General features: G+C 37.3%; 2 protein-coding genes across 2 annotated transcripts in view; one reads left to right on the top strand and one right to left on the bottom strand.

The window, feature by feature from the left end:
- Positions 1-8,694: 8,694 nt before the first annotated feature.
- RNF145 (ring finger protein 145) lies at positions 8,695-68,003 on the bottom strand. The gene is made up of 11 exons (XM_043597043.1): positions 67,625-68,003; positions 61,981-62,183; positions 52,713-52,821; positions 38,168-38,259; positions 30,819-31,054; positions 27,898-28,073; positions 24,476-24,616; positions 21,645-21,827; positions 13,793-13,940; positions 12,551-12,907; positions 8,695-10,312 (listed from the first exon to the last, which is right to left on the bottom strand). Exons 2-11 carry the CDS (start codon positions 62,162-62,164, stop codon positions 9,926-9,928), a joined length of 2,013 nt encoding a protein of 670 aa, XP_043452978.1. The 5' UTR covers positions 62,165-62,183; positions 67,625-68,003; the 3' UTR covers positions 8,695-9,925.
- A 35,311-nt stretch (positions 68,004-103,314) lies between these two features.
- Positions 103,315-121,896, top strand: part of UBLCP1 (ubiquitin like domain containing CTD phosphatase 1) — a 21,112-nt gene continuing 2,530 nt past the window's right edge. Inside the window, exons 1-10 of the mRNA XM_043597028.1 lie at positions 103,315-103,760; positions 107,010-107,207; positions 107,983-108,074; positions 108,477-108,562; positions 108,650-108,765; positions 109,775-109,873; positions 112,183-112,220; positions 113,130-113,228; positions 116,775-116,891; positions 120,894-121,021. Of these exons, the coding sequence (XP_043452963.1) occupies positions 107,054-107,207; positions 107,983-108,074; positions 108,477-108,562; positions 108,650-108,765; positions 109,775-109,873; positions 112,183-112,220; positions 113,130-113,228; positions 116,775-116,891; positions 120,894-121,021 (929 nt within the window). The 5' untranslated portion in view covers positions 103,315-103,760; positions 107,010-107,053. The remainder of the gene's footprint in view (positions 103,761-107,009; positions 107,208-107,982; positions 108,075-108,476; positions 108,563-108,649; positions 108,766-109,774; positions 109,874-112,182; positions 112,221-113,129; positions 113,229-116,774; positions 116,892-120,893; positions 121,022-121,896) is intronic.

Below are 121,896 nucleotides of genomic sequence, written 5' to 3'. Positions count from 1 at the left end.
GTGTGAAATCTTGCCATTTGCAACAACGTGGGTGGAACTAGAGTGTATTATGCTCAGCAAACTAAGTCAGAGAAAGACAAATATCATATGACTTCACTCATATGTGGAATTTAAAGATACAAAGCAGATGAACATAAGGGAAGAGAAGCAAAAATAATACAAAAACAGAGAGGGAGACAAAATATAAGAGACTCTTAAATACAGAGAACAAACTGAGGGTTGCTGGCAGGGTTTGGGTGGGGGGCTGGGCTACAGGGATGAGGGACATTAAAGAGGACACTTGTTGGGATGAGTAGTGGGTCTTTTATGTAAGTGATAAAGCACTAAATTCTTTTCCTGAAATTATTATTACATTATATGTTAACTAACTTGGATTTAAATTTAAAAAAAAAAAAACCATAAAAATAAATAAATAAAATTACACCTTTGAGGGGTGCCTGGGTGGCTCAGCTGATTAAGTGTCCGACTCTTGATTTCATTCAGCTCAGGTCATGATCTCACGGTTCATGAGTTTGAGCCCCGCATAGGGCTATGCACTGAGAGTGCAGAGCCTGCTTAGGATTCTCTCTCTCCCTCTCTCTCTCTGCTCCTCCCCAGCACACATTCTCTCGCTCTCTCTCAAAATAAATAAATAAACATTTTTTTAAAAAGTGCACCTTTGAGGTCAAACAATAAAACCAAGAAAAATTCATCAGCCCAGATTTCACCTGAATACCCCAGGTTTGTAAACTATTCTAGAAAGCTCTGAGTTCTGTATCTGAATTGAGTCAGATAATCAAAAACCACTCACCGAAATGACCTCATCTCTCTGGCATGTAATGTTATGCTCTCTGCCTCTAGAACTAACAGAATTCTCTGCCATTTGTGAACTATGGGGTTTATCCATATTAAGTCACATATTAAGTTCATTTGTTCAGTCAGATATGTAGAGAGCTCCTGCCCCACCCCAGGCACTGGAAACACAGTGGTAACCCAAACCTTAGCTAACTTTAACATTTGGCATAGCACATAAGAAAACACATAAAGCTTATCACTCAGTCCATGGTAACGATTAAAAATACAGATGGGCAAAATCTTAAGAGCAGTATGACACTTCAGCGATCATTTTTTTCAGATGAGGCTGAAGCCCAGAAAAACAAAGTCTGGCCAGGGATCACACAGCTCAAAAAGGAATAAAAATTTTAGCCCAGAGCTCTTGCCTTTAGTCTAGCCTCCTCTCCTCTGTGCCTATTTGCCCAAATCCAAGGGGACGGATAAATGATTGTCAGAGGAAACTAACAGGCATGGTGCCACTCAGGGAGATGACTTCAGTTTGGCAAGTTCTCACTTGGAAAGTAATAGAACATTCATCTAGAAGTGACACAGAATTTCTTCTACATTCATGGGAATTATAATTTCCAGCTAGTCAGAAGCCATTCTATTTTACCTTAGAATATATAAAACAATAGAAAAGCAAGGAGTTACTTATATCTATTAAGAATAGAAAGAAAAAATAAGGCTCACACAGCCAAAATTCATGAAAAATAGATTAGGAAAAGGACACCAACATCAGTAAGAGCAAGGAAAATGGATAGGACTCTAGAATCATGGTTACCTGCAGGGTTTACTCAGTCTTTACTAGAAATGCCCCACCTTCACTTTAAACCACACTGCAATTAAATGTCAAGAAAGGGAGTATATTTCTGCATGGCCAAAAGAATAACTCGTTCTATAAGCTGCTCCTAGTATTTTTTATTATTTTCCAAGCAAGTACTACCTATAAAATGCAACTTTATTTTTAAGTCATAGCAGTCTCTATTTTCAAAGTTGGTGTGCCTTAACTGACAAATTACAGAATTGTGTGGTATATGTTTGAATTTCAGATGCCTGATGATAGGCAGTAGACTTTAAAAATAGAAGTAAAAGTGACTCCTCGGTAAGTGGGGGTGTGCTTGTCAATGAAGGGAATTCTGTTAGCGCTGAATGTAAAAGTAACTTTTTACATTTTTACATTAACTGAGCCTGGGTGGCTCAGTCGGTTAACTGTCTGACTTTGGCTCAGGTCATGATCTCATCATGGTTTTTGGGTTCAAGCTCTACATCAGGCTCTGTGCTGACAGCTTGGAGCCTGGAGCCTGCTTCAGATTCTATGTCTCCCTTGCTCTCTGTCCCTCCCTCGCTCACACTCTTTCTCTCTCTCAAAAATGAAAAACATTAAAAAAAATTCTTAAAAGAAACTTGAAAAGACTAATTCCAAAAGGGAGATTATGGGTTATTTTTATTCTTTTTAAATACTTTGTTTTCCAAATAATAAGCAGGGCTTCAAAATGAGGAAAATGTATTTTTAAAACCTATGTAGGATTTACAAAATAATTGAAACCTTGTAATTCCTACTTTCAATTTGCCATGATTCTAAAATTGGACTCTATTTTTATGAAAGCCAGAGTAGAAGCAATGAGAGTGTAAAACTTATTTGCTAAAAGGTGTGTTTATTACCTTGGCATATAAGGTGTTAATACTTAAATCTCCGTAAGGCCCTTTTCCCATTACCAGAGCCGTAGGAAAAAAAGACCTTCCTTTTAAACCTGAAAACTACAAAATTTTTCCTTCTCCCCTAACCAATTACATTCACAATTTGACATAATGTCAAAACCTTTAGGGAAAGCAGAGTGTTTCTGATGTAAAATGCTCATGAAAACATGGCATACTTCAGAGACAACACAGAAGCCCTAATGAGGGATCTCAAGGAGCCTCGTGTTCAGTCCAGTGTTTGAAAATCAGGCCTCTAGAGACATTCTGTGCCTATAGCATGGTTTAGATCACTAGAACAAGTTTAGGACATGAAAACAACACAAAGTAGAAATACATGTTAATAACTAGAATGAGGGTTTAGATTGTTTCATACTTTGATGTCAAAATTCATAAGGCAATAAAAAGTTCTTAAGAGAAAACTGATTATGAGTGAAAATACATACATGTGGCCTGAAAAACAGCGGAAATCAGTAAGTGGACCCAAAAAGGGCCCATGAGGGATGTAATATTTTCTCATTTAATTTGATCAAGTATAATAGGAGAGAAATTGAATTTAACTTTGTTTTCTCTTCAGTCGTACAGATGGTTAAACTTTATATCGTATGTCAAAAGCCTGTGAGTTGGAAACTATTACAAAAATGACCAGGAAACACAAATGTGAAATACAGATGGCGTTACACAATGCTACCATCCCAGCATATCAGAACAAGAAATCAATTAAGTCAGAGGTTCTCAACCAGTACACTTTGAACCATTCAGAGGTATGCTCCCCAAGTCTGAATAACTTGTAAATAAAAGTATGTGCTGCTCCAGCTGAGGTGTGGTAGTGGTCAGCATTGCAAATGTGTTGTCTTTCCAGGCCACGGAAGGAAGACTGCATGCCCCTGTGCTGATGAGGCCATAGTTCAGGCCATGGGGTGATAAGCGGAAGGGGCAGGCGTCCACTGCTGAGAGGAGCCTGGGATTGCTAATGCACGGTCTTCCAGAGCCCTTTCTCTTTGCCATGGACATCCTGAAGGTTTAATAGTGGCTGTTCCATCAGCTTAGATCCAAAGTGTCCGCACCAAACAGAGCACCCCTGCCAACTTCGCGGTCACATACGCTGTGTGCATGACACGTAAACTTCTTTTGGTTTAAAGCCACTGAGATTTTGAGAGATTTTATCACGACCACATAATATAGTTCTCCTGAAAGGATCAGAATGCTATGTGTCCTCCTGGGTGCTGGGCTGAGAGGCTCACATGACGTGGTAAGTAGAGCTGGGGTCTCTGTGCTACTAGGAGGTAAAAAGTGTATTATAACATGAAACTGAGGCCAAAGAAGTCTCCACCTTTATTAAAACATTTGAGTGCTTCTCTTAAGGTCTATAAAAATGTTACACTTGGTCAGAAGTGTAAACAATGCTAAAAGACGGCCAAGTTCACTATGCCATAAATGATTTCAACTTTTTAATTTTTTTTACATTTTATTTATTTTTGAGAGACAGAGTGAGACAGCGCATGAGTGGAGGAGGGGCAGGGAGAAGGAGACACAGAATCCAAAGCAGGCTCCAGGCTCTGAGCAAGCTGTCAGCGCAGAGCCTGATGCAGGGCTCAAACCCACGAACCATGAGATCATGACCTGAGCTGAAGTCGGACACTCAACTGACTGAGCCACCCAGGCACCCCAATGATTTCAACTTTAACTGTGATTTTATTTAATATTTGAACACATACCTTTTACACAAAGGCTAAAAATCAGTTTTAAGTCCAAGCTCACTAACCAGGTCTTTAGACCTCTAGCCTACCACTAGAGGGAGCCATCTGCTCTTATTTTTGCCTAACTTGGCTCACCAAAGATGGTGAGCAACTTGAGCTACACCTAGGGGATAAATGCATTCTAGTCTAGCCACTTCTTTTCTAAACATAAAACTGTATCGGTATTACCTAGGGAGCTTTGAAAATCACATTCTCAGAAACCCCCAAAGCCTGATTCAGTAGGTCTGAAGTCGGGTTCAGAAATGCATAATTTAAAAAAAAATTTGGGGAGCATACTGGAGAGTAAAGAACATCCTACTAAAGAATGAATGGGCTAACCAAGAAGTTAAAGAGGAAATTAAAAAGTACATGGAAGCCAATGAAAATGATAACACCACAGCCCCAAACCTCTGGGACGCAGCAAAGGCGGTCATAAGAGGAAAGTATATAGCAATCCAGGCCTTTCTATAGAACAAAGAAAGGTCTCAGATACACAACCTAACCTTACACCTTAAAGAGCTGGAAAAAGAACAGCAAATAAAACCCCAAACCAGCAGAAGACAGGAAATAATAAAGATTAGAGCGGTAATCAATGCTATAAAACCCCAAAAAACAGTAGAACAGATCAATGAAACCAGAAGCTGGTTCTTTGAAAGAATTAACAAAATTGATAAACCACTAGCCAGTTTGATCAAAAAGGACCCAAATAAATAAAATCAAGAATGAAGGAGGAGAAATCACAACCAACACAGCAGAAATAAAAACAATAAGAGAATATTATGAGCAATTATACACCAATAAAATGGGCAATCTGGAGAAATGAACAAATTCCTAGAAACATAAACTGCCAAAACTGAAACAGGAGGAAATAGAAAATTTGAACAGACCGATAACCAGTAAAGAAATTGAATTAGTAATCAAAAATCTGCCAACAAACAGGTCCAGGGTCAAATGGCTTTCCAGGGTAATTCTACCAAACATTTAAGGAAGAGTTAGCACCTATTCTTTTGAAGCTGTTCCAAAATATAGAAATGGAAGGAAAACTTCCAAACTCATTCTATGAAGCCAGCATTACCTTGATTCCAAAACCAGACAAAGACTCCACTAAAAAGGAGAACTATAGACCGATTTCCCTGAGGAACATGGAGGCAAAAATCCTCAACAAGATACTAGCAAACTGGATCCAACAATACATTAAAAAAATTATTCACCATGACCAAGTGGGATTTATACCTGGATTGCAGGGCTGGTTCAATATCCGCAAATAATCAATGTGATTCATCACATCAATAAAAGAAAGGACAAGAACCACATGATCTTTCATCTATTGAGAGTAGATGCAGAGAAAGCATTTGACAAAACATAGCATCCTTTCTTGATAAAAACCCTTAAGCAGGGATAGAAGGATCATACCTCGAGATCATAAAAGCCATATATGAAAGACCCAATGCTAATATCATCCTCAATGGGGAAAAACTGAGAGCTTTCCCCCAAGGTCAGGAACAAGACAGGAATATCCACTCTCACCACTGTTATTCAACATAGTATTGGAAGTCATAGCCTCAGCAATCAGACAACACAAAGAAATAAAACGTATCCAAATTGGCCAGGAGGAGGTCAAACTTTCACTCTTTGCAGATGACGTGATACTCTATAGGGAAAACCCAAAAGATTCCACCAAAAACCTGCTAGAACTGATTCATGAATTCAGCAAAGTTGCAGGATATAAAATCAATTCACAGAAATCGGTTACATTCCTATACACCAACAATGAAGCAACAGAAATCAAGGAATCGATCCCATTTACAATTGCACCAAAACCCATAAAATACCTAGGAATAAATCTTACTAAAGAGGTGAAAAATCTATACACTGAAAACTATAGAAAGCTTATGAAAGAAATTGAAGAAGACACAAAAAAAGTGGAAAAATATTTCATGCTCATGGATTGGAGGAACAAATATTGTTAAAATGTCAATACTACCCAAAGCAATCTACATATTCAATGCAATCCCTAACAAAATAACACCAGCATTCTTCACAGAGCTAGAAACAATCCTAAAATTTGTATGGAACCAGAAAAGACCCCCGAAGAGCCAAAGCAATCTTGAAAAAGAAAACCAAAGCTGGAGGCTTCACAATCCCGGACTTCAAGCTGTATTACAAAGCTGTAATCATCAAGACAGTATGGTAGTGGAACAAGAACAGACACTCAGATCAACCGAACAGAATAGAGAACCCAGAAATGGACCCACAAACGTATGGCCAACTAATCTTTGACAAAGCAGGAAAGAATATCCAATGGCAAAAAGACAGTCTCTTCAGCAAGTGGTGCTGGGAAAACTGGACAGCGACATGCAGAAAAATGAACCTGGCCCACTTTCGTGCACCATACACAAAAATAAACTCAAAATGGATGAAAGACCTTAATATAAGACGGGAAACCATCAAAATCCTATAGGGGAAAGCAGGCAAAAACCTCTTTGACCTTGGCCGCAGCAATGTCTCCTGAGGCAAGGGAAACAAAAGCAAAAATGAACTGTTGGGACCTCATCAAAATAAAAAGCTCTGCACAAGGAAGTCAACAATCAGCAAAACTAAAAGGCAACCGATGGAATGGGAGAAGACATTTGTGAACGACATATCAGATAAAGGGTTAGTATCCAAAATTTATAAAGAACTCAAACTCAATAACAAAAAACAAATAATCCAGTGAAGAAATGGACAAAAGACATGAATAGATGCTTCTCCAAAGAAGACATCCAGATGGTCAACCGACACATGAAAAAAATGCTCAACATCATTTATCATCAAATCAAAACCACAATGAGATACCACCTCACACCTGTCAGAATGGCTAACATGAACAACTCAGGCAACAACAGATGTTGGCGAGGATGTGGAGAAAGAGGATCTCTTTTGCATTGCTGGTGGGAATCCAAGCTGGTGTAGCCACTTTGGAAAACAGTATGGAGGTTCCTCAAAAAATTAAAAATAGAACTACCCTACAACCCTGCAATTGCACTACTAGGTATTTATTCAAGGGATATAGGTATGTTGTTTCAAAGGGGCACATACACCCCAATGTTTATAGCAGCACTATCAACATTAGCCAAAGTATGGAAAGAGCCCAAATGTCCATCGATGGATGAATGGATAAAGATGTGGTATATATCTACAATGGAGTATCACTCGGCGATCAAAAAGAATGAAATCTTGCCATTTGCAACTACATGGATGGAACTAGAGGGTATTATGCTAAGCGAAATAAGTCAGAGAAAGACAAACATCATCTGACTTCATTCATATGAGGACTTTAAGATACAAAACAGATGGACATAAGGGAAGGGAAGCAAAAATAATATAAAAACAAGGGGGGGGGACAAAACCTAAGAGACTCTTAAATATGGAGAACAAACAGAGGGTTACTGGAGGGGTTGTGGGAGGGGGGATGGGCTAAATGGGTAAGGGGCATTAAGGAATATACTCTTGAAATCATTGTTGCACTATATGCTAACTTGGATATAAATTTAAAAAATAAATAAAAATTTAAAATTTTCTTTAAAGAAAAAAATTGGGGGAGTATAGTTGACAATGTTATGTTAGTTTCAGGTGTGTGCCAGTGATTAGACATCTCTTATGTTACGCTACACTCACAAGTGTAGCTACCATCTGTCACAACACAGTGCTATCACAATGCCATCGACTATATACCCTCTGCTATACGTTTCGTCCCTGTGACTTATTCATTTCCTAACTGGAAGTGTGTGCCTCCCACTCCCCTCCACCCATTTTGCCCCTCCCCCATTCCCTTCCTGTCTGGGAACCATCAGTTCTCTGACTTTATAGGTCTGATTCTTTCTGTATGCTTACTCATGTTTTGTTTTTTAGATTCCACATGTAAGTGAAATCATATGGCATTTGTCTTTCTCAGTCTGACTGATTTCACTTAGCGTTAATACCCTCTAGCCCTATCCATGAAATATGTACTTTTTTTAAAAAGCTCCCCAAATATTCTGATGCAAAGCTAGGTTTGATTCCACCAGTGTAGAAGATTTCAAAGAGCTGGTCATTTCCAATCAAAAAGTTTTGCCACCTGCAGGGCATTTTTGACAGGGATCAAGATATAAGAAACCTGATTGGACAGGGCACCTGGGTAGCTCAGTAGGTTAAGCTTCTGACTCATAATTTCAACCCAGGTCATGATCTCAAGGTTTCTGAGATTGAGCCCTGTGTCGGGCTCTGTGCTGATAACATGGAGCCTGCTTGAAGATTCTCTCTCCCTTTTTCTGCTGTTCCTGACACATGTACTGTCTCTCTTTCAAAAATAAATAAATATTTAAAAAAAAAAAAAAGGAAAGAAATATGGTTGGATAAAAACAAAAACCTCCCAAGAACACGATTTCAAGCACTTCACAATAATAACCATCACAGGAACAAAACACAGTTATCTTCAAATTTAAATTTATTAAGACATTCAGCTATGTCTGTCAGTCTACATCCAAATTTGCTACTAAAAATAAAATAAAGTCACATCCCACATTAGGAATATCGAGTCTGAAAAACACTTTTTGAGCCAAGCCTATTGTATAAATAAATGACTAGTTTCTTTTCATATCAAAATTCCCATAAAAAATTACATTCCCCCCTCCCCAGTTCTACCTGTAGCCATGATGAATGTAAAAATTTAAATATGACACATCCTTGTCAAAGAAAAGGTGCAAAGTCTATTAACAGCTTTAAAAGTGGCATTTGCAGAGTGTGATCATACAGTTATGTACTCATTCCCAAAGTGCAAATATTGCCATAATTTAACACTGTTTTGATTCAGTTGCAAGAATTAAACATTACACAGCATTGAAAAGTACACTTAAGGGCCTCTATCAGTGCCCTAAAGCCCTTCCCACTTTGGTCTCCTACACAAACGTGGACCCCAAAGTGTTCATTAGAGTTTTAGTTTACTTCACACAGCCAACACAGTATACAATATATTAACAAAAGTTTCATATACATCAAAATATTGGAGACTCCATCATAAAGTTCAAGAGTCTCAGATTACATGAATGCACCCGCAAGGCCCAAGTGCCCACCCACCCCCTAAAGCACATACGAAGTATGAGCGTGCTTCAATCTTTGAATACAATCAATGCTCCTACATCTTTGATTTCATTTCAGTGCTGTACAAAACTCAATTATCACCTGACTGAGTCCCAATTAACTAAGGGAAAGGGGTTGGTGACAAGGGCTGGTCACTACTCATACTTTGTAACAAGAATGATCCTGTTCCATAGAGAGTGAGAGGTCTGTTCTGCTTCGGCCTGCTTCTTCCCACGCTGTCCTGATGCTCTTTATCCTTCTTTCTTTAGCCCCTTTCAAGCACTCAAATGTGATTTTATTTATCCCTTCCAAGTCAGGGGCAATTTCTGAAGCTGCTAAGGCTGAATTTTGTTGGCAAACTTCTATATCAGCATAGCATACAGAAATACATTTTGATTAGCATTCATTGCAAAATTTCTCCCACAATGTCAAGGGGATGAAAGCCAGCAGTCTCCACTGAGAGTACTTCCTGGGTCAGATTCTTGGAATGTCAAGTCTCCTGCCTCATCATCTTATACATTCATTTCTCAAATCTGAGTGCGAATTTCATAGTGAGTTAACTTCTCCAGAGTATCAAAGCATTACTTCTGCTTCTTTTCTTCTGGGCTGACCTCAACAGGACATACTTCATCTTCTGCACTAACACGATATTCCTTAGGATCACAAGTCCCTTCCTGGTTATCTGATCGTGTGACAATGCATTCGTTATTGTCCCTAGAACCTTCCTGCATCCCAGTCCCTGGAGGATGCTCTTGATTTGGAGGTTCAGTACCTTCCTGAAGCATGATGTGTTGCTCAGCTCCAGCATGAGGTTGTGGAACCAGCTCCGTTCCTAACCCTGCAAGCTGGGAGGAGTTTTTGAGGTGGCAGTGGCACAGAGGGCAGGTCTCCTGGACATACAGCCATTTCTTGAGACATCCTGCATGGAAGAAATGACTGCAAGGTGTGATCACAGCAGATTTCATGTCCTAGAAGCAGGAGGAAAGGTATCTCATAAATGTCTATTATCTAAAATCGTTGCTGCTAATCCCAAAAGTTCTAGTTTCATCATTTCTTTCCCACAAGTTCCCCATATAAAATTTGTAACACAGCTCTTAGAATAAAACTCACTTTAGATTATAATAATAATCCTCCTGCCATCAGAGACCCCTTTATACCAAAATGCAAGAACCACTACCTAAGTAAATAAAAAAGAAAGTAAAAACCAAAAATGAGAAGGAAACTAACTTAACTGGCTTCTGCCTCAGTATGAAACATGAGCATCACACAACTATTGCAGTGTGATTACTGGGTCTCCCCCAGCACGGCATGAGCGTAATTAGAACCTCAGAAAATCTGATGAAGGCAGGACTTTCCACAGTAATGCTTCAACACAGCTGGACAGATTATTCCATGATGAAATTACTGGCAAGGAGACAAAGTCAGCCACATAACACCAGGGTATTGGCAAGGAAGTGGCAATTTCATTAGGGACAATGTAACGCAGTCTTCAAGGTAAGGTCCGTATAAACCAGCATTTCTTAACTTTCATCACAAGCACCAGAGTGCTTGTTAACCATGCACATTCCTGGGCCACCCCAGTTCTACTGAATTGGGATATCTGAAGATGGCATTCACAAATCTGTAATTACAGCGAGCCACCCATGTGACTTTTATGCACACTCAAGTTTGATAACTACTGCAATAAGAAAGAAGTGGTGTATTTTGCATTAATATTCCTTGCAGAAGAAATATTTAAAGAGAGAAGGCTGAGGACATGATGCTTCAATTGTAAACATTTACATTTGGTGACACAACCATTAATTTTGTTTGAAGTCTCAAAACAAGGAGTTGTAGTTGTCACATAAATTCCTTGCCAAAAACTGGTAACACCTGGGAGTCAACTTTTAAGCAGAAAGCCATCCAAGGAAAAGCAGCCAGCTGGGAAGTTAAGCAATTTGACTTTCATTTTCTGTGTGATATCAGCAGGTAGTTCTAGCACCTCAAAAAAGTGATGTGACAACAGGAAATACAAAAAGAGGACTCTTAAATCCCAGAGATGGAACATTTAGGTATGGGCTGCTAAAGCTGATGTACGGGTCTTTGACATGCTTTGTCCTGCATACAACAGGGCTACCAAGCACAAAGGAACCAGAACTAAGACCAGGACCACTTCACTTGGGGGGAACCTACAATACTCCTTAGTTCCCCCAAATGCAAAAATCAACCTGGAAAACATTATTCTGTGAGTACCCAAGGTATGTTCTAGTAACAATAAAAAAGTGGTAGTTGCATTTTATTCTTAGACAAAATTCTTGTACTAGATAGTGTTAAACACACAGATACACACACCACATTAAACCGTAGAACAGCCTTGGAGAAAGAACATTCCTTCATACTCAGTGACACCATCTATAGTTTTATTCCCCTAGCACACGCTCTTTAAGAGCAATTTTAAAGGAACAATTTCTGACAGTACAGTTAAGCTATAAAAGCTGCTACTCAACCACCCCCTTGCACAGGTTATTGGGGACTAAACTCTAGGCCTATTTTTTTGTTGTGACATTTCCAAACTCCTTTACATACTATCTTTCAGTTTTAATAGAGGGCAATCATCAGCTATTCATGGCACACATGCCAAAGATGCCAGGAAGGCCGAATACAGTGCCATACCAATTGGTTGCCTCTACCCCACGTCCATACACACAGGCTATCTCCATCTCAGATATCCATCAACCCACAGGTAAACACACACTCTCTCCAACTATGTTAAGTAAATGAATACTTCTTCCCCACCCTGGAAATACCAGAAGGAAAAGAGTCAGAATCTTGGCACACCACTTTTCAGAAGTTGCTGACTCCTGATAGTATATACTTGATAGTACATATATCTGTGTGTGTGTGTGTGTGTGTGTGTGTGTGTGTGTGTGTGTATTCAGGAGTAAATATAAAATACACCTGACCTGTTTTTCCTTTATTTATGGGTGAGCAATGTTGAAAATAACAATAAATTAGAATTTGGACTAAATTAAAAACTTAGTTTAGAAATAAAACGGAAATAGTCTATCAGGTCTTTAATAATCTTTGAAACTTTTTTTTTTTTTTTTTTTTTTAAACCCAGGAAATAATTCTGCCTAGAAATTTAACTTAAACTTGGTTAATATGGTTAAAGTCCCAGGAGATACATTGTATGACCCACCCAAATGGATTCTTACTGTGCAAGTTACCTGGTAACAGATGGCACAAATATCATTATGTTTCTCCAGCTGCTCTTTTGTAGCAATAGGTAATGATTTAATCTTATTCACAGCATCCCTGCGGAGAAGGAAGCTCTTCCACCCCAGCTGTGCCCGAAGCCACACATTATAATAGGAATGGATGAAGATGATCATTGAGCCCATTACGGTCCACTCTCCGAAGATGGTCTCTGAGACACCATAGGCCACCACACAGAGGGCCACAAGAAACTCCAAGAGGCGGTAAGTGCCATTCACATAGTAGATGACATCATCCATGTTTTCCACTGGCTCTTTTCTGAATTCCTCAACCATAAATAAGACATAAATAAAAAGTGTTCCCAAAACCTGGAAAAAAAAATCACATTATTTTAAAACAGAATATTACCACTAATAAAGGCTTTGCATAGACTTTAAGCAATAACAACATTCCTAAATACTTTTAGGGTGCCATATTTAATACCTAGAGACAGTGGTGTCATTAAAATGTGGGTGCTCTCAGTAATCCAGGCATTCGCTATCAGAAAGCCACACCTTGAGACATAACTTTCTTAAAAATGATTCTGATTAGTTTCTGACTCATCCTTTCCATTTATTCCCCAGATCATCAAAACCTATTAACGTTCCATCTAAATTGTCCTAATTCTGTAGTCATACATGTTCCTCAACTTTCAAAGAACCTTTACCCCTACGGGGAACAATGAATAAATCTGTGTTGCCAGTGCTATATTTTTTTACTTTTTACTGATCTAGCAGCAAACAGCCACCTTCAAACTACAACAAGGTTTTCATTTCCAGGGCAGTATTATCAGTTGTATATATACATGTGTGATACACACGTATGTCATATATTTATATATACCATGAAACAAAAGATATTTCTGAGTAGGTATTTACTTTAAAAATGTGCTCCAAGCAAGTTATAAAATCTTTTAATATTTTAGAGTTCCTTATTAATTTAAGCTTTACATGATAGTTGTGTATCATTTAAAAAACCAGCAAAGTTTAATTACCTTGGTAATAAAAATACAGTGACATAGACAGGTCTGGTATTTTAATAACCTACCATCTAACTCCTATGCTGAAATCAGTGTAATATTTTCTGACAAATAAGTTGGGAAGTGATCGCCTAAACAGGCTACTTCTAATCATTAATCCTGAAGAAGTTTAATTTCTTTTCAAGAAGGAAAACAAAATCAGTTATTGCAGAAAGTTAGTTACTCCTAGGCTTACCTGAAGAGAGGTGAGGATGCTGCTGGAAATAATGATAAGCAACCAAAAATCCATGTGGAAAAACTGGCAAATCATGTAAGCCATATAAGCAGGGAACACGAGTAAAAATAAACAAAGGCTCACCGCACGGAAGTGTTTCCATAAACTCCTAGAGAAAGAAAAGTATTTCTTTAAAGTACCTGTCACCCAGGAGCACAACGATCACATTAGCAACTGATAGGTCTTGGGCTGTGCTTACATTTCCCAGTTTACTGAGCATCCTTGTCCGTGCCCATCACTGTGCTAAATTTCAGGGCAAGTGTCATAGGCTTGGTATTTCAATGCCCCCGACTCACCTCTTCTCTCCACAGTCAATTGCCAAGTGCCATCAATTTTTTTTCTTTTTGTGTTTTTTTCCCTAATGGTTAGCTTTCGGTTCCATTCTCACTCCTACCAATTCCAAAGTGATTTTAGGCTTTTGTAGCATTAAGCCCTAGCAATTTCAAGAGTAATTTGTGGTTTTAAGTCATGAGACATCTTCTCCACCCACTGCGCCATGATGAAAATCTCTGCTACTGTGAGTACAATATTACTAACAGGAATGGTGCTCCAGTGAACAGCTATATTATTAATCCTCATCTGTCAGGCTTGGGGGTGAAAAACTATGAACCACTGTGTTATATGTAGGACCTACTAGCCGGTCTTCCTCTCCTGGTGCCTAATCTATCCTGGACATGGACTGCCTAATCTTCCTACAGCTCTGCTAGGGTAATTTTGCCAAAACCTGTTCTAAACTTCCTAGCCTGGCTTTTGAGCTCCTCTACTCCCAATTTCTTGGTCTAAACTTGTCAACATCTCTTCCTCACTATAAGCAAAGATGGTTCATTAACTGTATTCTAAGAAAAATACAAACATTCTTACATTCCACCAGAAATGCCTCTGTCCCACTCTCTTTTGTTCTAAACCCTTTAGGCTAGCTCAAGCTGAACAAATATATGCACACAGACAGGTAATGTGAATCCTTTCTCCAGGAATCACCAATCCTCTCAGAATTCTTAACACTGGTACAGGCCAATCACTAAACTATAGTATTGTTTCAGGGCACCTGGATGGATGGCTCAGTTGGTTAAGCGTCCTACTTTGGCTCAGGTCATGATCTCAGTTTGCGAGTTTGAGCCCCAAGTCAGGCTCTGTGTTGACAGCTCAGAGCCTGGAGCCTGCTTCAGATTCTGTGTGTGTCTCTCTCTCTGCCCCACTTGTGCTCTCTCTCTCAAAGATAAATAAACATAAAAAAATTTAAAAAAAATAAACTGTAGTATTGTTTCAATTATATAGATATTTATATATCATATAGCTAAACATGTTTATGTTTATTTTATATTATCTAAATAATATATATGTACATACCCAGAAAAATGTCTTATCACCCAAATTTAAACTCCTTGAAAAAAAGAACAAGAACTCTTTCTTCACATGGCTCAGTTTTTAGGCACAAAGGCTTATATGAAGTAAGTGCCAAATAAAACTAGAACATTTATTTTTGCCTGATATTTTTCAAATTATTTTCATTACCTTTTATTTTTTTACTTACTTATCTATTCACTCAAATGCAAAGCCCTATAAGCAGGATAAAAGTTATGGTTATCTCATGGGGGAATAGTTACTATATAGGTATAAAGTATACATAAATATATATAAAGTACATATATATATATATATGTGTTTACATATATATACTTCATATATAGTTCAGTATGTGTACACATATGTTGTGTACACACACACACACACACACACACACTTTTGAAATATAGTATAACCTTATGCTTTTAAGACACCAACAAATTAAGAGGCTTCTTAGATTTCAGTTTCTGACTCCACTTTAACCCTACTCATCAGTAGTGGAATACATACACCAGAGGCCGTGTGATTATGGTAAAAGGAGAAGGAACATAACTTTTCTTTTTGTGTATCTTTTCATACATCACAATATTCTAATAAATCATCCCTTAAATACATCCCAATTTAAGACAGATTATATACCAAGTTGTAGAAGATACATAAACAAAAACCTTCCCTGAGTGCCTGAAGCAGAACTTTGGAAAATTTTCATGCAACAGGAAAAAAAGGTGTGATTTCCACTCCCCTGCAAGTTTACTTATAGAACTATTTACTTTATATACCCAATTTCCAAGTAAATAGATGATAGAGGGCCACCACAAGGGATTAATATATATACATAATATAAATATATATATGTATATATATTTACTTATCAGCTGTTTCCATTTCCTGGGTAAATAAAGGCCAAAGTTAATTTTTTAACATAGTAATTACAAATCTAGAAAGACAGTGTGAACCCTCTGTCTTTTCCTCTTAAACACAAAACTCCATTACAATCTATGTAAAGTGAATATCAAGACTTAACAATTGTTAATGATTTCCTATAAAACATGAACACTTATTTAAGTTCATTATGAGGAAATGTAGATTTCAACCAAAATAGTTTAAAGCTCATGGCTACAAAAAAATTAAACTGTTTTAATTAAAAATCAGCATCTGTGATCTAAAATCAATGTAGAGTCTCAAGGAGACAAAAAAAAAAGTAACATAAATCACCCATTCTACCTTTAACTATAATATAGGTGGGAAGGAAAAATAACCACACACAAAGTTAAATGCTAAACTGTGTGGGTCTACTTGTAATTAGTAATTCAGAGAAGAAAGTGAATTATTATGATAAAAATTAAAGACAGGCACTTTGGAACTGTTTTACACCTTTTCTTGCAAGCATTTCTACTTTCTGAAGTTAAGAGACAAACTTGTCAGTAGTTCTGCTTTGAGATGCACAACAATTTTAGTTTTTTTAAAGAAAGGCAGGCGGGAAGGGATTAGTGTAACAGTTATACTATATTAGATGATAAATTATAAATTTTCTTTAAATAGGGTAATTTACCTTAAAACTTTAAATATATTTTTCAAAATCAAGCTGTAATACATTTATATAAAATAGGTATATATTTACATATACACAACCATGTATTTATACACATACACTGAGAAGTATATACTACATTATGCCAAGAGTTACAATTTATGTCGAATTTTGGCATAAGTGTGTATACACACAAACACAAAAATATATATACATAAACACAAATACAGGTGTGTATATTATATACAGAAACAAATATACACATCTATTTAAGCAGTAAAAATCTAATTTAAAGGGCGCCTGAGTGTCTCAATTGGTTAAGTGTCTGACTCTTGGTTTTGGCTCAGGTCATGATCTCACGGTTTCTTGAGTTTGAGCCCCATGACGGGCTCTGTGCTGGCAGTGTGGAGCCTGCTTGGGATTCTCTCTCTGCCCCTCCCCCACTCATGCTCTCTCTCAAATATATAAACTTAAAAAAATTTTTTTTTAAATCTAATTTAAGATAAAATATAAAAAGAATAGCAGAAAATGACATTGAAACCTCATCCCAGTAACAGATGCCTGGGAGGCTCAGTCGGTTGAGTGTCAGACTTTGCCTCAGATCATGATCTCACAGTTCATGAGTTCAAGCCCCACGTCAGGCTCTGTGCTGACAGCTCAGAGCCTGGAGCCTGATTCGGATTCTGTATCTTCCTCCCTTTGCTCTTCCCCCACTCATGCCCACTCTCTCTCTCTCAAAAATAAATAAAGCTTAAAAACATTTTAAAAAATTAAAAAAAAAAAAAACCCAGGTTAAGCACTATACAATAAAATATACCTTATAAACACCCCAATCCATTTTTTTTAAAAAGTTTGTCATTTGAATTATCTACTACGTAATTAGAATAAGTAGACCATCATCCTAAAATTCCTTGTTAAGACCTGGAGTAAAATTTATAGATAAAAGTTAACAAATATCTCTATAGCTAAAATTGAGACACCCTTTTAAGTTAAACACTGAAAATTACCTCTAGTCTAAGCAACTCCAAAGACATGTGAGGATTCTTCCCCTAATAATTATTTTCTTTAATGACAGAGAGAAGCAATGTTTCATGAATTATCAATATTATCTCGTTTCTCTAATTTGAGAATTAAGACACGTTTCATTTCCTTTTTTAATCTTAACCCAGTACCCTGAATTAATCATAATCCCTGATTCAGAATGCACTATTGCCATTGGTCTGTGGGTGTCCCTCTCTTTACTGAGTTAGTAACCTAATTAGCTCTCTTAAATATTGTAGCAAGCCTTCACGAACCTATCTCCCCATACAAAAGGGAGGGCCTGGACAATAACCCCCATTTAACCATATGGAAGGCCTGCCTTTTCCATATCCTGCCTCACTCCATACAATGAAAGTGTTCTTTACTCTCTTGCTTGCTTCCCTTTTTAGAGTTTTAATCTGTATGTATTCCTAAAGAAGAGATTTAGAATTTTTGTTTTTAACATAAAAATAACATTCTATACTGTCATCTTTTTGGACTTACTTTTTAACTTTATAATGTTATGAATCACTCCTACTGTTTTATGTGTCACGAGATTTCTAATATTCCATGGTGACAATTATCACATTTACTCACCCACTTTCCTGTTCCCAAACATGTCATTTGGGTTGTTTCCAGATGTCTGCTACTATGCATTGTGCTATGAACATTCTTCTACATGTCCTTACTGAGCATGTGCAAGAATGTCCTGAGTATACATGTAGGAGGAGATAATGACCAAACTGTTTCCAAAGTCATTACACTTTACACTCCCACCAGAAACCAGAGATACCCTGTGATCTAGACCTTCCTCCACCCTAGGTATCAGCTGATTTTTTTTCTCTCTCTCTTCTTCCTTCCTTATTTATTCCTTGCCAATCCCAGAGGTTGAAAATAGCACCTCAATGTGGTCTTGATTTACATTTCCCCCATTAGTAAAGAGGTTGAACCTCTCTTCATAGTCCTGTGTTTCTTCTTTCACTAAAAGCCTAAAGATAAAGATGTATTTCATCTTCTATTTCTCTTCTTCATCTGAGCTGTTTGTGTACTGATATCAATTCTTGGATGAGTATAAATACTTCGAGTATCTTCTCGTAGTTTGTAAAGTTAACTTTAGGTTTAAAAAGTTAATTTTAATAGTTAGATTTATCACTCTGCTTTCACAGTCATTCTCAACTCCTAGTCTCCCTTTCCCAGCAGTTCTGTCAGTTTAAGAGATTGTTTCCCACTTGAAGGTCCAAAATATGCTAGCCTATGTAGAGTTTTAATTTTTTGCTTTGACATTTCAGGTCTCTTAAAATTCCAGAGTTGATCCTTTGTTTATGGTGTGAGGTAGGAACCCATTCCATCCTTTTCTAAACAGAAACCATTTTCTTCCAGCAGAATTATGGAAGACTACCACCTGTCCCCACTCATCTGATATGCCACCTCCATCACATACCAAAGTTCCACATACACAGATCTGTTTGGGGGCTCCCTGTTCAAATGCTCAAGTTGTTTCTACTTGAGCCAGTATTATAAAAGCTTCACAGTACCTCCTACTATGAGTGAAATAAAACTTTATCTTCCTCAAGTTGTCTGTTTGATTTCAATACAAGGATTATACTAGCCACACAGAATGAGTTGTGTAGTATTCTTTCTATTGTCTGGAAGTGCATGTTTAAAATAGGGATAATCTGTTCCTTCAAAGTTTGGAACTTGCCTGTACTGCCATCTGTTTACCATTTGCCTTCATTTCTTTAACAGCTACAGAACTATCCAGGTTTTTAAATTCTTCTTGAGTCAGTTATAGTAAGTTACATTTTTCTCATACTTCTCAGTTTTGCTCCTTTCCCTCTAAATTTCCTCTGCATGAGACCTTGGAGGAAGAAGTCAGTAATAAATAAAGCTAGTGCAACATCCTGGAGGAAACAAGAACTGGATTTAATGGTTCTTATGGCAGTGGAATTACAGATTGTTTTTTCTCTTTCCCAAACTTTCTATAGTATTATATTAGTCTTACTAATATATGCCAAAGTAATTAGTATAATTAATACTACAAATGATACTCCCAGAAAGGACAAAATAGTGTTGTACTTAGATAAAAAACAACCCAATCACTTAAGTGGCTATTTAAGGGAGTTCAGCACCAAGTTCAACATCTTAAATGCTTCTATTGAGATACTTCAACCCTCAAAACCAAATCTCAAATAACTATAATGAACTGTAACGATTAAGGTTATCTGAAACAAATCAAAGTTTATTTAAATTAAAATGGATTCTTGGGGCGCCTGGGTGGCGCAGTCGGTTAAGCATCCGACTTCAGCCAGGTCACGGTCTTGTGGTCCGTGAGTTCGAGCCCCGCGTCGGGCTCTGGGCTGATGGCTCAGAGCCTGGAGCCTGTTTCCGATTCTGTGTCTCCCTCTCTCTCTGCCCCTCCCCCATTCATGCTCTGTCTCTCTCTGTCCCAAAAATAAATAAACGTTGAAAAAAATAAATAAATAAATAAATAAATGAATGAATTAAAATGGATTCTGTCAGCTATTCTACCATTTGAGAAAAAATTTCAGAATGTTCAGCAATGTGGGATATGGGAATAGAAAGATAAATCTGATGAACTACAAAATGTTAATTTGGAATGTTTTAAAAATCTGCTATCAAATTTCGATCTCCCAAAAGATCACCTGTTCCCTTACTCATAAAACACTACCAAAGCGGCAATAAATTCAGATATTTCAAAAATCAAGAGAGTGTGAATGGATGCTGGAAAAAAAGTGACACTGAATTTTAAGCGTTCTTATAGAATGCCCTTGTATAAACTATAATAAGCTAAAATTGTATCTTAAAGAGCTAAATGATAATTTGACTTTTATTCCTTAAGAAAACCTCTATATGGTATGGCATGAACATGAATGCAGCTATTAATTTCACTTGGTCCCAGAAGGTGTCAAAAAGTCCCATTAAAACCTAAGTTGGGGGCGCCTGAGTGGCTCAGTTGGTTAAGTGTCCAAATTCAGCTCGTCATGATCTCGCATCGTGGTCTGTGAGTTCGAGCCCTGCATCAGGCTCTGTGCTGACAGCTAAGAGCCTGAAGCCTGCTTCAGATTCTGTGTCTCCCTCTCTCTGCCCCTCCCTTGTTCATGCCTGCCTCTCTTTCTCTCAAAAGTAATAAACATTAAAAAAAATAAAACCTCAATAAGTTGCAATGGTTCTAAAATGCCATCAGATGAGGCAGTTATTCCATTAATAGCTATCTTTATGACTGCCTGAGAGCCTTTATTTCTCTCTTTCCAATTATCTTCTCCTTTCTCTCAATGCTTTCTCTGCTTTAGCATTACATAAAATAAAATTATTTGGTATATTTCTTGGACTGAATTTTCTGCTCTCCATTTTAAAATTGGACAAATATAAAAAGTATTAAATATCTCTGAAGAAGAAAAACACTGACTTGTAATTAATTACATGGTCTTTTTTTTTTTTTTTTTAATTTTTTTTTTTCAACGTTTATTTATTTTTTGGGACAGAGAGAGACAGAGCATGAACGGGGGAGGGGCAGAGAGAGAGGGAGACACAGAATCGGAAACAGGCTCCAGGCTCTGAGCCATCAGCCCAGAGCCCGACGCGGGGCTCGAACTCATGGACCGCGAGATCGTGACCTGGCTGAAGTCGGCCGCTTAACCGACTGCGCCACCCAGGCGCCCCATAATTACATGGTCTTTGATGTGATTTCTAACTATAGGCATCTTGAGAGGAAAAAAACAGAAATGTTAAACATATAGAAAAAAATTTAAAAATGTAAACTCATCACCTTAAGCTAATACCAATTATTCATCCATGTTCTGTCTCTAAACATTATCTTCAAAAAAATCTTCAAAAAAATCTTCGAAAAAAATCTACATATTTTACAATATTACAAAAAATTTTTAGGAAGTTTCTTACTTGTCTCTAGATGCTCCCAGCGCCAAAACAATTGGATCTGCAATCTCTAACATTGACTGTAGGATAGAAGCTACAACAATGAAGAGGATAATACTGAGCAGGAATGCCCGATGAACAACCTGTAGTTCTATGAGACCAGTCTGTACTGCCAAGATTAACAGCGTAACTCCTTCTGTCATGCCCCTAAAAAAAAACACACATTTTTAGAAAAACAAACAATAATCAGAATCTCATTTCATTCCATGAGCAAATAATCCTGATCAGAATGTTAATACATATAACATTGATATAACACATATAATATATAACACTGACATGTAATAACAATATAATGACTATGTAATAGTCATAATATTTCACTATATGTGTAAAACATAATTACTATTATTTTAGCATACAATGAGAATAAAAGCAGCTTCTAAGATAAATAAAAGGTTTTGCTAATGAGCCAGGCACTCTACCATTCTGAGATATCCACTGAATTACACATATTTATATCATGAGCTTTTTCCTGACTATAAAAGATAAAATCATAGGTGAATGTCTTCATAATCTTGAAGTAGGAAAGGTCTCTTTAAGCAGACCATAAGAACCAGAAGACATAAATACAAACTTTTTTGAAATTCAATTGCCATATGGAAAATATATACAAAAATCCTTAGAGATAGATCTTTTTTATCCTATTGACTTGATTTATAAATAACTCTTACAAATAAATGAACAAAGGATTAAGTCCAATTTTCAAAACCACAAATTAGCAAATATTTCGAAGTCTGATGACCCAAGCACTGACAAGGAATCTGAGAAAAAATGGGAACACTAATGTTGACATAAAACATGTAAAACTTTTCTGGAGAAAAATTTGCTAATAAATTTAAAATATATACACAATTTAACTCAATAATCTTGCTGGTAATAATTTACCCTATGGATGTACTACAAAAAATTTATATGTAAGAGAAAACACAGTGAATAATAAAACATGTTATGTGACATCATGGGAATATAACTGGCAAAATCCAGATTCTGAAAAATTAAGTAGAACAATGAAGTGTCTTCAACAAATAAAATGAGAGGGGGAAAAAATACAGAGAGACAGCAAGGACCTAAACATTAAAAGAGACTTAAAAGATATTAACCAACTGCAATATGGGCCTTATTTGGATCTGAAGCTGAGCAAATAAAATGTTTTAAAAAAAAGATCAGGAAAATATGAACACCAACTGGGAATTTGAGGTCAAGGAATTCTTCTCTTACTGGGAATGAATATTTTATTGTTGTTATGTTTTTTCATATGAGACTGAAATACTTGTGGGTAAAATGGTATCATATCTGAGATTTGTGCCAAACAAATGCAGCCAGGAGTTATGGAGGGGACAGAGTAAGTGAAGTTGTTAAGGACATGCATGATAGAAGATAGGCCATATTATTGGAGATGGGTGACAAGTATATGGAGGTTCATTTTACTATTCTCTCAACTTTGTTAATTTGAAATTTTCCTAATTAAGAGTTAAAAAAAGAGAGACATATACAAAGATACTCATAGCACAATTTTTAATAGCAAAAAAAAATACATTTATATTTTAGAATACTATGCTTTAATCAAAAAAATGAGGATGTCTCTGTTGACATAAACAAATTATCTAAAAACTATTTAAAAGAAAAAATAAGGTGCAGAACTGTTTACAGTATGTGGAAATGAACAACAACAAAATATATATATGCATTTTTCCCCATAAGAAAATTTAAAATAATGATCTATAGCTGTTACCTTTGGGGAAAGGAAATGACAAGCAGGGGAAGGAAGAGTTGTCACTTCCCGTTTGGTATTTTCTGAATGGTATTAATTTGGTGAGCTTATACATGAATTATTTTTCTTTCTTGCCCTCCCCCCCCTTCTTTTTTCCATTACAAAAGTGTTAGCTGGGACTGGCAGGAAGGTTATAAGGTAGAAGTTTTTCTCTTTTCTCATAAAAAAACTAAAATGTACACCAAGAAAAAAAATTTATTTCTTCCATTTACAAGGTACTCACCATCTACTAATTCTGAAATATTCCATAAAGATTTAAAGACTTTAAGATTCTTTAAATTTATATAAATGAAACCAATAAAAATTCTTACATTAAGATAACAGAAATTATGACAAGTTCCAAAAACAGGGTTTCCCAATATCTGATCTTAGTGATTTAATAACAACTAGATTAACTATTCTTGGATTATCATTAATGCATCCTTTGAAACTTCAATCAGTATCAAATTTATGTCCAACCATAAAAAATTAAGCAAGTATCAAATACAGAAATTTGATTTTAACATGGCTACACTTAACTTCAAATGGAAAAAAACAAGCTATTAAAAATCTCTTAAACTCTGGGGCTCCTGGGTGGCTCAGTCAGTTAAGCATCTGACTTCGGCTCAGGTCATGATCTCAAAGTTTGTGAGTTTGAGCCCCATGTCGGGCTCTGTGCTGACAGCTCAAAGCCTGGAACCTGCTTCGGATTCTGTGTCTCCCTTTCTCTCTTGTCCCTCCCCTGCTCGTGCATGCTCTCTCTTTCAAAAATAAATAAACATTAAAAAAATTTTTTTTTAATCTCTTAACTCTAGGAAAGTGTCCAGTATATACTGATAAGTACAAACAATAAAAATCCATCTTTTACATATGGAAATTCAGTTATATTTTTCATAGTATTTTTAATCCAAATAGTTTCAACCATTCAAAAAAAAAAAAAAAACAAACCTTCAAAATACCATTTCCTCTGAAATTCATCATTACTTCTTCAAGTTATATATAATATTTAAATTTCTAGAGATATTCATAGTCAAGAACTTACCTATTCATGGCAGGATCATTCATGAAAGCTCGATAACCTTGCAAGTAAAACTTGCAGAGTGTCAGAACACCCAAGGCAACAAAAGAAACCGTGAAGACCAAGCCCAGAAGTGAGTAAGGAGTGCTGCAGCATTCAGCAATACTAGAAAAGAGTGGGTGGGGGTATTGATAGATAAATGTTTTCCCCTGGAAATAAAACCATCTTAAGCCTTCAAATAACCACCAAGCTTGTTCTGATCCTTATCAATTAAAACACCCAAACAAAATTTAAGGTAAAATCACCTGACCACTCCACTAATAATTTAAATCCATTCTTATTATTATCCTAACCTACACTTTTTAAAAATCTCTTTGGCAAATATTCAGTATATAGAACCATATCTGAAACAAGTCTATTTTTATTTATCATCTCTTTCAAATGCAGTAAGAGCTTAAAATTTTGTTCAAACCTTAAGAAACATACAATTATGTATGCATGTATGTATAAAAAAGGAATAGAAAAATTACTTGGGCAAGACACCTAAACGTCATCTAAAATCTCAGTATTAGTATTAGGGGCTCCTGGGTAGCTCAGTTATGTGTTCAACTTCAGCTCAGGTCATGATCTCGGAGTTCATGGGTTCAAGCCCCACACTGGGCTCTATGCTGACAGCTCAGAGCCTGAAGCCTGCTTCAGATTCTGTCTCGTCTTTCTACCCCTCCCCCACTTGTGCTCTGTCTGTCTCTCTCTCTCTCTAACAGAAATCAACATTACAAAAATTTTTTAATAAAAAAATAAAAAATAAAATCTCTATTACTTTCTTACTTTTTAAATAAGTCCAAATTCATTCATAGCTTATTGATTTATTAAGCCTATTACACCATGCTACACTTCATTTGATTGTGCTTTCTAATGGATAATAATCTGGTTTAAAACACAACCAATCCCAGTCCCATGCTTAGGTTAACCACAGAATTCTATTTCTTTTCTCCTTAAATTGAATTACTTTTTGGATCATCTTAAAATTCTGCATAAAACTTCCATAGTAATTACATAAATACCAATAGCAGTGAAACTTCATTAATAATGAGTTGGCTATCAAAATGTATTTGGTATCAATTTATTGCATGTTTATAGAAGCTAATTATCAATTAAAGCTGTTATTTTCAGAAAGTACAAAATCAGGGGCACCTGGGTGGCTCAGTTGGTTAAGTGTCTGACTTCGGCTCAGGTCATGATCTCCCAGTTTGTGGGTTCGAGACCTACATGGGGCTCCAGAGACTGGAGCCTGCTTCGGATTCTGTGTCTCCTTCTCTTTCTCTGCCCCTCCCTTCCTCATGCTCTCTCTCTCAAAAATAAACATTTAAAAATAAATAAATAATTAATTAAAGTACAAAATCAGACTCAGTGCCAATAAATTTATTCTACTTATTTACTAAAATAGGTATGTCCTCTGACATTTTTATTGATATTTAATTCTGTGTAACATTTTCCCTACACCACTTAGTGCACAGTGCTCCATCATTTGGTTGGCCGAGAAACAATGGCTCTATTAATGAAAAATTTTAAATTTTTATTTGCTTACACTATCAACAAGAGCCAAAGTATGGAAAGAGACCAAATGTCCACCAATGGACGAATGGATAAAGAAGATGTGGTATATATATACAACAGAGTATTACTCAGCAATCAAAAAGAATGAAATCTTGCCATTTCCAACTACGTGGATGGAACTAGAGGGTATTATGCTAGGTGAATTAAGTCAGAGAAAGACAAATATCATCTGAATTCATTCATATGAGGACTTTAAGCTACAAAACAGATGGACATAAGGAAAGGGAAGCAAAAATAACATAAAAACAGGGAGGGGGACAAAACACAAGAGACTCAAATATAGAGAACAAACAGAGGGTTGCTGGAGGGGTTGCGGGAGGTGGGATGGGCTAAATGAGTAAGGGGCATTAAGGAATCCACTCCTGAAATCATTGTTGTACTATATGCTAACTTGGATGTAAATTAAAAAACCAAATTAAACAAAAATACCAAAAAACCCTTTGATCTGCTTATATGTACTTTCCTGAAGGACAGAGTTTCAGTCTTGCCTTTATGTACCAGGGAATGAAGATAGTGTGTGTGTGTGTGTGTGTGTGTGTGTGTGTGTGTACACAGACACACACACACAAACCCATGTGCTAGACTGGGGGCCTGAGATTCAAATTCAAGAGTGGAAAAATAACAAATACAGATCTAGCATAAGCTCACAAAAAAGATACTTTAGTAGAAAAAGGACTCTGATGACTTAAGACCATTTTTTTAAAAAATCTAAATCTTAAAAACTAAGTCTTAGAATTCCTTTGGGGCAAACAGAAAAGTATTAGGATATACTTATTTCACCAATTATTTGACTGTATCTGAATAATGAAGCAAAACATTAAAAATAACATGGCATAGGGGTGCCTGGGTGGCTCAGTCAGTTAAGCATCCGGCTTTGGTTCAGGTCATGATCTCATGGTTCGTGGGTTTGAGCCCCATGTTGAGCTCTGTGCTGACGTGCAGATTCTCTCTCTCTCTCTCTCCCTCTCTCTGTCCCTCCCTCACTTGTACTTTCTTGCTTTCTCAAAATAAAAAAACTTAAAAATGAAATAATATGGCATAGTGCAAGAGGAAGTCATAGGGTTTGAACTCAGATGGGATTTGAGATCAGCACTGTTTTTGTTTTTTTTACCAGTGTCACCTGGGGCAAGTTACTCTTGGCACAGTCTCCTGAGCTATTAAAATGATAATGATAATAGAGGCACCTATCTCTCAGGGTTGCTGTAAAGATTAAGTGTGAAGAAAAGTGTTTAGTAGTGTGGTTAGCATATATTAAATACTCAGTAAATGATAATTACTTTTAGTAACATATGTTTTATTTACCCAACCAATAATTTACCTTGAAATTGAAAAAATATTTTTATTTATTATATTTTTAAATGTTTATTTTTGAGAGAGAGAGAGATAGAGAGAGAGAGACTGAGTACCAACGGGGGAGGGGCAGAGAGAGAGAGGGAGAGGTAGACACAGAATCAGAAGCAGGCTCCAGGCTCTGAGCTGTCAGCACAGAGTCCAGTGCAGGCCTCAAACTCACGAACTGTGAGATCATGACCTGAGCTGAAGTCAGACACTTAACCAACTGAGCCAACCAGGGGCCTCTGAAAAAATATTTTTAAAATTTGCTATGTACCTTTTCACAAATCATTTGACGAAACCTAATATACCATTATTACATTAGCACCTTCCCTGCACTGCCAGACATAGGCATCCACTGAATGAAAATCCTATCTCAATTAAATATGGGGTATTCTAATATAACTGGGAAAAGTTAATTGCAAAACTTACTACTCCTAGATCAACGTTTTCTCTTCCTAAGGTTATGTACAGTATCACATGTTCTCATTAATTACCTTGTCAGGAAAAGGAAAAGAAGCCTCTCACGTGATGCAGGCTGATCTCGAGTACTGAAATAGGAGTAAATCTGAAGAGCAAATAAGACGAGCCAGAAAACCATGAAAAGTACAGGGACTACGAGTTGATTCCACAGGGACATTCCCAAGGCTAGAAGGCCATATACCTCTACTACCTGAGTAAGAAAATAAGACAGGAAAACATCTTGTATCACTTCAACAAACACATTTAAACATAAAAGAGTAATACAGAGAAAAATAAAATAGCTTTTTTTCACTGTAAGGTTGTTTCAGATAAATTCCTTTGAAGTTTTCTCTATACAGTCACTAAGCACCACATTTTTAAAAATTCACTGAGTTTTCATTATTGTTAACACGACACACACTCATCAAATGACCACCATAAATTCCCCTTATGGTTCAGAGTAAAGTCACTTTCAGAGTAAAATTACATCAAAGGCAGGTTGTAAACTGACTTATCTGTAAATCATAATGATCAATCAGGACTACCTTAAATGATACAATAGTGCTTGAGTGGCTAGAAAAACAGGCAATATGAAAGGAAGACTTTTTCAGGATTTAGTCAGGAAATTTTATAGGTGAAACAGTTTGATGAAGGCAGAATAATCACTGGAGTTTACTGGAGAGAGAAGACAGTTAGCAAGTCTTTTTTCCCCCAGATAAATCAATTCCCCTTGTTCCTCCTATGCATTTTTCAAACAACATTTCTCAATTTATTTGGTTTGCCAAGTGCCTTAACACCAAGAAAAAAGGTACATGTAAAAAAAAGTTTATTAATCTATTAATAAGTAAATTAGCTTTCTAGTTTGTAAAATAATCTCTTATGAGATTGATTAGGAAGAATCAATTTTCATAATCTGATTCAGCCGAAGAGCACAATGTAACCAAGTTTCTAGAGTTACTATGCCAGGGACCAGACCCTGGTAACACAACAGGGTTCTCCAAGGCAAGCTATAAACTATAACCTACAGAGCCAAATGGTCTTGCTGAAACTCTCAGTGTGATACCAGAATGCTTCAATAAACTACAAATATCTTAAAATACACTGACTTCAAGTTATTCTGATTTCTAATTAATACCTATCTCTAGATAGATAAAGATCTTTTAAGCATTAAGTTAAAATACACTGACTTGCAAGTTATTCTAAATTTAAATTATTTTCACCTGGAGGCACCTAGGTGGCTCAATCGGTTAAGGATCCAACTTCAGCTCAGGTCATGATCTCACAGTTCACAGCCTCTCTGAGGCTGACAGCTCAGACCCTGGAGCTTGCTTTAGATTCTGTGTCTCGCTTTCTCTGCCCCTCCCCCTGTCACACTCTGTCTTTCTCTCTCTCTCAACAATAAACATTCTTTTAAAAATTATAAAAAATACTTTTAGTAATAAAAAAATGATAAATTCCATTTGTAACTCAAATGCTTTTTCTAAAATCTAGTCAAGATTAACTTCTATTTTTCCCCTACTAGAAAATATTTAAAGAAAAAGCAAATTGTCCAACTATGTGCAAAATAATTATTAGCAGCAAATGATCATTGAGAGGTAGAAAGTATTTTTCCTCCTTTCCATTCAAGAAACATGACTAAAAAGCCTGATAGTTTCCATTTCTTGCTTATCCAATTCTTTCCAGGTTGTGAATTTTATAACCTATAATTTATTTTCAACTACAACATCTAGTGATGCATGAATCTTATGGCAACCAAGAAGGTAAACATGACTGAAAAATGAGGGCTCTGTCCTTATGATGATAAAACAGCATCCAATTAATGTTTACTGCCTGTCTACTGTTTTCCTACAAACTAGGATAGCTCCACAAGACTGAATTCAAAGAAAAACACTAGTCATTCTTACTCTGAATGGAAGTACAATGCTTCCTCATGAAATAGCTCTTCTCGGAGTGTGAAAATAACTTCCTTTTCTCTGAAAAACCTACTTTTAGGAAAACTGCCCAAGTTAATCATTACATAAGATGAACAAAGAAGGCAGAATCAGGCTAAAGCCAAGAGTAGATAGAGGGAAATTTTTCCGGGAAATCTGTCCCTGGGGCTACAACAACAACAACGAGGACAACAACAAGACCCACTTCACTTAGTAGTTTCAGTTTGGTCAATCTGAGAGCATCCTGTACCTTAAGGTCACATACACACAGTTGAAAGGTAGTAAAGAATGTCCATTTTAACATTTTGTTTTTATATATCAATGTCAGTTTTAGAATCTATTTTATATACTGAAATGTATCAATTAAGGTAAATGGAAATAGATAAATATCTATTGTTTCTGTCTGGGAATAATCTGTTTTAGAGCAAAGGTTAAAAAAAGTAGGATAAGGCAGAAGCACATCATGTTGGCAACATCAGTATGTCTAAGCAAAATCCATCATAGTATAAACAACTTAACTTCTCAGTTTACATAAATTAAGCAAACATAGGGGGAAATAACTGTAGGCACAGGACTATAACCAGGAGAAAAACCAGGATTTGACCCCTAGATTTTCAATTCTGTATTACTTTGGTCTTTGTTATAATACTCAACACATACAGAATAATGTCTGCCTGGCACCAAACTCACTTAAATCTCAGAGCAACCCTATGAGTTAGGTACAACTGTTATTATTAGCTCCATTTTATGGATAAACCAACTTAAGTGACTATCCCCAGGTTACACAGCTAGTAAACAACAGTGCCAGAGTAAAAACCCAGACACTCTGCTTCCACAGAATCCCTTTACTGCCTCTCTATACAACACTTCATAATAAAAAATCTTCCATGTTCCTAATTAGGTTGCTATTTAAAAACTGTCCAACAGAATGTTACCATAACCATGACTGAAATAACAAGGAGCTAAACCTTTAATATAACTAGCATTTATGCAGAATTTTATCTGTGTGTGGTTGTCAGTCTTACCTGAACCAATTCTCTGTATGCAGACTTAGCAAGGTTATAAGGTACTAAAAGATTAGACCCAAGAAAATAGAGAACTTCCAATCCAGTAAAAATCATAGCAAATTTGTTGATGATAACAATGGTCTCCAGAGGAACAAGGCAGAGTCGTGCTAGCAGGGGAAGCATGTGAGCTGAAAACAGCCAAATCTGCTTCGTTTTCATGACACAGGAACATAAAGTACACACCACCAACTGACCTAAAATGGGGAGGAGAATGCATTTAAGATTTGGTATTCACAAAATAAAAGCAAAAGATAATGCCAATAAGCATGATGACACAGCTTTTGAAAAAGTCTAATTAAGATCTCCTAGGTAACAGTCTAAATCAAATTTTTACCTCATCTGACCATAATTACATATTCATATGTCCCGTCAATTCTGAGCATCAATTCCCTAGGTACTGATCTGAAAAAAGCAGTACAAATATCCACTAGTCTTCATCACATTTCAGATGACATATATAATACAAAAAACATTTTTTTAAATGTCTAGCTCAGTATTATGATAATTCAGTTACTACTGTTTACATATAGCTCTTTTCACAAAGGTCCATCAATATTTAATTGTTCTGGTTGATAGGTAAAAGCATAAAATCCAAGAGATACAGTTACTTCTCTAAGATCACGATGCGACAAAATTCATTGAGATTTTCAAGCTTTAATTACATTTACAGGATCATGCAAGCCTTCCCAAAGGACTCAATAATGAAAGTAAAACTTTGTTTAAGCAACAAATTCTTCTCAGATGATTAGGCATGATCATTATAGAAAAGTTAGAAAATACAGAGAAATAAAAAGGGAAAACTCAATTTCTTATAGTCCAGTATCTTTGGTCCATTAATTAAGGCACTGCATACAGAGTCTAAGCATTGTGTCTGAAACCTAGTAAGTGCTCAACAAAAATTAGCTATTCATACTGTTTTCAGATTTATTCTATGCAAGAGAATATACAAATGTTTTATTATATAAGTGAGATTACAGTGTACACACTACAGTTTTTTCAGTTAATACATATAATCCATTAGCTCTCCCCATACCAATAAACATATACACTTTTTTTTTTTAGTTGTATGGTATATTACACTGAATGTGTATGAAACAGTATTAGCATTTGGCTGTTTTCAAATAGTTCATAATTATAAAATGCTTTGTTATGAATAAGCCTGATGTTTAACGCTTATGACATCCTCATATACTTGGAGCACATTTCCTAATATCTTCTTAGACTAAATTCCTAAAAGTGTAATTACTGAGTCAGAAGAAACCTTTAAGACTTTGACACATACAATCAGACGGCCCTACAGAAACAAAACACCCAGGGTACAGGGTGCGCATTTTTCTACTGACTTGCCAACAGTAAAAATAATTTAAAGAAGGAATATTTCCTAAGATTTTCTAAATATTGCATTTTGTTGATTACCAATTACAAATAAGTACATAAAAATAATTTGCAATTATTTGGTGAAATGCTTGTTTTCATTCTTTGGCCATTTCTACTGGGGAATGTAGCCTTCTATGTTTTGACTAAGATATTAATTTCCTTTGTCACATGACTATATTTTCCCAATGTATTATTTGAATATTTTAATAATTTTTTCTCTTACAGAAGTTTTTACTGTAAATAGTCAAACCTATCAAACCTTTTCCTTCATGGTTTCTACCTTTGGTGCCATGGTTAATCACATGGGTTCTCCTACTTAAGATTATACAAGTAATCACGTACATTTAAAAAAAAATTTTTTTTTAATGTTTATTTATTTTTGGGAGAGAGACAGAGTGTGAGCGGGGAAGGGCAGAGAGAGAGGGAGATAAAGTAGGCTCCAGGCTCCGAGCTGTCTGCAGAGCCTGATATAGGGCTCGAACTCACAAACCATGAGATCATGGCCTCATGGACAAAGTCGGATGCTTAACCTACTGAGCCAACCAGGTGCCCCACCTACGTTTTCTTTTATTATTCTTTAATTTAAAAATTAATACATTTGGAATTTATTTTAGAATAAGGTAAAATTGGAATTTGTTTTAGAATAATTTATTTTAGAATTTCAGTACTTATAAATCTTCACTTAATATAACCAGGTGATTCAAGCTTAAGAAACACTACTGTCCCATGAAAGACAAAAACCAAAACAAACAAAAAAAGATCTCAGAGGAAATGGATAATTCAAGGAATAAAAGAAAGCTTCAAAGAGATAAATGATATATCTATGAAATAAAAAAAGACTGTCATAATAAAAAGAATTCAATGAAAAAAGTTCCTGGATATTAAAAATACACAACAACAAAAAAAGATCTAAGTGTGTTTTTCCAGATGTTTTAGTCAGTTGTCTCAAAACTAGCTACTGGAATCATCCAATTCTTTTCTTATTACTTTGAAATGCCATCTAGTATACCTTCAAATTTTTTGTATATTTGAGTCTGTGTCAGAACTTGCTATTTTTTTTAAATTTGAGAGTGAGGGACCACGCATGTGAGGGGGGAAGGGCAGAAAAATAAGAGAGAGAGAGAGAGAGAGAAAGAGAGAGAGAGAGAGAGAGAGAGAGAGAGAGAGAGAGAGAGAGAGAAAGGTAGGGAGGAGGTAGAGGAGGAAGAGGAGGAAAAGAAAGAATCCCAAGCAGGTTCCAGGTTGACAGCGGGGAGCCCAATGCAGGGCTCAATCTCAGGAACCATGAGATCACGACCTGAGCTGAAACCAAGAGTTGGATGTTTAGCTTACTGAGCTACCCAGGCACCCTAGAATTTACTATTTTTCTTTTTTCAACACTCTACTCTGATGACAGTACCTCACTGTCCACTGTCCCATTTTACTGACTGGACAAGTCTCCTCTCATTGCTCTTTTTAAAATTTTATGAAAATTCTTGAACATGTTATCTTCCAGATTAAGAATCATATAGTCAAATTCTCTTCCTTCTTGCCAATGAAAGGCAAAACAATACTTTGAGATTTTTGTTTTGTGTTCAATCTGTATTACTGTTACAAGAATACAAAAATGGCAACCATTTTTACACAAAGCTAAAAACATTTATTAACAATCTACCATGTTATAATGTGGTATTTTCTCCCACAAATATTAATTTTAGCCTTTAAAGAACTGATATCTAAATAATGCGAAAAATATTCATAAATGTATAGAAGGAGGAAAACCCACAATACTAAAAAAAATTAATAAAAGCAAAACAAAACAGGAGGAGTGGCCACCAAGTGAGATATGAGAACAACATTTTAGAGCACAGAAAACAAAGAGATAGGAGGCAACGAACTGTGGTTTTAAGCCAAGCCATTACTCTTTTCCCCACCCTGGGGGAAAGACTGAGGTTTACTGGAGAGACTGCAACAGGCACCTGGACATGACCATGCACAGCCCTGAGCAGAGAGGAGATGCCCAAATGAAAAGAGGGGATTAAAACAAAAGTCTGCACCCTGAGAGATGAAATCTTTCTAGATATCCAAACATGTTGCCATGTTTATTGTTACCCATTCTAGTCACTGACATCAGCCTCCCCTACAGGGAATACAAAGATTCCTATGTGGGGAAAATGACCAAGTCCAAGTGAAAAGACATACAAATACTCAAAAACAGCCAATCCCACTTGAACATCAACTGTGAAACATACCAGTTGGTAAGCCCTAAAGAGATTCTAATCAACAACTTAACTCACTTTAATACAAATGATCAGCTAAGGACCTCCAGATATTTAAATAAAATTTATGGTTTAATCAGCCTCAGATGAGGCCTAGAAATCAGTATTTATAAATCTTTACCAAATATAACCAGGATTCAAATCCAGGCTTAAGAAACACTACTATCCCATGAAAGACAAACACCAAAAAAAAACAGAAAAAAAGATCTCAGAGGAAATGGATAATTCAAGAATAAAAGAAAGCTTCAAAGAGATAAGTGATATACCTAAGAAATAAAAAAAGACTCTCACAGTAAAAAGAAACTTCAATGAAAACAAGCTCATGGATATTAACAATATACAACAAAAAAAGGTACAATAAAAGGGCTGGAAGATAAAGTCGGGAAATCTCAGAAAGTTAAACAAAAGACAGAGAGGGGAGAAAAAAAGGAAAATAGAACAGTAAGAAAGTTAGGGGGTCAATGTAGGAGGAACATTACCCAGTTCACAGGATTTCTAGAGAGGGCCAAGAGAGAAAGTAGCAGGGCCAACACAGCTGTGACTAGAAAGGAGAGGCCTATGGGGAGCTGGTACAGGAACGTGGAACAGAGTGGTACAGAAGAGAGCCAGTGTTTATCATAAAACTGGTAGGTCTCAACTTTTAAAAACAAGCGTATTTCTTTGATTAAAAAATTAGCAAAAACTCGAAAAGAAAGTACTCAGAGGAAATGCTTTAATGCTAGGAATAATTAGGAATGTTCACTCTCACACATTTTATTTTCACTGTACTCACAGCTATGATATTTAAATTTCGCGTTCAGCATGATATAAACTTCCTCTACACTCTGCAAATTCCCCGAAATCTATGCCAACACATTCAGTGCTCAACTCTGGGGTTGCAGACTTCATTTTCTTTCAGAGAAGACTATGACTCATATGCTATGATTCTCTTTAACAGAAGACCACTTCTCCTATTTAGGTGAAAAAAGGAAGGAGCAGAAATCTTTCCTATAGCTCCAAAAGAATGGGAAGTTGTTTAAATTGATGTGCCTATTCCAATTGGTAATTCTGAATAAATCAAAATCACAAAGTAATCTTTGGATTTCAGGATTCCACTATTAGAAATAGCTCCCAGAAGTCTGCAACTCTAAGAAATGATGGCATATTAATATTACTCAGTTTTTCATTAAAAGCTCATTAATGAAACAGAAGAAAATAGAAAGTACCTTTAAAATCCAAATTGGAAGAAAATATAGTGCTTAACAGTTTATGGATTTTATTCCAATTAATTGAATCTTAGCTGAGTAAACAGAGTATCATAGCCACTGATGGCAAAAATTTAAGGAAATGTTTCAAGTTTGTACTATATTGCATCCATCACGGAATAAAAAATACCTTACGAGCTCTTTAACCTTTCAAATATAACCTTTCAAATACACTTGACACTTGCACAATGCAAGGGCTGTTCAATGTTCAACATTGTTCAACAATGTATTTGTTCAACGATGCAGAGTTGAAAATGCTTGCATAACTTTTGACTCTCCAAATATTAACTACTTAAAGCCTACAGCCTACTGTTGACTGGAGTTGTTACCAATAACATAACACATATTTTGTATGTTATATGTAATACATACCATATTCTTATATAATAAAGTAAGCTAAGGAAAAGAGAACGTTATTAAGCAAATCCTAAGGAAAATGATTTTAAAATCCACTCTGTGAAGGGACTCCTGGGTGGCTCAGTCTATCAAGCATCCGACTCTTGGTTTCAGCTTAGGTCATGATCTCACAGTTGGTGAGATCAAGCCCTGCATCTGGCTCTGTGCTGACAGCGTGGAGCCTGCTTGGGATTTCCTCTCCTCTCTGCCCTTTCCCCACTCACTCACTCTCTCTCTCTCAAAAAATAAATACACATTAAAAAATTATTTAAAATCCACTCTGTGAAGTTTAGTGTTCTCCTGCCCCTAAGCCAGATCCTATAACTTTTCTAATCTAACTTAGGTTACACAGTCCCAATTGAACAATGACTGAAACTCTGAAACTGATTTATAGTTCAGGCTTTTCCCTTACGTTAGCTCAGGCCTCCTATGGGACTATAGATGGAAAACCTGCAACTGTGAGGGGGATGAAGAAGTTATGGCAGGCTTTGCCCTCTTTCTCTGCCAGCACCAGTGCCCTCTCTTCCTGACTTACCTAGGCTTGAAGCATGTAGGAAAGAAGGAGAGTGGGTAGTAGGAAATTCTTACTGGACTATGCTCTTACAGAGATTGGGTGTTGGTGCTCCCTGAAGCTGGAACACTTAAAACTTATCCTCTTTTCTCTTGAGCATTTTTATGGGTTCTTCTCAGATTGTTCCTATCACGGTGGCTCTCCCACCCTTAGTATTTGTTATGTACCCTTCCTCTGGCTGTTTCTGGTTCTTTGCTGAACTCTTGGAGGTTCAATCCCTGTTGGGAGTCTTATCCTTCTAAAGTCCCTCTTAGAAAGACCTAAAAAAATCCCATAGACTCTTGGGGCCCTTAACTATTTCACAAGAAATTAACATCCTTTGCCTACCCAGATTAGAAGATACAAAAGAACCCCAAAAAACATTTTCACTATGTCCATAGTCAGAAAACTCACAGCAAGTCAACTCACTCATATATATATATATATATGTTAACAATAAATATATATAACAACATATCCCATAGATTATCATATAAAAACATTCAATCTGCATTAAAAAAAAGACATTTTGCATCCTTTTTTGTACTAAATCTTAGAAAGTAGGTATGTGTGTTTTACACTTATAGTGTATCTTAATTTGGACTAGCCACATTTCAAGAGCTCAATAGTTACATTTAATTTTATTTTTTTAATGTTTGCTTATTTATTGTGAGAGAGAGAGAGAGAAAGAGTGAGGGAGGTACAGAGATAGAGAGAATCCAAAGCAGGCTCCACACTGTCAGCACAGAGCCTGATGTGGGGCTCAATCTCACAAACCATGAGACGATGAGCTGAGCTGAAATCAAGAGTTGGACACTTAACCGATTAAGCCACCCAGGTACCCCATATGTGGCTAATTTTGGTTGGTGCAGCTTTAGATTTTCAAAGTGTGGGTCAGTTCACAGTATCCCCCCCCTAAACCGCAGAAGACATGTGACTCTCCAAATGGTCTTCTGCTGACTTCTCCAAATGTGAATGGCTGGGGAGGTATTTCAGAGCAAACAGGTCTCTAAAGAAATTCTCCTTAATCTCCAACATTTAATTTTGCAAGACCCTCTATATGGGTGAGTGTAAAAGTCATAAAATAGATTTTCTCTCACTTCCTTTTCTATAATTCCGGCATGGTAGGCAGGGTCTAGTACATCACTTGGGACTCTCTATATTATTTTTGGGTCTTAGCTAACACTCCTATTTTTAACATTCTACTACCTAAATATTTCAATCAGGTCTCAAGTTCTTGACATTTCTGGCAACTTATTTTTGAATACAGTGATGGCTCTCAATAACAATAAAGACATTACATATTTAATTTTAATCTTATAAAATAATAATTAGCTTTATTTAAAAATTGACCTTCTAAATCATTAAAATATCATTAAAAAAACACAAGCAACTATAGGCTACGTATGATTATTAGCATGTAAAAAAATAATAAGTAAGGTTGGTCTCCACCTACACTTTCAATTCTTTTCTAATACTTACCTATTAAGGCTGTGGTAAACCGATTCATGGAGAGAGGTTCTAAATACATTGGTCCTTCATAGGCAGACTCCAGTTCACTCCTGACGTAGTCCCTAAATAAATAAAATGGTAATAACATATTAGATACATACCAAGCACATATGGAAAAGAAAAGCAACTAAAGCACAGTATTCTTATAAAAAGCATAGTATGTTAATAACACTTCTTTCCACATCTACATTAAGGAAAATTTTAGGTATAAAAAACTAGGTAAGGATGGTCTTCATTTCCTTCTTCCACACATGGATCAGAATTTACTGCATCTGAATTTTACTATGCAGAGAAGACAGCCAAAAATCTACTCTGTGGGATTTTCTTTTTTCCCATGGCCTTGTTAAATAATATTCCCAGTAAAAAAAACATTTGAGAAACCATCCCTCAACCCTATTACTTAAGTGATAATACCCAATAATATTACATCAAATTTCCCCTCTTTTGGCTCTCTTCCACCATCCCACCTATCTTACTTTCCCCAAAGTTTTATCCCCAATTATTCTTAGTTATAGGTAAAATCACAAACTAAGTAGAAAACTGGCTCACAGGACAATCCTTAAAAATTGTCACTTTCAACTCTATCAAGAATCTATAATTAGACTTATAATAAAGTAGGCTACAGATTTATTTTGAATCAATTTTTTTTTTTAATTTTTTTTTTCAACGTTTATTTATTTTTGGGACAGAGAGAGACAGAGCATGAACGGGGGAGGGGCAGAGAGAGAGGGAGACACAGAATCGGAAACAGGCTCCAGGCTCTGAGCCATCAGCCCAGAGCCTGACGCGGGGCTCGAACTCACGGACCGCGAGATCGTGACCTGGCTGAAGTCGGACGCTTAACCGACTGCGCCACCCAGGCGCCCCGTTGAATCAAATTTTAAATCACATCAAATATTCTTTTTAAAATTTAAATGATGTTAAATGACATGTGATTACTGAGAAATAAGTAGAGAAAAAAAAAGTCTTTCCACACTGAGAAAACAGAACTTTCAGTGCACAGCCAAGAAGCACAAAAAGGGAGAATTTAATTTATCAGCAAGTTAAAACAGTAATACTAGAAGACTGTTAAGTTCTTTTGACATCATCGTAAGGAAACTGTGTAAAAAAATTCTTTTCTTCAATTATTGAATGCTTTATCCACTGTATTTAAAAGAATCTGAATGTTTCAGTATTTCTGAACAAACCCACAGCTATATTTACTTTTTCCATGAAATTACTTCCTATTAGGCAATCAAGTTGCATTCCTTTAGTGTAGCATAGCCAAACAAGAAATGACCCTTACATAATCCAAAAGGAGAATACTGTCAAAAAACCAAAATAAGTTTTATGAACAGAAGCAGTTTGGGGGACAATTTACAAAAATCAATAATAGACCTAAATTCATGGGAGATTTAGTAATTCTCCTCTATCACTCTATGATGACCGCTTCTAACAAATAATATATTAATAGTCTCTTTTTACTGAAATTCTCAAGACGAATGATTTTAATGCAGTGCTGGCCAACCAGGGGTGATTTTGACCCCAAGGGGCATTTTGCACTGTCTGAAGACATTTTTAGCTGTCACAATTTAAAAGGGTTGGGGGTGCTCTGAGCACCTAGGCCAAGATGCTGCCACAACATCTTATCTCCAGTGCACAGGACAGCCCTGTAACAAAGGATTACTCAGTCCAGAGGTCAGTGCTTAAAACCCTGTGAGAAGTACAAATGCTACACATGCAAATAACATATAAACATCTGAATGCTATCTTACTAGATAACCACCAACATAAAATTACTACATTTTACAAAGTTTTAGGACAGAAAACTGAAGAATTAAGAGAATTATGAAATTTACAATAAAATACACATATAAATATCACTTAAAATTTATGAAGTCTTTGAAAATGCTATTAAAGAAAAAAATTTATCTTTAAAAAAGTTTATTTAGTCTTTATTTATTTTTAATAGAACACAAGGCGAGTGAGGAGTAGAGAGAGAGGGAGACACAGAATCTGAAGCAGGCTCCAGGCTCTGAGCTGTCAGCACAAAGCCTGATGCAGGGCTTTAACCCACATACCATGAGCTCATGACCTGAGCCTAAGTCAGTCGCCCAACCGTCTGAGTCACCCAGGCGCCCCCAAATAAATTCGTATTTAAAAGAGCTCTAATTCTGAGTCCAAGACCTCTGAAGGCAAATAATTTCTTTGTGGCCATCTCATATCCTTCTCCAACAGATCCAGTAAAAGAGGGGAAACCCACAAAGACAAAAAGCAGATTGATGCTTGCCAGGGGCTGAGGGGGAGGGGAGGGGAGGGAAAATGGAAAAGACGTAATATGTACTGGGTTTTATCGTGGGGTGATGGTTGTACATTATGAATGTACTATATGCCAATGAACTGTTCACTTTAAAGGTTAATTTTATGTGAATTTCACTTCAATAAAAAGGGAATGGGGTGACTACAGGAATTCCATCCTTCCAAGGGGAAGAGCCAAAAGGTGTCCCTGAAGGGTTCAGTGCCCAGGAAATCTTTCCTAGTAACGTGGGGGGTGGGAACTGCAGAGTTGGTCTCCCTGACATGTTTTCTCTCCCTTGTTTGCTTTTGTCATCATATTACTGATGTTTTATATATAACTCAGCAAACCCATTACTCTAGAATTTCTTATTGCCAAGACATTTGTTAATTGTTTTGCATTATTTCCTAGCCTATTTTAGTTTTTTTTTTTTAGCACTTCTTTGTTTTCTTTAGAGCCTCTAATCTTAAATTCTGACTTTACATAACAAAACCTGTAAGAAAATCAACATTCTCCATGTTTTTTGGCCTCACAAAAAATATACCGTATACATAATATGTTGTTAGCACACTGTTACCCTCTGGGAATACTACAGTAGACAGGAAAGTAACAATTCCTGTTAGCATGAAGCTTACAAACCAGGAAGAGAGACCTACAATTACTAGATTAATACTAATAATAATAATTACAATTATATAATTACAATTACAATAATAATTATAATTGTGATAAATGCTATAAAAATATAGAATGAGGGGCGCCTGGGTGGCTCGGTCGGTTAAGTGTCCAACTTCAGCTCAGGTCATGATCTCACAGTTTGTGAATTCAGGGCCTCGCGTTGGGCTCTGTGCTGACAGCTCAGAGCCTGGAGATTGCTTTGGATTCTGTGTCTCCTCTCTCTGCCCCTCCCTGCTCTCGCTGTCTGTCTGTCTCTCTCTCAAAAATGAATAAAAATATAAAAAAAAATGTTTAATATAGAATGATTTTTTTTCTCTTTTTCACTCTCCGTATTTCGTGACTTTGTGATTTAGTGAAATTATAGGGGACTAAGGGAGATCTGTCTTCCAAAAGAATAATCAACCATTAGGCCTTAAAGACAACACCACAGTGTTGAACAGCTTCTTACCACTAGCTCTCTGGGCTGCCCTCCTCTAGAACCCTAAGAGAACAGCTCTCCTCAATGCTGCAACCCCTCCTCAATGCTACTGGAACAATCATCCTACCACAGAAATTAACACCTTCTCGAGGTACCTCAGACCCTTTCTCCTTTGCTCCACTCCTGTCTCTCAAGATGGTCCTTCACAATCTTTCCTGTCTGGCTGACTCATCAATAAGCCCCACCTCAAGAAAGAGGGCCAGGCCCAGAAAGTCTGTAGTCCCTCTTTGGTCCCACTGAGCTTGGCTTGCCAGAGCCAGGGCAGTGGCTTTGGTGAGGGCTAAACTACTGGTCTCACCAAGGAGCCACTACTGAGCTGTCCCTTTTGAAAGAAGAATCTGGGCATTGTTGCACCCCAAACTACACAAGAGAACTTTAACATGGATCAGTATCTGAACAAAGATCTCCAAGTTATGAACAACTTCCCGGCATCTCATGCTGACAATGTAAACTCTTCATTACTAGTCTCTCAACAAAGTGGGTCATTCACAATATAAATAAACAAGATAGAAAGCCAAATAAAAAGAATCCAGAGAAGGAATTATCCAAAATTCCATGAGTCATTTTAGTCCAAAAATTACTCTGATGCAATAGCCATGAAAGTCTAATTTTTAATAGAATTTAGTAACTATTTTACAACTGAATCAGGGGCACCTGCATGGCTCGATCTGTTAAGCATCTGACTCTTGGTTTCAGCTCAGGTCGTGATCTCACAGTTCCTGAGTTCAAGCCCCCTATCAGGCTCAGTGCTGAGAGTGCAGAGCCTGCTTGGGATTCTCTCTCTTACCTCTCTGTTTCTCAAAATAAATTAATAAAAAAAAAAAAAAAACTTAAAAGAAAAAAAGACGGAATCAGATGAAATGTTCAAAAGCAGTATATGGTTTTGTTTTTGTTTTTTTTTAAGATTTACTTTTTGTGGGGAGGCACCTGGGTGACTCAGTAGGTTAAGCATCTGACTCTTTTTTTTTTTTTTTTAATTTTTTTTTTTTCAACGTTTATTTATTTTTTGGGACAGAGAGAGACAGAGCATGAACGGGCGAGGGTCAGAGAGAGAGGGAGACACAGAATGGAAACAGGCTCCAGGCTCTGAGCTATCAGCCCAGAGCCCGACGCGGGGCTCGAACTCACGGACCGCGAGATCGTGACCTGGCTGATGTCGGACGCTTAACCGACTGCGCCACCCAGGCGCCCCTAAGCATCTGACTCTTGATTTCGGCTCAGGTCATGTCTGATGGTTCGTGGGAAATCACATTGGCATGGAGCCTGCTTGGGATTCTCTCTCTCCCTCTCTGTCTGCCCCTCCCTGCTTGCACATACATGCTCTCTCTCTCAAAATAAATAAACTTTAAAAAAAAAAAAAAGATTTTTTTTTTTAAGTAATCTGTACACACAACCTGGGGCTCAAACTCACAAACCCTAAGATCAAGAGCTGCACACTCCACCAACTGAGCCAGCCAGGCGCCCCCAGTATTTGATTTTTCAATTTAGGAGATTTAAACAGTAAAATGTATTAAGTTGGTAGGAAGCAAGAATCCCTGCCATCTACTTGTAACTGAATTAAATCTTTCCCTTCCTAAACTTTTTTTCATTTGTGCAATTTGTGCAATACTGACATCAATCCTGAGCACTAATAAACTAAACACTTTGAAAATCTACTTCTCTAGTTCCCTATGATAGCCTATTCTCCAGTGACTGAAATTGCTTTGGGTCTGAGGAGTGTGTAAGATACATGTAAAGGGCCTCAAGGATAGCTTGCAATTAAGAAAATACTTGCTATAAAGAGAAGCATACAAGTTATAAAGAATAAGTAACAACAATAAAACCTAGAAGCTTACCAATTCACCCACTGACCTTGTAACACTCTCTTAAGCAACCTGAACAACCTAGGAACAATCTACATTCTGGCCACTTAAAAGCTTTCAAACGGTTTAATTCAAAGAAACCTAATCTACTTTTACAGAGAATAAAGCTGTGAGCCCTTGAAGTTATCTTATGGAATATGTGCAAACAAAAGGCACTGCACCCAATTTAAGAGATCCCAGATACTGAGATGTCCAACCCCTGGATCTGAATACCTACTACACCCTAAGAAATGTACCAGTAATTGAATAATAATAGTTCAATTGAATAATAATAATAAGGGCTTAATTATTTAAATCATCTCAGCCACCCTGCCCCCTCTCTTTAGCTGCTTTCTGATCCTCTACTCAAATATTTAGTGTCTGGATCTGACAATGTTCAAAAGAAGAAAACATATCAAATACTGAAATGGGTCAATTTTATTCCCGTCAAAATTAAATTTTAAGTATATAATGATAAAATTCATTTTAACAATTCCTTTCTCTAATAGCAGTGGTTCTCAACTGAGGAAAATTTTGTTCCCCAGGAGATCACACTGGCAATTAGGGGTGCTTTTTGGTTTCAGCACTGCTGGGGAGTGGTGCTCTACAAACTAGTGAGCAGAGAGAGGCAAGTTAGCATTCTGTAATACACAAGACTGCCCCCACAGCAAATCAAGACCTAGCCCAAAATGCTAACAGTCCTAAAATACAGAAACTTTAAATTAGACAAGCTTTCATGAAATGGGGAGCTAATTATCTACATTTCACACATAAATAACTCTTGGGAAAGTTTTACATTTGAAACAACACTTATATACCCAAGACTAGGATGAAAAGGAGTATGCTTTCAATCTTGTGAAACCCATGGGCTCTAATTTAAATTATACATACACAAAACTGATATGATAGTTCACAAATCTAACAATAAAACAAAGAATTTAAGAATATTAGAGTTTAAAACTTTTACAAAAAAACAATTGTGATGTAAACCAAGACCACACCCCTCATAGGAATGGTCATGTCAGTTATAGTTTTTCTTTTTTCCCTGTAGTTCTGGATAGTTTCAATTTTATTTATTTATTTTTTTGTGTGAATATAATTTATTGTCAAATTGGCTTACATACAACACCCAGCAGTACTCATCCCAACAAGTGCCCTCCTCAATGCCCATCACCGTATTCCCCCCACCTTAGCTTGTTCTCTGTATTTCATAGTCTCTTGTAAAACAGACACATAGACCAATGGAATAAAATAAAAAACCCAGAATTGGACCCACAAATGTATGGCCAACTAATCTTTGACAAAGCAGGAACGAGTATCCAATGGAAAAAAGACAGTCTCTTTAACAAATGGTGCTGGGAGAACTGGACAGCAACATGCAGAAGAATGAAACTAAACCACCTTCTTACACCATACACAAAAATAAACTCAAAATGTTAATTAAAGACCTAAATGTGAGGCAGAAAACCATCAAAACCCTAGAGGAGAGGGGCGGCTGGGTGGCTCAGTCGGTTGAGCATCCGACTTTGGCTCAGGTCATGATCTTGCAGTTTGTGGGTTGAAGCTCTGCGTTGAAGCTCTGCTGAAGCTGAGCTGTCAGCACAGAGCCTGGAGCCTGCTTTGGATTCTGTCTCCCTCCCTCTCTCTCTGCCCCTCCCCAACTCCTGCTCTCTCTCTCTCAAAATTAAATGAACATTAAAAAAAATTTTTTTTTAAACAACAAAAAAAAAACCCTAGATGAGAAAGCAGGCAACAACCTCTTTGACTTCAGCTGCAGCAAATTCTTACTTGACACATCTCCAAAGGCAAGGGAACTAAAAGCAAAAATGAACTATTGGGACCTCATCAAGATAAAAAGCTTCTGCACTGCAAAGGAAACAATCAACAAAACTAAGAGGACACCGCCGGAATGGGAAAAGATATTTGCAAATGACATACTGGATAAAGGGCTAGTATCCAAAATCTACAAAGAACTTAACACCCGATAAATAATAATCCACTGGATAGTCTCAATTTTAAAGTAGGATTGATACTGGGAAATACATTCCTTACATCACTCAAAATGAGAAGCACAGGTTAGTAATTTTAAGAATTAAGGAACTTGAAATTTATCAAATTCTAATAAGCTTAAACAGAATATTAAATCTTCATACTATACCAACTATGGCCATGAATTTTCAAAAGTTTAGTTTCTCTGAACTAAAAGCTATATCCATTCTAGACATACTCTAAACAAGTTTTTATTCACTTAAGGATAATTAGCTTCATTATTTCTTAAATACATGTCTTAAGGGAAAATAGAAACTCAGCTTTTTAAAAGCTTATGAAATTTTCAATTTAAGAAATTAATATTTCCAAATGACTTATCCTATAGCCAGTTTTTCAAGTACCAAGTTAATTATTTAAATTATCCAAGTATCGATTCTCCTTTGTAGAACCATACTACACTTTGTCTTGATATAACCAGACTAGAGTGAATGGTAAAAAATATTTGTAAATCGTATAATTGTATAAAGGAGTTGTATCTAGCTAGAACTGAGTTGTATTACAACTCCATAATAATAATAATAATGATTAAATAATGTTAAATAATAATAATGTTAAATGATTAACAAAGGATCCCAATAAATACTTTTCTAAAAGATTTACAAATGGTTAATGAACACATGAAAAGATGCTCAATATCATTAGCCATCAGGGAAGTACAAATCAAGACCACAATGAAATAATCACTTCACACTCACTATGATGGCTATACTAAAAATGACAGATGTCAACAAGTGTTGGCAAGGATGTGAGAAACTAGAACCCTTACACACTACTGGTAGAAATGTAAAATACTGAAGCCACTTCAGAAAATTAGTACAGCAGTTCCTCAAAAGGTTAAATGCAATTCCACCCCAAAGTATATGCCCAAGAAAAAAAAAAGCATGTCCACAAAGCCTACTCATAATGTTCACAGCACTATTCGTAACAGTCAAAACGTGGAAAGAACCCAAGTGTCCATCAATTGATGGATGAATAAACAAAATGTGGTAATATTCATACAACAGAATACGATTTGGACAGACAAAATACTGATACAATCGCTACAACATGGATGAAAACATGCTAATTAAAAGAAGCCAGGCACAAAGTACCACACACTGTATATGTCTATATGAAATGTCCAAAATAGGTCAATCCATAGAGACAGAAAATAGACTCACAGTTGCCTAGGCTGGGGGCAAGGGAATTAATGGAAAATGGTGAGTGACTGCTGACAGGTATGGGGTTTCTTTTTGGAGTGATAAAAATGTTCTAGGGGCGCCTGGGTGGCTTAGTCGGTTAAGCATCCGACTTCAGCTCAGGTCACGATCTCGCGGTTCGTGAGTTCAAGCCCCACGTCGGGCTCTGGGCTGATGGCTCAGAGCCTGGAGCCTGCTTCCGATTCTGTGTCTCCCTCTCTCTCTGTCCCTCCCCCGTTCATGCTCTGTCTCTGTCTGTCCCAAAAATAAATAAACGTTAAAAAAAAAAAATTAAAAACAAAAATGTTCTAAAGTGTGGTGATGGTCCATAAAATTCTGTGAGTGCACTAAAACCACTGAGCTGTGTCCCTTAAATAGGTATGTGAATTATATCTCAATAAAACTGTTACTTAAAAAAAAAAAAGGATAGCTATAAAGTTGCTACATGAAATGTGAACAATTATGCTTTTTAAAACTAAAAACTTCAGCCTTAATATTTTATAAATGTAATGTTTAAGCCTCAATATTTATAAATGTGACATATTATGAATAATTAATCAAGGATAACACATCTTTACTAACCTTTTGTGAGACAGCACCATGTAATAAATATTATACTAAGAAAAGAAATACTAAAATATTTCATTTCTTGAAATTTGTTAGTTTAATATCAAAACTAACTCCATTAGATAGGCATTATCTTTCTTTATAGGTTCAAAGAAACAACTTGCCAAGGTAATATATTTACTAAGTAGGGAACTAGTTCATACACAGTCTGATTCTAAAACTCATTTTCTTCCCACTAACCATGCTGTCTCCCTAAGAGGACTAAACTAGCAATTAGAAAACCTACATTCAAATTAAAGTCTGAGACTGTTCCTTCCCAGCTATTCACCCAGTTCAATTTTTTCTTCTATAAATCCCAAAGGACTGGGATAAGGATCAAAACGGAAAAAAAAAAAAAAAAAAAAAAAAAAAAAAAAAAAAGAAATATTTTTGTATTTTATGTGTGTTATTATAAAATTCTATTATAATTATTTTTACTATTTTAAATAAGTTTGATCTTATAATAAAAACAAACTCTAAACATTAGAAAAAAACATTCCCATAAACTAAAAATCAAAAGTTAAAACTGCCACCAGAAGAACGGTCAGAAAAAGGCTTTCCTTTACCCCTGACATGGTCACAGTCACCTTTATCTTTATATAACAGAATTCTGATCTCTAAAAAAGCCTGGATGGCAACATGGTATATAAAAATAGAGCTACAGACTTTCATCACTACACCACTAAACCACATGGAAACCAAAAAAGCATGAGGGAAAGGATAGTATCATTGTTTTCTCACCCAGAATTATAACTAATATAGCTCTACCTTCAACTTTAGGATTTTGATGATTAATCAAAGAAATCACATCAACCTAAAAGGCTATCATTATATAGCTATACCATAATACAGATTTGAAAAGTCTTTTTTTAAAGAATGACACACAGGAAAATGCTCATAAAACATGGCTGCATAATAAAAACAAGACACAAGAATGTTAGTTAAAATTCACTAAGCACTACACCCAAAAAAAAACCAATAATCCAATTAAAAAATGGGCAGAAGACATGAATAGTCATTTCTCCAAAGAAGACATCCAGATGGCCAACAGACAAATGGAAAGATGCTCAACATAACTCCCCAGAAGGGAAATGCAAATCAAAACTACAGTGAGGTATCACTTCACACCTGTCAGAATGTCTAAAATCAAAAACACAAGAAACATCAAGTGTTCACAAAATGACCCAGCAATTGCACTACTAGGAATTTATCCAAAGGATACAAAAATGCTGATTCGAAGGGGCACATGCACTCCAATGTTTATAGCAGTGCTATCAACAATAGCCAAATTATGGAAAAAGCTCAAATCTCCATCAATTGATGAATGGATAAAGATGTGGTTTATATATACAATGGAATAATACACAGCGACGAAAAAGAATGAAATCTTGCCATCTGCAACAACGAGATGGAAGTGGAGGATATGCTAAGCGAAATAAGTCAGAGAAAGACAGATCTCGTATGGTTTCTTTCATATGTGGAATCTGAGAAATTCTTTCATATGTGGAATCTGAGATGAACATAGGGGAAGGGGAGGAAAAATAAGATTAAACCAGAGGGAGGCAAATCATAAGAGACTCAAATACAGAGAACAAATTGAGGGTTAATGGGGGTAGGGGTGTCGGGGGTGGGTTAAGTGGATGACGGGCATTAAGGAGGACACTTTTTAGGATGAGCACTGGGTGTCATATGTACAAAATGAATCACTGGGTTCTACACCTGAAGCCAAGACTACACTGTATATTAACTAACTTGAGAATTAAAAAAAAAAAAAAAAAAAAAGTAGTTCATAATTCAGAAACTTTAGGCAACTGGGATCTTACTCCAACTGATGAATCTGAAAGATCCTGTAGCTGATACTCTAATTGGATATCTAGGACAGAATTCTTCATAAATTACAAAAAAAAAAAATCAGTTCTTCAAACAAACAAACAAACAAACAAAAAAACCCCAAAAAAGTTAAAAATAGAACTACCTTGGGGCGCCTGGGTGGCTCAGTGCGTCAAGCTTCTGACTTCGGCTTAGGTTATGATCTCGTGTGTGTAGGTTTGAGCCCTGCACCGAACTCTGTGCTGACAGCTCAGAGCCTGGAGCTTGCTTCAGATTCTGTGTCTCCCTCTCTCTCTAACCCTCCCGCACTCGCACTCCTTCCCTCTCTCTCAAAAATAAACAAACATTAAAAAAACATAGACCTACCCTACAATCCAGTAATCCCACTACTGGGTATTTACCCAAAGAATATAAAAACCCTAATTCGAAAGGATATATGCACCCCTATGTTTACTGCAGCATTATTCACAACAGCCAAATTATGGAAGCAGCCCAAGTGTCACAGATGAATGGATAAAGAAGATGTGGTATATACATACACAACGGAATATTATTCAGCCATAAAAAAAAGAATGGTCTTGCCATTTGCAACAAGATGGATGGAGCTAGAAAGTATAATGCTAAGTGAAATAAGTCAGAGAAAGACAGATACCATATGATTTCATTCATATGTGGAATTTAAGAAAACAAATGAACAAAGGGAAAAAAAGAGAGAGCCAAACCAAGAAACAGACTCTTAACTACAGAGAACTGATGGTTACCAGAGAGGAGGTGGGTGGGGGGAGATGTGAAATAGGTGAAGGGGATTAAGAGTACACTTATGATGAGCACGGAGTACTGTATAGAATTGTTGAATCACTATATTGTACACCTAAAGCTAACATAACACTGATGTTAACTATACCGGAATTAAAATAAAAAACTTAAAAAAAAAAAAAAAAAGAAAAAATTCACGGAACACTTGTATGTCAGAAATCATGCTAAGAGCTTTACATGCCTTACCTTACTGAACCTTTACGATAGCCCCGTAAGATATTATCAACATTTTACAGGTAAGAAAACGGAGACCTATCTTTCTGGTGACACTGAGGTTATAGAGTAGTAAATAAAGAACATGGAATTTGAAACGCCCCAATCACCTGTCCACTTATCTAAAAAATACAGCACTCTTAGATGGCCAGGCACTCATCTGTACACGAAACTGATGACTTAGAAAACCCTATACTCTAACTACTGCATTATACTCTACAGACACAATTTTTGCTTAAAAATGAATAAAGACAGGGCACCTGAGTGGGTCAGCCATTAAGCATCTGACTTCGGCTCAGATCATGATCTCAGGGTTTGTGTGTTTGAGTCCCACATCACCTGAGCTCAAGCCCTGCATCAGGTGAGCACGAGCCCTGCTTCAGGTGAGCCCCTCTTCTCTCTCTCCCTCTTGTGGGATTCTCTCTCTGCCCCTCGCTCACTTGTGCCCTCTTTCTCTCTCCAGGAAAAAAAAAAAAAAGGGGGGAATAAAGATAGAGAAGTGTCTCTACCTTGAACTTGAGCTCAGATTCAGAGGTGTCCTGGGTAAGGCCACAGGAACAGACTGTGTCAGGGTTTGGGGCTGGTGGTAATGGATTGGAAGTACATTCTGTTGTCTGTGTTGGTACTGGCCACTGGACTCCTCTTCTTGGCTATGTGAATAAAGATGCTACGAATCTAATTCATGTTCCCATGAAGGAGTCCAAGACACAGGGACATACTTGTGTGACACAAAATTAGAAAACTCATGTCTTCACTTTAGGAGTAAAACACAGCTCAACTTGAACCACTGGTAGGATTACAAGAAATGCAGTACTACTCCAATAGGTCCAGTTTTGTAACTGACATCCAAGGACATACCCTGGGCAAGGATAATGGCAGTTAGAGAGTAAAACATCACCTTCCAGGTACCAGAGAAAACTGACCAGACAGGAACTGAGGAGAGAAATGTGAGAAGATGGAGTTTCTGCAAAACGCTTTGGGTCCTTTGAGAAATAACCAGATGAAATTTTAAGGAGGATAAAAGTCCTGCTTCAACAAGAGGGGCCAAGAGTCCAGGACTATTGCTATTTTCATTCTTTTCGTATCCACAAAAGTGGTAAAAACTAGAAGGTATTAAGAAAATTGGAAGGAAATGCCAGATTTTAACAGGTTTATCTCTGGGTGGTATGATTACCGTACGTAATTGTTACTACCTTTAAATTTTCTGTATTTCCCAAAACTCATCTCCAATGAACAGTATTATTTTATAAGAGAGCAAAAAAGTTTCCAAGTCAACCATTCAATTCTAGTAATATAAAAATGCTATTTCTAAGATTAATTTTCAAGCTAACACCAAAATCTGCGTTTCAGACTTCTAGACAACTACTTCTTACTATATATGCAAAGTAACTGTCCCTCTTCTTAGGATTGGGAGTATATTTAATTTTGGTTATACATTTCAATCATAACAAAAGAAATCATACCCTCCAAATTTATTTATACCCCCACCATTACATTTACTGTGTGGCTTTTGGTTCACCTGTATTTTAACATTCCATTCCAAAGTAGGAAGTTCATTTTCATCGGCAGACCAGAGTCTTAAAATTTAGGACTAGCAGACCCAGACAAACACAATATTGCTAAAGATGAAGAAGTTCTGAGCTATACCATGAACCTCATCAGATAATTTATACAAATCATCCACTATATAGGTGGTCACATCTCATGCCGATTCTCCTGCATCATAAACTTGATTCCCTAAAATGATGAAAATAATCAAGTCTATAATTGTTAAAATATTCTACAGCCTATCTTTGGAAATTCTTGTCTTAGGTGATATAGAAAAGCTCATGAGTATCTCTGTAAACATAATCTTAAGGTCCATTTCATATTGATTGTTTTTTTTTTTAATTTTTCTTAATGTTTGCTTATTTCTGAGAGAGACACAAAGCACGAACAGGGGAGGGGCAGAGAGAGAGGGAGACACAGAATCTGAGGCAGGCTCCAGTCTCTGAGATGTCAGCACAGAGCCCGACGTGGGGCTCGAACCCATGAACCATGAGATCATGACCTGAGCCTAAGTCAGACACTCAACGGACTGAGCCACCCAGGCAACCCTCATATTAACATTGTTTTTAGCTAGTTTTTTTTTTTTTCAACGTTTATTTATTTTTGGGACAGAGAGAGACAGAGCATGAACGGGGGAGGGGCAGAGAGAGAGGGAGACACAGAATCGGAAACAGGCTCCAGGCTCCGGGCCATCAGCCCAGAGCCCGACGCGGGGCTCGAACTCACGGACCGCGAGATCGTGACCTGGCTGAAATCGGACGCTTAACCGACTGCGCCACCCAGGCGCCCCTTAACATTGTTTTTAAACGCAGAAATAAAATTTGAGGCATAACCCCAGCTATTATTTCTATAAAATAATATTTACTTAAAAAACAAATAGTAAAAACCCTGTTATGGAACTTAGCAAAGCCTCAGTTTATTAACAGTGTTCATGAAAAATATTTTATTGGTAATGAAAAACCATATTTGGTCATACATTTCAAAAACAAGGTCACATTCTTACCTGGAGATTTGATGGCCAGCATAGAGGAGCAGGGCAGTCAAAAAATACAGGTAAAGCTGAACCAGATGCTGTCTGGGCAAGGTTAGTAGCACAACACTTAAAATATAACCTGTAGTAGAAATAAAGAGAGATTATAAATAAAATATAATTCTAATTTAGTCTTCCAATTAATTATACTAATAAAAAGAACCTGAAGTCAATTACTTTCCAATTAAGTTTCAACAACTTTCAGGTTTTTTACTTCATACCAAAGTAAGTTTAATACAGTAAAAATCACTATGGACTTTTTGTTGAAAACAAAGCATTTTTCACTTTTTTTTGTAGCCTTCTCTGCTTTATAATCAAGTATACCACACAAAGGTACAACAGCACTCCTCTCATTATCTACCTTTCCTTGATGTCAACTTACTTGTTCTACACCAATTCTCTCATCCTCTCGTCCCAGAGGAAACACTGCTTAATGTCCCTCTCTAAAGCTGCCTCTTCCACTTGACTCAAGATCTTATTTTTCTAATTCCTAATCTCCTACATCTTCAATCATCCCCCTAACACCAGTGCTCACTTTTCTCTTCAAAGGACATACAGGGCTCTTCTTCCAATCTTGAGAAACTTCTCTTCATGCTATTATCTATTTTTCTCATTCCACTGACAAATGTTGTAAACTATCTGTACTAATGCCTCCATTCTCTAACACTCCATTATTTCCTCTTAATCGTCTACAATCTACAAATGCTCTATGAACCTTCTTTGCCCTTCTACTCTAAAAAAAAAAACTCAGAAGTCAACAACTGCCTACTTGTCAAACCTAAAACACCCTGCTTATCCTTGTCCCGGCAACCACCCTCATGGCCACCTCCATGGCTCTGTGGCATGGATTTCCTTATAACCTCCAAATTCCCCTGCTGCTTTTTACCCCCTCAAATGAACAAAGGAAATTTAGTCCCTAAACTGCTTTTTCCCCTACAAAGTATTTAGCTCAAGCAATTTATGTTGCTGCTTCAAATATACCATTCTAAATGTATGTTATCAACAAAGTTACTGAGAACCTACCTACTGCATATGCCAAAAAAAAAAAAAAGCAATCATTTCTTATTGTAAGCAGATATATCATATCTCACAATGCCTGGGATATAATCCACTTAAATGTTCTCATATACAAGTACAAACTGAGCACCTATCCTCCTCCCTCAACAGGCTGGCTCACCCTCTTTCTCCCCTAAATCCCATTCACTCGGACTCAAACCTGAGTCATCTTTCCGTCATCACCAAGTCCTGCTGAGTCTTTCCCAGTTAAGTGTCCCATGTCACCCTTCCTTTCCAGTCCCTATGCCCCATATCCCAGTCCACTCTCAATATAATAGCATACTAATAGCTATTCTTCTTTCAGTCTCTTTCCATCCTCATTGATCCTACACTTCAGTACAAAACCATCACCTTCATCTAGACAAATCTCTTGCTTAAAAACCTTCAAAAGTTCTTAACTTCTCAGTCTGACAGTCTAGGTCTTGCAATATCTGGTTCTTGTCTACTCTTCCATAACTATTTTCCATTTATTAGCGAGTCTTTATTACGGTACAGATAACCCTTCTTAATACCCAATGCACCTCTCATGCTTACAGCTAAGGAGACAGGAGCACTATGCTAGGGACTAAAGAGGTAGAATTCAGATTTCCCACATATCCTAACTTTAAGAACAATCCAGCAGAAACTAGACAGAAGTATTTCTACTAACTTTTAATTTCTTAAAATAATTTCCCCAATTTATTTTTTTAATCCCTATCTCAAAGGACTTTAGAGGTATTTAAAAAGGATGTTTATTATATTTAGTAAGCATGTTTAGTGTTTGTGGCTGAGGATTTTCTATTCAATCTACTGCATGAAAACTCTCCATAAGTTCTCTTTTAATGAACTATCATTTTCCTTTTCAGATATTCCTATCTTTCCCTTTTTGTGCACATCTCATAAAACAGCTGTCAAATCCTCTAGACTAAACATATTGATTTTATTCATTCTTTCAATTATCCACTCAACCAATTATTACATATAAAGTGTGAACCATATGCATTTCTAGACATGAAAGAGCCAAACAATAAAGTAATCATAGTCTAGTGAAAAGAACATGGACAAAAGTATGATACAATATTGGTGCTGTAATATACAAATATTAGAAGGGCTATTATTAAGTGATTAAGCTTGACCTGGACTGAGAACAGTGAATTTATCAGGCTAAGAAAAAGAAAAACATTTTAGGAAAAGAGAATAGCAGGCATGAAAATTATTTAAAAAAAGGATGTTTTCAGGAGACCATAAACTCTCTAGGCTAGACTAAAATTTGGTGTAAATAAAAAAGTACTGGGAGATGATGCTGATAGAACTGGTCGCTAACACTTCAATATAAAGCCTTGTATACACTAATAAAGAGTTTAGACTGGGCCAACAGTTCTCAAATCCTTTAGATACACTTTTAAGTGAGGTAAGAAAACAAAAAACAAAACAACAAAAACCCTATGGCCCAATTATCCCCCTCCTTTTTCACACTGCAGTGGAAAAATAACTCAGTGATAACAAAAAATGTCACACAAGAATCTTAAGCAATTATGAATACTGCTAAAGCAAGAACAGTATGAATAATTTATCTAAATTATAACACGTATATAATCTAATTATTTGAAAAATACAAGCCAGAACTATTGCCCATGCAAATATGCATCACTATTCACTCTAAACTATCACAACAAACTCAACTGATGATGATGAAGATAACCCAACAATAATTTATAATTAAAATGCAAGACATGCAGCATTTAAAAATGATGACCTACCTAAAATAACATTAATGAATGTTCCTAACAAAATGCAGGGATTTCTGCTATTTAAAGGTTATTTTAGTAGTGAGGGGAAAAATGAGGACCTAGAATAATAAATCGGCAGCTTTGGTATGGAGTTGGCAGGGTCACCTATGAGAAACATATTTAAAGAAGTCTTAATAGTGATCTATGAGTGGACAACAAGGAAGTGAAAATGGTTCTGATGTTTCTAGCTTGGATAATCAAGATAATCACAACTTTACCATTAAGATAGGAAACAAGAGAAGGAGGAGGTTTGAGATATAGATGATGAGTTCATGACCATAAACCGAAGGGTCTACAGAATATTAGGTGGTCGTGTCTAACAATAGTTAGAAATCCATTCAGTACCAGGCACTAGCTAAACGCTAGGAATAACCCCATTCCTACCTTCAAGGAGCTCACAATCTAGTTAGGAAGATAGATGAGCCTAAGGATCCTTGGAATGCAGCATAGTAAGTGCTATGGGAGAGGTTATGAACTGGGTGCCATGAGATCAGAGGAAAGAACACTAACTCCAGACTACAGTGGTCAAAAAAGCAACGGAAATTGGAGATAGGGATTTGCAGCCAAAACTATATGAGATCACACAAACAACAAAAGATGAAAATTAAACACAAATTCTAGGCTGTATCAACACTTAAGAAGTCTAAAGAAAAAACACAGCAAAAGAGTCAGAAGGAATGGTCAGAAAGTTAGAAGAATCCAGAAACACTGTTAAGAGGAAGCAGTCAACAATTCCATAAATATGAGATTGTCTGCAGAATGACAACACTAATGAAGCCTGAGTTTTACATTTTAGGTCACTAATGATTTTAGTGATTGCAATTTCAATGGAATTGTTCTCATAGCCAGTCTTTGCTTTCCACCTTTTACAAGGCTAATTCTGGCTCTCATTACCTCTTGCCTAAAATCCAGACTGGTCTTCTTACCCTTGGTTTCTCCCCTCCCCAATCCAGTGGCCTGTAGAACACTGCCTAGTCAATCTTCTTAAGTGCAGTTCACCTGCTCGAAATTCCTCACTGACCTATCACTACCTACCAAATTATGAATACCTAATATATGTATTCAGGTCTTTTCACAAATTCCCCCACTATAACTTTTCAATATTACTTCTATTTCCCCTTTTATAACCTATACTTCGCAAAACAGTTCTATAATTAGCATTCCAATTATATTTAGACAATCACTTCTTTTTGCTATTCTCAGACAAAACCCACCCTGGAAAGCTTCTCAATTTGAAGGTACAATTATATTCCATAAACATGAACTTTACCATTCCCTACCTTGATTTTTAAGTTTAAGCTCTTAATAATAATTAAAGGATATAAAAGGGGGGGGTCACAATATCAATAAAAGAGACAAAATACCTAGGAATGAACTGAACAATAAATGCCCAAGACCTATATAATAAAAACTTTAAAACACTCCAGGACTCAAAAGAAACCTGGAACATAGAGAGGCTTTCTGTGTTCATACATAGAGAAGAGTTAACATCTTTAAGCTACCTCTTCATCTTAACTTAAACAAGTATCTAAAGTTCATATAGCCAACATTATCAGAAAAACTCTGAGGGATAAATAAAAAACAATGAAGGGACTAAGTCTAGACAGTACAATATAGTCTAAATATTCATTATGACCACACACTTAAAAAACAGGAATAAATATCAGAAATGGAACCAAATATATGGGAGAACTTAGTATATAATGATTAGCCAGGAAAAGATGAACTATTTAATAAATACATGGAAACCACCAAATAGTTATCTAGGGGAAAAAATTATACCTACAACACACTGTACATGCAGATAAATCCTAAGTGGAGCAAAGATGTAAATGTAAAAAATGAAATAAAAATAATGGAGTAAAATATGATAGAGAAGCCTTTTCTAATTGAGTCAAAATTCTAAGTTCTAAAAGAAAAAACAATAGGGGTGTCTGGGTGGCTCAGTTGGTTAAGCGCCCCACTTCGGCTCAGGTCATGATCTCACAGTTCACGAGTTCAAGCCCCACACTGGACTCTCTGCTGTCAGCACAGAGCTCGCTTCGGATCCTCTGTCCCCTTCAATCTCTACCCTTCCCCAGCTCATTCTCTCTCTCTCTCTCAAAATAAATAAATAACTCTCTGACCTCAGTCATAGCAATCTCTTACTCGACACATCCCCAAAGGCAAGGGAATTAAAAGCAAAGATAAACTACTGGGACCTTATGAAGATAAAAAGCTTCTGCACAGCAAAGGAAACAACCAACAAAACTAAAAGGCAACCAACGGAATGGGAAAAGATATTTGCAAATGACATATCGGACAAAGGGTTAGTATCCAAAATCTATAAAGAGCTCACCAAACTCCACACCCGAAAAACAAATAACCCAGTGAAGAAATGGGCAGAAAACATGAATAGACACTTCTCTAAAGAAGACATCCGGATGGCCAACAGGCACATGAAAAGATGCTCAACGTCGCTCCTCATCAGGGAAATACAAATCAAAACCACACTCAGATATCACCTCACGCCAGTCAGAGTGGCCAAAATGAACAAATCAGGAGACTATAGGTGCTGGAGAGGATGTGGAGAAACGGGAACCCTCTTGCACTGTTGGTGGGAATGCAAACTGGTGCAGCCACTCTGGAAAACACTGTGGAGGTTCCTCAGAAAATTAAAAATAGACCTACCCTATGACCCAGCAATAGCACTGCTAGGAATTTACCCAAGGGATACAGGAGTACTGATGCATAGGGGCACTTGTACCCCAATGTTTATAGCAGCACTCTCAACAATAGCCAAATTATGGAAAGAGCCTAAATGTCCATCAACTGATGAATGGATAAAGAAATTGTGGTTTACATACACAGTGGAGTACTACGTGGCAATGAGAAAGAATGAAATATGGCCCTTTGTAGCCACATGGATGGAACTGGAGAGTGTGATGCTCAGTGAAATAAGCCATATAGAGAAAGACAGATACCATATGGTTTCACTCTTATGTGGATCCTGAGAAACTTAACAGAAACCCATGGGGGAGGGGAAGGAAAAAAAAAAAAAAAAGAGGTTAGAGTAGGAGAGAGCCAAAGCATAAGAGACTCTTAAAAACTGAGAACAAACTGAGGGTTGATGGGAGGGAGGGGAGAGTGGGTGATGGGTATTGAGGAGGGCACCTTTTGGGATAAGCACTGGGTGTTGTATGGAAACCAATTTGACAATAAATTTCATATATTGAAAAAAAAATTAAAATACAAACAATAAAAAATAAATACACTTAAAAAAAAAGAAAAAACAATAAATTCAATCTCATTAAAAACAAATTCTGCAAGTCAAAAAAATCATAAGCCAAAATCAAGACAAGCAAAACTGAAAACAGTAATTTTAACTCATCATACAGGGTTAATTTCCCTAATGTATACCAAACTCCCACAAATTGGCAAGAAAAGGCTAAAATCCAGAGAAGGCCAGCCTAACTACTCTCTGTTGGTGCTGTGTCTCCCTTCAGCTAGAGCTGTAGCCCCAATAAAGCCTTGCCTGTGCCTTTGAGAAAAAAAAGGGGGGAGGGGAGAGGCTAAAATCCCACAGAAAAGTGGGCAAAGGACATGATCTGACAACTCACAGAAGAGGAAACACACGTTTTTCATCAACATGTGAATAAATACAATCTCACTCACAGTAAGAGAAATACAAATTAAAACTTATGTTAAAAAACATCCATTTTTCATGTACTGGAATAACCAAATGTAAGAATTTGATAACACGGTTTTTGATAAGGATGTAAGACTGTAGGAACTCTCAACCACTGTCTGTAAAACCCCATAGAGAGTAATATCGATCCATTATTACAGACATACATACTCTTTAACGCAGCAACTTCACTTCTAGCAATTTATCTCAAGGCTATATTTGTATCTGTCAAAATTATGGCTATATAAAATTATTTAGTGCAACACTGAATGAAATAGCAGACGAAACTAAAGTGTTCACCAATAGAGCATCAATTCTGTGGTATGGCCATATAAGGATACTACACCACTACGAAACAGAATTAGGAGGCCTAGGGGGAGAAGGAGGCCTTAACATTTAATCAGAATCTTAAAATTTGGCAGAACAGGAAGTGTCAACATAAAAACACAGAGTACAAAGCTTTATTTCATGAATATCTAAAAGCAGTAGTTATGGCTCTGTGATACATCATTAAGTTAAAACAAACAACAGGTTCAAGATACTGTAAATCTACTTCTGAAATCATTGTTGCACTATATGCTAATTAACTTGGATATAAATTTAAAAATTAAATAAAAATTTAAAAAAAAGAACACTGTATATTATCCCATCATCTGTATAAAGAGAACATACATATATTTATACTTATTTATATTTATTTACCAATATATCTTTATATTGACTTATGTATACATAAAAATATCTCTAGAATTTTTCACAAGTTAATAAAAATAGCTACTTGCTAGGGCTTAAGAGAACTTAGTAGTTGGCAAACAGAAGAATGATACTTTTCACTGTACACTTTCTATGTTTTGATTTTTTTAACATATAATAAATGTATAAATACATTACTAATTTTTAAAAAGAATTTTAAAGATGTATTTAAGGGTGAAAGTTTATAAACTAGAACATTACATAAACACTCCTTAAAACTTTGACCCAGACGTTATTCTAACCAAAAAACTGCTCAAGCTGTAACTATCTACTCATGTAATCACTGAGTTAATTCTACCATAGCATGTAATAAGTGTATTTAAGAAGGCTCAGTTGAATTCCCAAAGTTATAAGCCAGAGTATGAATTTCAACTGTATTAAAACCCACTCAACTTCTAAAATTAATGTCTCTGATTATTAGGCAGCTGTTTTTAAAATAAATATTTCAATCTACTCAGAAATAATATATGTGATAAGCACATTTTTTAAAGCACAGTGTGAATTATTCTGCTGATTAAGCTAAAAATCTAAGCCAAGTACCCGATTGTTCTTCTACAACAGATTGGAATTATTTTCCATGAATTGGCTAACATACAAAGCTTTTAGTAAAGGGCTGAGAATTATAGTGCTTTGCAGCATAAAAGAACATTCTCATTTCAAAGAATTTCCCAAGGTAATGCCATCTAAGAGAGATGAATTTATTGTACCCAGATGTTTTACGTCTAGTGCACTGCCTTTTCTACTATACTTCTTCCCACAATGGCTTACTTGGGAATCTCTTAGAGATGTAAGGGGTTTTCAGGGCTGAGCTTTGGAACCCAAAAAGTACTTCCATAGATAAAAATAAATCTCACTGAGACAGGACAAACCCTTCACAATTCCATAAAATATATACTTCTTGATGGACAACTCTAATAATAATATTAAACCACTATCATCAAACCACATCTTGAGTTATGTTATAGTAATGCCAAATGAAACATTATTGCTATGATTACATATAAACCAAAAATTAATCTAAAAATCAAGGATCATCACTGTCATACTAGATGAATTTTTACCTGTTTCCTGCCTGTATTTCTTTTCCTTATTTTAAGATTCTAATTTTTTTTTTTTTAATGTTTATTTTTGAGAGAGAGAGACAGAGAGACAGAGCTTGAGCAGGGAGGGGCAAAGAGACAGGGAGATACAGAACTGGAAACAAGTTCCAGGCTCCGTGCTGTCAGCACAGAGCCCGACATGGGGCTCAAATTATGAACTGTGAGATCATGACCTGAGCCAAAGTCGGAGGCTTAATCGAGTGAGCCAACCAGGCCAGGTGCCCCTTGAGATTTTGTTTTAAGTAATCTCTGCACCCAACATGAGGCTCAAACTCACAACCCCAAGATCAAGAGTAGCATGTGCTACTGACTGAGCCAGCCAGGTGCCCTTCCTGCTTGTATTTCTTGACTTCTACCTCTTTAACCTCAACATTACTTTAACCACTAACTCCAAATCATATCAATTATATTTCAAGGAATATATATATTTTTAATATTACAAATGTCATTTCCAACATTTCATTTAACTGAAATAAATGCCTTATGTTCCACTGATACTAATGTTCTGGAACAATAAAGAATATTGCATTTAGGAAGCCTCCCTTCTTTGTTACTAACAAAACCCTTAATAGACAAATTAGAACAGACCAAATGTCTGGAAAATTTGTTCTCATTTACATTTTATCATATTAAAATCTAAAATGTTTTCTTCTGCCTTCTAGTGTCATCCAGTAAAATAAACCCAAAACTGTCTGTTCTCCTCTAGCCCTAATAATTCATATGCAATGGTAAGACAAATTATATTACAAACAAGATTCATAAACATTCATCAATGACTGTATCACTGTCATTTCAACGTAACCAAACCTCATTTTACTCAAATTCAAAATCATCTTAACAAAGATATAAATCAGAATGCTCACTAACAGATTAGCAAAGGTGATATAGACACTTACCTACATAATGCATATTAAGAGCCAAATACTTATACTGGAAAAGAGGGTTGTTACTGAGGCTACTTCTTTGGATCTGCTGGAAGAAGGAGCTGACATCCCATCTGTACAGGACATCCAACAGCATGATGCTTGGCACCCTCAGGGCCACATTTAACACTGCCTCCAGTTTTTCCTTTGCAGCCATGTTTTTTCTTGGAGCAGACCTAAAATTCAGGAGATCCAACATATAAAAAATAAGTCACCTCAAACAGCTTTTAGATATGCTCTTAGGAATCTAATGGATTGCCATATCTATACAAACACTACATAACAATGTATAAAACTCCTCAGCCACAGCTACTACTTCTAGGCTTTCATGAAGCAATCTTTATATTGCGTTTTCACACTGACCCTTCCTTACAGGTCTTCCCAGTCTGCATAAGTGGTAAGGCCTCAAACTTTATTTTTAAAAGCTTAACTCCAACTCTAGGCACTAGCAACAAAACACCCTAATAATACTACAGCTTTTGTCCAATTAACTTGAAAGGAAAAATTCACTCCTATAAAAGTGAGATTTATGTAGGTCTTAAAAAAGAGCAAAATTTAACTGATTTAAAAAAAAAAGCCTAAGCTATTCAATAAAAATTTGCTAACTACACATTTAGTTTGCAGCATCTCAGAGACTTATCCTTTTCTATATTACTTGCAATCAAAATTGAAGTACTGAATTTACACGATGTAGATACAATTCAGAGAAACTCACGATACAGGTAAATAAAACATTGTTCACAATATTATTTCCTTGAATCATTAAACTCTTCATTTGATATTCCCATAATCTGCCTTCAAAGTGGGAAACAATTGCAACATCAAATTCTTCCTGTGATATACAGATACGCTGGCATATGGAGTCTGCAGCCCCTGTCTGTGCTCAGCTGTTGATGAGTAGTACGAATAGAATTAAAAAAAAAAAAAAAAAAAAAAAAAAGGAAATGAAAGATCTCCAGGACAATCTATTATTTAAAAGGACAATTCTGTGCAACACTGCTTTGTATGATAGTGCTGCAAATTAATCCAAGGAATTATGAGAATCAGGCAAACAAGTGTGTTAAAGACAATTTTAAAAGTAATGATAATTCTGGATTGTTGGCTCTGACAATATCCTTTTAAGAATTTTGCTGAGAAAGCTAAACACATTTCCAGCTTTGGCAGTAATTTCAGACATTACAGGACAAATGAAAACATTTATTTCTGAAGAAAATTACAGTGACAGATTACTATGCTATGGTTAAATATTTGTCAGTATTTCCATTTTACCCTCTAATTTTCATAGCTTCCTAGCTCAGATAGTTAAAAAAAAAAAAAAAAAAAGAGCTCAACTTGGCAAACCATTAATAGAAGTTTGTCAATCACTGAAACACTGATACATTATATCAATCATTGAATGATCATAAATCATTCCCATTACTTAAAAGTTATCCTAAGAATGCACAATTAACATTTTTATTAATAAGTATTGTAATTCTGATTATTTTCAATGAATAAGATCACTTTAATAATTTTTCTACATAAGAAATAAATATTGTCAGAATTAAAACCTAACTGTTGTGTCCTATGGGGGGAAAAAAAGCACTGAAAAATAAAAACTCAACATTTAGTGCAAATTACACCATTCAGGAATTTCAATTTCTCAAAGCTCATGAGAAAAAAAAAAAATCTTGAGAAGAAATAATACCAAAATATCACATTAACATCCTTCCAACAATAAGGCTAAGGTGACTTTTATTTCCTTTTCTGTTTGCCAAATGTTGTAGAATACCCATTATTGGGGATTAAAAAAAGAAATTCTTTATAAAAAGTATAATATGCCTAAGCTACCTAGATGACTTAAGGAAATATATAGAACATAACTACTTACTAAGGTGGTCAAACAGATAAACAGTCAAACTCAGTTGGGAGTTTATTTCAAAGTACACGAACAATGGATTTTTCTCACAAAACACCAGTCCCGTGTGAAAATCATTATGGACTACTGACAGGCTTTATACTATAATGGAATATACTTTTTCCATATTCTAGAATCCAATATAAATCACTACTGCTTTTGTAGGGACTATTACTAAGTTAGTACTTGTGGTCCATATTTATTTCATCTGAGTTAGAGCCTTCCTCCTTTTTTAATGTTTTGCTGTTTTTACATGTACCCATTTTTACCATTTATTGCAGCTCTCAAAGGGGTAAAGAAAAAAAAAATTTAAGTAAACCAATAACCACTCCTGCATCACGATATGAAATCAAGATATGAACAACTAACAAGAAAAAAAATCTCCTTAATTCTTCTGGAGATTCAACTCTATTACAGAAGAGGGCCATTAGCATAATGGTACAAATTCCCTCTCAATAACCACTATTCCTGCCTCACATATAGAAAAAGGGAAATCTTGAGTTCCTAAAGCTCTCAATACAGAATATCCGAGACTGATCCCCAAATTCTACTGCATAGTAAATCCAAGACCCAAATGTCTGAATTAAGGAGGACCTTGTATAGAATGAAATATGCCCACTTAATAACAACCCCACTGCTTATAAACATTTCATTTATTTCTGTAAGTTATATTTTAGCAAGTCATTGGCAAGCTGGGCCTATATGTGGACACAGAGGAAACAAATTCATGGAAAACCAGATCTAAAATATTACCCACAAAAGCTGTGGAAAGACACACACACACACACACACACACACACAAAATCCCCAGCCCAACTTTGTGATTTCTAAAGTGTAAGTGCCACATGATAGGGTGATCACCATCACAAATACCACACACTACACTCCAGCACCACACACTAAATTAACATCTAAACAAAATGTGGAAACACTTATCTTGTTTAAAGTCACTGAAGTCACTCACATTTGCCAAGCCACTCTATTAAAAGCATGAAGTAAAAATGGAGCTTTCTCCCCTGGCATAAAAAGATTATTGTATTTCTATGATGTTTGGTTGAAGCCTAATTTATCTTTTTCCTAGATTTATTATCAGAGCTAATGAGTATATTCCAAGTCAGATGAAGCTTAAAATTCTCTTAAAATCATAATACCAAATTATCCTCAAAAATAAGCAAAGGAGCTGAACACAAAGATGACACTCCTAAGGTCAAATATTGAAGTTATTTCCTGTCATGTTCAATTACACATATTTTCCCCTCCATGAAAGATTTTTATATGTCCTCCTTGAAATGTTAACAGAACTGGGAAAGTAATATGCCAACACAATGTTTCAGCAAGTAATGTAAACTAAATGTGACTCAAGCTTAAAGATGTTTTTACACAGTGAAACACCTTAAAAAAAAAATCCCTTCCAAAAATGGCAAAAAACAAAACAAAACAAAACAAAAACTCAACAAAGCTAACCAAAAACAGGACCACAATGATTTCATTAGATGACTTTCCCAGGCTTGGAAGCAGCAATCACTACTTACACAGTAATGTCCTGTACAAGTATAACGTTGCACAGCTCACCATTCATATTTGTGGGTTAGGAAACACAGTCTCATTCTACACCTTCCTGGAAACACTTTGATTTTTGTTTTATGAAGAAATCACACAAATCATCCGGAACAATATGGAAAATGTATGTTTTTAAAGTAATAGCTTGTCTGTTGAAGAATTAAGAAAAAGAAACGGAAAATGGGATCTTACCAAAAAAAAGAAGGCTATTCATATCTCCTTTTTAAAAAGGCAGATAAACTCCCTTTTTAAAAAGGCAAATAAAAAATAAGAAATAAATGAGAAAATCATATGACCCAATTTTAAATTCAGTATGATAGATAATTTAAGGCTGAAAGTTTCTACACCTTTCTTCTGCTTCGAAAGAAAAAAAATAAATCACCATTAATCTCCTTTCTTTGTCCAATCCAATGGAAAAAAAAAAAATTCTACCATCTGCTAAAACCAATCTCAAGAAAAATTTTCTGGCTGTCCATACATTAGGATGGTAACCCCTGAAAATGTTATAGGGCAAAGCTAGAGCCTAAAATCATAAGTAAACTCAGCCAAAACTGAGATACCCAGGAGGAGAACGCACCTCTTACATAAGCATTGGCACATGTTTTAAATATAGCTGGTCCTCCCCACTCCCACACTATTGCTAGCTAACTTTGTATGTACCTGGTTTCCACATAAACTACTAGCAATTCTGTGGCTTCTCATCTCCAAAGTGGCAAAGATACAGAATCCACTCTGAATAACAGGACCATCTTTCAACTCTTAAGGAGCCAGACAGAGGGAATAAAAACTGCTCTCTCTGCCATTGGGCGCTCAGCCTGGGTCACGACTGCAGCACCGACAGCTCATCCTTTGGGCATGATTCAAGATTCAGTAGAAGAGCACAGTCCGCATTTTAAAAAATAAAAAGGCACACAATCCTCTCCTTTCCTTTCAAACTAGTTTCCTGTTTACTGCAGACAGCGTTGCAAAGCCATCCATTAATCTTTGATGCCTTCTCACTGCAAAGCCCCCTTCCTCTCTCCCCGCACCTCCCCCGCCCTCCACGCCTGCTGATCTCAGCCGCGTTTGAACTATAGTAACCCCAACCCAGCTCGCTGCAAAGCAGGCAGCGCAGCAGCAGGGCCGCTGCCGCCGCGGGGCTAGGGGATTACGTTCGCAAAAACTCTGCCAGTAAAGAGGCCCGTGCCAGGGAGCTCCCCTCTTGTCTGGCCAAGGGTGCTGGCTCCGCCGCGCCACGCACCGAAAAGCTTCCAAAGAAAGACACGGGCCAAGTTCATCATCCCCGAGCAGAAAGGGGACTCATTCCTAAAAGGAGGGCAAGGGTCTTGAGTGGGAAAAGCAAAACAGGAGTGGGGTGGAGAAGGGATGGCAGCCGAGAGAGGACGCGATGGGGAGAAAAAGGAACGGATAGAGAACGCTCTCACAGTGAAAAAGGACAGATGGGATGCAGAGCAAATGGGCCCCCATTCGAAGAATGGCTTGGCAGGCCTTTCCGCACCCCCAAACAACCTCAAACCGCATGAAAGAAGGAAAGAGGAGGCTGAGTTTGGGGCTGCGTAGACCAAAGGATAAGTCAAAAGGAAAGAGGGAGGGAAGCTTAGAAGCAAAGCGGACAAAGACGCAAAAGAGGGAAAGTTGGAAGTGGGAACTAGAGAAAAGGGGCTGGAAAGGAGCACCTAGGAAGGGGCAGCTCAGGAAGCTGCTTAGAAAAGACCTCGAAAGGGGGTCCTAGGGATGCGATGGGGCAGAAGCTCAGAGAGAGAGCATCTTAGGAATGCCAGGGGAGGTAAAGGATGTCTCCGGGAGGGTGGGCAATTAAGGAGGCGGCGCTCAAGGCCCTGGAGCTGGCGGAGGGGACTCTGTACGGGGAAGGGGGGTGGGAAGGGAGGGCAGAGAGTCGGAGAGAGCTGGTGGGGGGGCCAAGAGGTCTGCAAGAGGGGCAGCTGGTCAGGAGGGAGGGGACGCCAGGAGAGAAGAGGGGATGTGGACGCCGCCGAGACTGGGAAGAAAGTAGGAGGTGAACCGAGGAAGGGGCGGGGGAGGGGGGAGAGGAAGAAGCCGGCAAAAGGGTGGGGGAGGGGAGAAGGAAGGATGTGGGAAGAGAAGGGGGCGGGGGAGCCTGGATGAGAAGAGGCCAGCCAGGGCGGACGGCTCGGTCACCTCGGGCAGTGGCCTCTCTCCCCGCAGGGCGGCGGCGCCGCCGGCGGGCAGGCGAGCTCCGCAACTCCCCGGCTCTCTCGCCCGCCCTCCCGTTCTTCTCGGGCGGCGGCGGCGGGGGCCGGGACGGCGCGGCTCACAGCGGCGGCTCCTCCGCGCCGGGCCTTGGTTGCAGCGTCTTGGGAGGCGGCGGCAGCGGCGGCGGCAGCGGCCCGACCCGTGCGGTCACCATCGTCCGCGGCGGCAGGCGCTCGCGGGCCGAGCCCCTCAGCAGCCGACGGCGGCCATGGCCTACTGCGCTCGCTCCTCCCGCCCCCGGCGCTCTGCGGCGGCCGCGGTCCGCTCTAGCTCTCTGCGCCTGCGCGCGCCGCGCCCCTCCCCCGCCCCCCGCGCGCGCGCGCGCGCTCTTGCGCTCACTCACAATCGCACGGGCCGGGTGGTTCCCGCGCCGCCCCCAGTACGAGGGCGGGAGACGCAATCCTCCCGCGGCCCACGCAGCCGGGCCCAAGCGTCTGTGGAGACGCTTACCACCCCGACCCTTGCACGCACCCTGTGACACGCGCCATTCTGACACACGTGCGCTCTCGCACTCCTCAAATATCAGAAGCCGCGAGCGCTCACACCCACACTCACCTGCTGCGACCACGTGGGAGAATTGGAGGGGCTGATCTTCACCCGGTGCAACCGCAGTAGCAATGATGCCTGAATTTTTTTAACTCCCTCACTGACTGGACTAGACTGTCAACTCCATGGCGTCAGGAACCAAGTCTGTGATGGCTCAGCAGTGCCTACCATAGAATAGGCGCTCCATAAGCCTCTGTTGAATAAGTAACTGGATGCCTGAATAAGTGAATTGAAAACGTTCACTATCTTTAATTTTAAACTTCCACCCCTTAAAGAATTTGTTCAAAGAATTTTATTGTAATACGAAATTGAATAGTATTTGTGTGTTGCTTTTGGTCGAAGGTTCAAAATAGAGGTAAGTGGACACACCCCCTTCCCAAGGTGCCCCACTGACCAGCATCCCTACCTTAATTTAAATGTCAATATACCTTTTAGGGCTGGAACTGTTCCCCACTTACCCACAATACAAAGCCTGAAGCATGTCTCACGTGCACAGAACAAATCAAGGATGCTGCTAGTGTTTTTTGCTTTGGCAAGACACCTTATTCCAGTTTTTGTAGGACTTCACCGACTCTCTACAAATCCCTCACCACCTGTGACACCCCTTCTCCAGGAAACAAAAAATCCTACACTATTCCTTGCTGTGTCTTTGGTCAGTAACTGGAGAGCCTGTAACTACTAGAAACCAGTCTGGCCTTTGATGTTGGTAGTGCCTATATACACAAAGACACACACCCAGGAGTGGGTAAAACGTTGCAACTATCCTGGATCATCCTGAAATTGTGAAACCTCAACTTCGGCCTGTTACAAGAGAAATTAATGTATTTCAATGTATATCTCTGTGTTGCGGGCCCTCCTTGGAAATTCAACTCTCTGGCCTCTGTACTTTAAACATAAATCTCCAATACCTCACAACCTTTGTATCTTGCTAAAATTGTAAAAGAAAGCTTTCCTGGAAGCATCCGACATTCAAATTCTGAGTAACTTCCCTTCCACTAGTTTGATAGCTCTATAGAAATGAAGTTTTAAAAATTTCTGGGAAGTATGTTCATAACTCTCTGTAGACAGCTTTCATCCTGCTGCCTTAGACTAGAATAATCAGGCATGCTACATCCTAGAAAGGCCGTTTTATGAGTCTCTTTATACAGCCTGGTAAGTAAGAAATTAAATTACAGAAGCCGCATGACTAATGGCTAGAATAGAAAACTGTCCAAGATAGGAAAGCCTTATACCTTGGTTTCCATCACCGCATTTTAACAACTTTACTACTGACTTCAGGCAAGAAAACATAAGGCCAGAAACAGATTGCAAAGAAGTCAAAATCTGTATAACCTTAAATTCTTACTGGATTTATTTACTCTTTTAGGGCAAACTGCAGAATATTGAAAATATTCCTTTAATATTGTTACCGGATTTGTGTGTTTTGTTTAAATGGAGGAAAAGCTTACCTCAGCACTCACATTTCCTTTTTTAAAGGAAAAAAAAATGGCTTCAAAGTTCTATAACCCTCACTAATAAGTACTCTGGACTTGTAAAAGCAGGACAAAGTCACGTCTTTTTCACCTTTGAGTTTTACAGCAGTTGCCTATAAATGCTAAGTTCAAAACAAGTGAAGAAAATTACTCTGGTAATGAAAGGGTTACTGCTATTATATTGCTGCTAATCCAGTTTTGGGAAAGCTCCACATTACCAGATGCAGGTAACTGAATCAAACTAAAAAGAAAAAAGAAAAAAAAAAAGAGGGAAAAAGACTGGGGGTGGGGCAGTAGAGAAGACTACTCAAATAGAAGCAGTTACAGTGTAGAAAGTACTTTCTAGAGGCACCCAAAAAAGCAAAGGTTAGGAGCAAAACTTACTTTAAGTACCTGAAACCAAGCTTAAGCAAATGTCCAAATACCACAAACCTGGCCATAAAAGGAATTAGCTTCAGGGGTAGAAGGAAAGAACTGGAATGTTTATGACTATGGAATGGGAGACCATTCAGGATTCCAAAGGTCATCTTCCTATTCACTAAATGTATGCAACATTAAGGAGGAAGTCAGCGTAAAGTTTGGAAGAGTGTATGTTTGTTACAGCTCTAGCCATTCCAAAAGACTAGTTCCTGAATGCCTTATAAAACCAGCTATTGCTAATAAATCCCATAGAAAATGTCTTCTGCTGCAAATCTGCAGATAGCTGATGGCCAGTTCACTACGCCTTCTAGATCCAGAGATAAGATCTCACATAACAGAATTCACGTAATGGGGCCCAAATCCAAAAAACTCAGACAGCCAACTCTGGAGATATGGAGGAAAGGTGAATTTTCATGTATGCATTTATTCACTTACTTTATTCCTATGGGCACTTTGAGGTTTTCTCCATCTAATTCCAAAATAATTAACTTTTTGAATAGAAGAGTCTAAATGACATATAAAATCTCTTTCGACCTGACTACCCTTACGGTTTGATTTTGAAAGCCGATTCTAAGAGGAAAACTAAAGTTTTCTTAGGCAACATGGTTCAGTAAAGGGGAAATAAACTTTTTTTGAGATATAATTGAGATCTAATTCACATATGATACAATACACTTTTAAAGTGTGCAATTCCATGGTTTTTAGTAGATTCACAGAGTTGTGCGACCATCACAATCAATTTTAGAACATTTTCATCACCACCTCTCTTCCAAAAACAAAACAAAACAACAACAAAAAGCTGCTGTATCCCTTAGCAGTCATTCTCTTTGCCTCCCCCGCTTAGGCAACTACTAATCCTTCTCTGTCTTACAGATTTAGCTATTCTAGACATTTCATATAGGTTATGTCATACAAAATGTGATCTTCTGTGTCTGCCTTCTTTCCCTTAGCAACAAAGTGCATCCATGTTGTAGCATGTATAGTTATTTCATTTCCTTTTATTGCCAAATAACATTCCATTGTATAGCTATATCACATTTTGTCTATCCATTCACGAGTTGATAGACATATGAGTGGTTTCCACTTTTTTTGGCTCTTATGAATAGTACTGCTATCAACATTCGCATATAAGTATTTGTGTGGACACATATTTTCATTTGTCTTGGGTATATAGTTAGGAGTAGAATTGAATCACCTGGTCACATGGTAACTGTGTTTAACTTTCTGAGCAACTGCCACTGTTTTCTAAAGTGGCTGCTCCATTTTACATCCCCACCAGCAGTATACAAGGACAGATTTACTGTTAGATTCAGATACCCCCTACTTGTTAGATATGGGACTCTGTGCCAAGTGTTCATAATTTACAAACACCTCCATTTGTCATCTGTAAAACAAGGATTAATGACAGTATCTATTTCACAGGATTATAATAAAAAATAAATAAAACTATGTATATTAATGTTCCTGGTACAAAGTAAGCCCTCAGTATATGTGTTGTTAGTAGTTCCCTCTGTCTTTGGTATCCGGTTGGCAACATTTATTCTGTAATAAAGTCAGACAGAGATAAAATTATAACTGCCTATTAACAATAAGAAATGCATATACATGGTTGGTGCTGAATAAATATTTTTCATGGATAATTGGAAAAGCAATAGAATTTACACTGTTTTAATAACAAAATAAATTTATCTTCTTCTACCTCCTGTAGACCTAAGGTCTACAGGAGGCTACAGGAGGGAAAAAATATAGAAACAAGTCCTGTTTTGTTTGGTTTGGATTTTTCAGATTTTCCCCCAAAACATTTTTTATTTTCCCAACTTTTTTTTATCTTGTAGAGCTTCAAATATACAGAATTGTTAAAAAAAAATTGCAATCATCACTCATATGCTCATCTATATTCAGCAATTGTTAACGTTTTGAGTATTCGCTTAATATGTATGTGTTGTTTGTTAAGCTATTTGAGAGTAAATTGCAGACATCAACACATTGCACCCCTTAATACTGCAGGCTGCCTCTTCTAAAAATAACAGCTTTCTCCAATATTACCAAATGACCTTGCCACACCTAAGAAAATAAATGATAATTCCCTAATCTTTTACTATCTGGCTGATGTTCCAATTTTCACATTTCTCCCCAAAATATCTTTCACAGGTAACATTTTTCCTAACCAAGATCCACTCAAGTTTCACCCATTGCCTTAGTTTTATGTATTACAAACCAGTTTTGCTTTTAATCCATCTGAGTACTTGTGGACTGTTTGGAATCTCTAACATCAGCAGGAGGGAAAAATGTATTGTTGCTATCATTTTCAGATTTAAGCTCTGCTGGTGTACCTCTATTTTACCCAGCCACTTTCTCTGTTTAATTCTGATTAAGACAGAGATGGCTAGTAATGCAAAATTGTGTGTTGCTTTTCAAGCATGATGATATTAGCTAAATAGAATGGGTACTGATTGTCATAGACATTTGTTAGTTACCTTCCCAATATCTATTATTCTCCTTTTTCTCTTTTTAATATCATCTTGAACATTCTAGCCATGCAGTCTATTGTGGATTAATCACTTTACCCTATCTCCCTTAGTGATTAGTCCAGGGAAGGACTCATGACCCAAGTCAATCAGGACAAGACTCAACACCAGAGCTTTTGACCAGAGCTTTCTCTTTCCTGCTAGATCTAAAAAAGGAATCCCATAATTTCAAGGACTACGGGCAGTCATCTCGGATCCAAAAGGTAAGAGCCAGCCTGAAAATGTCTCAAAGCAGGTCAAAGAACCTGCAACACAAAAAGAAACCAGGACCTGGTCACAGTGTATGAGTCCTGTTCTAAGCCTCATGTGAAGCCAGCATGTCCACCTTCTATTCTTCATATCAGCCAATACATTACTTTTGCTTAGCTACTGTGGGGTGAGTTTTCTATTATTTGCAGTTAAAAGAGTCCTAAGGCATTCAATCCTTTTAATCTGTAGTGTAATATGCTGTTATAAAGAGAAGGAAGTAACTTAAAAAAATAATAAATAGAAACACAATTGTGCAACTTAACAAATTATAAAACAGAGCCATTTAATCACTCTCCAGAAATAGAAGCTTGCTCATACCCCAGAAAACCCCACATACTCTTTCCCATCACAACTATCTCACCACAAAGGTAACCATTTTTCTGACTTTAATATAGTCACTTCCTTTTCTTTGTTTAACCACCCAAGTGTGAATCTCTAAATACTGTAGTTTAGTTTTGCCTGTACTTGAATTTTATATACATGGATGCCTATAGTATGTATTCTTTGGTGACCAGATTTTTCTGCTTAACGTTGTGTTTGAGATTCAGTTATATTCTTGTGTGAAACTGCGGTTCAGCCATTTTCACTGCGGTATAGAATGCTATCACATGCATAGAATATTATTTGTTTATTCATTCTGCTATATATGAGCATTTGGGTTCATGAACACCCAAATTCCAGTTTGGGGCTGCTACAAATTATGCTATCAACATTTTTGCTCTTGTCTCCCAGTGCACATGGGCACACATTTCTTTAGAAAAGAATTGCTGGGCCATAGTCTGAAAGTATTCAACTTAGAGGTGTTTGCACCAATTTACACTCCCGGCAGCAATCCCTCAGAGTTCCCATTGCTCTGCATTCTAGCTTACAATTGACGTTGTCAGTCTTTCAAATTTTAACCACTTTAGTGAGTTTGTAACTTGCATTTCCCCAACTGCTTATGAGGTTGAGTACCTTTTCACGTATTTCCTGGCCTCTGGACTTCCTCTTTTGTGAGTTGTTCAAGTCTCTTACCCAATTTTCTCCTGGGTTGTTTATCTTTTGCTTTTTGTTTTATAATCCTTTATATTCTGAATGTAAGCCCCTTGTCAATTATATACACTGCAAAAATCTTCTCTTATTCCATAGCTTCCTTTTCATTCTCTAAATGGTATTTTTTAATGAACATAAATTCTTAATTTAATTTATATTAAATGCTTCTTTTAAGCCTGTTTCCCCCCTGCTCCACAGTGTCATTCATTGTAAGTCAGGTGTGTATATTTGAGTAAGTTTGTTTCTGAACTTACTATTCCATTCCACTGGTTTGTTTACCTTGATGTGGATACCAAACTGTTTCAATTACTCTAGCTAAATAAGAAGTCTTGATAGGTTGTTGAGCAAGTCCTCTCCCCTGAATTTCTTTCTTTTGTTTTGTTTTCTTTTCTTCAAGAGAATCTTGGCTCTTTGCATTTCTTTATCAATTTTGGAATCAAATTTGGAATTTTGGCTTGTCAAGTTTCCTAAAATCTAGTTCAGATTTTTAGTTTTTCACATGGAGGTCTTGCATTACCTTTTATTACATTAATTCCTAGATATTTTATGGTTTTGATGCTACTACTAATGGTAATTTACATTTTATATTAGTCTTTGAATATGAAAGAGTAAATCTCAAGAGTCCCTGTCCCTGGGAACTTTCAGTCTCTTGGGTTTGGAGACAGACCCATAAATGGTTTTAATATAAAGCTAAATGAATTGGTTACGATAAGGTAGGCAAAGTTTACCATGGAAATACAAATGGGATGGATTAGCGCATTCTGTAGGGTCACAGGGTGGAAGGAAGGAAAAGGCATTCTAATTGTTGAAAAATAGATAAGGAGTCACCTGGTGAGTAAAGACTTGAGGCAAAGAGGGGAAGAGCACACATTTTACATACACATTTCAGGATCTTAACATGGGACACGTCCTGCCTCAGGGAGTTGCCAAAACAATACAATGGGATGTCAGCATGGGTGTGAAGTAAATTCTCCCTGGGCATAGTTTACAAAAGGAATGTGAGCAAACTAGTTCCAAGGCTCCTGGACCCATTTATCCAGATAATGGTGTAAAAGCGTGAGCAGAGAGGGGATTTGAGAGAAGTTTCTCTGGAGAGAGCTGTTGCTGTCAGTACCAAGCAAAGGAAGCATCATGGGGGACACTACCTCCTTCTGCTCAGGTCTGATGGTAGAGAGATCTTCTATGAGACCATTCACAGAAGTTGAAATATGTTCTCTGCAAAAGACTGAGAGAGTAAAAGACAGTGTGGCTGTCTTGGGACGGACGAGCATTATCAGAGTTTATCAAAGGAAGCAAAAGGTGTGTGGGTGTTTCCCAAAGAGCAGATGTGCACCACATGGCCCCAGTTGTCTGGAGTCCTGTACAATAGGACTAAATAGAAGGACAGAGGAGACTGATAGTAAGAAGTTGGAGATAAAAATCCAATTCCTAGGGTCACATGTGATCACCTAGAATAAGGATGCATCCACCCAGGTCATTGAAGAATTAAGAATCTTCTAGGGGTACCTGGGTGGCTCAGTCAGTGAAGATTCTGAATCAATTTCAGCTCAGTCATGATCTGGCAGTTCATGGGATTGAGGCCCTACATAGGGCTGTGTGCTGAGGGTGCATAGCCTGCTTGGGACTCTCTCAAAATAAATAAACAAACATTTAAAAAAAATGAATTTTGGGGTACCTAGACGGCTCAATCGGTTAAGCATCCGACTTCAGCCCATGACTTCAAGCCCTGCATTGGGCTCTGGGCTGACAACTCAGAACCTGGAGCCTACTTTAGATTCTATGTCTCCCTCTCTCTCTCTGTTCCTCCCCCACTTGCACTGTGTCTGCTCACTCTCTCTCTCTCTCTCTCTCTCTCTCTCTAAAATAAATAAAGATTTAAAAAAATTTTTTTACATAAAAAAAAAATTTTAAAAAAGAAGAATCTTCAAACAACCCATGGAGAGCCACCAGCTTGCCTTAGTTGGTCAGTTATAAAAAGCCAGCTAGCTTCTCCTAGTTGATAGACCAGTAGCAGTCCGGTGCTGATCGTTCAGATTCTACAAAGTAACCAGCAACCAATGTGGAAGCAGCCTAAGTACTCCTGCAACCAGGTCCCCCTTCTAAGTCACTGTGTGGACTAGCATCCTGGGGCTATTAGCAAATCACTTTTTGTTGTATTATCCCTGTATCTTTTCAATCAACTGCTATTTTAAAAAAAAAAAAAAAAAGTGCACTAGGTACTAAAAGAGAAAGCTTCAAGTGTAGCCATCTGCCAGACCCAGAGAAGTTGAAGACCCCCAACAAGTATGAACTTCCCCATCCCTGACCTGTCCCGCTTCGAGCGGTCTCCACCCAGGTAGTGTCTGATGCAGACACTGGAAGGAAGGCAGTGGGGACAGAGCAGAAGTCCACCACTTCACATATGGAGAGATCTTTCACTGAAGGGAGATTGAAGCATTTAATTAATCTTCTGACTGGACACATTCTAATTACCGAATCAAGACTGTGATTTGTAACTTAAAGTGAGTAGGACTGCCCATCCATTAAGAAGTCTTGGGATCTGCCCAAGTTTGCTTTGGAGGGCAGGGCAAATAAATAAAATAAAATAAATTTTCTGAATAAAAATGTTGACGGCTAGTGGGTAACAAAATCAGATACCCCCAGAGTGTAAAGTACATGCAAGAAATGAAAAGCAGTATAATTATGATTTGATCTCAGATTTCCAGAGGGAATGTAGGGAGAGATGAAGTAAACTGGGCTCTATTCAGGAGCTGAGGAAAGGCATTCCATGGCATGCTAAGGAGTCTGGACTTTAACAGGAAATGAAGCAATACTGAGTAGTTAGCACAGGACAGTAATAGTTACTGGGCATTTACTATGTTCTAGGCTCTATACTAGGTAGTTTAAATGAATTATCACATTGTGCTCTGCTTCCTGTCGGTCTAGCCATATACCAGAAAAGGTAATGAGTTTGTTCATACAGACACGTCTCTGAGTCCAGAACCCAAACTTCAGTTAAATCTAAGCTTTGTTCTTTTATTTATTTTTAAATATTTATTCAATTTTGAGAGACAGAGAGAGCAAGCACGTGCATGAATGGGGGAGGGGCAGAGAGAGAGGGAGACACAGAATCTGAAGCAGGCTTCAGGCCCCGAGCTGTTAGCACACAGCCTGACTCAGAGCTCAAACTCAAGAACGGTGAGATCATGACCTGAGCTGAAGTTGGATGCTTAACCGACTGAGCCACTCAGGCACCCCCTCTAAGCTTTACTCTTGTTTTTTTTTCCCCCCCTAAGCTTTACCCCTGACTACCTGTGTGACACTGGGTAAATCACTTGACCTCTCTATACCTCTGTTCCTTCATTTTTTAGAATGGAGATAATTGTCCTATCCACCTGATAGAGTTTTTGTGCCCCCATTTTTTGTGACTTCAACAACATAGATAATCCATGTGGGATTTTTTTCCTTTTTCTTTTTTTTTTAAGTTGTGGTGAAATTCACGTCACATCAAATTAGCCACATGTTGTTGTTGTTTTTTTAAATTTATTTATTATTTTGAGAGAGACAGAGACAGCATAAGTAGGGGAGGGGCAGAGAAAGGGAGACAGAGAGAATTCCAAGCAGGCCGACATGGGGCTCGAACCCACAAAATGTGAGATCATGACCTGAGCCAAAACCAAGAGTCAGACACTAAACCAACTGAGCCACCCAGGAGCCCCCCAAATTAGCCATTTTAAAGTGAACGATTGAGTGGCATTTAGTATATTCACAATATTGGGCAAACACCACCTCTACCTAGTTCTAAACCATTTTCTTTGCCCCCAAAGGGAACCCTCTGCCTGTCAAGCAGTTGTTTCTCCTAATCCCCTTCCTAATCTCCTCATTTAACATTCTCGTGTAAATGATCTTTTCCTCCCACCCATTTGTTATCATAGTTAATTCTCAAACTGTTATTAACATCAACTTCCAGAATTTCAATTTTGAGCATCTTTCTCTGTGATCACTCCTACAAATATTGATTCTGTTTAAAAATATACTCGTGTGTTCTTAGCATCAAGCTTCCAATCCACTGACCCTACCAACTCTTCACATACCTTTCTTATGTCCTACCTCTTTCTTTACCCAGCATAGATTCTACAGTCTACCATTTAAATGTCTCATTTATAAATGTTAACTTTCCTTCCCACCATCTGCTCAGCACCTGCACTTGAGCAGCTGAGATTGCTGGACAAACCACACAAGCAACCATGAATCTCAAAGCTTAGCCTTCAGTGCTGCTACACAGAACCATTGCATTGTTCTAGTGAGGTTGTTCTCGACTCCCCAGAGTGGCTCACTCTGCTTTCTTCTCAAACTTCCAATACCACCTACTCTCTCTCCTCCATTCACTTTCAGCTGAGTGAGTAGCTGAGAAGATGGATGCAACCGATCAAGTTCCTCAACTTTCTTCCATGATCTACCAGCTTGGTGGTGATATTCTTGGTCTTCACTCCCCTCAGGTGGAAGAAGTTTCCCTGCTTCTGTCAAAGGTCATGTCCTCCACTAGAGATCTGGATCACAGCCTCTCTTGCTGTTCAAGGACTTAGAATCTATAATAATTCCCCTTCCAGCTCCCCCCCATACCATCAACTTCTCTTCCTTCTCTCATGGAGAACTACCACTAGCATACAAACATGCTCAGGATGGCAGTCTTTAAAAAATCCCTCCCTTCACGCCTTGCAACCATCACCCCCCATATCACTGCCAAGATTTTCTGAGAAGTTGTCTATAGCGCTATCTCAATTTCCTCACTCTCCATTTGCCCCTCAACCCACTCCACTTACAAGTCCACCCCAAATACCCCTTGAAACCATTCCCAGTGAGATCGTCAAAGACTTCCTCATTGTCAGGTCCAACAGTCCCTTGCCAGTCTTCATCTTATTCTACTACTACTATCAGTAGCATTTCAAAGAATCTGTCATTTCCTTCTTTCCAAAAACATTTCCATTTCTTGATTTCTGCACTGGATTCCTAGGGCCACTGTAACAAAGTTCCACAATTGGGAAGCTAAAAACGACAGAAATTTTTTTTTTCTTTCAGTTCTGGAGGCTAGGAGTTCAAAATCAAGGTATCAGCAGGGCCGTGTTCCCTCTGAAGGCTCTAAGGAAGAACCATGCCTTGCCTCTTCAGCTTCTGGCAGCTCCCAGAAATCCTTGGCACTCCTTGTCTTACAGATGATGCATCACTCCAATCTCTGCCTCCATCATCACATGGCCTTCTTATAAGATTATCGGTTATTCAATTCTGGGCTCATCAGTATCCAGTATGACCTTATCTGAACTTAACCAACTGCATGTGCAGAAACCATATTTCCAAATATGGTCACATTCTGAGATTCCAGATGGACATGAATTCTGGGTGGACAGGATTCAACTCAGTATAACTCCTGTGACTGCACGCTGCTGGTTTCCTCCTTCCCCCTGGCAGCTCCCCGTCACTCTCCTTCTGGGGCTACTTTGCTTCCCCTAATTCAACTCTAAATGTTGCAGTGACCCATGGCTTGGCCCAGGGCCCCTTGCCTTCTTCTTCTGTTTTTAAATGTTTCTCTCTCTCTCTCTCTCTCTCTCTCTCTCTATATATATATATATATATATCACGAGATCATGACGTGAATCTGGGTACTCCCTGCCCCTTGCCTTCTTTAAATACACTCTCTCGGGGCACCTGGGAGGCTCAGTGGGTTAAGCGTCCGACTTCTGCTCAGATCATGATCTCCCGGTCCGTGCGTTCGAGCCCCACCACAGGCTCTGTGCTGACAGCTCAGAACCTGGAGCCTGCTTTGGATTCTGTGTCTCCCTCTCTCTCTGTCCCTTCCCTGCTTGTGCTCTCTCTCTCAAAAAAAAACAAACGTTAAAAAAATTAAATATACTCTCTCCTGAGGGTATATCATCTAATCCCATGGTTTTAAAATTCCACTGATGACTCCCAAATTTAGGTTCTAGCCCTCACCTGTACCCATATTGATAATCCTAGTTAAAACTTATTGGATGCTTCCTATGTGCCAGACTCTATTGTAAATTCTTTCTGTGTATTAGTTAATTTAATCCTTACAACAAATTTATGGGGTACTATTTTTATCCCCAATGTATGGATGAAGAAACTGAAGCACAAGGAGGTTAAGTAAATCGTTCAAGCCCACATAGAGAGAAGGAGCCAGGATTTGAAACTGCGTAAGATGGGTCCAGAGCCTCTTCTCTTGACTACTACATGCTCTGGCTTTCCACTGGGCTCCAGGCTCATGCTCTCAAGGTCAAACTTGACATCTGCACTTACAAGAACTAAGTAGAATGCTTGACTCCCACTCCCCACCCCATCTCCATTCCCACCTTAATCTTTTTGTCCTTGCTTCTACATCTTAGTATTTGGTACCATCAACACCCAGTTGCTCAAATTAAAAAAAAAAAAAATCTAATAATCAAATTTGATTTTGTTCTTTCCACATCCACCCCAGCCTCCATTCCCACCCCCAACAAATCCAAGGATGCCTATTAGCTTTACCTCTAGAACATACCCCTGTTTGCTCCGTTTTCACTACCACCCTAGTTCATGCTAAGCTATCATCATCTCTAGAGTTAGTGCAATTACTTTCTTCCTGGTCTTTCTGCTTTCACTTTTGCAGTCGATGTATATAACCAACCCAACAGCCAAATGAGTCTTTTGAAACATAAATCAGGCCATGACATGCCCAAGTTTCAAAGCTTCTAAAATACCCCCTTACATTTACAGTAAAATCCCTACTCCTGTTCTTAGCCTACAGGTTCCTGCTTGATCTGGCATTGCCCGCCTCTCTACCCTTACTCCTACCACTCTCTTTCTCGCTCAGGTAGCTCCAGTCATGATCTCAACCCCGCTTTTCCAGGAATGCTTTGTGCCTGCACCAGGTCCATGTACCTGTTCACCTTCATGCCAGAAATGCTGTTGGAAATGCTCTATTCTCACATCTTCTTCACATCAGACCAAACACTGCCTCCTAAAAAGTCCTTTCCTAAATCCTTACCTAATGTTCTGCCCCAATCACTTTCTTACACATCATCCTATATTTGTGTTTTAATAGCATTCACCACTATTTGGAGATACTTTAATTATGTAGTTGGTTATTTAAACAGAGACTTTCTCTGTCTTATTTATATTTATGTCTCCAATGCCCAAAATGATGTGCAATACACAGTGACTGTTTAATATTTTTCAAAGGAGGAATGAATGAAACTAAGTGAATAGACAAGCAAGGCCAATCACGGGAGGTTGTTTGGAGGTCAGTTTTACGGCCAGTTTTCAAAGGTCAGTTTGAAAGGAGAAAAGATGATTAGAGAAGAGAAAGAATATTTTTAGCAAGAAAACAAAATATTCAAAAAAGTGATATAGTCTTGAATAAGTGACAAACAGAGGCAATAACTATACCACTTCAGGTGACATGGAAAGTCGGTCAATACAGAAGTAAAATTAGCTTCTTAGAGCAAGGAGTTATCATCATTTGGTTAAACATATTGAATGTCATCCTAAGGGGTTTAAATTTATTTACGCCTTCAACAAATATTTATTCAGTTTCTACTATGTGCCAGGTACTATTCTAGGTACTTTTTAATATAAAAATAAACCAAAACGACATGATCTCTGCCCTCATGGTGTTTATAATCTAGTGGAAGGCTGACATCAAATATTAATATTCCATAAACATTTGGAATTGCCAAACAAACTGCCAAAGTGTGTGTGCTGGGTTAGTATTTTGGTACCATTAATCAATGTGATTTTGTCCCTAGTACTGTTTCCCTTTGGCCCTTACCCGTCCATTCATCTCAGTATTCTGTATGTAATGACTCAGAAAAGGTATCATACAGTGAAATCCAATACATAAGTAACAGGAATCTTGCTCTAGCTTTGGAGATCAAGAGTCACAGGCTCCACTAACTGAGCCATCCAGGGACCCCTGTATTCATTTTGACCTAAATGTGAGAATTGATGACAGTAAACTACAAAGCATTGTTATGAAAATAAAAAAATATAAAAATAATATTTTTAATAAATAGTCTTTGTCTAGAAGAAAAACAAGACTAATTGAGAGGACTTAATTTAGATTAGGGGTTCAAGAAAGGCCTCTCTGAGAAAGTGTCTTGTGAGCAGAGACTTCAGAAAATGAGATTACCAAGGGAAGAACAAGGAGAGGAGAGTTCCCAGTGGGGCCCTGGGAAGGGCTGGATGTGCTAGAACAGAACAGATGGAGCTGGATTGAGAGGAGGCTCAGGTCAGATCAGATAGACCCTCGGAGGCCATTACACCATCTGTTACACAAGTATAAATATTATACAAATCCCAAGTGTTGTGAAAAAACCACCAAGGATTTTAAGCAGAGGGCAGAGGTGTTAGGTATGGCTGATTATACAGCCTGGGCACTATATAACTCCATGAAACACTGCAGGCATAGTCCCTGGTGTGGCACATTGCCTCCCTGAGGGTGACATAATCAAATTAAGATTTTAAAAATATCAGTCTGTGTGCTATGTGGAGAATTCTAGGGCCAGAGTAGAAGCAGGGAGATCACTTAAATGGCTATTGCAGTCTTCAATCAAGTAGCCTAGCATAGTACTTGTGATAGAGAAGAGTGAACAGACCATATTTGTGGTTTCCACAGTTAGCATTAGAGGTCCAGGTAGATTCCTGAATTTGGGAGTAGTCTACTTAATGGTGCTTGAGAAACATTAATCTTCTAGCCAGTGGTGTGCTGGAGCAGACGTGTAGCAGCTCTGCACTGGCTCACGAAAGCTGAGTGTGTACATCTCTCTCTAATTCTTTATTCAGTGACATCAAATTGATAGCTTCAAATCTGCCTTGGTGGGAGTATTTACACCAAGGAAATTGGCAAGTGCTACAAACAGAGCTTCTGTACCCAAAGAGCTGGTTGTGATACATTTACAAGTACACCACTGCTTCCAGCTTTTTAAAAATATTTCAACACTAAAGAATCACTACATAAGATATGGTAAGTGATGGAACATTCATAAGGCTGCTGCAGTTAAAATAAATGGGATGGTTATAAGAGACACTGGGAGGAAAAAAAAAATCTGTAAGACTTGATGGTTTATTAAAGGCAGTGATGGGAAGAGAGGAGCAGATTATATTTTCTCCCCTGGAAAAAGAAGTCATTTCCAGACGCATCTCTTTGGAGAACACTGCAAAGAGAACATTTCACAATTGAGTTTCCCATCATGTGTATTTTAAAATGGCCCTACTTCAGCTGTAAACAATTTCAAGTGCCTCTTAAAATTCCACCTTATTGTAGCTCAGAATTCTGAATTCTATCGCCATTTATTGGTGTAGTTAAATGAATGGAATAATAATTGAATCCCAAACTCTCAGTCACTGAGCATAACTGTCTCACTACAACAAAAGATCTGTAGAGATCTAGAGAAGAACATTCTTTAAAACTCAAAAATGTCTTTCGATCTGTGAATGGTGCAGAATCAAGGCAGCCTGTGTGGAGACTAATCAGGCCTTAAGTAAATATGTGGAAAGTTCATATGAGGGTTTCTAAAGGGCATCAGGAAAGGAAGTGAAAGAATATACTAAGAGATTACTAAATAAACATTTTTTTTCATGAAAATAAGTGTTCTGTAGAATTTATAACTTACATCCTAAGAATAATACTAAACACGCTTTACTATCAGCATGTACATCTAATAGTTCAGAAACACTAAATGTGTTAAACCTTAATCAATATAGGTGAAATATAAAATAATGATCTCACTTTTTCACTCTTTCAGTAAACCTCTGTTAAAGGCATACTAAGAGACAAGTATTTCCCTAGATCTTGGAGATATAAAAATGAATAGGACTACCTTGGGTTTGTGCATAATAACTGAGGAAGACGGAGTCATGAACAGATTAGAGTACAATGTGGACAATGCAGAGGTTCAGTATTTAGAAGACATTATGGAAGCCCAAGAAGGGACACATAACTCAGAGTTGAGTGAGCAGAGGCAGCTTCCTGGGGGAAGTGACACTAAGCTGAATTTTAAAGAGTAGGGGGAAGCCGGATGATGTATGTGTATGGAATGGGGCAATTTCAGGCAGAGGGAAGAGCATGATAAAAAACACAGAAGTGAGAAACAGCAAAGCGTTCTTTAGATCCTTACTTGAAAGGCAGAAGGGAAATAAGGAGAGGAGGCTGGAGACCTACAGTTCTCAGTGGCACACCAAAGAGAAGGCAACTGGAACGGTCCAACCTGGGTGTAGACAAAGACGGGGGGCATTGTCTGTGGAGCATCTGAAAACAATAATAAGAATGATTACATTGCAACAATTCTAAACAATGATAAAATGATCCCTTCTGTCAAGTGGGCATACTCCTGAGTAGACCACTATATGTTTTACCTCAAGATGTGGAGCAAGGAAGTGACATGATCAAGTTCCTGAGCTGTGCAGATACAGAGATGCCAGCTGCAGTTAAAGCTAAATGAGAGATCCTTTCTTTGCATCCCCTTAGAATTTGAGATAAGTTTTTATTGACTTATGGGAGATCATGAAGACAGATACAGCAACTGGGCATTGATTTTGGACTGGAACTGTACATTCAGGAGTCAACACAGAAGTGGTAGTTAATTCTCTGGGAGTGGAAGAGAACCTGGGAAAAGACAAGTGGGCCATAGATGGAATACTGGGTAGCTGACTACTTCATGGACAGAAGACAGAACAAAAGTCTAAGAAATAGAGAGTGAAGGGATGCTCAGAAGCCTAAGAAATCTAGATAGCACAAAACTGTGGCAAGACTTCCCAAGGCCAAGGGGGAGAGAGAGAATTGGAGATAATGCAAAAGAGATAAATATCAGTAGGTGTCCATGAGGAAAAAATCGGAAGAAATCATGGTACCTGCTGGGAGGTAGCTAGGGGGTTGACGATGTAATGGCTGAAACCCTAGCAAGAATTGAGAGTGAAAGACTCATCTGGTAGTTTAAGTGCATTTATGGGCCCATAACCCAGTCCCATATTAAGCTCTGAAGGTGACAAGACCCCAGAGTTTACCCACAACCCAGTGTGGTTCAGGGAAACCCAGTGTGGTTCAGGAAATAAAACAGACCCAGTGAGGGTCCTTCTTGCCTCAAAAAAAGCATGGCCCTAGCAAAGAGACTCATCAAACCAGAAAAGACAGGAACATGGGTGGACAAAAGACCAAAGACCTTATGGGAAGATGCACATCTCAAAAGATGCTATCATTCTAAGAGCTGAGGCCCAGATGGCTTCTCCATGTGACTCACATTAACTAAGCCTATATTTACCCCCTACCTCCACTTAAATGTTACCTCAGAAAACTTGCATGTCTGAGGCTCATCTTCTCCCCCTAATAGAATAATTACCCATCCCCAAATAAAAGTTAAGTTCAAAGATAGAAAAATAGTTATATTTCTTGCATATTTCAGTTTGTGAATTGCAGTCTATATGTTTATTACAGAAAACCATAACCTATAAATCCTAGACTCAATTGGGTCTTTTCTCTATATGGACACTGCATTTAAAAAAGTATGGTGTAGTGGCACCTGGGTGGCTCAGTCAGTTAAGTGTCCAACTTGTGATTTTGGCTCAGGTCATGATCTCACAGTTCATGAGATCAACCCCACATAGGGCTCTGCACTGACAGCACGGAGTCTGCTTGGGATTCTCCCTCTCTCTCTGTCTCTCTCTCTCTCTCAAAATAAATATATATATTTTTTAAAAAGTACAGTCTAAATAGGTAAGAATTATTTAAAAATGAAATGAAATTCTGAGCTTTAACTTGCATTGCTCAACAATCTTTACAGAGGATTTCATTTATTTTTTAGTAAGTATTTTATTGTTGTTATTCTTCTAGAAAAATTTTTTTTAAATTAAGCTTCTAGGGCCAATGCAGGGCTTGAACTCACAATGAACCCAAGATAAACAGTCACATGCTGCACCAACTGAACCAGCCAGGAGCCCCCGCAGGGTCTCATTTCTAACCCACAGGAACACTTTTCCTGTGTTCTTTTTCTCTCTTCCACATTTCTCTGCAACCAAGATTACACTGGATTCTCTCATTCTTAACTATACCTCCCCAAAACTTTTCCTCCTACAGGTCACACTGATAATTTTGCTTTCTAAATTCCTAATTTTTCTGTTCTAGATCTTCAATCAGCTTGACTTCCCTTTCCTTCTTCCTCTCCCCCTCCTATTCTTTATTTCGTCTTGCTTTCCAGGATAGGGAGGGATTGTGAATCTACCCAGGCAAAGAGAAGAGGCTAGCGGGGGAAGAAAACTAGAAACACTGGTTAATTTTTAAGCCACAGCTCTTAAGAGAAGATGGATAAGCAAAAAGATAAAAATGTGAATTACCTGAAATTCTACTATGGTAAATATGTTGATATATTTTCAGACTTTTTCCTATGCATTTATAATACACAGAAGTTTAAGCTGCAAAAAAACACACATCATAACTCATATAGCCCCTTTTAAGTAACAACTATATTGTGAAAGTCCTTTTCTTTCAAGCTTTATACATACACCCTCACTGTTAAAAGCTATATGGCATTCCACTGTTTGAATATACCATAAATGATGCACTCTGTGTCCCACTGTTAAGACACTTAGGTTATTTCTGATTATGCTATTATGAACACTATAGTTGTCCTTCATTCACTTGTGCAATTATTTTCATAGGATTAATTAGTAGGTGTGATAATTCTGGTCAAAGAGTACACATATTTATATTAGCTTTCTAGGCTGCTGGAACAAGCCAGGAGGCTTAAACAATAGAATTTTATTGTCACAGTTCTGGAGCCTAGAAAGTAAAGATCAAACTGTTAGAAGGTTGATTTCTTCTGTGGGCAGTGAGAATCTGTTCCATGCCGCTCTCCTGGCTCCTGGTGGTTTGCTGGCCATCATTGGCCATCCTTGTGTTCTGCTGCATTACCCTGATCTCTGTCTTTATCTTCACATGGTATTCTCCCTGTTTGCCTATAGTGCCCAAAATTTCCCTTTTTATAAGGACACCAGTCATATTGTATTAGGGGGTCACCCTACTCCAGTATGACATTTACAATAACCTGATTTCTAAATAAAATGATATTCTTGGGGCACCTGGGTGGCTCAGTTCATTAAGCATCCAACCTCGGCTCAGGTCATGATCTTGTGGTTCAGGAGTTCGAGCCCCATGTCAGGCTCTGTGGGGACAGCTCAGAGCCTGGAGCCTGCTTCGGATTCTGTGTCTCCCTCTCTTTCTGCCCCTCCCCCACTAGTGCGCCCCCCCTTTCAAAAATAAACATTAAAAAAATTTTTTTAATGACATTCTCAAGTATTAAATGTTAGGACTCCAACAAATGATTTTCAGGGAGACACAATTCAACCCGTAACATTATCTTTAAGACTTTTAATATATGTTTCCAAAGTTTTAGAGTGCATCTTTGAGAGATGTAAATGAGGTAGCATTGACAGGATTTGGTATGATTGATTATAACTGGGGAAGGGATCATAAGAAAGGAGTAGCACTGGGTAATTTCTAAATATGGCCCATGGGCAATTGAATATAATATAGTACAAATATACTGGGAGAGGGAGTTTGGTAGTTACGTTTCAGACATACGGAATCTGAGGCATTATGAAAAAGGCAAATGGAAATGTCTAATCAGTACCTATATATGTGGGTCTGGCGTTTAGGAAAGACACAATTTGTGAATCATCACTACTTAAGTGGAAGTTGAGAGTCATGGGGATGGACGAAATTACCCACTAAGGTCACCCAGTGACATGAGCTAAAAGAGGATCAAGGACAGAATCTTAGGGACCCAAATACTTAAAGGGTATTTGGAGGGTGAGAAACTTACGAATGTGACTGGAAAGGTTTCAAGGTTTGAAGGATGAGGACATAAACTAATACTTGGAAGGATGAGTAAGACTTCAAGGCAGACAAGGAAGAATTCCAAGCTGAGGGGGTGGTTTGAACAAAGAGCCAAAGAATGGGAATATACATAGCATAGCCTGGAAATATCCAATAACTTGACATGGCTGAGACAAAACAAGAGAGAAAGGAGTGGTAGAAATGAGAGAAGGAAGGTACATTAGGGCCAGATGTGAGAGGTGTCTTATGCCTGTCACTGGTCTGTTAGTGCTCAAATCCATTCCCTGACCTTCCCTGCTTACCTCTATATCACAGGATGCTGACCTTGGTAGCCCACATTTCTCAGGATGTCTTGGCCACTGGCTTCTGGTTAGGTTTGGCCAATAGAGGCACAGATGGTAGACTAGAGGGCAGCATCTCAGGCAGTGACTGCGTCTACTCCATAGTCCAGTTCTTGCTGGTCACACTCTACCATGGCTCCAGCTCTGGCTGCACAGTCCATCCAGTGGTGCTGGAGGCTCCTCCTCTAACTTCCGGGTCCTGCCACATACCCTGGTTCCTGGGCTCCAATCATACTATAGCTCTTCCTTTTGTCTTCTTTCCTAGAGATGGCAGCAGTTCCCTGCAGTTGTCGATTTCTGAGATGCCTCACCTTATTTTCAGCTCTGCCAAAGCTCTAAAACTAGTTCTTCACCTTAAATTCCTTGTTATTTCCAGATTTGTTTATTGTTGTTGCTGCTCTTATGTTATAATTAACTTGTTCATATGATTCCTGGTGCGTCTGTCCAGTAGTCTCTTTCTAACACCTTGGAGTAAAATTGCTAGATTGCTATCTTCAGACTTGTTTTACACAAGAGAAAAACAAGCCCATGTAAAAATGGATTCCTAGCTAATGCCACAATCAAAATTTAATTTCCATGGATCAAATATAAATAGTAAAAATTTGGAAGCTTCAAAATAAAATACAGAATATCTGATCTGTGCTAGGGAAAAATTTCTTATAGAAGATACAAAAAGAGCAATCCATAAAGCAAAAGGTAAAACATTAAACATACTCAGAATTAAGAACTTCTGTTCAACAAGACATGATAAAGAGAATGAAAATGAAAAGCATAACTGGAAGAAAATAGTCACAACACATGTAACGCACAAAATATTAGTATCCAGAATCTATAACTCCTACTAACCACTAAGAAAAAGACAAACAACCATACAGAAAATAAGCAAAAAGATTCTGACAGAAACAGAAATCCAAATGCCCAGAAATGGAAAAAAAAAAGCTTAATCTCATCAGTAGTCAGGGAAGTGAAAATTAAAACCATAATGAGAAACCATTTCAACTCACTAGACTAGCACAAATGTAAAAATGACACAGTACTAAGGTTTTGACAAGAATGTAAAGCCAGGTAGGGGCTCTGTCAGTTGAGCATCCAACTCTTGAATTCAGCTCAGGTCCTGATCTCATGGTTCCTGAGTTCAAGGCATGTGTCAGGCTCTGCAGTGACAGTGTGGAGGCTGCTTGGGATTCTCTCCCTCTCCTCTCTCTCTGTTCCTCCCCAATTTGCACATATGCGAGTGCTCTCTCTAAATAAATTAATTAATTTAAAAAAAAGTATCGAGCAGGGCAAATTCATATATTCCTCATGGAGATATAATTTGGCATAACTTTGGAAAGCAATTTACCATCCCCTGGTAGGGTCATATAAGCACGGATCATATACCAAACAATTCTATTCCTAAAGATAAAATTAAAGTATCTGTGCACACATGAAGCAAAAGACACTATAAGAAACTCCAATGCAAAATAGCTTATAAGAGTCCCAATAGGCAAAAACTTTGGCCAGATTCAAATTTCTATTGGCAATAAAATGGATGATAAAATTGTGATGTATCTATGTCACGGATTTTTAATACAGCAGTGAAAATTAATACAAGCACACACATAAAATGGCCGAATCCCATAACAGTGTGAAAGTAATCACAGAATGCCATATGTGATTTAATTGATGTAGCTTAATAGACAAACCTGAATAACATTTTTTTAATTAAAAACATTTTTTAAAATAATTTATCTATTTTTGAGAGACAGAGTATGAGTGGGGGGAGGGGCAGAGAGAGAGGGAAACACAGACTCCGAAACAGGCTCCAGGCTCTGAGCTGTCAGCACAGAGACCCACATGGGGCTCGAACTCAAGAACTGCGAGATCATGACCTGAGCCTGTCAGATGCTTAACCAACTGAGCCACCCAGGCACCCCATTTTGTAATTTTTTTTAAGGTTTATTTTTGAGAGCCAGAGAAAGACAGGGCAGGAGTGGGGGCAGTGCAGAGAGAGGGCAGAGACACCAAATCCAAAGAAGGCTCCAGGCTCTGAGCTGTCATCACAGAGCCCACCCAACACGGGGCTCAAACTCACAAACTGGGAGATCATGACCTGAGCAGAAATCGATGGTTAATCGACTGAACTACCCAGGCGCCCCTCATGTTAGAGGTATATACCTATGTAATACCTATGTATTAACCTTTAAAACAAAGGTCATGCTTAACACCAAATTCAGGACGATGGCTATTTCTAGGTGGAAATGGGGAATGTGATTATGAACTATAAGTTTAAGGAAAGGATTATGTTTCTCTGGAGTTCATAATCAAGTACCTGACCTAGTCTGTGAGTTCACAAAAGCCTACCTGAGGAAAGGGCATTTGAGCTGATAGCTGAAGAATAAGAAAGAGTTAATGAGAACAGTGCTTCTCACAGAGCCCCACCAGTAGCTGTGAAATATAATGGTATTTCCAGTCATAGATTTTTATTAAAAATATAATTTTATGCAAATAAAAACAAAAAAAAACCTGCCCATTGGAGTTTCTGCTCTTGTGCAGAAAAGACATCAATATTTTTAGAAAATGAGCCTTATTCTGAGACAATCTGGAGGCTCTCATTCTTCTTTAACATAAATCAGACTTGAGACCAAAATCATCAATACAAAAATTGTGGCCATTCATAAATACCTGGAAATATCCAACTCTTCACTTGGGGCTATAAGAGAGACTTTGAAGAGCTATCAAAGCATTTGGAGCAAGTTGAGCTGAGGGCTGATATTATAAGAGAGACTCAATCTTTCTTTGGAGAAATATTTAGATCCTTTGCCCATTTGTAATTGAGTTGTCTTTAAGTTGTTGAGTTGTAAGAGTTCTTTGTATATCCCACAAAGGATAAGATAGGTATGCTTTGGTTCTGAGGTACAGGATTTTCAAATATTTTATCACATTTTGTGGAATGTCTTTTCACTTTCTTGATAATATCCTTCGATGCATAAAGTTTTTACTTTTTGGGAAATGTGATCTAACAATTTTTCCTTTTGTTGCTGATGCTTTTGGTATCATATTTAAGAAACCATTGCCTAATCCAAGGCCATGAAGATTTACTTATGTTAGCCTAATGGAATTCTGAAAAAAACGGATTTATGTAGCTAAATATGTCTTTAAAGCCAATTAAAGAAAAAAAAAAGCAGCCAAATATACACTGAATTATCTGAAGAAGTAAAAACACTAAATGTACTTTCAAATCATATTAGTCACAAAAACTCACAAGCTTCATTGCAGTCAGAGAGATCCAGTTTTAAAGTGAGATTCCAGGGGCACCTGGGTGGCTTTGTCGGTTGGGCGGCTGACTTCGGCTCAGGTCATGATCTCGCGGTCCCTGAGTTCGAGCCCCGTGTCGGGCTCTGTGCTGACAGCTCAGAGCCTGGTGCCTGTTTCGGATTCTGTGTCTCCCTCTCTCTGACCCTCCCCCATTCATGCTCTGTCTCTCTCTCTATCTCAAAAATAAAATAAAAACGTTAAAAAAATTTTAAAAAAAAAGTGAGATTCCAGAGTTTCAGCAGAAACTTAAAGTCATTTCTAAACTGTACCAATGAAGGAAATGGACTATGAAGCAGTCCACTTCAAGTGATTTACTACGGAAAGGAAGAAAAGAATCTGTCCATAGCAGATGAAAAGATCCTTTATGCATGTGAAGATGTGGATACTTACAGAATACAAGCCAAATCCTTTTAGAAAATCAGAAAGAACGGGGCGCCTGGGTGGCTCAGTCGGTTGAGCGTCCGACTTCAGCCCAGGTCATGATCTCATGGTCCGTGGGTTCGAGCCCCGCATTGAGCTCTGTGCTGACAGCTTGGAGCCCGGAGCCTGTTTCAGATTCTGTGTCTCCCTCTCTCTCTGACCCTCCCCTGTTCATGCTCTGTCTCCTCTGTCTCAAAAATAAATAAACATTAAAAATTTTTTTTTTAAATCAGAAAGAACTATTGGGTCTTTGATTATCAATTATCATGAGGGAAAAAGGCTTATATTTGGTGAGATATCTGTTGGCTGAAAAAAACGTTGGTAAGAAAATCAAATCCATACTTCAGAGAAATAAGTGATTTAGGAAGAATTTAAATCTCGACTTTGCAAAAAGTATCTTTATGTCCCTGATGTCCCAAAATGGGCATTTGGCAGAGGCTCAGGAGCTGCTGAAACTCCCTGGTGCAAGGAAAGAGGTCCATTAAGTTGGGATGGCTTGAAGATCCAGGATCTTGTGCCTGTGTGGACCACAGTCCTCAGGCCGACTGCATCCTGACACAGCATTTCCTCCACAACAGCAAGACAAGTTGTTCTGGTGCTCTCCGTGCTGGAGGATCCTCAAGACCTTCTTTTGACAACTCTAAGACATGTACTTGCAGAAATACAGGCCAATAGGAATGACACCATGGATGACCTTGGTCATTTAATTATGCCAGATTCAATCCTCTCACCTGAATGGAAGGCAGCTGACCCTGGGCTCTGTTGTTCTAAGTCATCCTCCTGTCAGAGGTCAGATAGCACAGATGGGTCCCAGGAAATAGTTCCTGACAAGAGAACCTCCTGTCATGTTCTTTTCTCTGGAAAGCCAGTTTGGACCTCTCAAGAATCTTTTCCACAGAGGGATGTCCTTGGCCCAGCACATTCTTCATTGGCAACAAGAAACATCTCTAAACAAGTGCTGGATTTTGGTTTTTCTGTTCACATAACATTAAAACAGAAGTGAGGCACCTTCAGAATTGGTCTAGCCTTCTAATGAGCCTATTTCTAAAGATCAGAATCCTAAGAAAAATGCATTTTTGCTTTCTCCTAACGTAACTTTTGATATTTTCTTCTAGTTTCACCTATATTAAGTGATCATTCCATGCCTCAAATGGAAGATGGAATTATAATTCTTAAGACACTGTTTTATTACTGTATATTATTTAAACATGATTCTTAAAAGGAAATTGTTTCCATTTTATGCTATTTGTAGGTATTGTTTTTACAGTATTTTTATCGTCATTGTTGACAAGTCCACTAAAATAATCCAGGAACACAGCAAGAATTTTGCCTAATAAAATAATTTTCAGTGTTTTCTCTTTTTAGTTTTATTGCTATTAGTTAAGTGGTATACAAGTGCTCAAATGGAAACATTATAGAATTATAGTTCTCAGGACAATGTTTCATAAATATACATCACATAAATAGGAGTTTTGTTAGTAAATTGCTTCCATTTTATTCAATTTCTACAAAAAGTATATTATTTTTGATATTGCTATTAAACAAGTCTCTTCTACTGATCCAGGAAAACATAATAATTTTGTCTCCTAAACTATTTTTCAATTTGCTCTTCTTTAGTCTTTCTCCTGTCATTATGTGATTACACAATTGCTCAAATGGAAGCTCAGCAGAACTGTAATTTTTAAGATAGTGTTTATAAATTTATTTAAAAGTGAATGTCATTTCCTCTGTTTCTAGATAGTCTGAAGATAGTATTTCAATTGTTTAACTTAAACTCCCCAGTAACATTGTCGTCAAAGTATCATGTCCATATCAGTTGTTACAGAAGACCTCTGGAGGGAATGGTATCAGACATCAGATGTGCTAATCATTGATTGGAAATACAAATCAATACATGTAAAAAGCAATGCCAGTGATATGCTATTGGAGTCCTGAAGCTGCATTCCCCAGCCCTGTTGAGGAAGCAGAAATTGAGTTAAACCAAGGTCAGAGGTAGAGCACCAAGCAACAGATTCTAGTTTTAAACAGACTGCTGCCAATGATTTTCTCAAACCATGGGCCAAATGCAGAATGCAGAATTTGCCCTTTTTTGTGTTTTGGGACAAAAAAATTTTAACCTAACATCCATAAGGCTGTTGTGAGAATTAAATGAAATAACACATCTATGGTGCTTGCATGAATAAATAACAGCTGCTATCATGATTACTGCCAATTAGAAATATTATGGTGGAAAGCAGTGAAGAGAAAAAAGTTACAGGTTAGATTCACTATACCAAAAGGAGAATAATAATCTTGACTAGTGTCATAATTGGAGTTCTTAAAATGTAATCAAATCCAGAGGGAGCAAGTTTAAGAAAAAAATTAATGGATTCATATTAATTTAAATTATGAAACATTTCAATATTTGAGAACCATGAACTAATTTGGAACTGTTTAATACTTCTTATAAAGGCTAGTAATAGTGATGGCATAAAATAAATTGGTAGGTGGCAAAATTTAAAGTTAATGTAAATCTGAAGAGCTGCAACATGGATGGAGAAAAAGAAAATGAATGACTTGTTTATTGATAAGATGTGATTATCGTTAAACAAAAGAGTGGATAAATGAACACTGAATTAGCTAAAATGTTAAGAAGAGAAAAAGTAATACTGAGAGCTGTCAGGAAGAGAATTAACACCATTAACTGTCAATGTAGAGGACACCTGAGGAGTGGCTGCTTGGCCTTACAGAGAGGCCTCTTCTCTAAGAACCCTCCCCAGGAGACAGGGGCAGGCTCAGGCAGAACCTGATGCACTTTGAGGAGTTGATGGGTCCAGAATCAATGTGACCTAGTTAGGCCAGTAAGAGTGGATCTCAGGACTTGGGGATTTGGAGCTGAGTGATAGACTGGGAGTCAGAGTCATATTCATAGCAGTACTCTAGGGGTAAATAAGGTCTGTAGATTTATTGTTAACGACCTTAAACTTACCTTGGCTCCTGCTTCAACAACACTCAACGAATTCCATCAGGTACCATGCCCTCCTGATGCCTCCCTTCCTCCCCAGCCCCATCTTTTTGGCTCAACGCAGCCTGATTAAGTTTCCGTTATTTAAAATCAGGAAAAATATTTCAAAACAAATCATCTGAAGTAATATTTATACAGCATCAAAAACAGTACCACTTTCACATTATCAATGAAATTCTAAGTACTAAATGTAAATTCTCTGTGAAGTTTATTTCAATGTGAATAATGAAGCTCTGGAAATTCCAGCAAAGATAAATGTGAACAAGAAAGAGGCAATACTAGTTTTCAATAAAAAGAAAGAACATGATTTTTCCAATGTACTACATGATCTTTTTATTTGTCATTTTGCAAGTGGAAAACTGATGGAAACTATGTCACAGGTCTACACGCTGTTATTTGGGAACTACTGAATGAAACCCTAGAGATTCTGAAATATAGAATTAAAAAAAATCTTTTGATTATTCAGTAAACTCATTTTTATAAACAGGGACTGAGGTCAGGAGAAATTGATCACCTCGAGGATGATAATTTTAGGCAAGGCTGCATTAGAACCCTATCTAATGCTCTTTGGACATAAACACATTGCTAAAGAAATGTTTCCTCACAACTGGAAATCTAATGAATAAAATAATGGTAGCCTATTCATTACAGATAGCTTGTTGGTGATCAAAGCTTGCTTTGTCATGCTGTAAATGTTTAAATTGTAACAGTCTAGACATTTCATTAATATTTCTTAAAGAATGGGAGATATTAATTTATACACTTATGAGTCACCATGGATAAATAAAACAAATAAATGAAATTGCCATTATAATGTGAAACGCTGCAACATAATAACAATTTGATGTTCTTGTTTAAGATTTCAAATTGAATGTTGATTAGTTAGCAATATATTATACTAAAATTTTCATTTCAGAAATAGTTCATTAGTCTAGAATTTGTGGATAGGGACATTTGTAATTATTTCTCCCACAACTGAAAAGATACAACCTCCAATGCACAACTTTGGATATATACAAGAAGCACAAGTTTTGCAGTTAACACTGGGCATGGAAAACTGGCTATAGGGCCATCTATGGGGGCCTGTTTCAACTATAGGAAAATTTCTCCTCTTGATATTTTCCCTATAAAATGATGGCAAAGTTAAATGAATCTGGATCTTCTGTCACCCTATAATTTTTATTGACTTTAACATTTTCATTCCATTTACTAAATAAAGTAAAATCAATTTTCTATAATGAATACACATTATTTTCATTATTGGGAGAAATAAACTTTACTATTAGAATAAGTGCAATCAAGTTATGATTTTTTTCCCCTATAGTTGGTAATTTCTAGACAATTTATTTATTTATTTATTTTTAAGTTTATTTACTTATTTTGAGAGAGACAGAGACAGCATGAGCAGGGGAGGGGCAGAGAGAGAGGGGGAGAGAGAGAGACAGAGAGAATCCCAAGCAGGCTCTGCACTGTCAGCACAGAGCTCGATGCAGGGCTCAAACTCACAAAACCATGAGGTCATGAGCTGAGTGGATCAGAGAGTCAGACACTTACTTAACTGACTGAGCCACCCAGGCACCCCTTGACCCTCTATTTAAACTAAGCCTACCAATTTCAGGCTTAAAACTAAGTTCCAGAGATCTACCATACAACTTTGTGCCCATAGTTAACAATACCATATGGTACTTTTTTTAAGAGGATAGATCTCAGGTTAAGCGTTCTTAATTCAATAAAATCAATTAAATCTATGTAATATACATATTTTGTTTTCAATGAACATAATGAAAATTTTAAAACTCACTTTTTTCCTAATTTTAAAAGTAATGCAGAGACTTCCAGGTCTGGGACGAGGTGGAGTAGCTGCACTTCTCCCCATCCCTCCTGCTAAGTACAACTAAAAACCCCAGATGGAATTATGAAACAAATACATGAAAACTCTGAAAAGATGGAGAAAAGGCAGATTGGGTAGTTACCTTGAAAGACATGGCAGTGAATTCCCTGGGTTTTCTTTTTGCTTCATGTTTCTCAGACTGGGTGCTGGAGATGCAGGCAACCTAGAAATGCCAGCAGGCTCAGACACAAAAAAGGCCCCAAAAGCCTGCTCTCTCTAGACAAAGCACCAGGAAAGGAAGAGCCTAGCAAGAAAGAAACATTCAGTTAATAACCACTCATGCAGAAAAAGGTTAACATTGAGAGGCCTGAGCCATAGAACGTCCTGCTTGCAAGGTGGGCCTTTGGCTAGCCTCTGGGAACTTCACTGATAAAAACAGTTCCCGACACCGATTATTAAACTTTCCTTAAATGATACAGATGCTTCACTGTGCCTTGACTGTTCATGCAAATGATAGGGTTTAAACTGTACATCTGCTTTCCTTTTGAGGGTCTGGAATTGGTGCTAAGCAGTGGGTACCTATATGACCAGACCAAAAAACCTTGGGGACTGAGTTTCTAATGAACTTCCATGGAAGACAACACGTTATACCCATTCTCACAATTCACTGATGGAAAAATTAAGTGCATCCTGGGCAATTCTACTGGGGGAGAACTCTTAGAATCTTGTGCCTGGTTTCCTCTAGACTTCACTCCACAAAAATTTTCCTTTGCTGATTATGCTTTGTAACATTTACTGAAAGTATCATTGAGGAATACAACTGTACATTGAGTCCTGTGAGTACTCCTGCTGGATCACTGAACATGAGAGTATTCTTGGAGACGCCCAACATACTGCCATACTCCAACCAAGTATCAGAAAAAGTGGTGGTCCCACCCCCATCCCCACCCCTGTAAGCAATAGCCCAGTGGGAAATGTAGACTTTCACTCATGCCAGACTATAATGAGGTACCCCAACCCTCTACCAGGATAGTGTCAGAGAAAGCTGAGTGGGAAGCCAGAACTTTTACCATCTTCTAATGGAAATGTGGTCCTCCCGCAACCCCATCTCCCATAATGTCAGTGGAGGCCATGTGGGGAGTAGCGATGAGGCATCCTTCTACCTCCCAACTATGGGGGCTTTCAGTTGAAGTCTGGTGGAGAACCTGAACTCCCACTCCTATACACCCCTTTGTCACATGGGGTGACAAAGAATGCCTAATGGGGATATGAACTTACACCCTGACCAGGAAGTTATAAGGTGTCATCCCCGTAACCCCACTCTGTGGTGTCAGAGAAGGCCTGATAAAACAGAAGATTTAAGTAAGATCCAGAGTATCATAATGTAATACCCCAAATGTTCAGGATACAGTAGAAAGGTACTTTTCATACTAACAACCAGGAAAATCTCAATTTGGATGAGAAAGACAACAGATGCCAACACTGAGAGAACACAGATGTTGGAATTACTTGATAAGGATTTTAAAACAGCCAGCATTAAAAATGATTCAATAAACAATTATGAACATGCTTGAAACAAAACGTTTCAGCAAAGAAATGAAAGACATAAAGAAAAGACAGATAGACATTTTAGAACTGAAAGATTACAATATCCTAAAGTAAAAAACTTTTTAAATTAGTGGATGGGCTCAACAGAAGAATAGAGGAGTACAGAAGAATCAGTAAACCTGAAGATATATAATAGAAGTGATCCAATCTGAACAATAAAAAGAAAATGGATTTAAAAAAAATTAACAGTCTTGAGGACCTGTGAGCTATACTAAAAGATCTAACATTTGTGCCACTAGAGTCCTGGGAGGAGAGGAGAAAGAGGGTAGACCTGAAGAAGTATTTAAAGAAAAAATTTCTGGGGGTGTTTGGGTGGCTCAGTCAGTTAAGCGTCTGACTCTTGATTTCGGCTTGTCATGATCTCATGTTTGTGAGATAAAGCCCCACATTGGGCTCTGCACTGACAGCACATAGCCTGCTTGGGATTCTCTCTCACTCTCTCTACCCCTCACCTGCTCCCATGCATGCACATTTGCATACGTGCTCTCTCTCAAAAATAAATAAACTTAAAAAAAAATTACAAACTGGGGAGAGTAAAGAAACTCAAATGGAGTTAAGGTTTTTATATTTCACTCAAACTAATAAAACGCCATCTCCAGTAGGCTGTGATAAGTTATGTATACATAATGTAATACCTAGAGCAACCATTGAAAATTTATACAAAAAGATATACTTGAAAACATTACAGACAAATCAAAATGGAATTGTAAAATCGTGTTCAAGTAACCAGCTGAAAGACATGAAAAAGAAAACAGAAAAACCAAAAGCAGAAGGAACAGCAAACAATAAATTGGCAGACTGAAGCGTTAACATATCAGTAATTACATTACCTATAAATGGTCTATTTTGTTTGTAAAAGCCAAAAACTGAAAAAAAAAAACCCAAAATTTCCAAACTGGTGAATAAATAGACAAATTGTGGTAAATCCATGCCAGGGTATTCTGCTCAGCCACAAAAGGGAGTTGCTACAAACAATAGTTTGAATAGCTCTCAAGCGTCTTACAGTGAATGAAAAAAAAAATTTCTAAAGACATATGTTTGGGGCGCATAGGTGGTTCAGTCTGTTAAGCATCTGACTCTTGATTTTGGCTCAGGTCATGATCTCATGGTTCCTGAGTTTAAGCCCCAAGTCGAGCTCTGCACTGGCAGGGCAGAGACTGCTTGGAATTCTTCTCTCTCCCTTCCTCTCTTCCCCTTCCCCATTCATGCTCACTCTCTCTCTCAAAATAAATAAATGAACATTTTTAAAAAAGGCATATATTGTATGATTCCATTTACATAACATTCTAGAAATGACAAAAGCATAAAGATGGGAAACGAATTAGTGACCAAGGGTTAGGAATGGGAGGAGGAATGGGGGTGTGGGCGGGTACAAAGGGCAGCACAAGGATATCTTTGTGGTGATGGAAGAGTTCCATATCTTGACTGTAGTGGTTATGTGAATCTGTACGTGTAACATATGGCATAGAATTATATGTAAACACAAGTACCAATGTTAGTGTTTTGATACTGCAGTATAGCTGTGCAAGACATAATCATTAGAAAAAAAACTCAGTGAAGGGTGCACATGATCTCCCTTTTTGCAACTGCCTGTAAATCTGTAATTATTTTTTTAATTACACATAAACTGTGCATACAAATGGGTGAACGTCTACAACATAGAAAAGACTTGCAAAGATAGGCATAAAATTATGTGTTAAGGATATATCTCTTTTATTTGAATTTTTAAAAAAATGCAAAGTTATTTCATTTCAAAATCCAAATATAGAAAAATATAAACAAGATGAAAATCACTTCCTCTATGATGCCATCAAGAGAGAATTTTAATTCACTCATTTAACAGATACTGAGTGCATCCTATGGTGCCGTGAACTGTTAACATTTCAGTGTGTATGTCAGAACTTTCCCGTGCATCTAGAGTCATATACAAATTATCATCATTCATGGATATGCAGTATTCTATGCATAATATGTATTATTGTATAACAAGCTCTCATTACTTGATGTTTTCTTCATTAATATTCATCCATTCAGCAAATATTTGATTACCTGCTTTAGCCAACATCAATGCTAGACTCCAAAAATATAATGGTGAATTAATCAGATATGGTCTGTTTCCTCACGAAGCTTACAATATAGTGACAGACTGTCACTAAACAATTTTTTTTGAGATAAATACACAATTAGTTTGTGTCAAGTTTACACAAATATAAACAATGTTTGAAATACTCAGCAGGGCTGCCTGGGTGGCTCAGTTGGTTAAGCTTCAGACTTTGGCTCAGGTCATGATCTCACGGTTTGTGGGACAGCTCAGAGCCTGGAGCCTCCTTCTGATTCTGTCTCTCTCTGTCCCTCCCTTGCTTGCACTCTGCCTCTCTCTCAACAATAAATAAACATTAAAGAAAATTTTTTTGAAATTCTCAGCTGTGAAAGGAAAGGTATCTTGATGGCAAGCTATCAAAGCATGTTTATCATTGATGGAAATGAACCAGTAGAGAGAAAGGTTAAAAATATAGGTGTGAGAGAGGATAACAGAATTAAAGAAAGCTGAGAAGGAAGGAGCCAGAGCACAAGTATAAGGGTTGGCTTCAGGTGGAAGGAAACTACCACAATGAAATAGAAGCAAAAGAGGCAAAGACAAGTACAGATATAATTTAGTTTATAGATTCAGAGGTCTGAAGTTGAAGCAATTCCTCTTTGAGACCTTCTATTTTCTTATCAAAAGTATAAGAGAAAGTCATCTGCCAAGAACAGGATGTAAACTGGAAGATCTGAGGTTTAAAGACAGTTGTGGTTTTCAGTTGCCATTTGGAAAAGCAACCTAAATAGAGAAAGTAAACTTGCCAGGCCAAGTTAAGATACTGTGGAGTCTGCCATATGGGCCAGATTCTGACCATTTTCAGCACTGACTGCAGTCAGAGAAAGGTCAAGGGAACAGATTCTAGATGAGAGAAATAGAGTGCTGTAGTAACTAAAATTTAAAAGAAAGAAAACAAGAAAGAAAGAAGGGAAGTATTTTTCAACTGGGGGGGAGAGAAAGAAAATGGCATGAGAGAAAGGGGAAGGAAGTAAACAGGTCAGGGGAACATGGAGGTAAAAGCAAGGTGGTAGTGGATGTCTGGCTGGGGTGCAGCAATGTCCTTTAGCCTCACAATCCAAACACGATCACAGTGATATCAGCAGTTTAACATCAGATTTTATGAAATTGGTTCCATGTTTCTTTTAGTATCTTAGACCCAACAACCTACTGAAACTCTCGGAATTCCCAGGCCTCTAGCTGCTTCAACGAATTATGAGTGGGGCACAAGTACATTAGAAGAGAGGGTCTAGTGAGCAACAAGAGGCAGAAGTTTAATTATTCACTTCCTAGTGGCACTTGTGAGTTGCTATGAGCACTTTTTAAAAATCCATTTTGGGGGCGCCTGGGTGGCGCAGTCGGTTAAGCATCCGACTTCAGCCAGGTCACGATCTCTCAGTCCGTGAGTTCGAGCCCCGCATCGGGCTCTGGGCTGATGGCTCAGAGCCTGGAACCTGCTTCCGATTCTGTGTCTCCCTCTCTCTCTGCCCCTCCCCCGTTCATGCTCTGTCTCTCTCTGTCCCAAAAAATAAATAAATGTTGAAAAAAAAATTTAAAAATCCATTTTGTATTTATTCCTAGTTACCAGGAATCCAGCTCCTTTATTCTTAACATAATTTTTGATTTCATGAATGTTTACCTTAATAGAAATGGACTTGGAAGAACTGACATATGGGCAAATCATCTGTTAGATGGACTCTGTCCAAAATAGTTTGCTACCATTACTCTCTGAGAAATCCACTGTTCAACAATTAGGAATTATTAAATTATCCACACTCGGGGAACACCAAACTTATCAGACCTTTCATTTAATGGCTATTTTACTATTAAAAAGAAGAATCTCTTTATGATTCCTGTTGCTTAGAATTAAACTTTAAAATGCTTTAGTTGACATTTATGATGAACAAAAACAAGCTTCTCTAATAACAGCAAAAAAATATAAAGTGGCCAAGCAACTGGTTAGCACATGAACAAGGTACAGACTGGGTTGAAAGAAAACTGTAATTCATTCTAGAGTTCAATCCCTGGTTTTTGACCATCTCTTTGGCTGGACTGTTAATGTGTGATTCTTGTACAAATTCTTTTAATTTTGGGTTTTCCTTTCCTCTCTCTCCCCCCCGCCCCCCCCCCTTTTTTTTTAAAGAAAGAGGGTATATAGTTTTTTTCCTTTTATTGAAAATGTTTCATTTTTAAAAATGAGAGACTTTTCACGAATTACTAGTGCAATAAAAATTACCAAAAGAGAGAGGTAAGGAGAACATAAAATAGTGTTTGCCTTAACTAAAAAATTGTTAGGACACAAAACTTGGTTCTTTGCTTCTCTTGGTCACAGCCAAAAGGGAAACCTGAATCAGTTACATCACTGCCAATTAGAAGGAAAAAAAATACATAATTCAAAGACTGGTGCTTATGTGAGGCCAATATGCTCATTTTCCCTTCCTTTTCAAAATTTTAAGTTTTGTTTGGCGCCATATACAACAATCTAGTGGCAATTTATTTTTTTGTTTCCTCCTGTCTGACATCAAGTGATGCACGTTGGGAGTTCATTGTATGAATCAGATTGGAACTGCTCTGAATTTCCATTAAAATCTACAGTTCTTTTGTCAGGGTTTGTAAATGGCTTACCTCGCATTCAGAGGGAAAAATGGAGTGGGGGCGGGGATGGGCAGGTGGAGGCAAAATTCTATACTGGAGTAACCTCGATGGCAGCTCTCATACTGAGATTCGCTGCCTTGGTTTTCTGAGCGATTTAGGCTTGCCCCTTCCCATTCCTGACGGTCCTCAATTCACCCTTACACTGGATAAAATGGGTAGAAGTTTAGGCTCCTAAAATCACTAGTGCAGGTAGCCCCTGATGCCAAGGAGGGAGTCTAAAGTCTTCAGTCATCAAAGGTCACCTTTTAGCCCTCATCCGGAACATGACACAGCCACACGAGTCCTACGGCAGAGTCCTACGAAGGTCTCAGCACCCCCCGGGAAGCCAGAGCAACACCACTGACCCACCTCCGACTTTGGCGAAACAATACCAAAGACGTCAAATCCCTGAAGCACCCGCCAACTCTGCGCCCACTAGAGGGCGCATGCGCAGAACGGGGGAGGGCGGGCAGCCATCCAGGGATCGTAGGTATCTGAACAGGGGGTAACTGTCTCGGAAAGGCCTGGCTCCGTCGCCAGGTGAGGAGATCCCTGATAGCAGCTATATAGGATTAGCCTCACCAAAGACAAACACGAGAAGCAGCAGTCTGGTCTCCGGCGCGTTTCCGTTTCAAACTTGAACTTCCGGTTCGTTAGCCGGTTCCGGTCCGTCTTCACTTCCGGTCACCCTCTGTTCCGCCGCGGCCGGTTCTTGCGTCCACTGCTGCCGGTTCCGCCGCGCTCCAGGTGAGGGGACGCGGGGCACCTCGGTGCGTTGCCCACTGAGAGGCCGTTGGGGCCGAGGGGGCGAAGCTCAGCCCTGCTGTTGGCGCGGCGGGCCTCCCCTGCGGTCGGCCCTGGAGGGCTGGAGGCTGCTTGTGGGCGCCCTGGGCCGCGTCTGCCCTAGTCTGCGGCCCAGGCCTCCGGCCCCGGCCCGCTCGTCGCAGGGGCCGCCGCCCTCCCATCCGGCCTTGTCTATGTCGTGGGCTTCCCGTCCCCCAGTGGGTTTTGCGTCCCCAAACTTCATTCCTCCCTCCTCCGGGGTTTGTCCATCTCTCCTCCTCCTTCCTATTGAAGGCATCCCGGCCTCCGGGGTTTTTGAGTATGGACTATGCTTGTATGTTGTCCCAGGGCTGCTGCCTCTGCACTACCACGCAGTTGCTGCTGCTGTGCTGTAGGCTTGTTGAAAAGTTAACCTACTCCCAATTCCCAAGGTGTTAACTTCTGCTGCTGTTAGTTTCAAAATTCCACCTTTGCCACATGTTAGTTGTGTGGTCTTGGACAAGTTGTTTTCTTTCTTTTTCAGTTTTTGAATCTCTGTGATGAAGACAATAGTTGTTCAGGATTGTGAAGATTAAGTGATATAATTAAGTTGTTTAGCGTGCAGGCCTTATTCTGTTATCTCCACCATTTGTCTTCCTCTCTACAGTTTACAAAGTGCTGTCAGGGTGTTATCTCATCCTTAGCACTGTTCTTGCTAAGTAGATCTTAATTACCTCATTTGGGGTCAGGAATTTTGGAACTGACTAGGCAAGTCAGTACAGTATGTTAGGCAGAAGAGCTAACCCAAACAGCTCTTCCTGACTCTAGGTTCACCCTAAAGGTGTGAACCTTACTTACTTGTTTGGGTTTAATTGACCCCCCCCTCCCAAATCCTTTTTCAGTTTATAAATCTGATAGGGCCTAGAAAGATACAAAGTACAGTAAAACCTTGTTTTGGGAGCATAATTCGTTCTGGAAACATGCTTGTAATCTAAAGTACTCGTATATCAAAGCAAATTTCAAGAACCATTGGCTTAGTTGTGATCATGGGATCATTTAAATGTGATCATGTAGCGTCACATACTACTATTGCAGGACATCATTCGTTTATCAAGTTAAAGTTTATTAGGAAGATTTGCACATCGTGGAGAACACTCGCACAACAAGTTACTCAGAATCCAAGGTTTTCCTGTATTAGAATTGTGTGAGAAAGGTTAAATGTGAAAACAAAATGGCTCATGCGTTTGCATTGTGTTGTTCCATTGTGAATGATCTCACTATTGAAGAAATGAAGTTGAAAAGTAGTTTTAGGGCTATGAATTTAAAAATATTAATGGTATTTGTTTTGTTATGCTTGGTCCTTCAGAGTACTTGCTAACTTGGAATTCCCACTAGTGGTATAGGTGATGTATAATATTTGTATACTGCTTTATTAAGCATAAGAGCCCATGCCATTCAGCGTATATTCTTTCTTAGCCGAGAAAATTGAGGAGTCTAGAGTATTGGCTCTCAAACTTTTAGTGTGCCTCAGAAATGGTGGGGTTGGGGGAGGCTGGGACAGGGACTGTTAAAACACAAATTGCTAGGTTCTTTCTCTCCAGCCCCAATTATGTTTTTAACAAGTTACCAAGTAGGGTCATACTGTCATTGGTCTGAGACCACACTTTGAGAATGCTGGTCTAGAGGTGACTTGTCTAAACTCATCTGGAGCTCAGGTGACCTCACTCCAAACTCTATGCTCCCCTCAACACAACATAAACTGTTAGTACTGGTTGCATTCCTAGCTCTTGTGAATTTTCATTTTTATTCCCACCTTCACAGAAAAATAGTATTTAAACCATATTTCAGTTTGGTTCAAGAGGTCTGTTTGGCGCTTTATTGACGATCATAACATTCGCTAGCAAGTTATCTCTAAAATGGATTACATTGTCCTAAATTAACACACTTTATTTAAATTTCAGTAGTGTAGGTTGTAAACATAAGAGAGTAAGTATTAAGTGAATTTATGGTGCTATCTTCTAGTGGACATGGTGAAGACAGTTTAAGTTTCTAAATTATTTTCACATGATTCAGTTTGCTGCCTTGCTGTTGGTCATAATTCAGGAAGAATGCAAGCAAATATTTCATTAAATAAGTGATAGCATTTGTAAAGACCAATACCTTTGAAATTAGGAAATTCCATTCTCTGACCTGTGAGGGAAATGCACCTAGGAAAACTGGTAGAAAGCTTTTAGAGGGAAGAGACCTACATGTTAATGGTTGATAAGAATAGTAGCTGCTGTATAATTTTGTGTGCTTATATCTGTGTCTGTGGGTTTTGTATTTACTGATCTTTCAAGAGACACAGTTGTGATGTAGGAGAAGAAACATGAAATTTAGTCAGAAGACCTGTTGTGTTCCCACCTATGTGCCCATGAAAAGATTACATACTTCTCCGAAGTATCTTCTCCAAAGATTGCTCTCCGAACTCTCATTTCCTTAATTGTAAAAGAGGGACAATTCTTATCAACCTTGTTAAATGACATTGCATGAAAACTGTACAACTTACTAAATATGAAACAAATAATGGCTGTTTGCTATTTAGCACAGTGCCTGGAATACTTCAGTTCCAGTTTTTAAGAAAATTTATTTAGCCAGTGTTTAATTTGTGTAGTGCTTACTATGTGCCAGGTCTATGTGACTTATAAATATTAGCTAATTTAACCCTCATAAGAACCCCACAGTAGGTAGTATTATCTAGACACTAAGAGTCTGTAAACCTAGACACTAGGAGTCTGGTAACTTCCCAAAGTCAAATAGCTAGTAAGTGGGAAAGCTGGGATCTGAACCCAGGTACTCTAGAGTTTGCCCTTTTAACAACTCTCTGTACCACTTCTCAAATGTTAAATAAATATGAATGGTCCATCATGGAGAAACTTGCCTGTAGCATAAACCTGGTCAAAGAGGAAGGTATAGGTAGCTTATTATTGCAGCTTAACGGTTGGACAGGCAGAATCTGAGTGTTATGAAGTAGTAACTTAAGCCAAAAATTGGGAGGGTAGGGGAATTTTAACTTTGAATCCTAATAACTTTTGGTGTTCTGGTAGCATTTCTGTAAGGAGAAAATCTTGTTTCTCCACCATCAAGTTGTAAAGAAAGACTCAAACTACATTGCTCCTAAAATTTAGTTACAAGTTTGGCTACATCTTTGATGTATCTATTTTAACTTATTTACTTGTATATCTCTCTTTTTAGGAATCTTTTTCTGAGTAAAAGCTGCTTGATCATATGTTTCAAGGATGGCTCTCCCTATCATTGTAAAATGGGGTGGACAGGAATATTCAGTGACCACACTTTCAGAAGATGATACTGTGCTAGATCTCAAGCAATTTCTTAAGACCCTTACAGGAGTGCTACCAGAACGCCAAAAGTTACTTGGACTCAAAGTTAAAGGTAATTCTCTCTTCGCTTTAAACTTCTTGCATTCATATGTTTGTGATTTTTTTATATTAGCTATTATCTTTTCTCTTTAGTAAGTCTTTCCCCTTGGAGATTTCTTTGATAAGGATATTCCTAAAATTGTTTTATAGTAAAAGTGTGAATTTTAAAAGTTACTTGAAAATACCATCACTATTAAGATTACTTTTGATTCTTCTGACAGTTGGTGTTTGCTTGTTAAACCTTTGGCACAGAAGCCTCAGGTAAAACAGCGTGATTTCTGACATCTTTGTTCTAGCACAGCTTTTTCATTACAGTTTGGTTCTTCTACTCTCCCTAAATTATCTTTGCTGCTTCAAAAATAATGATGATTTAAAAATTATAGGCAGTGTTCATATACAGCTTGAAAGTGTTTGTGTTTATCATATCATGGAAAGGTGAATTTTGGGTAGCAGTAAATCTTTAGTTTTATCTTAGGTGCTCAATGTTCAAGACCTTTTGGAAAACATCTTCATTTTGAATGGCAAAATATAACATGAATTTGTTTCATTTAGCTAGCTGGATAAAAGTGTTCCTCTTAGATGGAGTTGGGGAAAAAAATCTTGTGTTAGTTGTTACTTCTTAGTGTGTTAGACATTGCTAATTCAGCAGTGACAGTTTGTTAATTTAAGAAAAAAGAAACTGCTGTGGAATCTGTACCAAACCTTTTAATGTTAGGGTTTTATATAATGGGAGAGTGAAACCAGCACCTGAACTTTAGTGAGAAAACAGTCATTTGCTTGTATTGTAGGCAAACCTGCAGAAAATGATGTTAAGCTTGGAGCTCTCAAACTGAAACCAAATACTAAAATCATGATGATGGGAACTCGTGAGGAGAGCTTGGTAAATGTTTACTTTTGTTACCATTTGTCCCTTTGAAGATATTATGATTTATATTACACTGTTATATCATAATTTTAATTGTGGTAAAATTGTCAGTTTAACAGTCAGTGAAAAATTAAAGCTTCCCAATGTATGTGGTATTAACTCAGCATAAAACAAATATTAGGGAACTTGTTAGTATATAGTTAGCTGTAAGTGTAGTGCAAATGGTCAAATTTAACATGGTTAAATCTGTCCAGTGAACCTATATAAAGAAGTATAAAATGTGGAAATTTTCTCACAGTCTATCTTTGAAAGATTCTTGAACTCAGATTGTATCTTTTATTTGCTTTTTATGCTATGCATGCATTTGTTATGTTAAAGATAATCTGGTAAAACAAAACCATTTTTTCATCTTAATAGGAAGATGTCTTAGGTCCACCTCCAGACAATGATGATGTTGTCAACGACTTTGATATTGAAGATGAAGTAGTTGAAGTAGAAAATAGGTAAGTGCTTTTCACTATCAAAGGAAATGGGTTATAATGTGAAAAAAAAAAAGGTGAATGTTTCATCTGATTTTATTTTTCTACTAGGGAAGAAAACCTATTGAAAATTTCCCGCAGAGTGAAGGAGTACAAAGTGGAGATTTTGAATCCTCCCAGGGAAGGGAAAAAGCTTTTGGTACTAGATGTTGATTATACGTTATTTGGTAAGTCAGCTGAAATTGTGCTTCATCTTCTGTTACCCATAACAACTCTTTTTTTCCTTTTGTTTACTTTTTTTCTTCCAGTATGAAATATTTGAAAGCTTTTCTTATTATAAAAAGTAAATCATTCATTATAGAAAATTTAGAAGTTACCTGTAACCCCAAAACCCAAAGATAACTATTCTTATATTTGGTGTGTATCTTCCAGGGTGTGTTTGTATGTATATCCTTTTTACTTTTACTTGATGATATATTGAATATTGCAGTCATTCAATATACTCATTGTGAATTAAATGTATATAGTTTTTAGTCACACAGTACTGTAGTTAATGGATGCATCATAATTTAACCAAGGTATTCCTTGTTGATTAACATTTAAATTTTTATGAGGATTATTTAAAACTTTGATATTTTATCCCTGGTTTTTCATTTAATTATGTTCAGGGCAGATTCTTGAATTTAAAATTTCTTATGTCAAAAAAAGAGAAAAGATGTTTATTTCATCCAAAAATATTGCTAAGAAGTGATTAGTTAACTCCTGATACAAGCATGAATTTATTTAGCTCTCATCCTAAACTTTAAGTACAGGTCATAGGTTAATGTATACTTATTTTAAAATTTGATAATTAAGTTAATTGGGCCTGTCATTTTGGAGAAATGTGATTCTATCTGGAAGGTGAATGGCTAAAAGTGAGTATAGGTGGCTCTAGTTTGCTTTCCATGTCACAAAATAACATCTATATTTTAGAGGCTGTGTGAAAAATAAATTTACAGTTTACTGTATAAGCCTGAATTCTGGGTATTGCTCTTCACAAATTAAAGTCGATTAATTAAAATTAGATTGCAAGGATTTTAAATTATGTGCTTTGAAAGACCTGTTTATCAGCCAATGTAATTCAGTCTTATGTAATTTGCATCTGAATGTTTATATTACATTTTATAAGTTTCGTTGATATCATGTACTTATCTATGATAACAAACTAATAATCATCTGTGACTGATTTTTTTTTAGACCATAGGTCTTGTGCAGAGACTGGAGTAGAATTAATGCGGCCATATCTTCATGAATTCCTCACATCTGCATATGAGGATTATGACATTGTTATTTGGTGTAAGCTATATTTTTTGTTTAGATTTCTATAGAAGTAATGTTGTTCTGTAAGTTGTTCTGCTTTATAAAGTGACTTAACATGACCTCAGGTTAAATATGATACGTTTTTCATTTGCTTTATCAAATTTCTAATGAAGCATATTTAACTTTCTTGCAACACAATTTAAACTTACATTTACCATTACCATTGAAATAGTTAAATGTAGAAAGAGAGTAGATGATGCTGTCAGAACAAAAATGATCTTATTTCCGTAAGACCTCACCTTGATGAGAACTTTTCTTCCTGATCTTTACTGTAGAATCTCTGAAGACTCCAGATATTGTTGCTTTCTCCTTTATCACTGTAGTTTCAAAACAGTTGGAGAAAGATGTGTGTAGAAAAATCACAGTGATGTTCTTCAGAAGTAAAGGAATGTGAATTTACTAGGGAAATTAATAGATGGACTAAAGCAGTATTGCTTAAATTGTGGTTGGTGGCCCATTCCAGGAATTTACAGGTCCGTAATAAGATCAGTTTGCTCCAAAAAGTAAATTTATTACATACTGAGCACACTGTTTAGTTCAATGGACATTTTTTTCTGGTAAGACTTTATTGCTAAGGGAAGCAGTGTGTTGATTTATATCTTACCTCTCAAACATTTAACGTTGCCTCTTGGCAAGTCATAGGCAGAAATGAGGTATCCTGATTATGAATTAAATGACATCTCATCAGTTAAAGATGCCGCATTTAATTGTACTGGCTTTTTGATGAGTGACCACATAGTTGTTACTTCAATCTTTAAATTTCCTTTGTACTTTTCCTTTTAATCAGAGGAAATTATTAATTTCTGTTCAGTATTAATGTGAGTTCATAGCCATTAAGGTTAAATACATAGTTAAATACATAATTTCTTGGCTTATAACGTACAGAGAAGAGAGCTTCCTGGGAACATATTTTTGTTCAACTGACACCTAAGATGACATTTGAGAAAAAAAGGTTTTCCTCTAAATGTTATTAAACTAGACTTAGAAATCTAGAGAACTTTTTACTGTCATAGGTTTAAAATAAGCTATTTTTATAAATTATGATATTTTTGTGGCCGTATGTTGAAAAAGGCACTTTACTTTAGAGCTAAATAGAGTTTTAATTCTGACTTGGTCCTTACTTTGTGACACTGGGGAGGTCAGTTAATCTCTCTGAGCCTTAAGTTCCTTGTCTGAGAAATGAAGATAAGTAAACCTATATTACAGGGTAGTTGCAAGAATAAAAGTGTCAGTATGTCTGTCGTATAGTAATTACTTAATTGGAAACCCTTTTTATTAGCTATGAATATTTTTGTTTTTATTTGGGTATTATAGACCCAAAATAGATACTGAATTAAAAAAAAATTGTTTTTCCCTATCTTGTGATCGTTGTCATTGTAGATACATCAGTCTCTCAAATTCTAGTTCAACTGACCAGTTTTGTGTATAAGGTGATTCTGTTTTTGTATATGTGTGCAAAGATTTTTATTTTGAGAGCTCAGGTACCTCTTTTGCCTTTAAAAAATACATACATACACATATACACACTTTAAATAATTAAACTTGTTTCCTTTTTAAGCATTTTACTTAATAAAATTTTTAAAATTAAAAAACAATTAGGTAAAATGTTTAAAATGTAGTTTAGTCTAGTAACTTGGGACCAGAAGCCATATAAAACAGGGTTGAATTTTAATATCAGTGATCTTGAGAAACTGGTTGGTGTCTCACAATGAGCAGATACGTAGATAGAATTTATTAATTTAGTTGTCTCAAACTCATTGTTAAAAGCTCCTATACTGAATAAGCACTAAGTTTCCTGAGCCTGGCAAAATGCTAATTTTCATCAGGCCTAGCAGTCAACTTTGGCATCAACTTTTGGCACATAACACTGATTTGCTTATATTGACATAGATACCAATGCATTGCATGGCAGTGGGAATGTGGAAATAGATTGGAGATCCAGGCACCCTATATTTAAGTTTGCATTGATAAGAAAATAGTTTTAGGGCTGTTTTTAAAAAGGAGTTTAGGTTTTAATTTATGAATTACCTAGATCCAAAATTCTTTTGAACATTGGTGACCTGTATCTTTTAGATAAGAGTTGTTAAAATTCTATTTTATGTTGACACACTAAAAATAAGTTTATTTTTAAGAATACTTAAAATTACCATAAATATGTTAGGAATTCTTATTTGTGATGCATTTGAACTTTTAATCTTGCTTAGAAAACTTACTTATAGAGAAGAAAAAAATTTTAAATGAAGTCCAAGCTTTTCATTTGTATCATATTATCATTCATATTTTAGCTGCAACAAATATGAAGTGGATTGAAGCTAAAATGAAAGTAAGTGTTAGACAATCCATTTAAGAATGTTTTGAAATTGCATTTGTCTTTTTAGAAGTTCCAAGTTGAATTGATTTCATCTCATCAGAGGGCATTTAGTAGATAAACAAATGCCATTATTAGGAATAGAGGTGTGTTCAATGGGGTACTACGTGGCAATGAGAAAGAATGAAATATGGCCCTTTGTAGCAACGTGGATGGAACTGGAGAGTGTTATGCTAAGTGAAATAAGCCATACAGAGAAAGACAGATACCATATGTGTTCACTCCTATGTGGATCCTGAGAAACTTAACAGAAACCCATGGGGGAGGGGAAGAAACAAACAAAAAAAAGAGGTTAGAGTGGGAGAGAGCCAAAGCATAAGAGACTCTTAAAAAGTGAGAACAAACTGAGGGTTGATGGGGGGTGGGAGGGAGGGGAGAGTGGGTGATGGGTATTGAGGAGGGCACCTTTTGCAATGAGCACTGGGTGTTGTATGGAAACCAATTTGACAATAAATTTCATATATTGAAAAAAAAAGGAATAGAGGTGTGTTTAAAGTCTGTTCAATAGTGGATTGTATTGAACAATTAAGTCTTTTTCAAAAAAAGTACAGCACAGCTCCCCCTTTTTTTAATCCTCCATTTAAAATCCTTTTTCGCCCCTTCTTTTGCCTTGGTTGTAATACTTAAAGAAGTGATGTTCTTCTGAAATACAAAATGGGATGTAGTCTGTTTCTAGTTTAATTTCTTTGGACTCATTTATTGACTTAGTAAAATGAAACTAAAAAACTTGCTAGTTGTTGAGCAAGGTGTGGTGGCCAGTAGGGTAGAAAGTTGGCATTGTAGGAAATTGTAGCTGGAGTATTCAGAAAGCTTGGAATTTTTCATATTATTATGTTTTAACCACATGAATATTTGTATTTATAGGAGCTGGGAGTGAGCACAAATGCAAATTATAAGATTACCTTCATGTTGGACAGTGCTGCTATGATAACAGTACATACTCCAAGGAGAGGATTAATAGATGTAAGAAATCATTTTACTTCCAAGGTACCTGGGTGGCTCAGTTGGTTAATAGACTGACTCTTAGTTTCGGCTCAGGTCATGATCCCAGGGTTCAGGAGTTCAGGCCCCACATCGGGCTCCCCGCTGAAAGTGAGGAGCCTGCTTGGGATCCTCTCTCTCCCTCTTTCTCTGCCTCTCCCATGCTTGCACATTCTGTCTCTCTCTCTCAAAATAAATAAACTTAAAAAAAATCATCTTCTGTTTAAAGACTTGTTTATTTTCTAGCGTACCTTTTTTTTTTTTTTAAAGATTTTATTTTTGTAACTAATCTCTACATCCATTGTGGGTATTGAACTCATAACCCTGAGATCAAGAGTTGCATGCTGTATTGACTGAGCCAACTGGGCGCCCCTCTAGCGTACTTTTTGTATTTATATTGATGGAATAAACTACAGAAAGAGTTAGGAAGTATATCTGAGAGGATAGAAAGCATCAGTTGAGTTTGACATAGGAAGATGTATGTAGGGCTAATAGATTGGAATTTTAATGATAGAATTAAGGATCTTGAGGCAGGAGTGTCAACGGTCATGGATAATTATTCCATGATGATGGCAGCACAGTGTTGCTAAAAACAGGGTAGGTGTCATCAAGGAAAACACTAGAAGCAAACCAAAACATACTCGCCCCACGCCATATAAAATTTGATAAATAAAAACAGATACCATAATGCATGTACTTTGCTATGATGTATGTGTAGCCCTAGAGAAGAGCAACAAGACTGTCCGAAGAAAAGGTTGGGCTAAAAAGATTAGAGTTCTTTAATTTGTTTACTCATCAAGTAACCAGTCCTATTATTGAACTCCTACTAGAACATATTGTGGAAGGCACTGTTGGAGATGAGGAGACATAGTCTATAGCTTTGGGAAGCTCATGAACTAGTAGGAATTGGGGAGAACTATTAGCAAACTAGGAAAGCCTAGTGGGGACTGTATTGAAATCATTGAAATCATATATAGGTTTAAGTGATGGAGATTTATTCAATAAAGGAAATACTTCATACACGAAGAGAAAAACATTATAATGTACTAAAATAGTACATTCATAAAATCTAAACACTAAAATGAGTTTGGGAAGTGTTAAACATAGTAGTGTTTATAATAGTTAAAAATTAGAAATAAAAATAAATCTGGTGGTTGCCAGAGAGGAGATAGGTGAGGAGATGGGTGAAATAGATGAAGGAGATTAAAAGGTACAGACTTCCAGTTATGAAATAAATAAGTCATGGAGATGAAAAGTACAGCATAGGCAACATAGTCAATAATGTTGTAACAACGTTGTATGGTGATATAGATGGTGACTGCACTTACCGTGGGGAGCACCAAGTAATTTGTAGAATTGTTGAATCACTGTGTTGTACACTTGAAACTACTAAAACACTGTATGTTAATTATACTTCAAAAAAAAAGTGAATAAATCCTCAATATCCAATAGTAGGGAATTGGGTATAAAAATTTTTGTTCATGTAATGGAATGATGTAATAGAATATTTAGTGAATGAAAAATTTTTCATGATACGTCATTAAAGTGAAAAAAATACTTAGAGGGCAGTATTTGCAGACTGTTAGAAATAGTTTTTAGCTCTTATTTGGTTCAGGTTCCCACTTAACAAAACCTCTGTGAACTCAAAAGCTGTTGATGTTTATAAAAAAGACTGGAGGCAAATACAGTATTATCAGAATAGCTAATTATTATCCTTGGTAATGATTGGATTATAAGTAATTTTAACTGTTCTTGTGTGCTTTTTTGTGTTTTCATGTTTTTTTCCTATAGTCAGCAGTATTTAATTGAGAACAAAGTAGTCCATGTTTTAGGGAACAGAGTGCACTTGACGTAATTAGAAAGTGACAGCACTATTTAAGAGGATGCAGGATTTCTAACCCTGGGTGTCATAAACCAGAGCTCTTGTTCTCTTTCTTAAGTCTTTTTGTTAGCTAAGAAAATGAAGAATTAGCTTACTGGGTCAGTTCCATCTTTGTCTTGAAGTATTTGGGGGGTCTGTTTCAGTAGTAAACAAATAGTAAAAAGTAATTAAGGCAAATAAAATTAAAGTATTTTAGATAGTAAAGTAATTTCAGTATCATTCTTTGCAGTAGCTAAGACACTAAGAAGAAAAAAGTCTTTCTCCATATTAAAATATGTTCTAGAAAGTGAAAAAGAATATTTTTAAATGACAACTTTTGTCATCATTTGTATACTACCATTTAATCTCATATAATATTATTATCATAGAATCTCATATTACCATAAATGAGACTCCTGTCTTCAGCAAAAAGTACTTCTAAAAATTAATTTATTTAAAAAATTTTCTGAATGTGTATAATAAATTGATATTCAAAAATAAGAAAGTATGTAATGAAAAGTCCTCTTCCCACCTGGCCCTCTAGCCAGTTAGTCTTCTCTTCCTACATTCTTGTGTGGTTTTATAGAGAATATATGCAAGTACCAACAGATAGGAATGTGTAAGGAATTATCTTTTTGAAGACTTATTTTAAGAACTCAGAACTAGGGTTGCCTGGGTGGCTCAGTTGGTTAAGTGTCCGACTCTTGGTTTCAGCTCAGGTCATGATCTCACATTTTGTGAGTTCAAGCCCTGCATCAGGCTCCCTGCTGACAGCATGGAGTCTGCTTGGGATTATTTTTCACTCCCTATCTCTCTGCCCCTCCCCTGCTCATGCTGTCTCTGTCTCTCTCAAAAATAAATACATAAACTTAAAAAAAAAAAAAAAAAGGAACTCAGAACTAGGGGCATCTGGGTGGTTCAGTCAGTTGACCATCTGGCTCTTGATTTTGGCTAAGGTCAAGATCCCAGGGTTGTGGAATCAAGCCTCACGTCAGGTTCCATGCTGAGCGTGGAACCTGCTTAAGACGATCTTTCTCCCTCTACCCCTCTCCCCCCGGTCACGTGCTTTCTTACTCTCCTTCTGTAAAAACAACAGCTCAGAAATAAATGCAAGAGATTACAAATTATAGTACGTTTGAAGTTAAGCAGTTGCCCTAGAAGTTGTGCACCTGTGCCACTAAATTAAAGGCAGAATCAATTTTCTTTCCTCTACAAAATATTTAAGTTCTGTATTAATAGAGCCAGGTACATTGTTTATTATTAAGGTTTTCTAATTTTGAAAACAGACCCCATGTGACATTCAGGCTCTGAGGGGCACGTATTAGCTAGGGAAGTCATGTGACTACTCAGACAATTACTTCGGATTCTTTTTAAATAATTACCCCCCCTTTGACCTCCAATCTTCACATTAAAATTATGGAAAGTCTTACAGTGAGTTTAGTCAGGTAGACATGAACAGACCTTTCAGATGTTAACATTGTGAGATCCATTGTGTTTTAAAATGTGTTGCATCTCAGCTGTGATCCTTTCACATAGCCAGCCGTCAGCGTCCTACAGGAGAAGCGAGTGCTCTGACGCAGTTCTGCAGGGCATTTTGAGGTATCTCTGCTTTTAAGAAAGGATGAACTACTGATAAAATTGAGTTAAATCTAAACTTTTATTCTAAGGTAAAGCCTCTTGGTGTCATATGGGGAAAGTTTTCGGAGTTTTACAGCAAAAAAAACACCATTATGTTTGATGACATTGGAAGAAATTTTCTAATGAACCCACAGAATGGATTAAAGGTAAGACATAATTTTACTTACTATGCTTATGTAATCTGGAATTTGTGGTAGAACTTTAGCACTGTTGAGTTTCATAAATTTTCAGAAGTCCTATATTATGGTCACAGGCAAGAAAGCTTACATATTTAGAAAAATTCATCTACAGTTGAACATTCTGTTTCCCACATTGATATCTTCCTAGTTTGCCAATTTATCCAGGTGTTTTTAATCAGCTTTGTGGAGCAACATACGGGCTTTTGTTGACTTTTAGCATCATAAGTGAAAGCATCAGACATTTTATTAGCGATACAAATCTTAGAATTTCTGATGTTAGTTGATGTTAGCTTGAAAGCTGGCAGTAAAAGCTTATTTTTTCCTGTTTAAACTGAAATTAAGGGTTTTGAAAATTCATACAGGAAAAGTAGAGATCTTAGAGTTATAAAATGCCAGAGCTAGGAATCTCAATCATTTTGTCTATCTTCTTAACTTTATGTAAACAATCGGAGGATCAGAAAATTTGTAACTTGCCCAAAGTTATGTATGTGACTGGTTAATGACAGAATTTGAGTTGGAGTCTAAGTGACTTGATTCCTAAGCCAGTGATTTTAGCATGAAGTCAGATGCAGTTTTGTAGATATGATGGTAACATTTAATCCTGGTGGCAGCATAACATTGGTAAGAGAAAAATTTGAAACTTTACATTTCTGGTACCTATGGTTGCCTGAATGTCAGTACGATGTGAAAATGGAAAAGATAGCTTCATATTATACTAATACAAGTGGAGTCTCAATCTGAAATGGAAATATGAACCCTAAGATATTTTTATTCTCAGTCCTGAACCTTTCCACAAGTTGGGTTCTTGATAACTTTAAAAGAGAAAACTTAGAAGAAAGTACATTTTTTAGGCTTTCCTTATAGACTCTGGATGTACTCTTTAGTGTATGAGGATAGCTGAGAGACAGAATGCTGATCTCAGTAGTGAGTTGCAGCAATTATATAAGCTATTGACTTGGATGAAAAGTACTTGAGGTAGATTGGTGGTTATGTTCCTATTTAAAAATGGTGTCTGTTTGAGGCTTTGGAAGAAGTGTTTTTCTTGTGCGTAGTTTACCAGGTGTTGTACAGAAATAAATTCGTGAGGAAAGATTCATTTGATCTAAACCAAATGAAACTAGTGGTTAATACCTGCTCAGGACAGGAAGTGAAGTCATCATGATGTTCAAGGAGTGATTTTTGAGGAAAGCTTTAACTTAAAAAAATTACATAATCCTTAGTTTCATGTGTGTTTAGAAGAAACTTTATTTTTCCAGCCCACATTTGGGCCCTACTTATCTCTGGATGCAAAGATGATATAAACTTCTAGTTCTTCATGTTAGTTTAGAGCAGGATTATTATTATTTTTTTAAACAAGGTACTCTGTAGAATCACTGAATGAATTCCTAAAAATACCTAAGTCTCCAAACTGCCCAAATTTTAATTCAGGAGAGATATTTTTAAACATTCTATAGGTAATCTCTCACATGTCTCCTTTTGAAAACCTCTTTTAAGAAAGTAATTATTAATGATCTGCCCACATTGACATAGAAGCCGTTTTGAAATTGAGAAATATTCTTACTGTGTTTTGTTGTCATGGTTTCATAATGCTCTTGATAGAAGTCTCAAAAAAGATTTCACAGAGATCTTAAAGACTGCTTCTTTTTAAAAGAGCAAACTTATAATATAAGCTTGCCAATCTTAAGGTTTGACATGGGATATGGAAGGCATTGTGAATTATGAATAAATACAGTACTGAACTAACAAAACTTGAGTTTTGGTCATGGATAAATCAGTACTCTGAAAACTTCATATTGTTATTTGTACAAGGAAATGATGATATAAGAAAATACAGATAATCTAGACCATCTTAAGTTCCTAAAAATGTTTCTTTGATATGAGACTGTAGTGGTCACATATGTTGCCTGTCCTGTTAGTGAGATCATTTTTGAAGAATGGTACAAAAAGAAATGATTATGCTAGATCAAGTGAAGTTGGGTGGATAATAGACTTTTTTTGCACTTAACTAGTTTAACTTTTAGATCCAGAGTCATAGGAATATTTTAGTTTTGCTGTTTAATAGTGCTTAAGACTAAATGTTTAGAAAGTCAACCTAACTTAGCAGGACCTTGGTAAATCTTATTTACCAGCCACAGAAACTGTACTTTGTCTTTAGTCAAAATCCCTTCCTACTGTTAAACTAGGAATCACATTGGCACATTGTATGTTAATAGTTTAAAAGTTAGCATGTTATCTTTTTTTACTTGAATGAAGGAATACTTTGAAACATTATAATATTGCCCAAGATTATGTAGAAACTCCTTTCATCACATCCTGATATCATGCCTCTTTACTCCCAGCCCCAGGGCTTAAGCAAGGTCTGATTCTTGAAGAGAATCTTCCTGATCTCCTACATGCATAGCTGCTGCTGTGAGACAGCACTGCCCACTCTACCTGTTTGGGGGCAGAATCTACAACTGCCTGCATCTGTGCAGACTCCCCCTGACAGCTCTGATTGGTGCCCTTAAAGTTGTGGAAGCCTAACTGACTAATGGGGGTCCTGACACCAAGCTGTTCTGATGCGAGTAGAACATAGGGAAAATTTTCTTCTGTCCATTTCAAGCTGGTGGTGTGTTTTTCCAATAACAGAGAAGGAAAGTGTATATATATATATATATATATATATATATATATATATACACACACACATATATATATATATAAAATATTTAAGACCTTTCCTATTCTTGATAGGGTATGGACTTCTTTGGGTTCATTGTACTTAACAGGGGACAGAACTAAATGTCCTCTGTTTTTCAGTTTACTATGTAAAATTAATAACTAATAAGCAGTTTGCATTTTCTCTAAATCATGATAAGGATATATTAATACTTTACTAAGTGTGATTTATTCAGTTCTCCTTATATGTGTGTTTTAAGAATATGATTTAAAAAAATTTTTTATAAAATGGAAAAATCCAAATATAAATAGAACTATATAGGATTATATAATGAACTTCTGTGTTTGCATGATTCAGTTTAAACAACTTATTAATTCTTAGATGATTGTTTGCTCTGTACCCAACCTACTTCCCTCTCTGTAATTAAAGCAAATCCCAGACATACCGTTTCATCTAAAATTAATTAAAAATTGTTGAAAGGTTGTCTTGAGTTTTATAAAGATATTTGAACTGATAACCTAAAAAGACAAAACTCTTTATTGGAACTGTGACAAAGAAAAGTGCGTAAAATTTATAATTTAACAAATAGATACAAAGATAACACATGTAATTACCACCAAGTCAAGATAGAAATATCCCTTACTAGTTAACAGTTCTCTACCCTATCTACCATCCTGACTTTCATGCTTTTGAAATGAATGCTTTTCATCATAAAATATATCAACCTTAAAAATCTGGAAAATATGACTTCTTTTTATTGGAAAACTCTTGCAGAGCTAAAAATACTTTTACGGGGACTTTAATGATAAAAATACTTGCGGTAAAACGAGAGAAAATATGTTATATAAATATATAATAGCTATGTAAAATTTTATAGAAAAACATGGAAATGGAAATCATCATTGTTAAAATTTATTTCACTCCCCTGTTAGATCAAGCTTGTATTTGGATTAACATTTTATGAGTTAGGTGGCATGAATTAATTGGTAAGAAGCAGCTGGATTGATAGAAGAGGAAAAAGTCTGGCAGTTTTACAAAGTAGAGAAGCCACGTAGAGTTCAAGTGCCGTAAGAAAGCTGGTGTTGCCAGGTTCAGACTGAAAAGGTAACGTAAGGTAAATGAGGTGGAAGAACTCTTAACTTGCATTAGGAACATTATAGCGTGACTGTCAGTTTATTACACTGAGACAGTGCAAAAGTCCTCTTTAGTGATATTTTAATCTCATTACTGAATCCTAATGAGAGGATAGGGTAGATTTGTGCCAGTTTCCTTATTGTAATGTGAAGTGTTGGATGTTTGCTTCCTAACAGATAAGGCCTTTTATGAAAGCGCACCTAAATCGAGATAAAGACAAGGAACTTTTAAAATTAACTCAGTACCTCAAGGAAATAGCAAAATTAGATGACTTTTTGGACCTAAATCACAAATATTGGGAAAGGTAAGTGCTAATTTCTTATTAATTTCCTATTTACATTAATGAATGAAAAAATTATCTGGTGACCCTGGTATATACATAATTCTGAATTTTATTTAAGATGCGTGAATTCTAAAACTGTTTTCTAATCCAGTGACATCTCCCCCAAAAGTATTTTTCCTTTTCATCTTAACCTCTAACTTGTTCATAAACCCACATCTCTTAGGGTCTTTAATACTTCTAGGAGAGAGGATTTGAGATTGGTACACATTTGTGATACTACTTGGAAATTAATTCTGTGACGCTAGATAGGTTGCCCTTTCATAAATCATACGAGAATGTAGTCCCTGTTCTTATATGTAAAATAAAGTCAGGATAAAATAAAACACACTAAAATTTTTTTCTGTTAAAAATCACTCTGCAAGTAATTGCTCTGTATAGCAGAAAAATTTGAAAACTTTAATCCAGTAGAGAAACAATTACTTAATGATTTTCTTTTCTAAAGAGAACCACAGTTACCATCTTGATTTATGATCTTCTAGCCTTTTTTCTAAGCACAAACATATCTACATAAGCACAAATCTACATATAGACTGCATATAAACATCAAGATAATGAAGCAGGGATAACTTCTGGAGAAGTGGACAGGATTATGTGTACTGCAAGTAATTTTTTGGAATTAGATCTTTAAAAGATCTGGTTGCATTAATACAGCAACAAAAGAAACCATTCATGTAATAGACTAAAATAGGCTAAACAGGAATAAACTCTAAAAGAAAACTCTTTCTTTTGTGGGTTCAAGTGCTTCACGCCCTGCATTGGGCTCTGTGCTGACATATAGCTTCTTATTAGATGATTCTCATAATTCTATTAGGAAGATAAAGCAGGCATTTTTATTC

This window comes from Prionailurus bengalensis, chromosome A1 (assembly GCF_016509475.1).
Source record: "Prionailurus bengalensis isolate Pbe53 chromosome A1, Fcat_Pben_1.1_paternal_pri, whole genome shotgun sequence".
NCBI classification, from domain to species: Eukaryota; Metazoa; Chordata; class Mammalia; order Carnivora; family Felidae; genus Prionailurus; species Prionailurus bengalensis.
The sequence above is the reverse complement of the archived record's forward strand: the minus strand, read 5'-3'. Positions and strand labels throughout refer to the sequence as shown.

Excerpts from the sequence above, each read along its gene's own strand:
- RNF145 (XM_043597043.1), bottom strand. The coding sequence starts at position 62,164 with ATGGCTGCAAAGGAAAAACTGGAGGCAGTGTTAAATGTGGCCCTGAGG. Across the intron at positions 52,822-61,980 it reads TCTTAATATGCATTATGTAG|GTTATATTTTAAGTGTTGTG; the intron begins GTAAGTGTCTAT and ends TTTCTACTACAG. Across the intron at positions 31,055-38,167 it reads GTTTACCACAGCCTTAATAG|GTCAGTTGGTGGTGTGTACT; the intron begins GTAAGTATTAGA and ends TCCCCATTTTAG.